Source organism: Myotis yumanensis, unplaced genomic scaffold (genome assembly GCF_028538775.1).
Source record: "Myotis yumanensis isolate MYYU_CA2020_CCGP unplaced genomic scaffold, mMyoYum1.0.hap1 SCAF_4, whole genome shotgun sequence".
NCBI classification, from domain to species: Eukaryota; Metazoa; Chordata; class Mammalia; order Chiroptera; family Vespertilionidae; genus Myotis; species Myotis yumanensis.
This window is the reverse complement of record NW_027223755.1, coordinates 42,313,912-42,435,807: the sequence shown is the minus strand read 5'-3', so window position 1 is coordinate 42,435,807 and position 121,896 is coordinate 42,313,912. Positions and strand designations below refer to the sequence as shown.

General features: G+C 38.2%; 1 protein-coding gene, 1 non-coding gene and 2 pseudogenes across 3 annotated transcripts; 2 read left to right on the top strand and 2 right to left on the bottom strand.

Annotated features, from left to right (window-relative positions):
* Window positions 1-310: 310 nt before the first annotated feature.
* On the bottom strand, window positions 311-69,022 carry JMY (junction mediating and regulatory protein, p53 cofactor). 2 transcript variants are annotated; one of them, XM_070412240.1, is made up of 11 exons: window positions 67,425-69,022; window positions 43,638-43,811; window positions 31,734-31,884; window positions 27,068-27,237; window positions 15,917-16,082; window positions 15,342-15,529; window positions 13,917-14,003; window positions 12,781-12,876; window positions 11,086-11,683; window positions 9,687-9,997; window positions 311-5,827 (listed from the first exon to the last, which is right to left on the bottom strand). In XM_070412240.1, exons 1-10 carry the CDS (start codon window positions 68,457-68,459, stop codon window positions 9,690-9,692), a joined length of 2,973 nt encoding a protein of 990 aa, XP_070268341.1. In that variant the 5' UTR covers window positions 68,460-69,022; the 3' UTR covers window positions 311-5,827; window positions 9,687-9,689. The 2 variants fall into 2 exon arrangements, with proteins under 2 accessions (XP_070268341.1, XP_070268342.1); XM_070412241.1 differs by lacking the exon at window positions 12,781-12,876.
* Window positions 69,023-92,631: 23,609 nt separating this feature from the next.
* TRNAL-GAG (transfer RNA leucine (anticodon GAG)) lies at window positions 92,632-92,709 on the bottom strand. Its single transcript has one exon. It is a non-coding gene; the product is annotated as a tRNA-Leu (tRNA).
* A 7,976-nt stretch (window positions 92,710-100,685) lies between these two features.
* LOC139009646 (small nucleolar RNA SNORA21) lies at window positions 100,686-100,802 on the top strand (annotated as a pseudogene).
* Window positions 100,803-106,843: 6,041 nt separating this feature from the next.
* On the top strand, window positions 106,844-107,676 carry LOC139008448 (chloride intracellular channel protein 1 pseudogene; annotated as a pseudogene).
* Window positions 107,677-121,896: the final 14,220 nt, after the last annotated feature.

Sequence of the window (121,896 nt, the reverse complement as noted above, 5' to 3'; positions counted from 1 at the left end):
AATAATCTCCCCATATTAGATGAACACAAAATGACTCCTAACATGAAAGCATTTAAAAGCCTTCCAATTTTGGAAGTCGTTGTTTCCAAACTATGTGGATAGTTACCGAGATGACATGAATAAGGCTGTTACTAGTACAGATAAAGCTGCCATTAAAATATTTCATAATAAACAGTAGTTGGGAAGAGCCAGAAGTATAGGGGTAAACAGTCTCTGAATCCTGATCAACATAACAGGTGTATGACTTGCTGTGCTCCTTCTATTTGAAAAGAAGTGACGGTATCTCCCACCAATGTTAAACAAAGTGAGGTTAATGCAATAAATATATTTTATTAAAGAAAAAATGGAATATTGTTAAGCACCAAAACTGTATGTTGTTACATTGCATGTACAAGAAGAGAAAGGTGATTGCAATACTTGGTGTACAAGTACTTAACTCTGAAGTCATGAGTGTAAAAAACATGAAATACAAAGCAATACAATAATTACAATGCAGAAAAGTTGCACTAAAGAGCCAAAGGCAACAGTCAAAACAATTATTGGAGATTTCAGAGTATTGCTATAAATGCTTGCTTAGTTTTTTCTTTGTACTTTTAATACTTTAGGATGTTAATTTAGCATACTTAAGTATTGTAAATTTGCAAGAGTTGGCATTTACAATACACTGTGCACACTGCCCATGTGATGTGATGGTGTTAAAGCCATCCTTAAAAGCCAAGCACAATGTGCTAGTGTTTTGCTTCTACCATTATAATATTGCACAAAGCTAGTAAATGGTGAATTAAAATTTTCATTTGACTGGAAAGACTAAAAAACATGTCAGTTTCATTAGCCCTAATGGGCTTTACTCATGCAAAATGACCTGTGGCCTTCAATTTTTCATAAACTACATATTATGGTTTCAACCTTGGCAATACATACAGTACAATGAGAAATTCAGTGACACAGTGGGGATTCTGTCCACGTTAAAGAAGTCAGAAGTTACTACATTGGTTATACTGGCTATTCCTTTTGGTTAACAGTTGAAGGGAAAATGCCATCTTGTGTTTATGGAGACTTCTTAAAACCAATTTAATTAGTATTGGGAAAAGCTAGAATAACTTGTTACATACTCTTTGATAGTTAACCATAGAACATGCAAGTTTAAAAAAAAACACAAAAACACCAAAACTTCGTGTGTTAAAACTGAACTCTATAACCAATACCTATACCTTTTGTACATGTCTAAATATCATTTTCCATGGTCCTTCCTTAACTCCCCCAAATGAACCAATCTTAATTATAACATGACTTTAAAAAACACACAAAAACTTTCCCCTAACCCTCAAAACAAATGTTTGAGATTCAGTGTGAAATAACATTGATAAAATATTTAATGTGTCAATCTCAGAGGTATTTTCTGTACATGCACATTACAGTGTGATAATAAATGCATGGAGAAGGGAAGAAACGTTTATAAATTTGGAATTCAATTAAATTCCTCAAATGCCAAGCTATACATTTACTATGGGCAAAAGAGAACATTTCCAAATGAATACGTCTTCGAAATAATTCAGTGGACAAACATTTAACACACACAATCCAGACTCCCTCTTACCTTTAAAAAGCCTCTGTTTACATACATGATAGTTTAGGCAGCAATATAAACTCATTTTTTTGTAGGAAAACTTTTAAATTAGCCTATATTTATAGGATAAAAAATACCATTGCTTCATTTTACAAAGCAACTGAGCAGAGATTTTTTAAATGTGCTTTAACTACAGAGCACTCTGCAGTGATGATCAGACACACCACTGAACTGTCAGTAGCTTAATAAATGCAGCGTGCTCCCACAGTAAGGTGCTCTACTTCCTGCCCTCTCTGCCATTGGAAGTAAGTCCTGCTGGTCAATCCTCTACCTGAAGCATAGTTGTTCTATGCTAAGCAGTAAACGGGGAATAAAATCTGTTTAAAATGCACATTTAACTTTATATTATTTAAATTCAGTGCAAGAATTAGGCAAAACTTAAGGTTTCTGCTTTCACTATATAATGGTTGCACGTTAACAATGAGTCTGCCACAGTTTTTAAATGTTTTACATCTGTTCAAAATTTTTTTTACAAATAACCTGGTAAAGTATATGAAATTTGAACTCCCTGATAAGGCCTTTAAGGACCCATTAGTACTTTACAGGTTGGCATCTGATGTTAAGTGCATAATAAATTATAAAGATTAAAAAAAACCCTTGTATTTAGTGAAAGAAAAAACTTTTCTTAGGCTAAAAGCATTACATTCTCAGCGAATGTAATTAAAAATGGAGTCTCAGGGAATGTATAAAGTTAAATTGTGTTAATTGTATACTGGTCCCATCCCAAACAGAGAGAATGCTCCCCCCATTTATTTTTGTTCCACTAATAAAAGAATTTCCATTCTTAGTGTCTGCTATGGCCAAAGTATGCTTTACAAAAGTGGTCACGCCATGTTACCAAATATTGCTACATAGTTCAGCTTTGTAGAAACCAAGGCCCCCCCCATCCTATATAATAAAAGGGTTATATGCAAATTGACGGAATGGCAGAACGTCCGGTCGCTATGACGCACACTGACCACCAGGGGGCAGACGCTCAATGCAGGAGCTGCTCCCTGGTGGTCAGTGCACTCCCACAGGGGGAGCACCACTCAGCCAGAAGCCCAGAAGCTGGGCTCATGGTTGGCGAGCGCAGTGGCCTCTCCTGCCTCCGCAGCAGCACTAAGGATGTCTGACTGCCTGCTTAGGCCCGCTCCGCACGAAGTGGACCTAAGCTGTCAGTTGGTCATCCCCTGAGGGCTCCTGGACTGTGAGAGGGAGCAGGCCAGGCTGAAGGATGCCCCCAAATGCATGAATCTCATGCACCGGGCCTCTAGTTACATAAAAGTGCTGAAATTTTTCTACGGTTTCATAGAAAAGCCCCACAGTCCCACTATGGAAATACTACACCTGATCAAGTGTCATAGTCATGTCTAAAAGTCTATTTGAAAATGCATTTTATAGAAATGTTTAAGTTTCACAATGAACAATTAAGGAATGATTGTTTTTGTGCTGCTCACAAACTCAATAAGCCTATAAAATATACATCAAGTAAGCAAGACAGTTGCTCATCTTTTAAAAATCTTTTTTAGCCAGGCATGTCTTCATATTGCTACAATATAGTACCATTGGGATTTTAAATCATTAGGAATACCTTTTCTATACATTCCACATTGGTTATATATACATAATTTTAGTTGCATTAGAAGAAATAGTTAACATTGACATTTAAGTGAGCAGTAAGTAATACTGTCCTCAAAACATCCCCCAGATCACCACCTACTTGTTTCCCTATTATAAATATATAGTAGTTGATGCCAGATTAGTAAATTAACTTCTAAACTGATTCAGCACAAGCAAGCAGTTGTTTGCAGATTCTTATATATGGCAATGATACATTAACAGAAATATAGCTGTCAAATATTTTAAACCATATAAACAGTATAGCCAAGTTTGGAAGTGGAAACGTGATCTATAAGTACCACCATAACTAAAATATATACAAATGAAATACTAAGGCCCAAGGTGCTCATCTTACTGGGGCAAGAAAAAAAAGAATTTAACCATGTCAACATAATTCCTGTTGGGGTCTAAAACTGCTTTAAAATTAAAATGAGGATTCAACTGGTCAACTCATCTTAATAGACAAGTTGATGGTAGTTATTTTAAATTTTAATATTATTTGTGAGAACTCTTAAAGGTTGATGACCTACAGTAACATGCAATTCTGTGGAAGTAGGAATCTGAATCTCTAAGGGAAGTGAGTGTGTTAAAGAAAGTTATTTACCAGAGAATGAGCATAGCTGGCTGCTCTAACCTACTCATCTTCAAGTGTGAGATAACCTTCATGGAGATCACAGGACCCTTGGAATCGCAGCTGTAACACCAAATGGGTAGCAATTCCCTCTAGACATATGAGAGTTCTAGTGCTTTTGCTGTTAATTTAACATTGCATTCTCCTGTATTTTTCTAAATGTCAATGAATGAAAAACAAAACAAGCATCCAAAGGCATAACACTGAAATGTGATTTTTTTTTATGATTTGTAAATTTACTAAAACTTCTTAAAAAATACATTATCAAACCAATCATTCTTTGGGTTAGGAAGCATGCTTCAATGCCTTATGGATGTAGATAGGAAAAAATATCCCCCACTCACCATCATGGGATGAAGATTAGTTTCTATATTAGATCTACATCTCCAATCTTCCCAGACAAGATGTGAAAATAGTGCTAGAATAAACCAATGTATTGTGAAGCATATTACCAACATTTAAGCAGAAAGATTTTGTTTTACATGACCTGATGTCAGAATATTTTCTCCATAATTACTCTCAAGGAATGCCACTTTAATGTGACAAAGGTGCAAGCATTTCTTTTTCCTCTGGAATATCGATTCATTGGAGGGCTTTTACACTGGGACTGCTTTCTGAGTCTAGGTCAGATAATTGCCTCATAAGAAATAAAAGTCTTTTTTGGTACTTCGGTCCTCCCTGCATATAAAGGCCAAGATCTGTCTTATGCAGAATACTCTACAGAGTACTGTACTAAGTCCAACATATCTATCTTCATTTAAGCCCACAGCAGTCCAGCTGAGAACACATAATGGCTCCATTCATATAAACGCATCCTTCAGGACTCCATTACAGCAAAACAGGCACCTAGAGCTACATACATGTTTAATTTAGTGACAATAACAAAGGCTCTATCCAAAAACTCCACTCAAAGCATGTGAAATGCCAGCTAAAGAGGCTTTTCTGCTTGTCTAATTTTTTCTGAATATCTGTAGAGCACTTTTTTTTTTACTGTGGAACATAAAAATAAAAACTTAAATGGTATATGATAAAAAGACTTAAGATCTGCATTCCTATTATAGAATCCTGATTTTTGATTCTCAATAGGAAAGTCATGTTGAATTACAGTAATCAAGCAATAGTTCAAACAAAAAGACCAAAAATAATTTGAAATATTATCAAATTACAAAGTATTGCTTCTCATAAACAAAGCTGCACATAATATTCAAACTATTATAAATTCACAATTATGAAGAGCTATTTAAAAGCATGGAAATTTTACTTCAAAAACTTACAAAGTGTAAGAGTGTGTGGTCTTCTAAAAATATGCCATGTTAAATGTATCATATTGTGGTAAACACATTAATAGATGTATCTCCATAGTTTTGTATCTTTCCAGATATTGTTCAACATCTTTATGAAAATTCCTTTGGAGATAATGTGGAAATTTTCATCATCTGATTTTCTTTCAATTCCTGTCCCAATGGCTATCATGATAAACTTCTTTTTCAGAGTGTCACACTATTTATATAAGCTGATATGGAAGAAGCTCTGTAATTTTCAAGCAGATGACTATTCAGTGCACTGAACAATAGATTTCAAAGCAGTCCCAATACAGCTCACAGGAGACCTCTGTCCACCCAGTGCTCTTTCAACTCATAGCAACCCCTAGCTTTACTGGCCACTATAAGTATGTAAGTGGGTGGGCAGGAGGGGAAGATGGTAAAAAAAATGGGAATCTCTTTGAAGGCTTCTTCTTCACTGTAGTCAGAAACATTGCACATCTAAAACTCATGTTAACCACCATCTATTGGAATGACTGAAAAAGTAAAAACTTGCCAACTGTGCTTCCTTTTTTCACACCACTGAGCCAATACACTTTGGATCTAATGGAATCCAATTCTGGAACCAAGTGTTTAAAATTTGTTTTTCAAAAGAATATGAATCGGTCTTCAACCGCAGGTATTTTTTTCTTTTTCGTGAGTCACCTGTTTACAAATGAAATAACAATGTATTAAAAAAAGAATGACCTATTAAAGGTAGTATGTACATATGCTCCCTCATAACTTTAACAATATCCAGAATGAACACTGATGATTTTCCTTATAAATGGCCATTTATACAGTTAAAAAAAAAAAAGATATGCTTGTATTCAAAAGTAATAAAAATGAAAAAATTTACATATGGGTTTTGATCATTGTTAAAAGGTTGTAAAGATTCTTTCACTTTTATTTTTACTTCTTTTAAAATAACATTTTATGTCAATACAAAAAGGAAAAATATAATCTAAAAATTTTTGCCTAATAAACTGCCAGTATAAGAACTATTACATGACATTTTTAAAATTCACTAGGGAGCAATTTTTGTTAGATTGACATTTAGAGCACGGGATTAATACTGGTTTTTAAATGCGTGCTTTACCAAGACTTTAAAATTCAAATTAGTTGTGTTTGATATCTATGAGCTTACCTATAGAACAGGAAAATTTATATAAAAGTTCTGGTACTTATCAGATAAAAGCTGACATGAACAGAATACTAACTTCTTTTATTATAGTTCTGTGTTATCTAACCCTGTAGCTACATGTGGCTATTGAGCACTTAAAATGAGGCGAGTATGACTGAGAAAATGAATTTTTAATTTAAATTAAAATATAAAGTGGTAGAAAATATTTTTTCTACTAAATACAATTTTATTGTTTTGATAGGACATTTCACTTTAACCATTGAATATTTAGCATCCAGACTGAGATGTACTATGCTGTAATTTATACTAGTAAGCATAAAATATACAGTGGATTTTGAAGATTCAGTACAAAAAAATGTGAATTATGTTGTATATATTTTTTTATATTGAAAACATGTTGAAAGATACTATTTTGGATATAGCATGTAAAATAAAGTATTAGTAAAATCAGTTTCACCCATTCTTTTCTACCTTCTTTAAGTATAACTAGAACTTTTAAAATCCTATGTGAGGCTCACATTGTATTTCTATTGGACAGAGTCATTATAGTTACTTCCTAAGTTTAAGAAGGACCCCTCAGGGCCCTAGCTGGTTTGGCTCAGTTGGATAGAGCATGGGCCTGTGGACTGAAAGGTCCAGGGTTTGATTCCAGTCAAGGGCACATGCCTAGGTTGTGGGCTCGATCCCTAGTGGGGGGCATGCAGAAGGCAGCCAATCAGTGATTCTCTCTCAACACTGATGTTCCTATCTCTCCTACTCCCTTCCTCTCTGAAATCAATAAAAAAATATTTTTTTAAAAAAGGACCCCACAGGAAACAAATCAGAAACTGAATAAAGTCTATATAACTACATGTACTTCCTTATGTTAGAAATACCCTTCAAGGACACTGTTAACTATAACGATCTCTGGGAAGAGTTTTTAGAGGAGGGTGAGGCAGAACAGGGACCTTCACTTTTTACTTCATGAAGTTTTGAGAAGTTAGCTCTTCAGAGAAGTATGTAATCACATCAATGATTTAAAAGCTCTAAGAATGAAGCCAATTAATAACAGGAAATACAAATTACAGCTTTTTTTTTAAGCTATCTGTGGAGAAGTATCTAAAACATTTAAAAATGATTTCCCAAGCCCACACGCAGGTGAAACGGAGCTTGTTCATCAATGCCAGCTCAATCGGTGGAGCATACAGCTAATCTACAGATTGCTTCTGGTGTAGGATATACTGTCTTTTAAAACTAGCTTTGCAGCTATCTGAGCTCATACATTTTGTGGAACTATTTCATTGTTTCTCTCAATATTATACTACATATACCAGTCATTAAAAAAATCATTCTAAGAAAAGTTTTAGGGAATTTTCAAAGTGGTATTTATCCTGGACATCAGAAATAAGGCCAAATTAGCAGCCCAAAGCTATAAATAACGGACACTTGAATGTAGGAAATACTGCTGCAGTATCTGTGCTGGGCAGGATCTGGTAGGATGGAAGATGACAAACAGTGATGGGCTGGCGTGAGCAGCTGCTGGGAGGCCATGCACCCTGCCTGGGCCACTGCAGGCAACTGTAATAAAAGGACTAAACATACTCATTCTGTGAAGGCCCACCTGAGGGATTAACCAATCAGCACTAAGATGGTAGTTTCAGGCATAGGTTTAGCAGCTCACCAAGAAGCTATAAGCAGGAGACAGGCAATAAAAATAGGTAGCAAGCACTGTAATGTGAAAGACAATAAATATCCAGTCAAAAAGATTCCCTGTCAAGACAGATCTGAGTCTCTAGAGACACATTCATACACCAAGTAGATATACTGATATATTTATACCCCTCTGCAAAGCATAGTATACATATATGTACAAGCACAAATGATTTGAAATTATTTTGGGATCCATAAACATGCCACACAGAGTGACTATTAATTAGGACCTCTATAAATAACGCTCTTGGAAAAAAGGATACCAAAAGCCCAAAACCACAGCAGGACCATAGTATTCTGGAATGTTTGCTCAAGCACATTAAAGGTAACACGCAACCACTTAAGAGATATGTGATTTTCCCCCCACCCATTTTGTTAAGTTACTGATCTGTGCAGATGCTGCTGGAGAGATGTGGAACAGGTAAAATTGCTTTTAGTAATATTTGATATCCAAAATAGTATCTTTGAACACGTAATCAATCTAAAAATTAATGACAGTTCGTTTTTTTATATTAAATCTTCAAAATCCAGATGTATTCCTGCATATGCATCAGTATCCTGGGGAGTGAAGGCGAGGAATCTGCACTTTTAATAAGCTTTCCAGGTAATTCTTATAATCAAGCATGTTTAAGAATAGTTGTGATGTGCCCTAGTCGGTCTGGCTCAGTGTATAGAGCGTTGCCTGCAGACTAAAGGGTCCCGGGTTTGATTCCAGTCAAGCGCATGTACCTTGGTTGCAGGCTCCTCCTGGAGGCAACCAATCAATGTGTTTCTCTCACATCGATATTTCTCTCTGTCTTTCCCTCTCTCTTCCACTCTCCTTAAAAATCAATGGAAAAATATCCTAAGGTGAGGAGTAACAACCACAAAAAGAATAATTGTGCTGATGAATATGTTTATTCTTTACTCCCTCCAGGACTATGAGCCTCCCCCTTTTGATGAATGTTGTGAAGCTGTATACTATTTAACTTATATGTTATTATTACTGATTCTATATATTTATCATAATTTATAATTACCACATTACTTTAAAATTACCTTATTAAAATATACATTAAATAATGTATTAAAATAATACGTTAAAATGTACTGGAGTATAACTCTCTATTACCCTGGTAGAATGCCAAATGTGTAACCAATACTCATAGGGGTACTCAATAAGATATGTATATGTATAATTTTTATATTTATTACGTTAACTAAAATTTTAAACAATGGAGTTACTATAATAAGCCTAAAAATGATTAACCTCAGTTTTAAAGGCTTAGAAAGCTAAATAATCAGATAACACAATTACTTTTCTAGACTGATCTTCGAAAATTCCTTCACAGGCAGCTAATAAAACATCAAAATTTAATATGTATATGTTTGTAATAAAAATGCTTCAGTTAGAAAAGGCCTTTTCTGTTTTGAAAGACTTTCCTGGTATTAGATAAGAATATCCTCTATACTTGGGATATGACTGTACTGCCATATAAAAAACAGCATTTACATAGCAGAATCTTTGAAAAGTGCTTTCCTATTAAGTTTCTAGAAACTACAGAAGTAAAATCTTAAGTTTACAAATTTATGACCCAACTATAATTGGCCTGTATAATAAAATAATAAACCTCAGGCTCAATATAAGAGACCTCATCATATCCAATATAAAAGCTGTGTTACCAACGCTACTGAAGAAAGTAAGACATTTACTTGTTAGTTTTCCCATTCTGTGCAAGGCAAGGCCTCCTCTTCATCCTCCGACTCAGGGGATGCTTCTTTGATTCTCCTAAGAGCTTCATGGATGCTCCGTGTGAGAGGGTCTGTGTCAGGCAGAAGCGTGAAGGATTCTCTCAAAACTTCCTTCTGTACTTTCTTCAATTTTACCCCCTTCCTTATTTGTGCCAAGATATTATTACTATCATCTTCATCAGGAAAAGGAGGCAGAGTTCGTTGTTCAACCTTTCTCAGATGAAAACTACCACGTTTCAAGGAAGCTAACACCTCATCCATGGGTGAGCTCACTTTAGAAAATGAAAGAAAACAATTGGGGTTAGAATAACACATAAAAAGTCAAACTACTACAACCTCTAGACTGTAGGACTCGATAGCCCATGACACTGGAAACACCATCTACAAAATGGCCCATGCAGTGTGAACAGAAGGTTCCAAAGCACAGGGCATCCTAATTACACTTACTAAAAAGAAATCCCAAGACTCAATTCCATGTCAGGTATTATTGGTATTCCTATCATTTCCCATGTGAGAAAAGGGAACAGAGTGGGAGCAGGGAGGTGGTCTTTAGTAGTATCATAGGTGAGGCTTCTGAAGGATTTATTTCCATAATGCACCAGCCCAATCTGAATTCCAAAGTGACTGGGTTATACATTTAATTTTTAAAAAATAATTTTGGTTCATTATAGTGATATTTTGCATTTAGTTGTTTTATACATGAAATTCTACTTGGATTAAGGTAAAAATATTTTACAGGATAGTCTTTCAGATTAAAATATAATATGCAAAATGTTCTATATAATATTCTATGCAAGCTAAAGCTCCTTGAGAGCCAAGATTTCCTGTTCTTTTCAAAAAACAGCTTTAACACATAATGTGACATGCAAGAAATTATACATATTACTTCTTATTCTTCTTTGATTCTTTGTATGAAGAGTATACTAAGGTCCTCAATAAACATGTGACCAATTGTCCTGCCAATGCCATCCTAGTGTGATAGTTCTGACCAAATGACTTAAGCTTTCCGATGTGAATACATTTCTTGTATTTCCCAGGTTTAAAATAACTTTTTTTTTACACAAAAGGAGCTTCCTACTATGTATTACCAAATAGATCAAGTATCACTTCAGAAGATTTATTTTTAAAAATATGCCCAACAGCTAAAGGTACACACTGCTATGTCTGTAGAAATTTGTCGATATGGGTTGGTGAGAATTCTGCCCTGCTATGACCTTGAAAACCTATTCGCTATCAAATAATGTCCAGAAATAAAATAATGTACTAGTATTAAGCTTCGTAAGATCCTGTGAAATAAAAAGTGCTTTGATTATGCCTCACTTTTTCAACAGATGAACATGAAAAGATCTCTTTAACTTACCTCTCCTTCTCTGCAAACCTTCAGCAGTCTTTTTGAGCTTCTTCCTGGCACTGACCAGCTGGCTGCTATCAAAGAGATGTGCTGAAGGGGCACTCGCAGATTTAGGGATTCTCTTCTCGTTCCCCTCCACTCTAGGCAGACCTTTCTCCAGTGTCTCTGGGATGTTGTCCTTAGCAACAGGCAGAGGTGGTGGCGGTGGTGGTGGGGGAGGAGGGGGTGGTGGGGGAGGTGGTGTTGGAGGAAGAGGTGGTGGGAGTGGATCTGTGGTAACAGAACCTGGTTCAAGGTCAATATTATTCAAAAGTGAAAGAGAAACAGTGGGGCACAGTTCCGAGGTAACACCACTGAGAGGTAATGAAGTGGCTTCAAGTTGTACTAATGAAGTATCTTCAAGTTGTATGAGGCTTTGGGCTTCTGCTGTCTGTGATGACCCAAGCTTGCCTCTTCCTTTCTGCACCTCTTCACTTTTCTCTTCTATCTGCAGTGCTCCTGGCATAGAGTTGCATTGGTCCTCGCAGGGCACAGGACTAGCGGCACTTTTTCTTGCATGAGCCAGTCGCAATCTGCTTGACTTAAATATAACTTGGCCAGGGTACCTCTAAAAAAACAGAAGTTGTCATAACTGGTTAAATTATGTTAAAATGATTTATGAACAACTGGCTATCTATTTTCTCTCTCAAGTGAAAGATGTTCTTTTGGAGCTTTTGTAATTTTCAGGGAAACTTTTGTAATACAAAATTGTAATACAGTTATACAGAAAACCAGAATACCAAAGTGTAGTAACTTTCAAACAGTTATCACCAAACTCTTTAACGTTTGCTCATCATCAAATCCTTTATCAAGATCTTGTAATCCTCTTATCAACTTAAGCAACTATTCAAAATTACCACTATTAAAAAAAGGTCTTTACTGAATAAAATTATGAATTTAAACGAAAAAAATAATAGGAATGTAAATTATACAACATAAATGATGTAAAACATATATGTGCAGAAAGCTAAGGGACTATTAGTTTCTTACATGTATTTTCAAATGCTTACAGATAAAATTTTTGGGAGTACTGAGTGACATAACAACTCTCATTCTATATTTTTACTGTAGTGAAACCTAGCATTAATGCATTTGCTTAACTCAAGGCTTAATACCCTTTTCACTATAATACTAATAGGACTTTATCAAACGCTTCCGACAGTGGAAGCTTTATCAACTAAAACCATTCAGCTTAAGCACAGTTCGAAGGAAATATTTAGCTGCTGTGATGTCAGTGTCCAGAGTAATGGTTTCACCTGGTAAGTAAACTGCTGAAGCATTTCTCATGTATGCTGATCCTCTCTCTAATTCTGTCCTGATCATTTCCATAGATTACTACCATAGGTTGATGTATGTGGAATCAATAACAAGTTGATGCTTGAAATGGAGAGTTGGCTGTAAACTAATTACTTTACAATTCATTTGTAATTCAAGGGGAACCCATGCTTCCCAGGGGCCTTGACCATTCCTCTTATACTAGACTGAAGTGGTAGCCAAGGGTCACAGATATTAATTCTGGAAACAACCAGAGGAAAGGTAGCCATGCAATCAAAACTAACTTACTTTCTAAACAACAAAGGGAAAACCAAGTTTTTCTCAAAGAAATCTTATAATAGTAGTGTGTATGTAGCAATGAAAAACAATATAGTTACTGTACTTTATTACCTGTTTAAAAGTTCGAAGTCTATCCAGTGTTCTCTGTCTTTCTTGGCTAACCCAAGCACTTTTTCTTTCTTCTTCATCATGTAATTTCTCTCTCTTCTGGTAAAAAATGAGTAGTAATTCAATTATGATGTTTCCCATTTCTTTTTATCATTAATAGGGAAAAAAAAGAACAGAGTTCTCCCAGTATATCAGGTGGGTAACCCCGAAGAATGATGCATTAAACAAAATGTTTTATGGCATGAAGCACTATCCGTTTTTAACAAATTATCATTTTAAAATTCACAATGGTAAAAATAATACTATTTTATTTTTTTCATTTACTCCCAATTAAAGAATCTTATTCTGTAAAATAGAATAAAATCTCTGAACTAAAAAATGTTTCATTTTTGTGGCCCTGGCTTAAACAATTCTAGTATGAAATACGTATAGCTGTTAATTCTGCTAACTCAAACAGTGGACCTTAAAATAAATCCATAAACACTTGGTCAGTAATTTAGATATTACACAAGTCAACCAACATAACCAACAGTTAGAAAAAAATAAAAGTAGTTCCAGCATCATACATAAATCATTTGCTTTACTATCATAACTTATAGCTGGCAGTTATCTGTACAAAAATTAAAACTTTTTCTCATATTGTTGAATCAACTAAAAGCCATCTAATTAAGTCTCATTAGGCAGAACAAATATTAAATAAATGAAAAGGCTTTCTAGATAAGCAAATGGGTTATGAAACTTTATTTTTCTGCTTTGTTTTAAAAAATTGGGGCTACTTCCCCCAAGACCAGATAATTTCACATGGAGTATGATGGTGGTTCCAGTGTGTCATTAATCTGTCTTTCTTCCATTTGTCTGCTGTCCTTTACAAATTCTATCATCCATTATTCTCTTATTCTATTGCTTCTCTCTTCTTTCCCACCAGCTTTGTCCTGGACAATATAATTTCTAATGAGACTTACTGCTCACATTTGCCTTAGATGATTATATCAAAATCTAAAGGATGACTTGAATCGTCAAACTAAAAGTGTACATGAAGTTTCAGGAAACCCTCATGCACAATGCTCAACTGGTAATGTTACTAGACACTACAGTAAAAATCAAAGTTTTGTTCTAAGTCTCCAAGAATACAAACTTACTAGTTGTACTGTGTGATGGGTTCTGTAGTTCTCTTCACTCTGAAGGTGCTGATGGAATTTTTCGTTGTGTTTTGCAATACAAATTTCCTATAAACACATAAAATATGTTTTAATATAAGTGGAACTTAAAGATTTAAACAACATACCAGGGTTTATGTGATAAGTCACATCTTAACATATAACTGCATAGCGAAATATCAAATAAACCACCTCTGGTTTCTCATTTGTAAGACTGAAGCAGCACAAGCCAAATAATTAAGATCTTAAAAAGAGTCTTCTATCAAATTATTAAAACTTCTCTTCCATTCCTGATTTCCCTTTTTTGGAGGGGGTGGGATGGGGCAAGGCAGAGTGGAAGAGGGTGTCCTTATATAATCTCAAAGGTCTCTTTCAGCTCTGAAGTCTGTGGCCAGAATATTGTCTTATTGCACTCCTTAAACTGTCTGGGCAAAAAGGATCTACAACTCCTGGCTTAAAGTCTGTATTCTTAAACTCTCTTTGATGAATTAAAGAACATGATTTTGTCCAAACTGCTTTGAAGCATATTATGAAATCTTAAACTTCTGGCCACAGACTTTAGAACAAAAAGAGACCTTAAAGACTAGAAAGTCAGAATTATGTTCTTTCTAATCACGTGAAAACAAAAACGTAATAATAAAATGGGATATATGTGCTTCTTTACAAAATAATGCACTGCCATTTGGCAATTTTAGTGGCACCACGCTAAATCTTCATTTTCCCTGCATCCTTTTGGAAAGCCCTCCAGATGAAAGGGTTTCCATTAGTTCCCAACACTCTCAGAGCTATACCAAAGATTACTCTTCTAATCAGAGAAAGGCATCTAAAGAATGACATTTTAAGCCAGCAAACTATTTTTCTAAAGCAACTGTTGATATTATATTCTCCCCCCACACTGGGTTAAATCTCTTGCCTAACAAGTATTGATCATGAAATGAACTTGTCCACGGCAGTCTCCCTGGGGGAAAAAAGGCAGTCCTATACAGTGACATGATACAGTGGTATACTGACTTAGGCTTCTGGGTCACACAGACCTCAGATAGAATCCTACCTTACCCCATACTAAGCACTTTTTCTTGGGTCATTTATTTAACCTTGGTTCCCTTGGCTATAAAATGAGAATACAGGTCCACAATCCCTTATCCAGAACAAAGGTCAGATGTGTTTTGAAACTGAATTTTTTTTCAGATTTTAAAAAGGTGATAGGTTACATATATCATATTACCAAGGAACTCCAGCAGGATTCTGAAGCAGCACCCCCATAATAACTTACTTCATTTTAAAAGATGAACAAGTATTAGTGACAAACTAGATTAAAATTATTAGCTATGGATCAAGGATTAGGTAATGAATAAAAGCAAAATTTAAAATTAAGGCTGAATTTCATAAATACATAACCTATTATACCTTTTTGTTTCTGAGGTAGGCTTTCTTGGCTGAAACCCGTCCACGTCTTGCTTCCAGCTGGCGTGCTTTCTGCTGAAGTTTATGCAGCTCTTCTCTCTGTAAATGCACCGATGCTGCCATCTCTTCCTTCTCCAGCATGGCCTCCATGCTTTCATAAGTGTCATAGTACACCACTTCATCTCTCTTTTCTGGTACAGAATAGCAACAAAGGGTAATGGTTAAGAGCGTGGACTGCAGAGACAGAACAGGGTTCTCATCCACTTACTGGCTCTGTAACCTCAGGCAAAGCCATTATCTATATATATAAAAGCCTAAGCAACAATTACGACCCGACGGTAGCTATGACGCACACTGACCACCAGGGAGCAGACGCTCAATGCAGGAGCTGCCCCCTGGTGGTCAGTGCACTCCCACAGCCAACCTCCTGCAGCTGGCCAACCTCCTACAGTCCCTCCCCGCTGTTGGCTGGCCAGGTCGAGGGACCCTACCCATACATGAATTTGTGCACCGGGCCTCTAGTCTCTTTTAAAGCATTCAATCTTTTGTGGACTTATGTGGTTAAATGTACACCATACCAGATATAAGTCTTTTGATGCTTTCTAGTTGTGCTGTCAACAATAACTCTTCACACTTCAAGATTTCAAATTGTACTTCATACAACTGAAGTTGCAGATCATAATAATCAGCTTCTAACTGATCCAATCGGGCTATGGCTTCTGTACCACCCTGCAAACTCTGCATCTGTATTGAAAATAAAAATATTTCTAGTTGGTGGGGACAAGAAAAAAAGTCATGTTATAATTTCTAATTAGAAATGAAAACTAATCAGACAGGATAAACCCATAAAGCAATTGTTCTAAGAAACTTGTGGGCAAGAATGAAGATTTTTGAAAGACATAAAAACAGTAATAATTAAAACATATGGTTTCAGAAATAACTAGGCAAACACTATAAAAATAAGGTTTTTAAAGTTTATGTTACAGCTCATCTATATTTAGGTTAATAATATATTATTCTAATTATCTTGACATAAATATTAATGGCATCCATTTTCACTGACAAAAAGAGGTTGATAGTTTTGCAGTTATCCTTTTCATATAAGATACATGAATACCATTAGGCCATACTTGGATAGACACAACAGAGGGGGAAAAGTCTGCTGAACACCACACATCAGAGCTTTATTTTGCTCCAAGGTCACAGCCTGGCTGGCTTCTAGGATCTGTTGACTGGAGAAGAAGGTGAGTGGATGTGAGCTAGAGCGGCATGACAACTGCTTTCCATGGAAATCCTTGCAACCTACTGATAATGATCATTATTAGTATCTAAATAAACACACTCAGCGTCCTACAGTGAACCTACGGGATTCAGATATTTCTATGTATGTCTCACCAAGTAGTTGGGTGATCTTGACTGAGATTTTTTGTTGGTTGGTTTTTAGTCCTGAAGTGAGAGGGAAGATATTTTGCTGGGCACGAGAAGAAAATCACCATGAGGAAAAGTATAAGTTAGATAATGGTTCTATATATTTCTATTTGGCTCTTTGGAAAAAGACAGGTGCAAGAAACTTTTCATGAGTGTGTAATATGGCAATAGTTTTCTGGTATGAGAGAGTAGGTATTCTTCCAAAAACATTTCTTCTAAGAACATGGCACCACTCTTTGGCAGTTTAAAAGTTCAAGCTCAGAAGTTCCAAGAGACTCCTGGCACAGGTATCAATTTGCTGGGAACTAGCAGCACCGAGAGGAGGCCTTGGGCTCAAGTGGCATGCTAAGGAGTGACTAATAAAGGAAGTGGGGGGAGAACAAAGAGGGAAATGAGAGAAATGTTTATGAGCTCTAGTGAGACATCACCGGGGCTTCCAGAATCCCAGGAACACACTTAACTGACAGTCCTGGGCAGCCATGGCAGCAGGCAGTGAATTCTCATTGCTACAAAATAACCCCTCTGGCTAGTGAGGTTGGTAAAACATGTTAGCACATAAAAAGAGTATTTTTAAACAAGATTCCAGCCTTCCTTTACATTTTAGATATCCATACAGTTCAATTCTTTTAATAAAAATTTTGAACTGCAAAACAACAGTTAAGCTGGGGTCTAAATGTGCAACAGTATACATTTAAAAATAACCAGATGAATTAAATACAGTGCTATTTAATTTTATAAACATTTTATAAATAGATAGTTAATAAGTTATCTAAGTTGCAAGTCAGTGATCCTGCTACACTAGGGAATATGAGTAACAAACAATAAATATAGAACAAACTCAAAATGGGTTTAATTATAGTTTCCCATGAAGGAGAATGTTGACAAAATGAAATCCTGCTGCTTTTGTCCTAAGTCATAAAAGAATCTAGGAGTGATTTCTTTGCTAAGACTTCCAGTCTTGATATAAATTATAAACCCTTTATAGACTATCTTGGGGGTCTTGTCCAGTCCTGGAGACCACAGTCCCATGATACAAATAGATAGAATGTGCAATATTAGAAGGCTTTAATTCTCTTGTGGGGAATTATAATCAGTAAAACCTTAGTGTGAATCACTAAAGGTATCACTAAAAACCTTCATCTATGATCAGTTCTCCAGTGATGCTGTCCAGCGCGGGCTGTCCCATCTTTACTACCTCTAGTTCTCGCCAGCCAGAAGTGACCATTTATTGGCCACTTATTATGACATGTGCTAACTACCAGACTCCTGTCCCATACTTTGGCTAAGGAAGGAAGTTCAAAGACCCCTGCTGACATACCTGTACACTGTCAGTTGTCTCAATTACAAGTAGAACAATACTCCAATTCCTGCCCAGGGCCCAAGTACCTTAAAAGCATTTGAGATGAATAATGATACCAGAGTACAGCAAATAGCAAAGAAAGGAAGGGGTATTCTTTTACAATAAGTGATCTCATCCCCAATTTTCTGGCTTAGTGAGTTCTCTTCAGAGCAAGGGAGTCCAGAAGTGTATTTGGCATGGCTGGGTTCAAAAGAAGGCCGAAACTTCATGAGAGACAGAAGCACAGACAAGAAATCTGTTAAGTACCAAACTCTGAGAGAACAAACAATAGGGCAGTGATGGGTCTCAGGAAAAGTTAAAGAGATGTAGAGAGGACTTTCACGGGATAAGCTAAGGAGAAGGGGGTTAAAGACAAGCCAGGGAAATCTTGAGAGGGCAAAATGGTGCTGAGAGGTTTATCTAAACTTCAACATGGTGGGGAAATTCTCACTGAAAGGCATAGAGAGGTATGCGAAGGCCACATTGCTCCAAATCTCTTCCCTGTAACATCTGAAATTTCCAGACTGACTTTTTTCCTGGTGCCTAACTCAGATGACAGCCACAGAACTAAGGGAATGGGAATCCAGAGTGGATGGAGCACTAATTGTGAACAATGGAGCCATGCAGAGAAGGAAGGTGCCACAGATGGAACCTGGGGGGCAGTGCTTCCCCTGACAAGGAGGAAGTCTAAAGAGCAGGTTAAGTGTTCAAGAAAAAAAGACAATCAATGCCAATGAAAAAACTCTGTTCATTTCACCCTTCTAAATAAACTTTTGAAATCAAGACCCCAAACCAAACTGTGACTTCCTAAGGTAACCTAAGTAGTACTAGCAACGTTAGAATGAGCTCAATTCTACCAATTCCTACGAAGATGGTCTTTCCACTTAGACCAGTGGTTCTCAACCTTCTGGCCCTTTAAAACAGTTCCTCATGTTGTGACCCCCAACCATAAAATTATTTTCATTGCTACTTCATAACTGTAATTTTGCTACTGTTACGAATTGTAATGTAAATATCGGATATGCAGGATGGTCTTAGGTGGCCCCTGTGAAAGGGTCATTCGCCCGCCAAAGGGGTCGCGACCCACAGGTTGAGAACCACTGACTTAGACAAAAGTAGGGAGCACTATTCCAATAAATATGGAAAAGGAAACAAAGAAAAATGTTTCTGCAGTAAATCTAGCAAGGAAATGGAAGTACAGGAAGTATTAGTCGACATCCTTATATCCACATAAGTACATCATACACTGTTGACCCCACAGATAATCATTCCCCCCTGCACAATAATAATATAGTGTTCATGTGTACCTATTTTACTGACCGTACTATATCATAAAAACACATATAAAGTCATTTACATAAAGACCGATGGCCCTGTCCTGCCTTTTTCTCTACTGTGCTAGAAAACCCCACAACATGTGAGGGGCTGTGAAAAACAGAGTATCTATGGGTTGAGCCAATATAGTAGCCAACAAATTCTCACTGAGCACTCACCCCTATGTGAGTTACAGAGAAGATGGCAGTAAACAAGAAATGAAGCACGGGTTCAAAGAGTAGTCATAAAAATAGTGCACAGCGTAAGAGAAATAACATTAAAGGCAAGCTCAGCAAGCATTCAATCAAGACTAGCCCTTTTATGTGGAAAAGATGAAAAGAACATGAGACTTATAACCAGACAAACCTGGTGTTCCACCATAACAGCTGCACGAATAGGGAAATACATACAAGCTGACAGAATTATCTAAAATTCCACATTTCAGAAATATTTTAAAATTGGAAATATCCATAATTTCTTTGATGTCGAAACCTAATCTCACCATCCATTTGTAGGAAAATATGATCTGACTTGATGTGAGTCCCTATTTATTCCATTTAATATAAATATCTATATGTTTCATTACTGAAATGCTAACACTTGTCCAGTAGTTACATGCCCTCAACTGGCTTTCTAAAATCGAAAAAACTAAGGATTCTGAAACATATCTGGTCTTGGGGGTTTCAGATAATGACTTATGGGTTTATAGCACAAAGAGTTATGTTTGGGAATTGAGATAATACACATTAAGCACTAAGGACAGGGCCTGAAACATTTAAAACTTTTTTTTATAACCACTATCAAAATATAACTTAGATAGTAAAAATGGAATTCCATAATTAACATTAGAGCTTTTGGAGTGGAACCTAGCTTTCTGTACTTAGAGACTGAAATATCTACTGTACAGATATGATGAAACAGACTCTATCTGCTTACTGATAAAAAAATTAAAAACACAAAACCAGTATTTCTGCCTCAACAAGCACTCTGGCTTCCCCACCTATGTCCTTGAGGTTGAAACTTTTTGGAAAGGCCCATACGAAAAACAAACATCTTAAACATGGGAATTACATTTTCCCCACCTCTGTATTCCCTTCCATGATACATGCACAGTTAACTAACACAGATCACAATAATATCAAATGTTTATTTTTGGGTTCTGACTCTATGCCAGGCACTTTGCTAAATGACTTATATACATAACTCATAACTCTCCTAGAAGGTATATATTATTTCTATTTTATAGAGAAGTTAAATAATTCACCCAAGGTGGGATCTGTAACTCTGTCCAATTTAGCAGCCACAAGCCATATGTGGCTATTTAAATAATTTAAAATAAAAAATTCTGCTCCTCTGTCATATATGCCACATTTCAGGGGCTCAATACAAATATGGCTAGTAGCTTAGCTTATGGGAAAGTGCAGATGTAGAACATTTTCATCACTGAAGGAAGTTCTGTTGAAGATCTCTGTCTATATCATAAGCTCATGCTCACTATAGTATACTATAAGTGCTCAATAATCTCTCTATATAAAAAGCCAGCAACCGGAACGCCGAAACGACTGGTCACTATGATGCCCACTGCGGCCAGCCAACCAGCCCGATTGGGGGCGGGACTGGCTGGCCAACCACCCGTGGCCCCTCCCCGCCACTGGCCCGGGCCCCCGATCAGCTCCCATCAGGGCGGGCCAGCTGGACCCCACCTGTGCATGAATTCGTGCACTGGGCCTCTAGTCAATAACTAGTGACTTAAATAAACTGACATAGAGGGTTATAACCTTAATTAATCATAATTTAGCCATATGCTTTTAGGAGAAAGACAAAATAATGAAATAAAAGGAACTAGCCTCAGGATTGGTAAATATAATCAGCTCAATATTCTAGAAGTTTATGTATATCATAGAGATGACCTCAAAGAATCAGTTTTAAAAATATGAATGGGAATGGTTAAAATCCTCTGCCAAGACAAGAAAGCACATTGGTATATTTTTAGAACTTTCAACCACAAGGACTGGAATCCAAAGGGTTTTCTGGTTAATTCCCTATGGTCAACAGAAGGTAACAGTCCACAAATTAATTGATATATATGATTTGTTTCATGATGGCATTTTAATTTTAGTATCTATTTCAATTAATAACTATAAAAAGAATCCCTTATTTCATTAATAAACATTATTTTAATGATACTTCTAAAATATATCATACTCCTAACCCTGTGTGATTATATGTAGCTTAACCTTGTTCAGTGGTTTAAAATCTGATGTGATCTGTAAGTAATAATATCTGAAATTAAAGATGTATCTGGATAGACTGTGCTGTTGTTTTAAAATCTGGATTGATGGGGAATATACTATTGAAAGTGTGGAATAAAATAGTCACAACTAATTGAACTAACCCTTTCAAAAGTATCGGGCCAAAAGGGCAATGATATTTTCAAGAGTTTTTGATGGAAAAATTTGAACACCAGCAGATAGAGGCTCAGATACAGATGATCTGGGAACCTACTAAATTTGTGTGCAAAGCTGTGCATATGTGTATTTCTCTGAGTACAGGGTTCCTCGCTTTCAAATCATTAAAGGGATAAATTGTCTGTGACCTAAAAAGGGTAAGAATGGCTATAATCAAGACTCAGAAACAGTTAAAAAGGAGATAGAGTAAAAGGCATCATACTTATTCTGAATACTAGTGTTAAGAAAATTTAAAATTTAAATAGAATTTTGCTTGCCCAGGTGACATTTAATATTTCAGTGTTAATTTAGAAATTTTGTTTCAAGTTCAGCATTATACTCATGTCAAATATTACTAAATATTTTCAATTTAATTGCTATTTTTAAAGTGTTTTCTCACATCAGGAAGAAGTCTTTTGTCTTCAAAATAACCTAAGGAAACACAACATAGTGACATTTTTTAAAAGAACAAAAGTCTCCCCATCACTTAAATCACAGGGTAGTACTGTATCACAAGGTCTTCACTGGCAAGCGTTTGTTTGGGATGGGCTTAATAACTGACATTTGTTCTGTTTCTCATGAGTAATGTGGTCACCTTAAATTAACGCTAATAAAACTGTATAGTAAATCATCACAGACGCATATAAAAAGCACAATGCATATATTATATACACACAACAATCATAAACCTGGCAAGAATGACTAACTGGCAGTTTTACCAAAACCTTTGAAGAGTCAAACACAATCCAGAACGTTAAAAAACAGACTGTTAAGGTAACAGGATGGCTCCAAGGAAAATGACCCACAGATAATCATCATCCCAGATTCTCAGGGCCCATTTTAGCTTCCTCTACCACCCTAGACCAATTCCAGTAAGAATAACGTTCCTGCAATAGCAAGTACTGCAATCAGAAACCTTACACTCAGCAGCTCTTTTAGGCACCCTAAAACAAACCTAACAAAAAAGTACTGATGAATGCTACAACATGGATGAACCTTGAAAACATGCTAAATAAAACCACATATTTTATGATTCCCTATGTTGTCAGAACAACTCAATGTCAGTCTGCTTAGAATAAAGCTAGTCAATGTGATGAAGAAAAGAGTGATACTCTACTTCACAGGCAATGAAGTGCTAGGATTTTAAGTTTCAAAAGTTCTGGAACTTAGAAGAAAATTCCAGACAGCTAGTAACAAAAAGATCCAATTTTATCTTTAACAATAGCAGCAAATATGAAAATGTAAGGGAAAAATAAAACTACAATTTTAACTTCATTAACAAAAAAATTTCTTTCTAGATCACGACCACGATACCTCATACACTTAAAAAAAAATAAATAAATCCTCACTCGAGGATATGTTTTTTCATTGGTTCTAGAGAGAGGAAGAGGGAAAGAGAGAAACATTTATCAGTTGTCTCCCATACATGCCATGCAACCTGGGTATGTGCCCTGACTAAGAATTGAACCCATGACCCTTTGGTGCACAGGATGACACCCTAACCACTGAGTTACACCAGCCAGGGCTCATATACTATTTTTTAAACAAAAGGCAAGCATATGCACTTTTAAAATGTCAATGAGAACTGTCTTGGTATGCCTCCTAAGCCCAAAATGTTTCATAAAGCTATATTAATACTAGAGGCCCGGTGCATGAAATTGGTGCACTGGGGGGGGGGGGGGTGGTGGTGGTGGTGGTGGTGGTGGTGGTGGTGGTGGTTCCCTTAGCCCGGCCTGCACCCTCTCACAGTCAGACATCCCTCTCGCAATGGCCTGCAGGGATTGGGCATAAACTGTAGTCGGACATCCCCTGAGGGACATAGCAGTGCACCAAGCGGTAGGTGGCCAGGGAGGAGCCCGAACTGGGGCTGGGCGCCGTGCTGCCGCCGCAGCTGCCCTCACCAGCTGTGAGCATGGCTTCTGGCTGAGCGGAGCTTCCCTCTGTGGGAGCGCACTGACCATCAGGGGGCAACTCCTGCGTTGAGCGCCTGCCCCCTGGTGGTCAGTGTGCGTAATAGCGACTGGTTGTTCTGTCGTAATGGTTGCTTAGGCATTTATATGTATAGATAAGCAGAGACATTTTGCTTTTCTTTACAGACAAAAATGTACTACTTTCACAAATATACTCAATGTTTTAAAAAACAATATAGTCAATCCACAGAATGAGAGCAAAAATTTACAAATTATATATGTATTTGATAAAAGACTTGTATAGAACTTTCAAATTAGTAATAAAAAAAATTTAAAAATGGCCAAAAGATCTGAATGTTTATTTAAAGAAGATATGTTAAGTGGGCAATAAGCACACGAAAAGATACTCAACATCAATGCGATTACGGAATGCAAGTCAAAACCATGAGATACCACTTCACACCCACCAGGATGGCTATGATACAAAGACAAATTGTAAGAAGCATTGGTGGTGATAATGTAAATTTGTTATGACATAACAAAAGGCATAATAAAAATGGTTTGCTTTCAAGTGATGCATGCTACAACATGGATGAACCTTGAAAACCTGCTAAGTAAAAAAACCACATATTTTATAATTCCATTTACAGTAAAATGTCCAGAACAGAAAATTTAGAGAGACAGAAAGTAGATTAGTTATTGCCTAAGTCTGGGGAAGGTTTGGAGGGGAGATGAAGAAAGACTACTAATGGACACAGGTTTATTTTGGGTGTTATGAAAATATTCTGCAGTTGACTGTATTGCTTAGTTAAGCTTTAAATGGGAAAACTATATGGTATATGAAGTATGTCTCAAAATATGATTTAAAAATCATTTTGAGCTACAAAGTACTACAAATCTAATGATGAAGCAAATAATTTTATTCTTATCTAATTCTTCTGAAGTATAATTCCTCTCTTAAAATAGCTAGTATAAATTCAGTTGCCTAATCCAGCTCATTCTCCCCTGTCCAAACAAAAATCCATACTTCTTGCCTCTTCTACAAGTCTATTCAAGATGACTGCAGTGCTATCTGAACAAAGGCACAAGCTCACGTCCATTCAGGAGGAGGCCAGACCTGTGCAATCTGGACCTCAAGCTCTCAGCTGCCTAGAAATACCCTGAAATCCTGAGTAGCTTTAAAAGCACCAATTTCAGGTTATCAAAACAAAATGTAAGTTTAATCTTTCTCAATTTCCTATTGCCTTTAACTCAAACCTCTTTCATTACTGAATTAAAGATCCAAATTATGAGAAATGCAATTTGAAAAGTTTCCTTTGTAAAGAAAATGGGTTAAGGATTTAAGAATGGCTTTCAAATCAATTCTCTAGAAACTGCCCAGAATAATATTTCATAAAAACAAATCTGACCATGTTACTCCTTGATTAAAATCTTACAATGGCTCTATACTGTTTTTAGGGTAAAATTCAAATTCCTTGGCAGGGCATAGAAGGCCAACCCTAAACTTTGCTTACTTTCCAACTTCCTTTCTCACTCTCCTCCAGATAACTAGGCTGACTTTTCCTGCCTCTACTAGGACTCCTGCAACATGTAGTTCTCTTCACCTATGTCCTTTGGGTCAAAGTGGAATATTCCTCCAAGGGTCCACTTTACATATAATGATACCTGTCTATCTCACAGCTCATTCGCACACTGCCCATGTCTTACCCCACCATACTCTAAGAACTCAAAACACCAGGACTGCACCTTTTTATGCTTAAAGAAAAGGGGGGAGGGAGTACTAATCATGTCTTTATCCCCATCACCTATTATAATTCCTATCAAAAACATTAAAAACATTTAACAAATAGTTATTAAATGAATAAACTGAGCAGGGACATTTTAGTTGGGTAGAATTCTAACAAGCAGAAAAAGGAGGCAAAGGAAAGGGAAGAGTTAAAGATGACCCTAAGGTTTTGGGTCTGGAGTATCTTGAAGAACCATGCGCCCTTAGCAGAAAGGAGAGATTTGAGGAAGACCTGCTATACGGGGAAATGAAGGAGTTTGCTTTTAGAAATATTTCATGTGTGACATATTGGCCCCCAAAAAGTGATCTCATTTCCCCCCAAAAAATGACTTCATAATGTATGATACAATAAATTGTTAACTATCTATCTCAATAAGGTAGAAAATGGGTAAAGAAAAGGAAAAGCAATCCAAAATTTATTTAATAATCTGACTGCTTTTCATCTTTGATATGCTAGTATTTTGAGTTTTAACTCTGGGTACAACGCACAAACTGAATAGTTGTGCCTAAACCATCACATGTTACTACCTACTATCTAGAACACCTGCTTAGATCCATCCCTAACACTAGTTTTAATCTTCATTCACTATTAAAACTATATACTTTCCTGATTTTCAAAAATACTGTACGTATTCCTAGACCATAACATTTGCTTCTTCTAATACTTAGAAAAACTAGCAGCATACACCATTGTAGATAGTTAAGTACTCTTTTATAAAAAGCTATTTGTTCTGGCTGAGTTTAATAATAAAACATAAAATATATAATAGTATTTCAAAACTAATGGTTTAGAAGGTACACATTTAGTATACATTTAATGGTTGCAATATTTTCAAGCAAGATTTGGGCATCAATGGTATATCAAGTGCTGTTTTGGACCCTACAAGGAATACTAAAACCACTGATAAACAGAATGAGAATGAAAAAAAATTAATTTTTAGAAGTTCATTTTAGGTAGGTTTTAAGAAACCCTTTTCAAGGATTTCTATAGCTTTTTCTTTCTTTTTTGTATACATGAAGAGAAAATTGAAGCCCAGTCAAGAAAATTGGACCTCTATTAACCTTTTTTTGTTCCAGAAGAAATAAAATGAAAGTTCCAAAGGTAATGGTCTGAGCATAATATAATGAAGTCTAATAAAATGTTACTGCCCTAGGACTTTTGCTAAATTTCCCTAGGCAGTGAAACTTTAATAATTGTCGGAAAGCTTTGAACATTACAGTATAAAAATTTTAAAAGAAAGCAAAGGAATTCTAACGTAGACCTTTTTGTCTTAATAGTGCATTGATGCCTATATTCCCACGGTGATGCTGTGAAAATACCATATGTATCTAACTTTTCTATTAATGGCACCTCAAATCATAGCCCCATCATGAGTATTATTGTCTAATGGAGTCAGTGCAAAATAAACAGCTGATTGTAGAATCAGAAAAATGTCAGTCTTGTACGAAGATGAAATTAAATCTTAAGTTTTAAAATTTTTTTTATCTTTCTGCATTTTTGTTACCTCTTCTTTTAGTGCATGTTTTCTCTGTTCCAAACAGATCTCTTTAGCTCGCATCATCTGCAGTGTCTCCTTAGAAACTGCATACTGGAGTTTCTCCATACGTTCAGCGGCTGCTGCCCAAGATGCTTTACCAAATTTCTTCTGATCTGCTCGCATTCGATCGTACACAGCTATTAATAACAATTTTTTAAGACATTAAGATATAAAACAACTTGATACTAAAGAATTTCAAAGACTTAGCTTTCACTAACCACATACTCAAAGATAAACACTCAAGTCCTACCCCCATGATAATTTACTTATAATGGCTCTAAAATATTATTCAACAATATCTTAGATTCTAATGTCTTCTATAAAAATTTTAAATAATCTTCCTCAGAAATAACTTTATGAAAATGAAACTAAGTTGTCAGATTAACTTTAAAAATGCTCTTTCACATGTCCAGTGTCATTACTTTCAAAGTTTCTATATAAGCTTTATTCTGTGATGGTTTATACATTTTTCCTGGTAATCTTAGTTGAAATATTCAAGATTATTTAAAATTATTTAAGTCCCACTAAAATTCACTTCTGTGGGTGACCTTATTTCCTGTGACCTTGAGAAAGTAACTTGTTAGTTCCAAGAGTTTAGAAAATAGATTCCATATACTTCTCTACATAAACAATGTTATCATCTGTGAATAGGAAGGACTATTATAATTCTTCCTTTCTAAACTATATACATTTTATTTCTTTTTCTCACCTTATTACAACCAGCTAAGATTTACTATATTACATTCAATAGCAATGGCAAGCGTGAACATTTCTTGACTTTTTACCTAGTTTATGGGGTATTTAGTCTTTTACCATTAACTGAGATGATGTCTTTAGGGTTTTTGTAGATGCACTTTATTAATTTAAGGAAATTCCTTTCTGTCCCTAGTTTGCTGAGTTTTTTTTAGCACATGTGATCTTATATTTTGCCGAATGCTTTTTCAACATCTACTGATCATGCTTTTTTTAAATTAAGACTAGAATTTCTCAACACCAGCACTTTTGACATTATAAGCCAGAAAATTCTTAGCCATTATGGTGGGCTGTCCTGTGCAACATAGAATGTCAAACACAATCTCTGGCCTCTGCTGGCAAGATGCTAGCAATACGCTATGCAGTTGTGAAAACCAAATATGTCTCCAGACACTGCTCCGTGTCCTTTTGTGTGACACATCACAACCAGTTAAAAACCACTGCTTTAGACCTTCAATACAGTAGAATGCATTGATTGATGTTCACATACTGAATGAGGAAGGATAAACCCCATTTGGTCATGATTGTTAATTTTTAAATATTTTAAAATTTGCCAATATTTTGTTGAGGATTTTTGCATCTATATATGTAGAATGTAGGTCTATCGTTTTCTTCTTTTTTGTACTGTTTTTGTGTAGTTTTGGATGTAGGGCATTGCTGGTCTCATTTAATATAAATTGGAAGTGTTCCTTTTCTTTTCTATTTTCTGGAAGAGATTGTGTAGAAAGAGCTGCATTACTATTCAGATATTTGGTAACATTTGCCAGTGAAACCATTTGGGCCTAAAAAATTCTTTTTTGAAAGATTTTAAACTACAAATCCAATATCTTTAATAGTTATAAAAATATTTGTTATTTATTATCAACTTGTATGAATTGTGGTAGTTTGTGTTTTTCAGGGAATTCTTCCATTTCACCTTTGTTAAATTTGCATGTGAAGTGTTGTCTGTAGCATTTTCTTTATTATCCTTTTGATGCCTGCAAGTTCTATAGCAATATCTCATCTTAATATAATGTATTTTTAAATGTAAAGTATTTTCATGTGTACTTGAAATAGACATGAAGTAGGAGATGATGACTGGTGGCAGAATAATACAGTATATGTGATTTTCAAAATTCCTTAATCATATTATACTATTTTTTCCCAAAAGACTGAAGATGGGGAGAGACAAGTAATATGGCTTACTCAAACTTTTGCCACCTGCTTAGGCAAATATCTATATTTCAGGACCAGGAGAGATGGGACACGATAACCTTGGTGATTAAAACTATGAGTTTAAAAAGTAGCAATAGCATAAACGTCAGACACTTTTGCCAGCATCTATGCACAAAATCACTCACATCAACATTAAAACAAAAAGTATTACTAACTAAAACATACCTTAAAAGAATGAAGGAAAGCACTTCGTAGTCAAACACTACATGTTAATTATAATTCCATCTATCTAAAGCATTTTGTTAAATCTAACAAACAAACCATATTTACTTTATTCTTTTTTTAAAAAAATATATTTTATTGATTTTTCACAGAGAGGAAGGGAGAGAGATAGAGAGTTAGAAACATCGATGAGAGAGAAACATCGACCAGCTGCCTCCTGCACATCTCCCACTGGGGATGTGCCTGCCACCCAGGTACATGCCCTTGACTGGAATCGAACCTGGGACCCTTCAGTCCGCAGGCTGATGCTCTATCCACTGAGCCAAACCGGTTTCGGCTACTTTATTCTTTAACAAATAAAAGTCACATATAATTATTGACAGGTTTTATTACAGCTATCAAATTTCACTTTGTATAGAAGTGAAACATCTGCATAAGAACCTGAACACATTCTATACCATATTAATCACCAAAACAGAATTAAAGATTTGAAGATTAAAAAATAAAGCTCAAAACCTATTAAAAGGAATAATGTCCTTTCATAATAACAAAGGTAAAACATAAAAAGCCCAGAAGTGAACTGAACAAGAAATGTGTAGGACCCAGATAAAAAACCAAAACTAAAACAAAACAAAAAGCCTAATCAACTTGAATAAATGGCATGATATACCAACCACACTTTCCCCCTACAAATTATCCTATAACATGTTTATTTAATAAAGCATTTACTCTTCCTCATGAATATTAAAATCCTCTTTCAAATCCTAAAACATTGTAGTTTTTATCAGAATTATATTAGTTTGGGAAGAAATAATTCTAACTTAAAAAAAAAGAGTATATGTGATTTTTCAAAAGGGTTATTATACTATTTTAGTGAAGAATAATTGAGTATAGCCAAGATATTTTAAAAAATAATGAGAGGGGTTAGTTGATAAACTAGGTAATAAATTTTGTTATAAAGTTACAATTACAGTATAAGAACAGAAAAGACAGTCTAAAAAGAAATCTAAGTATATAAAAGGATTTTTAGTAGGTTTTAACTATTTGGAGGAACACAGAAATTTACTTTAGAAACTACAAGTTAACATAATTTAAAGATTAAAAAGGAAATCATTCTTAAAAGCTGATAATTTTTACAAATAAAATTTGTATAACAAAAAATGTTAAAAGGAAATTTAGGAATAGATATTTGCAACAGATGTCAAAACTATACAACTATAATAGAAATATAATAAAAATATCAATGAATATATTAGGAGCTCTTACAGATCAATACAAAAAATACCATAGAAAAATAAGCAAAAATGTTAAATGAAAAAAGAATATGCAAATACCAATTATTACATGAAAACAAAAAAGATCAACATTCAATAACCAAAGAAACGTAAAATTTAAAAACATGATACTATTTTCACTTATCAAATTGTTGGTTTTGTGTGTTTTTATGACAATGCCGAAGGATGTGGAGAAATCAAGGAAAAGTATTCTCATTCTGCATTGGCATTCTGAAGGGATAAATTGCTTTAAATTAAACTTAAGAAAATGTGGATTTGATGAAAGAATCACCTGAATGTTAACCTGTATTAACTGCAGGTAAAGAGAATAACAGATTACTAATATAATGAACAGTCCTGAGTTTGAATTCATATTAAGAAGCCATTGAAGAACTTCTATGGCCACGTATGGAAGGAAGTTGAAAGACATGAACCTTCACAGAGTCTGCCCTATGTCACTTTTGGCTTGTCCTGATTTGTATCATTTATAAGTTCTAAGAATGTGCTTTCCTGAGTTCTTTGAGTCATTGTAGTGAATTACTGAACCTAAAAAAGCTATGGGAATCCCCAAATTGGTAGCAAGTTGGTTAGAAGAGCAGATGGCCTGAGGACCCCCGCCCCTCCAAATGAGGGAATAGTGCCCGAGATGAGGATAGTCTTGTTGGAGACTCACCGCTGTGCCTTTAAATTGTGGGGTCTGTACCATTACAAACTTTTGAACAATAATAAATACAGTGGCAGAGCTGCCTCAAACCGATTGTCGGACTTCAGTGGTAAGGCCAGGGAGGGTTGGGGGACAGGAGGGAGGGGAGTAAGAGATCAACCGAAGGACTTGTATGCATCCATATAACCATAACTAATGGACATAAGACACTGGGGGGTAAGGGAGGGCAGGGGCTTGTCAAGGGTGGGGGGAAAAAAAGACACATATGTAATACCCTTTGTAATGCTTTAAGCAATAAAAATAAATAAAAAAAAATAAAAAAAAATTGTGGGGTCTGTAATTGTGAATGCTTAGTGTCAGAACTGAATTATACTATATCAATATCCCATTACTAATATATCTAGAAAAGACTTTGGATATAACTTTGTTAATAGTGATCTTCCTTCCTAATTGTTAGGACTATTAGTGATTTTCATATACTTTTCAACATAGTTAATCTGAACATAAAATATTTAAACCACTTGTTTTCAAAATTAAACAAGGATAACTTCACTGAGAAACTCACCTTTTTGAGCTTTAGCTGTTATTTCAAAATATTTGACAGTAAGATCCTGAATAGAGAGCACAGCCATGTGAGCTTTCCGCTGCCAATCAGCATCTTCTTTTTGTAAACTTTCAATTCTTCGGGGACCCAGATAATCATTCTCCATGGAAATCTTTAGAGAGAGAACAAGAAAAATTAAGTTCTGCCCATCCGGTGTTGCTCAGTGGTTAGATGTCGCTCCATTAACCAAGAGGTCACTGGTTCGATTCTAGGTCAGGATACATGCTCAATCCCCAGTAAGAGGCATGCAGGAGGCAGCCAATAGATGATTCTCTCTCATCACTGAAGTTTCTATCTCTCTAACCCTCTCTCTTCCTCTCTCTAAAATCAATAAAATAAAACATTTTTACAAAGTTCTTTTCTTTCTCTTATTCATTTCTTAAGCATTTACTGAATGCTTACATCAGGCACTGTGCTTGATTCTAAAACAAAGAATACTTGTTTTTCCCTGCTTTAGAGTGCTAGCTATTAATTCATAACACAAGAAAATTAACACTGTTGAAGATCCTGACATAAAACTTGTTCTTCCTTCATCCTTCTCTATCTTCTTTTTCATCCTTTCTTCCTCCATATATAAACAAAAGGCATTTAGCACACTGTTGTAACTGGTTATTTTGGGGTGCTGAGATCATGAGAAATTTATTTCCTCCTTTGTGATAATTATATTTTCAGTGAGGTTAAGAGTTATTTGTGCCAATAAAATACTTATTTAATAAATGATAAGTAAAATAAAAACTCAATATTTTAAGACTGATAATACATAAAAACCAACCCATCTACCTACTGAAGGGCTCTGGAAAAAAATAAAAATTTAGCTTTGTATTATTTACGAGAGTCATGACTGAAACAAAAACACTAAGGAAAGTTGAAAATCAAATGATGGATATGGATATACCAGGTGAATGCTAAAATAAAATTAACTGAAATGACAATATTAATATTAAGGTATATAAAATCACCACATAAGGTAAGTTTAACATGGAAGAAGGGTGCAATCCAGCAATAATATCAATGAACTCTTTATACACATTCCATCCTACTTTATCCTATCTTGAGAAAAAACTGTTAAAAATGAAATGAGAAGTTAAAACCATGAAGAACGTGAAAATAAAATATACAGAAAAATGTTGATACACTCCTGGGATACTTTTTAAAAAGTTATCAAGTGTTACAAGCCTTGGTATAAAAATTGATAATAAGTTTCAAAAGTAGAAACTGTACAGGACATATTCTCTAAATTGTGCAATAAATAGAAATTAAAAGTCTAAAACCAAAATAAAATTTTAATCACCTGGAAATTTAACACCCAATGAAAGGTAACATTTACTGTTAGCTATAATATACTTGCTCCTTAAGCAAATGAGGAGTCTTCCAGATAGAGGAATAGTGTGCCCAGCACACAGTGAACAATTTATTAGCAGTGTTAAGAAGGACAATGCCAGAGAAGAGGGAAGGGTCAAGAATAATCCAAGATTACTGGGGGGAAATATGTATGTGCAACTGGCATTTCCTTAGAAAGTAAACAGTGAAGGGAGGGATAGCTTATTTCAAAAGGAAGAAGACAGAGGATTTCGTTTTGCGTATTTTAGATTTGACTTTGCAAAGGTCATGGCCAGAGATATAAATCTGGGCCACCTTGACACACAGAAGACATTTAAAGCCATGAGAATAAATGAGGCTACCTAAGGAAGTCACAAGGGAAAGGCTCATGGCTGAGCCCTAAGTTCATTCCGGCACTCAGGTTGGGTGAAAAAGTGCATACAGAAACCAAGCCAGAAGTAGGGGGTACACCCATAAAAGTGTGGAATTACATAAAGAGCAAGATTCAAAGGAGGAGAAATCGATGCTGTCACACACTATTTAGGGATCAAGTAGGATGATAACTAGTATCCAGACTTAACAGCATCAAGATCACTGACCTTAGCCAACAACAGGTCTGGGAAATAAGCAAACTCCCTTTGCCCATTAACTCACATCACATCATCAGATCTCAGCTGAATTATTGGTTCACTTCCAAACATGTTTTTAATACGGAGAGTAATGTGGACACATGTAACAATAAATATTCTTTTGAAAGATATGTGAATTGAGGAAAATATGGTGGGGCTAAAAACAATAAGGCTTAAGGCGAGGCCCTTTGCTTTTTGTTTTATTTTAATGAAGATCATGGAGCGGTTTGACCAATGACAAGAAGTATCAAGCAGAACCTATAGATGCAGGAAAGAGATGGGGCTAACAAGAGTGGGAAGGCCCTTGAAAGATAAGAAGGGACAGGATCAGAGTACTGGTGTAGGGATTTGCTTTTGGCAAAAAGAGAAAGAATTCCTTCATGGCACAAAGAAAGGTAGGTTTGGGGTTTGGTAAAGAAAGGATGAAGGAAACTCCTGTTCCATGATCTCTGTTTTCCCTTGTGAAGAAAGATCCCAGATAAGAATAAGTTGATGCAGGAAGGGGAGAAGATAAGACACAAATAGCTGCTTTTAGATGGCAGGATGATAACCACTTAGAAAGATTCATTAAATAAATATTAAAAATGAGACTAAACAGGCCCTAGCTGGTTTGGTTCAATGGCTAGAGCATCGGCCTGTAGACTGAAGGGTCCTGGGTTTGATTCCAGTCAAGGGCACATGCCTGGGTTGCAAGCTTGATCCCTAGAAGGCGGCCAATCAATGATTCGCATCATTGATGTTTCTATCTATCTCCCTCCCTCTCCCTTCCTCTCTGAAATCAATAAAAATAGATTTTTTTAAAAATGATGAGACTAAACAGGTGGTAATGGTGAAAAAGACACACACTTATATACTGCTAGTGGAACTATACAATGATTAAAACATTTTTTGGAAAGTATTTTATGATACCATACTTTTTGAAGGTATTTAAGACAATATCTTCCAAGAATAATAACCAGAGTGTTCACTGCAATATTGTGCAGAGATGTAATTTCAATTACATAAAAGAATACCCAGAAAAAAAAAAGACAAAATATGTAAAGCATATTATTATTGTCATCTTTTGGGAGCAAATTATTGGTAATATTTTTCTTCCTGTTTAAAATCTGCACTTTCCAAATCTTCTTTATTATACATATATTTTTAAGCATGAACAAGAAAAAATGCTTTTATCTTTTCTTGGGTTCACAAATCATACCAACTAGACAGGCTGAAGACACACTATCCCAGAGGTTTCCTGTTTCTAGTCAAGCAAACAATGAGCTCATGTTTTCATATATAAGGCCCCAAAATTATGAGACTTACCTCTTTTTTCCAGTGTGTGGGGGAGAGGAAGTGGAGATATGGATCAGAACATAAATGTCTTCCTTATTAATTTGGAAACAGAATTATATAAACTCCATTTCTGAGACTATAAAAATAGTACCATGCAAAGACAATTAAGCCTGTAGCAGCAGCTTGGATTCTTGATATCCAATTCCATACTCATCTAGACTAGATTTTTTTAAAATTCTCAAATGATTACTGTATCTCCAGTTTCAAACTACAGGAGTCAAACTTAAATGATGCTACTATTGGCTATGGTTGATTTTTTTTTTCCTTTTAGATTTTCCCATGGCTAATATTTGGAAATCATCTCAATTACATAATTTGAATGCAGAGACTACTGTACTAGTAGGCGCTTTAGAGGAAACATATGAGTAACATGTATATTCTCCTCCCAAGAAACTTACAATCTAATTGAGGGTGGGAAGAGAGATATCTGTGATGAAGAAATCTGGTTTGAAATGAGGAGACTAGCTCTGCTGTGAGACCTTTGACAAAGGTCTCAATTATTCAATTATTCACTCAAAACAATCATGTAAATATTTGCTCAGTGCCAGTATTGTAGGTACCAGAGATCACAAGCTATTCAGCCTAGTGGAGGACATAAATACCCAAATAAAGAATTACAATCTAATCTAATAAAAGACAAACATGCAAATTGACCATACCTTCGCTACGCCTTAAGCCACGCCCACCAGCCAACCAGAGCGACTATATGCAAATTAACCCAACCAAGATGGCAGCCGGCAGCCACAGAGCTGAAGCAAGCAGGAGGCTTGGTTGCTCCAGTGATGGAGGAAGCCAAGCTTCCCGGCCGGCTCTGAGCTCCACTGAAGGCAACAAAGTTTCAATTATAGAAGGTAAATAAATCCCAGAATTAAAAAAAAGAAAAGAAAAAAGGGAGAGGCTGGGAACTTCTGTCACCAGGGGGCTTAGCCAGCCTGAAAATGGCCCTCAGCCCCTCACCCAGACTGGCCAGGCACCCCAGTGGGGACCCCCCACCCTAAAGAGGGTGTGGCCAGCCTGAAAACAGTCATCAGCCCCTTCACCCAGGCTGGCCAAACCTCCATGGGGTGAGGGTCCCCACTGGGGGCGTAGGAGGGAGGACTTGACCAGCCTGCAAACAGCCATCAGCCACTCACCCAGACTGGCCAGGCACCCAAGGGGGACCCTCACCCTGATCCGGGACACCCTTCAGGGCAAACCAGCCAGCCCCCACCCGTGCAACAGGTCTCTATCCTATATAATAAAAGGGTAATATGCAAACTGACCCTAACAGCAGAAAGACTGGGAATGACTGGTCACTATGACACACACTGACCACCAGGGCGCAGACGCTCAATGCAGGAGATGCCCCCTGGTGGTCAGTGCGCTCCCACAGGGGGAGCTCTGCTCAGCCACAAGCCAGGCTGACGGCTGTCAGTACAGCGGTGGTGGCGGGAGCCTCTCCTGCCTCCTCAGCAGCACTAAGGATATCCGACTGCAGCTTAGGCCTGCGCCCCGCTGGCAAGTGAACATCCCCCGAGGGCTCCCGGGCTGCCAAAGTGATGTCTGACTGCCAGTTTAGGCCCAATTCCCCAGGGAGCGGGCCTAAACCAGCAGGTGGTCATCCCCTAAGGGGTCCCAGACTGTGAGAGGGCACAGGCCAGGCTGAGGGACCCCCGAGTGCACCCCCTGAGTGCACAAATTTTTGTGCACCGGGCCTCTAGTCCTATATAATAAAAGGCTAATATGCATATCAACCAAACGGCAGAACAACTAGTCGCTATAACACGCACTGACCACCAGGGGGCTGACACTCAATGCAGGAGCTGTCCCCTGGTGGTCAGTGAGCTCCCACAAGGGGAGCGCCACCCAGCCAGAAGCCAGGCTCACAGCTGGCAAGGGCAGCTGCGGTGGCGGGAGCCTCTCCTGACTCTGAGGCAGCACTAAGGATGTTCAACTGACAGCTTAGGCCTAAGCTGTCAGTTGGATATCCCCTGAAGGCTCTTGGACTGCAAGAGGGTGCAGGCCGGGTTGAGTGACCTCCCCCGCCCCCCCAAGTTCACAAATTTCATGCACCGGGCCTCTAGTAGAGTATGAAAAATGCCATGATAGAGTATGCTTAAGATGCCATGAGGAGCACCAGCTGTGGAGTTTGGAGTGCAAAGTCTGGGCAAACTTTCTAAAGGGAATAATGAGTAAGTAGCATTTTGGCCAGATATTATAGGCGGCAAACAGTGTTTCTGTGTAAAAAGGAATAAAGGTGTTTTAAGATCTTTAAGAAAAATGAAAGGTTTGGTGAGAGGAACTTAGCTATTTATAGGGAACAGGGTGAGGTAAAGGAGGGTATAGGGGGGATAAATGATAATGGGGGGAAAAATAAAGAGAAAAAAATCACTATCAAAAAATAGAACTTACTGAGGTTCATAACTGCAGAAGTTTTGGACGTTGAGGGATAGGATTTTGACAGGCACAGATGGAGAAAGAGAACCTCCTTCAAAAGGCATGCTAGAAGCAAGAATTAACCTGAGCAAAAGCCTAGAGGCAGGAAAGATTAGTGTATGATAAGAGATAGATAGCAGTCCACCCTGGCAGGGGTTTAGGTAAAATAGATAAAGGTAATGGGAGATAGGACCAGAAAAGGATGTTGTGATCACCATGAGGCCTTTAAATGTCAGGCTGAGGAATTTGTACTTAATTTGACAGGAAACAGGAAACCTCTGTGGGATTCTTAGCAGTAAGTGGCATTTTTAGACTACAGCTTAGATTTAAGGGTCCTAGAAGACTTGTTTTCTATTACAAAACCATCAAGGTTTCTACTTTTTGTTGTGATTACTTCTGATTTTAAAGCACTCAAGTTAAAAAATATAATATTAGAATTCGCAAGTATGGAATAGTAATTTAATAAATTGAACACTGCAGCCCAAATTTTAAACTCTTAATCGGCACATTTTGAATAGAAATCCTTTTCAAAGACCTGATTGATTAAACTTTGTACCCTTTAAAGAACTTGGAAGTTTATTTTACCTAAGACCATAAGCTAGGTTACTAGATGTTTTCCCTAACTTTGAAAATCTGAAATGTATGCAAATGGCTTGTCTGTTAGCTCCGAGTTCCACCTTCTGCCCTGTGATGCTAGGGTTCAAGCTCTGCAAACCACACTTAGGCTTTGTCAATAGGTAGGGTGGGAGGAGATTTCAGGGTTGGAGGAGGTAAAAGAGATTTGCTTCTTCCCATCTGCATCACTTGACTTTACTGTTTGCTGTTCCTGTGAGCATCATCCCAGCCTTGCTTCTTCAACCCAGCATCTGCAGTTTTTTCCTGAAGCAGTTAACAGAATCCAGTTCCAGCTTTCCCACCTTTGCAAAATCACCTTCATTGTGTGCCCCCAACCCCCAGCCCCAGCCCCACCTCCAAAAGACAAACCAGCACCAGCCCACCAGTGCACTATCCCTAGAGAGCAGGGTCTCTCCATTAGTGCAGCTCAAACACCAGCACTAGATGAGCGATGTCCTCTTCCTCAGAGACTAGTTTCACCAGGACCCGGCCCATCCTCTTTGCTGATTATTAATAAAGTACGTCTTTCCTTTATACCCCCCAAACCTAAGAGTGGTGGCTGTTTTGGCAACTGTTAACTCTGTATCTTACAGAGTTACATTCTTGCCTTCTTAATGATCTGATTAACAACTTTATACCTAATTAACAACTCTTTATATTTAAGTCCCTCTGCTGAAGTATCTGGTTTGATTTTCCAACAGACACAACTATGAAACAGAAATTTAATAAACAGAACAAGCAGTGTTCCAAATTCAAAAATCTTAACTCAGATTATTAGCAGAAATTATTTTCACTTGCACAATTAAACACTGTACACGGAATTGAGAAAATCTGCATTATGGCTTTTTGAAGAGAAAAAGTTAAAAAATAAATCCAGTCACAATTATTTGAAGATAATTTACACGTTGTTGTTGGATTATCTTTACCTTCACTGTTCATGTATATATTACGCTTTTCAATGTTGTTTTTTACCGACTTCTGAAATTTAGTAGCTAATGTTTCAGCCAACTGTTAAAAAATGTGATTACAACTGCACCTAAGACATTAAGCGAAGATAGGATACTAAGTTCATTTCCTAACTTGGCAAATTTGAAGATGCACAGCATTGGTCATCTGGATCATGTGCTAAAAACAGTGACACCTCTGTTTTCAATTTCAGAACTAGAAAGAAAACAGTGCCTGTTTTTAGCATGGAAAAAAGAATGTGTCAGTTTAGGTAGCTAGGACAGTGAGATTCGTTTATAAATACAAATTTCTTGGCACAGAATTACTTATGATAAACACATCACTTGCTTAGATACCGGGTTTTAGATGAGAAATTAGTGTTACTCCTGTCTATCATTAGGAGAGTGGAAAAGAAAAAAACAACTCCAATTCTTAGGTGAAACAAATTTCAGGATAAATTTGTGAATATACTGATGTAGCAGTACCAGGAATTGAACCCACAACCATCATACATGATGATGCAAACTTTCCAGGCCCAGGAGTCATCTGAAGTGACTGTTAACAGAATGAAATGATTAGCTTTGGCAGCATCTATTCATAAATGTTTATACTCAAAGCTAATATTAGATATAATATTCTCAGTAAAGAGTGTAAAATAATACATTTTTTTAAAGGTGAAATTTAAAGGCAAGGAAACAAAACAAAACAACAACAAAAAAAGCTCAGGTAAGAGATAAGGACCTTAATGTATAGTGGCACTATGTAGTTCACAGTGTGCTAGCCTATGCTTAGCCAAGCCATGTGTACTGCTGCATCTGCCTAAAGGGGGGCTCCATTCTAATCTGTCAGCTGGGGTGGGGGGTGAGTAGGTATCTTTTTTATTTCACAAAGCACTTATTGATTTACTTGGTCCTGGAGAAGGAAAGGGGTGAAGAAGAACATATTCAAAATCCACTAGGAGAAAGGTCACAAAATTTGGTGGCTATATAAAGGGATTCAACAGTAGAGGATTCCAAGAATTAAATAAATGATTTGGAATATGAGGAAGCAGAAACAGCCAATCAGAAAAGCAAAAAGCAAAAAGAATCCAAAAATATGAAGATAGTGTAAGGAGCCTCTGGGACAACTTCAAGCATACCAACAATCACATTATGGGGGTGCCAAAAGGAGAAGAGAGAGAGCAAAATACTAAAAACCTATTTGAAGAAATAATGACAGAAAACTTCCCTTACCTGGTGAAAGAAATAGACTTACAAGTCCAGGAAGTACAGAGAGTCACAAAAAATAGGAACCCAAAGAGGCCCACATCAAGATACATCATAATTAAAATGCCAAGAATTAGAGACAGAAAATCTTAAAAGCAACAAGGGATCACCTCAAGGGATCACCCATGTGACTATCAGCTGATTTCTCAACAGAAACTTTGCAGGCCAGAAGGGAGTGGCAAGAAATACTCAAAGTGATGAATAGCAAGGACGTACAACCAAGATTACTCTACCCAGCAAAGCTATCATTTAGAATTTAAGGTCAGATATAGAGCTTTACAGACAAGAAAAAACGAAAGAAATTCATCACCACCAAAACAGTATTATATAAAATGTTGAAGGGTATTCTTTAAGGAGAGGAAGAAGTGTAAGAATGCAAATATGCCTTACCTATGGACACAGACAATAGGATGGTGAAGGCCTGGGGTTGGGCAAGAACCAGGTGGAGGGGGACAATAGGGGAAAAAAGGGGGGATATCTGTAATACTCTCAACAATAAATATTTAAAAAAATGTGGCATAGCCGTGGCCAGGTGGCTCATTTGGTTGGAGCATCATCATGTATGATGGTTGTGGGTTCAATTCCCGGTCAAGGAACGTACCTAACTTTCCTTTTTTTTTTTTTTTTTTAATATATTTTATTGATTTTTTACCGAGAGGAAGGGAGAGCTTTACTTTGGCTTTTCCAATTTATGCCTTTTTCCTCTTTCCTTACTGAACTGGTGAGAACAGACAATCTTGCCTTGCTCCCAATCTTAAGGGAAAGAAGTCAGGTATGATGTTAGACTTTTCATACATGCCATTAATGAGGCTGAAGAAGTTCCCCTCTCCTCCTAGTCCAGCCATGGGCAAACTACGGCCCGCGGGCCGGATCCGGCCCGTTTGAAATGAATAAAACTAAAAAAAAAAAAGACCGTACCCTTTTATGTAATGATGTTTACTTTGAATTTATATTAGTTCACACAAACACTCCATCTATGCTTTTGTCCCAGCCCTCCGGTCCAGTTTAAGAACCCATTGTGGCCCTCGAGTCAAAAAGTTTGCCCACCCCTGTCCTAGTCTGTTGACTTTTTATGATGAAATTTTTAAAATGATTTTCTGCAGCTGTAGAAATAACATTGTTTTTTTCCTTTATTCTGATTATATGGTGAGTTACATTTATTTATTTTTGAATGTTAACCCAACCTTATACTATTTCTGAGATAAACCGAAACATGTCATATCATCCTTTTTATAAATTACTAGATCCTATTTTTAATATTATGTTAATGAATACTGCATCTACATTCATGATGGATGTTAATCTGTAGGGTTTTTTTTTTTCCTGTAAATGTCATTTGACTTTGGTATCAGAATAATTAATGCTGGCCAAAAAAATAAGTTGGAAAGTGTTCCCTACTTTGTTTTCTGAAAGAATTTGTGTAAAACTGGTATTACTTCTTCCTTAAATCTTTGATAAATCCTCTAATGGTGTCATCTGGAATTGGAAGTTTTCTTTGAGGAAAGGTTTTAAGTTATGAATTCAACTTTGTTAATATAGGGCTATCAAAACTTATATATTTCTCTTTGAATCCATTTTGATAGTTTGTATTTTTCAAAGAAGGTTTCCATTTCATCTAAGTTGTAGACTTTATTGACAGAAATTTGTTCATATTCTCTTGTTAGCCATTTAAAATCTGTAGAAATTTTAGTGATAGCTATACTTTCAGTAAAGTGATATGTGGTTCTCTTTTTAAAAAATCAATTTAGCTAGGCTTATAAAATATAACAACACCATTAAACACACTTGTCTGACAAACTGCATGAGCTCACAAACTAAATCTAATACTTCTATCTAAACCTTCACAAGGGTAAAAAGAACAGAAGAGTCATAGTTGATTGGGCATTTAGGAGCAATATCACAAAAACAGCAATAAAGTAAAATACCATATTTACCTTTAAAAAAGTTACAAATTTAAAAACTTTTTTGTCTATTCCTCCTTATCTATATTCTGCTTTCCAGGAAAAATGAAACAAAATGTAATGCTAGTGGATAACACAGCATAACAAGTAGGTTCAATCAATTTGCTAATGTCAATACTCAATACAAATCTTGATATAATTAATATGAAAGCAAAATGCACATAGATTCTGATATGGGGCCTCCATGTCATTCAGTTCATTCCTGCCTTCCAGGCAATTTCTCAAATGACAAAAATCTCTATTTCATTAAAAAATTTGGAGGATGTTCTGGTGCCTACAAATTATTACATTATTTACAAGTCACTATTTTAACCAAAATACCAAGTTTATGATAAACTGACTGACAACCCCGATATTTTTCAAAAGTATTAATAAAGGAGTATGAGATTCATTTCTGTGCTGCTCTATATTCTGATTCATTAGTAAAGGGGGAAAAGTACACAGACATACCTCATTCACCTTTTCATAATTTTTCAAATATACTACTCATCCTTGCTCCCAATCATAAAGTTCCCAGAGTAACTGCTAATTTCTCTTTTTTTTAAAAATTGATTTTAGAGAGAAAGAGAGACAGAGACACAATGATTTGTTGTTCCACTTATTTATGCATTTATTGATTGCTTCCTGCATGTGCCCTGACCAGGGATTGAACCAGCAATCTTGGTTTATTGGGACGAGGTGATGACGTTCTAACCAACTAAGCTACCTGGTCAGGGCCTAATAAAGATGCACACCTGAGAGGGAAGAAAGGCGTGGATGTGCTCCAGAGAGAGCCCACTGCTAATTTCTCAAATACACATTTATATAATTTGTTCCAATTTAAACCATTATGCAAAAACACAATTTTCATGTCCTAGATCAGCAACATTTCCATGTGAATTAAACAGAGTACAGTTATTTGAGGTCAGCTATAAAACCCAATCCTTAAACATTTGCCTCAAAAAATGTTATACTTTACACATGAAAATTAGGTATCATGAATTTGAAAGCTCTACCATTAAATCCTTGTAACTTTCAAAACAAGGTCTTCCCAAAACAAATGTTCCCAACTTCTGGTAAAGAAGTCTGGGACTACCTGGTACCCAAAACATTAAAAGGGAGACAGGAGTAGAAAGAGATGTACAGGAAAGCGGGCAGGGAAATCTCTCACTGTATTTACTTTCTAGGCTGCTCTCCTGGCTACTTAGAATTGTCTTTTGAGATGCTTTAAAATGATGTGTTCAGGCTCTACATAGCCCAAACCTATCAAACTAGAATCTTTGTGAACAAAGAACCAGATATGTACATTTTTATGAAGTTCCACTAGTAATTAAAATGCATGGCCAGCCAGGTTGAGAACTATGAAACAGGCAGGCTACTATTTAGGTTTTAAAAAAATACCTTGATCTGCTGTCTTCGTAGCATGGCCAGTTCTCTCATGTCTCGGAATGGCTGTAGTAAATACTGATAGAGTTCAGTTGTGGCTTCTGCAAGGCTGCTGTAGGCTTCATCCTCCATCTGATACAAGTTCAGAAGCTCCACCATGCTCTCTGTATTCTTGTGCTTATCCAAGAGCTGTGGAACAATAAAGTTTTACTACAAAGAAATCCGAATGTATATATATATAAAAGAAAGAAATCTGATTATAACAGCCTATAAATATTTGCTTTTTGCACCCTATCATGAGGACATGGGAACCCTGAAACACAGAAGCAAGAGGGAACAAAAAGCTCCAATTGCTTTTTATCCCTCATATCCATGCCTTAGGTGTATTATTCAAGACGCTGCCTGAATTATCCTTTTCAAACTGTTTTCACCATATTATTCCTGTGCTTTGTATTTTCTAGGACTCCATACTATTTATTTGTCTAGTTAACGCTTTAAAAAAGTTTTCCATGGTCTAGTACCTTTCTCCATATTTATTTTTTAGAAATTTTATTGCTAATCTACAAGATAGCTATCAACTCATGCCAATGTTATTTTACTAATTTCCCCAAATCTTCTTGCCACTCCTTTCTTCCTCCCAATTTGGAACTCAATTTAACTTTCTTCATTGCTCATGTATGTATCTATGTATCATTCATTCATTCATTCCTCAATAAATATGGGCTGAGATCTAACATATTAGGCAGTGGGCTAGGAGCTGGGCATACAAAAGCATGGCCCCTTTCCTCATGGAATTCACAGTACTGTTCCATTTAAAAACATTACACAAGAAAGAAAGAAAAAGAGAAAGAAAAAATAAAAACATTACAGCCCAGCCTGCATGGCTCAGTGGTTGAGTGTTGACCTATGACCCAGGAGGTCATGGTTTGATTCCCGGTAAGGGCATATGCCCGGGGTTGTGGGCTCGATCCCATGTGGGGCATGCAGGAGGCAGCCGATTGATAATTCTCTCTCATCATTGATGTTTCTATCTCTCTCTCCCTCCCTGAAATCAATAAAAATATATAAAATAAAAACATTATAAACAATAATACATGTTATGAAGAATATTATGTTTTAAGAGTATAAAAGTAAAACAATAAAATGATGGGTCCCATAAAAAAAAAGGGCAGGAGTTGGTGTTATATAAACTGCGACCTACTTTACAGAGTAGAGAGAAAAGGCTGTCCAAGGAAGTATAAGCTGAAATTTACAGGACCTCTAAAAGAACCATGTGGCAAAAATAAAAAAATATTTTACTTATTTATTCTTAGAGTCCATTTACTTGGTGACAGTGTCATCTGCCTACAGGCACAAAATTCTGCTATTCTTTCTGATGCCTAGTTTCCACTACTACCTTCCTTCTTCAACTTCTTGCGTTAGCTATCACATTTTGTTATACACAATATTATGCTAAATTTATACTTCAGGATTCACTTCCTTCCCAGGTTCTTGACCACAGTGCAGCAGTACTAGGGCACTTAGTATTCTGCCTACTATATCAGTAATAATCATGGCAGATCAGATAATCTACATTATAGTGCTTTTATAACAAAAGTACCTTACAAATATTAGTTATTCTACTGTTTCAAGGCTATTATAATTCCAACTTTCATGGCTAACATGGAGAACTTCCACTTCTACTATCTCCTGAGTAGTTCCTATTAGTCCTATTAAACCAACTCTCCCTCTGACAATAACTATAAACTTGGGCAAAATATTATAAAACAACTACCTAAAGGCACTATAGAGTAGCCAAAAGTAAGTGAGAACAGAATTTGGTAAAAGAGTGGATTTAGGATACAGGGAATTAAGGATTACTATTAGGGTTCTGGCATTCATTGAGACAAAGAACACAAGAATAGACATAAGTTTTTAGAAGTAAAGATTATAGATTCAGAGACACTCTCCAAATTGCTCTTTAGATATCCAAGAGGAGAGGTCATGTAGGGAATGCAAAATGTCTAAGATCAATTTTATCTTTAAGAGGTCTACAATCTAACTAGAGAAACAAAGAACAGATATAAAAGTAAAATAATGATTGTAAATAACAGTAAAAGTTTAGAAAAAAAATGGATCAGAGTAAGCTAAAGCAGTTGAAAAAGGTGTTCTAAAGCTAGAATTTGAGTTGGGTCTTAAAGGATAGGAAACACTAGGGAACCCTAGTACACTGCTGGTGGGAATGCAGACTGGTGCGACCATGATGGAAAACAGTATGGAGTTTCCTCAAAAAATTAAAAATGGATCTGCCATTTGACCCAGTGATCCTACTTCTAGGAATATATCCTACGAAACCCAAAGCACAAATCAGAAAGAATGTATGCACCCCTATATTTATAGCAGCACAATTTGCAATAGCTAAGATCTGGATACAGCCCAAGTGCCCATCGGTAGATGAGTGGATAAAAAAGCTGTGGTACATTTATACCATGGAATACTATGCAGCAGTAAAAAAAGAAGACTCTATTACCCTTTGAGACAGCATGGAGGGACCTAGAAAGTATCATGCTAAGTGAAATAAGCCAATCAAAGACAAGTATCACATGATTGCACTCATATGTGGAATTTAAGTAACAAAATAGTGTTACTGATGAATGGAGTGGATCCAGAGATATGGAAGCATGGAACAGAGTGAGGAATCTCAGAGAGAAGGTGGGGTGGGTGGGTGGGTAGTAGGTAATCAACCAAAGACCTTGGATGCATATATGCATAACCCATGGACATAGACAATAGGGTGCTGAAGGCCTGGTGGGGGGTGGGGGTGTAGGGGGACTAGGGGTGACCTGGAGGGGGTCAATGGGGGGTAAAAGGGGGACATGTGTAATACTTTCAATAATAAAGAATTATTTAAAAATAAATAAATAATCGAGAGCAATAAAACACTTAAAACAGAAAAACAAAGAATAGGAAGTACTAAATATGTGAAGAAGAGCAGCCCAAATTCAAAAAAGCACATGAATAAAGCATGAGAAATCTTGGTGGGAGGAAGGGGAGTGGCAGAAGTAGAGGGTACACACTAGGGAGTCAGGGGATCACACTGAGTCTATAAATGCAGCACAATCTAATAAGCAGTGAAACCATCTATGGAGTAGAAAATAGATTATGCATGTGGTCAATCCACCCCATTTTACCATCAACACCAGCATCATCTGGGAACTTGTTAGAAATATCGAACCTCAGGGCCAACTCCAGACCCACAGAATCAGAATCTGAATTTTAACAAGATCGTTCATAAAGTAGGCTGGTCAAAGTTTGAGGAGCATTCTTTCAGTGCTGCTTTGTGGGTAAATATACTAATATACCCATTTAACTATAATGTGAGGATGTCTCTATAAAGTTATATAAATTATGTGTTCCATATTCAAATTCATGCAGTTATGGTATGTAAATTTTTCTTGAACCTAAAATAATTTTTCCACTTACTATAATTTTTCTCTCACTATATTTACTGTTATTTTACATTAGATCAATTAGCACTGTTTAACTAAAATTAAGCCAACATTCCCATTTCTCATGGCTTAGTTCTCTATTAAAGCACTTTTACCTATTCTAAGGAAAAAAAGAAAAAGAAAAAACCGCCGAAACCCGTTTGGCTCAGTGGATGGAGCGTCGGCCTGCGGACTGAAAGGTCCCAGGTTCGATTCCGGTCAAGGGCATGTACCTGGGTTGTGGGCACATCCCCAGTGGGAGATGTGCAGGAGGCAGCTGATCGGTGTTTCTCTCTCATCGATGTTTCTAGCTCTCTATCTCTCTCCCTTCCTCTCTGTGGATAATCAATAAAATAAATTTAAAAAAAAAAAAAGAAAAAGAAAAAAACCTTTGCTACTAAAACCAATCACAGAATGACCTTCATCTTTAGACGAGAGGTACAAGGCTATTCCCTCTCTTCTTGTCTAATGTCCAGTATCTTATCTCCAGTACATGGGTCATTCAATGAAGTTGGATGTTTAAAGCCAACAGCCATTACAATCACCAAATTAATTCTCTTCATTCTGATGACATACTTCTTATTGTGTTGGGGTTTTTTTAAATTTTAATTTGGTCTTATACTCCTACAAAGAAACAATAAAATGATCATGAAGATATTCCAGTTCTTTTGAGAAAAATCTGCTTTAAAAAATCTAATTTAGAATAAACTAAAAAATTGCAATAGAAATAGATTTCAATAAGCTGTTATCATTTCTATGCAAAAAGCAACAGCCCTTGTACAGTAAATATAAGCAACAACCAGCAAGGATTCCATTTACAACAACAAAAAAGAAAAATACTTAGGACTAAACTTAAATCTATTAAGAGCCATCTAAATAAAATGTTAAAAGAGGCCAAAAAACAATGTAAATAAATGAAAGACTAATAAAAATACCAATTCTTTCTTATTAAATTAATTTATAAATTTCACACAGTAATAACATGGCCTCTTGACATTTTTATATCATAAGAAAAGTCCAACATTCACATGGAAAAATAAGAGGACAAAATAAAAATAAGGAAAATTCTTTAATAAACTATTTGTGAAGAAGGGCAATGGCCTTACCAGGTAATATAAATATCTGCTATAAGCATCAAGCACAATAAAGTAGTAAAGAGTTCAGATATATGAAAATTTACTGCATGATAAGTCTGAATCATTCAAAAAACCATTTTTGTGATAGCTGTCATTTCATCAGGAAAAATAAGCTGGGTCCCTACCTTATTCCTTATACCAAAATAAATTCCACTGGCTCACAATTTAAATGCAAATAACAAAATCATAAAACTAGGAGAAAAAACAAGGGGTGTTTTTGTTGCTTTAAATAATCTCATTATGGGGGACTTTAAAGCATGACCCAAAACCTAGAAACTATTAAAAGAGTAATAAACCTTGCTATAAAATCTTTAAACTGTATAAACAGGCATAAAAAAATAAAATCAAGAGACAAATGACAAAGGGAAAAATATTTGCAAAACATAGACAATTTCTGTAGTCACACAACACATAAAAACCAGTAAAGAATGGAATGGGTTCACAGAAATGACTCGAACAAATGAAGACTCACTCATGAGAATTGCAAAATAAATTACAAACTAAAACTTTCCATGGATAAGATAAGAAAGGTTTTGAAAATAGAGTTTTGTGTTGAAAAGGAGATAAAAACAGAAAGCAATTTAAACAAAATGCAAATTCTCTTTGACCCAGCAATTCCTCTTATAAAATTTATCCTATAAATATACTTTCACATCTGAGAAAAGATAAGCTATTTTAATAGCAAGAGCAAAAGATCAGTAAAAAATAAAATAAAAATCCTGTGTATCAAAACAAATCCATTCAATGGAGTATTATTTAGCCCTTAAAAGAAACATAACCTAGCTCTAGCCGGTTTAGGTCAGTGGATAGAGCATCTGCCTGCAGACCGAACAGTCCTGGGTTCAATTCCGGTCAAGGGCATGTACCTGGGTTGCAGGCTCCTCCCTGGTCCGGGCCCTGGTCAGCGCTCATGCAATAGGCAACCAATCGATGTGTTTCTCTCTGTCTCCCTCTCTTCCACTCTCTCTAAAAATCAATGGAAAAATATCCTCAGGTGAGGACTAAAAAGAGAAAAAGAAAAAAAAAAAAGAAATATAGCCTAAGAGGAAAAAAACCCATTATGTATACTAGAGTATATAGTATATATGGGTTGTTTAAAACATAGGGAGTATCAATGTCCTATATATATTTGTATATGTGACTGAATCTGAAAATAAACTCTTATGGGTGATTACCTCTGAGAAGGGGAACCACAGACAAGAAATGAGGGTAGGAGGAGAGAAGATTTACATTTCAATTATACTTTTTCAATCATGATCTATCAAGTGAATACATACTTTTTTTAGAGAAAGGTTGTTGTTTTTTAATTGAATAACCTTATGTAAGTTTCAGGTGTACAGTATTCCCTTTACCTATTTTGCCCCCCACCCTCTGGCAACGACCAATCTGTTGTCTGTTATCTCTGAGTTTGTTTTTGTTCTTTCATTTCTTTATGTTTTATGTTCCACAAATGAAATCATACGTTTTTGTTCTTTTACATCTGATTTATTTCACTTGGCATTAATACCCTCAAGATACATCCATATTGTCGAAAATGGCAATATTTCATCTTTGTATGGCCGAGTAGTATTCCATTGTATATATAGCTGACCTCATGCAGCTGAAAATACGTGTATAACTAAAGTAGACCCTCTGTATATGCAGATTCCCAAACTTAGATGGAAAATACTGTTTTCTATCTGTGGCTGGGTGAATCCACAAATTTGAAACCCAGGGATGAGGAGGGCCAACAGTATATTTATTGGAAAAAATCCTTCTATAAGTGGACCCGTGCAGCTCAAACCCAGTTGTACATAACTGTATATACCACATCTTTAAGTATTTTGTCTATTCTTTATCCATTCTATTGATGGACACTTAGGTTGTTTCCATATCTTAGCTATTCTCCTATATAATAAAAGCATAATATGCAAATCGACCAAACAACAGAATGACCAGTCAGCAGGGGGTGGGGCTGGCAAGCAGGCAGCGCCCGGCCAGCCAAGGTGTGTGCCAGCAGCGGGCAGAGGGAGGGAACGGCGATTGGGGGGGGGGGGGGGGGGGCGGCAGTGACCAGCGGCATCAGAGGGGTGATTGGGGGCCCGCCCGGTTGCTTCCCGTAGAGGGAGGCCAGACTGCAGCCATTAGTAGAACATCCCCTGAGGACTCCTGGACTGTGAGAGGGTGCAGGCTGGGCTGAGGGACCCCCCCTCCCACTCCAGTGCACAGATTTTCGTGCACCGGGCCTCTAGTTATAAATAAGGCTGCAATGAACAAAGGGTTACATATATCTTTTCAAATTAGTGCTTTCATATTCTTCAGTTAAATACCCAGAAGAGGAATTGCTAAATAATACAGTAGTTGTATGCTTAATATTTTGAGGAACCTCCATACTGTTTTTCACAGTGGCTGCACCAATTTACAATCCCACCAATGGAGTTAGAGGGTTCCCTTTTCGCCTCATCCTCTCCACTTGTTATTTCTAATAATTTTTATAATAGCCATTCTAACAGGTATGGGGTAATAACTAGTGGTTTTGATTTGCATTTCCCTAATAATTAGTGATGTAGGACATCTTTTCATGTGCCTGTTGGCCAACTGTACATCTTAAGAAAGGTTTTATATTCTATCCCATCTCCACTTACCCACACACAAAGGTATTTGGGCTTACAAATGCAACTTTTCCAAAAGATAAGGCATAAGAAAATACTACATACTTCTCTTTCTGTGCCCACCCATCTATTATTTATAAGAAGATAAATCTTGTGTTGAATCAGCTGTTAAGCTACAATTGAAAAGAAATATTATAAAAGGAACAGCAGCTGTATGAATGATCAATTTATAATTACAGCACTTTTCTCAAGTCCCAGAAATTAATTCTAACTGGTGGCACAGGTACTCACTTCCAACACAGCTTTACCACCTCAAGACTACAGCTATCAGAAACATAATAACCAGATTAAGGAAGGATAGAACAAGAAAACTGTATTAAAAAAAAAACCCACAATTATAGTCCTTACAATGAATTATAAACTATCTTTTAATAGTTTTAAAGGCAATAGTTCTCTCCTTACAAGAAAATGTACATTCACAGAAGCCCTTTATCTTTTATTCCACTTGAAAATGGAAAACATTCAAGATTATTTTCTATGAAGTTTTAGGAATAGCAGAAATTAAAAGAATGGGGGGGGGGGGGGGGGCGGGGACCAAAATAGTAGCAACATTTCTCAATTGTAAAGTTCCCCAGAGTCATTTACAAGTGATCAAATGCCATGATTCAACAGTAAGACAATCCTCAGACACAAGGTTTCTTTGAGCTCTTCTTACAGAGACACTAAAGTAAATGTTAACACAACAAACAATTTAGATACTATTTTCTGCCAAAACAAAATCAAGTCATTGTATGTTTATTAAGTCATAATTCCACTCTACACAACTATGTGCAATGAAAAAAGAAAATCAATTATTCTATTTAAATATTAACACATTTATATATATTATTTCCCACATGCCTTCTATTCTCTAACAGAACAGTACAGTACTTTACAAAGCTATTATGCAGTAACTAAACTTAATACTCTTGCAGAGAAGCCCAAGGCATCTCACCTAACACTGCTAATTTATTAATTTATCTTCTTTGCTATAAAGTTTCATGTTTTTCCAACATTAGCTTACCTTAAAACCAATTATAGCTTCATTGGCAATCTATTTTAATCTAAATATCTGCAAATGATGTTTAAGTAAAGGAAATGAATTTTAAAACTTCAAAAGATAGAGTTTACTAATAAGCACCAGGCTTTTTTAGACTTTTAGACTCTAAACCAGGGGTGGGCAAACTTTTTGACTCATGGGCCACAATGGGTTCTTAAACTGGACCGGAGGGCCGGAACAAAAGCATGGATGGAATGTTTGTGTGAACTAATATAAATTCAAAGTAAACATCATTACACATAAAAGGGTACGGTCTTTTTTTTTTTTTAGTTTTATTCATTTCGAGGGCCGTAGTTTGCCCACGGCTGCTCTAAACCATTTCCTATAATCCGTGATAAAAGAATTCAACTGCTAAAAGAACATAACCACTAATCCAGTGGTTCTCAACTTGGGGGTCGCGACCCCTTTGGGGGTCGAACGACCCTTTCACAGGGGTCGCCTAAGACCATCCTGCATATCAGATATTTACATTACGATTCATAACAGTAGCAACATTACAGTTATGAAGTAGGAACGAAGATAATTTTATGGTTGGGGGTCACAACATGAGGAACTGTATTTAAAGGGCCAGAAGGTTGAGAACCACTGCACTAATCTGTTATAATAACAATTTAATTTTCTATTTTGCTAACCCTAACTGACGAAATCCAGGAAATAAACTTGAGCTGCTGACATTTCAGGTCATATAAACTACAAAATGTGCAAGGTGCTATAGATAATGCACATTAAAGAAAAAAGTAGAAAGAAGCCCTAGCCGGTTTTTCTCAGTGGTTAGAGCAGCCCATGGACTGAAGTGTCCAGGGTTCAATTCTGGTCAAGGCACATACTGTGGTTGCAGACCCGATCCCCAGCCCTGGTAGGGGCGCGTGTGGGAGGCAACCAGTCAATGTGTCTGTCTTTTATTCCACTTGAAAATGGAAAACATTCAAGATGATTTTCTATGAAGTTTTAGGAATAGTAGAACCATTAATGTTTAAAACACATCATTGTTTTTCTTTGTCTCTACCCTCCTTTCCACTCTCTCTTAAAATCAATGGGAAAAATATCCTCAGGTGAGGGTTAACAAACAAACAAACAAAGAGTAGAAAGAGAGTTGGATTATGTGGGATTAAGGATGTTTGGAGTGTATAGGAAAAGCCTGAATTTAAATATAGAAAATGCAGATTGGCTAAATTTGAGAAGACACACTGATGGACATTAACTGAGTCAGAATGTAGATGGATTTGAATGAGAATACAACATGCCTGCAAAGGATGATTTCATAAGGGCTCAAGTACAACCAACATAATATAAAGATGAACAATAGAAATACAGAGGAAAGAAGGAACAGGGGCCTAAGGATGTAAAGGTGGAATTATTCCTGCTCAAAAGCTGACATATCTCTCATGCAATTTTAAGAAGTTATTTTATTCTCTGGGTACCGTTTTTCCCCGCCTCCCTGATTTAATCCTGATAAGTCTAGGCTCTTAACCTACCTACAAGGTCTTAATTATTGATTCTTGAAACAGAAACAAAGCTCTGCCTGTTGCAAAATTTCTCTAGGGCAAGGACCCACAACTTTTAACAGGTTCTTAAAGGAGTCAGTGACAACAGTTAAAAACATTTTTTTTTCATGAACCTATTATAATCACTGCAACAGAAAAAAATCGCAAAACCACCCTGTGCCACTTACCACTTTCCCCAGTGCCATTCAACTTGGTTTCTAACCGAGTAACCTATTACAAATATAGGACAGGAAGACACCTACTGTGTTTAATCATGGAGTCCCCATCCAGTACCTTGCCAACCAGAGTTAGTTCAAGGGTAATTCTTCTGACATCATGATTATAGGACTGCTACTATCCTTGAAATTCTTGGAGTAATTTTTGAAGTCCTAGATAGAAAATTTAGAAGCTAAACTCTTTTGTGCAGTTTCATAGATTTCTTCCCATCTCTAATGTGTCAAACCCAAGACTGAATGCCTCATTTTTTTCTTAATTAGGAAGATGTTAAAGAAACAACATAATCCAAAAATAGTATCTTAACCATTACATTATTATCAAGATATGAAAATCATTATGAAAACGGGTAACTCAGGACTAGCAAAGGAAAAGCAATGAAACTGGACCGGTGGGCATGGGATCTACATTAGGTTTACCTTAGACCTACCAGGTCTGTTTCCTCAACTGACTAGTAAAGACCAATGCCACATACATTTTTCACATTCACAAAGTACACTGCTCAACTCTGTTATTGTTTTGTAAAACTGTTCAATCATTTTTATTTTATTTCCATGTTAATCATTGATTATTTGTTAATAACTGTTAATTCTAAAATCCAATTTTAGAAAGTATAAGGGCCACTGACAATAAGGACTCATTCTGATACTTTAAATATTGATTTTCAGATCCTTTACTTCATATATAAGTGGTAAATTAGACTTCATTTTACTCCTGGGAAAATACATGCTTTTAGTTAAAATGTTAGCTGCATGCAAACCAACTTTAAAAAGCAGATCAAAGAACATCTACTGAGCACCTACTGTGTAAAGAAGCCCTGGAGGCCCTAGCTGGTTTGGCTCAGTGGATAGAGCAGTGATGGCGAACCTTTTGAGCTCGGCGTGTCAGCATTTTGAAAAACCCTAACTTAACTCCGGTGCCGTGTCACATATAGAAATTTTTTGATATTTGCAACCGTAGTAAAACAAAGACTTATATTTTTGATATTTATTTTATATATTTAAATGCCATTTAACAAAGAAAAATCAACCAAAAAAATGAGTTCGCGTGTCACCTCTGACACGCATGTCATAGGTTCGCCATCACTGGGATAGAGCATCGACCTGAGGACTGAAGGGTCCCAGGTTCGATTCCAGTCAAGGGCACATGCCCAGGTTGCGGGCTCGATCCCATGTGGGGCGTGCAGGAGGCAGCCGATCAATGATTCTCTCTCATCATAGATGTTTCCCTCTCTCTCCCTGACCCTTCCTCTCTGAAATCAATAAAAATATATTTTAAAAAAAAAGAAGCACTGGAGGATTTGAGACATAGGAAAATAAAATCCATCTTTGTCTCTTAGAGATTTACAATGTATTTTAAAGAGCAGAAGGGGTTCCCATAAACAGAAAAACACAGGGCAGCACTTAAGGATGATATGAGCCGAATGTAACATAACACCTCTCTGATCTCTGAATTTCTGGTAGAAATTCCTCTGTTTTCTGACAGTGATCAGAAACGGCTTTCTACAGGATGACAATCTGACCTGGCCCAGGTAAGAAAGGTAGAACATAGACAAGCAAAAAAAGCAAGGCATGGGGGAAGGAGGGTCCTGTACAATGGAGCATGGTATATGATGAAATCAGTGAACAATGGTGAAAAGAGCTTGGTTAGAATAATGAAAGGTTCATGTAGAGAAGAGAAAGAGTAATACTGGCAGGCTAACTCAAATGATCCTGAATATTAGGAATTTGGACTCTGTCTTCAGGAATGAAAGAGTTCATTGGTGTGTGTGTGTGTGTGTGTGTGTATTTGGGAGCAAAGTATAGAAAGTTTATATTGCAAGAAAGCTAAAACTAGTCTAGGGATGAAATAGTGAGAGATTAAGCTAAAATGGCTTCAGGAGTGACATGGGAAAGCAGTAATTAATGCTGAGTGCGATTCCACAGTTCTTAAGTTCTAAAATTTATATTTAACATTTCTGAATTGGTATGCATACACAAATCAACGTGTACATAAAACACAGTGTTGCTTTGCCTACATTGAAAAAACTGTCCCAAATTGATCATGTGTCATAATCAATCAGAACCAACAAACACTGGATTTGGAAGAACTGAACAATTCTGAGAATTAATGGGAGCGAAGCATTTCCAGAGAAATAGCAAAGACTTAGATTAAAAGCGGCTGCACCAGATAGAGCCACAGACCAAGTCAGGGATGGCAGATGGAGAACATGCTCTGGCCCAGCCACTGTGGCTAAGTGGTTTAGTGTCAACCTATGAACTAGGAGGTGACAGTTTGATTCCCTCAATTCCTGGTCAGGGAATAAAAATCAACAACTTATAAAACTTCAACAACTTATAAAAATTCAAAAACTGTATCTTCAAAAGTAAAAACCATGACCTGTGGCACAACAATGTGCTATAATCCTCCTTCTACCAATTATTTTATTGTATTTTCCAAGATTGCTACTTGACCCTAAAGGTACTTGACCTAGGCATGTGCCCTGACCAGGAATCGAGGGAATCGAACGGTCACCTTTATGGTGAATATATCCAGCCCTGCTATACTTTTCAAGTCATTAAGCTAGAAAAAAGGTTTAGGATTATTTCCAGAAAAAAAAATTGTAATTACAGTGCTGTCCTTGTAAAGACTGGAGCAAACTTGGCACATATTTCATACCAATGGCTTCACATTTCAGAAAGTGAACATTATGAGACTGGTTCAGTTAGCCCGATTACCTATATTATATACAATTCAAAGGTGAAGCAAAATCTACATTAACCATCTAGACCTCGTACCCCAAAATGCTGTAATAAGAACACTTACAAAATCCAATACTTTATCTATTGAATAAAATTAATTACATTATTTATAATAAAGAAAACACCAAAAGTATACCCAATTGTCCAAAACCAGATTAATTTTCCACTCCTTCCCAACCAAACATGAACAGCAATTTTCAAATAAAAAAAATCAGCATATGAAAATACCTATATTTTCTAAATAAGAAATAAAATTCTGAATTCTTTGAAAAACATACTAAATAAAGATGGAGGAAAAAGTTGACTATTAAACATGTACTATAAAGACACATTTGTGGTCCCCCCCCCCCCCCATAAAGGCAATATTTTAAGTGGTGGCTGGACTTCTTAACCACACAACCCACAAAAATGACTACCCAAAATAGAGGTAAATCTGTACAAGTACAATGAAAAATATTAGAATACAACATTTTGCAAGAGCAAGTATTAAAATACTGGTCAGAAAAATAAAATAAAATATGGGTCAGAAATGTCAGCACTTTAAAGAAAGGCAAGTTCAATTAAAAAGAATAAATGAAATAGTCTTATTTCAAGTTTTAGGTCTCATAGGCTCAATGTATAGAGTAAAACCTGTTCAAGAACCAACTCCAAGGCGCTCCAGTGAGCCAGAGACTTTATAACACACTATTTACAAACATATCAACAGGCCTCACTGTGAGTTTGCATATAATTTCCTTTTACTAAAATAATGAATGTTACTCATTGCCACAAATTTTTTAAGTTTAAATATTACTACAATAATAATCCTGGCTCCCTTTCTCTCTTAATCCTTCATTTCTTTAATTCTACCTGTGATAACCTTTTCATTTTCATTTAGCAAACCCAACACCAAAATTCACATGACCTAATATAAAATAAAAGAGAGGCAGGATTTTCAAATAAAAACAAGAAAAGTTAACATCCTTAACTGCCTTCCTCTCCCACCTAGCCAAAAAAATTAAGCCAATTATTTAGTAACTAGAGTCCCGGTGCACAAAATTCATGCATGGGAATAGCCCCTAGACCTGGCCAGTGATCAGGGCCGATCGGGGACTTCCAGCTGCTGGTTGGGGCCTTCCTTCCCAGCTGCCGACTGCCAGCCAGGGCCTTCCTTCATTCCACACCACCCGCTGGTGGTCAGCACACGTCATAGTGAGCAATAGATAGAACTCCCAGTCTCCCGGTTGAACTCCCGAGGGGACAATTTGCATATTGGGCTTTTATATAGATAGATGTTATTAGGGGAAGGGGGGATAATATTAACTATTTGATGTTATGAACTAATTACTTAAAATGGGAATAAACAGTGAGAGGAAGGAGGTATTTTTTAGATTGTAGCTTAGAATATACCAAATGCCCTAGGTTCTACTGTGTGTACGTGTGTGGGAGTAATCTTTGGGATTTCACGTTTCTCTACTCACAGACAACATTGTTGATTATAATATATGTACATAATCAAAGTTTATAAAAAACAATCATCAGCCAGTCACTATTAATGTTTTTGTCCAGTGATGAGACATTAACCATGTACTTTAATTTGACAATGGTTAAGTTGTTTATCAGCCTCACTCCCTTTCTACAGGGATGAAGATAGCCCAGTGGTTAAGAAAGCAGGTGGGAATCTGTCATGCTTAGATTTGAATCAGGTTCTGTATATTAGATATGTTATATTGGGCAAATTTTTCAATTTCTTTGAACCTATTTCTTCTACTGCAAAATCCCTACCTCTTAGGTTGATATGAAGATTAATATAAATAAGAGTTAACATTTACCATGTCCATACTACCCAAAGCAATCTATAGATTCAATGCAACCCCCATTAAAATACCAACGGCACACTTCAAAGATCTAGAACAAACTCTCCAAAAATTAATCTGGAAAAAAAGAAAAAAGACCCTGAATAGCTGCAGCAATCTTGAGAAAAAGGAACAAAGTTGGAGGGATCACAATACCAGATATTAAGCTATATTACAAAGCCACTGTTCTCAAAACTGCCTGGTACTGGCACAAGATGGAACAGAACAGAGAACCCAGAAATTGACCCAAGCCATTATGCTCAATTAATATTTGACAAAGGAGGCAAGAACATACAATGGAGTCAAGAGAGTCTCTTCAATAAATGGTGTTGGGAAAATTGGACGGATACATGCAAAAAAATGAAACTAGACCAACTTACACCATACACAAAAATAAACTCAAAATGAATAAAGCACTTAAATGTAAGGCAGGAAACCATAAAAATCTTAGAAGAAACTATGGGCAGCAAAATAGCAGACATTTGTCGTAGCAATATCTTTACCAGTAAAGCTCCTAGGGCAATGGAAACTAAGAAGAAAATAAACAAATGGGACTACAACAAAATAAAAAGCTTCTGCACAATAAAAGAAACCATCAACAGAACAACAAGAAAGCCCACTGCGTGGAACATATTTACCAATGTTATCTCCGATAAGGGTTTAATCTCCAAAATTTATAGGGAACTCATACAACTTAACAAAAGGAAGATAAAGAATTCAATCAAAAAATGGGCAAAGGACCTAAATAGACACCTTTTGAAAGAGGACATACAGAAGGCTAAGAGACATGTGAAAACATGCTCAAAGTCACTAATCATCCGAGAGATGCAAATCAAAACAATGAGGTACCCTCTCACACCTGTCAGACTGGCTATCATCAACAAATCAACAAATGACAAGTGCTGGAGAGGATGCGGAGAAAAAGGAATCCTTGTGCACAGCTGGTGGGAATGCAGACTGGTGAAGCCACTGTGCAAGACGGTATGGAGATTCCTCAAAAAATTAAAAATGGAACTCCCATTTGACCCAGTGATCCCATTTCTAGAAATATATCCCAAGAAAACAGAAATACCAATCAGAAAGGATATATGCACCCCTATGTTCATAGCAGCACATTTTACAATAGCTAAGATTTGGAAACAGCCTAAGTGCCCATCAGCAGATGGGTGGATTAGAAAACTGTGGTACATCTACACAATGGAACACTATGCTGCTGTAAAAAAGGAATTCTTACCATTTGCAGTAGCATGGATGGAACTAGAGAGCATAAGCTAAGCGAATTAAGCCAGTCAGAGAAAGATAAATATCACATGATCTCACTCATTTGTGGAATATAATGAACAACATAAACTGATGAACAAAAGTAGAACCAGAGTCATAGAAGCATCTAATAGACTGTCCAACCTAAGAGGGAAGGCAGGAGGTGAGGGGGTAAGAGATCAATCAAAGGACTTGTATGTATGCATATGAGCATAACCAATGGACACAGACAATGGAGGGGGGGAGTGTGAGGGCATGTGCTGGGGGTTGGGGGCAGCCAGGGAGAGGTCAATGGGGGGAAAAGGAGACTTATGTAATACATTAAACAGTAAGTAATTTAAATTTTTTAAAAAAGTTAACAATTACCAAGTATTTACTAGTCTAAGTGTTTTACATAAAACCTATTTTAAATCACTCTATGAGGCAGCAGTATTATTCTCCTCAGTTTACAGATGAGGAAGCTAAGGTACTGAAGAGAATTAGGTAGGACCAAATTAACAAAGCTACTAAGTAGAGGACCAGGAAACAAACTCTTGAAACCTACCTATTAACTTCTATCTATAGACTAACAGAGATAATATATTTAAAGACATCCCCATAATACTTGACCCACAGGAAGCATTCAATAAAGGTTATTGTGATTACTGAAAACTAGAACCTCATATACTTCTCTACACATAGGTCACTCCAGTTAGGCCTTGTTATTGTCCATAGAAGACAAAGATTCACCTAGATAAGGAAGGTGAAGAGGAAGAAAGGCTTAGAGAAATAATTTTAGGAATCAAACATTCATTTTGTTAGTACAACTTCAACAAGCTATCAAAAACTTATGGGAAAAGCAGTTTGAATACTGAAACTACTAGTATAGGGAAAAGTACAAAAAACAACACACCTTCAAGCTCAGCTAAGGAACAAAGTGAGGACAAGAAAACGAACACAAAAAACAGGAAGAAACACTACTCCTGGCCTCTTCTAATGCCCTCTGCATCCAAAAATTAATTAGGGCTTTTTAAAGCCTAAAAACCCTAGCAACATTGGATAATCACATTATTGCAGGGAGACCTAAACCTGGACACTAGCACATAAAACAAGTGGCCTACGTCCCAACCCTTGCAACACTGTGCTTATAAACTACCCTACATTCCTTTAAAAGGACACTGTAACATCACTTTACAAACAGGAAACTAAAGTTAGAGGATGGAAAGTGACAACCTAAGGCCAAGCAACAAGTATCAGAATTAGGACAAAAACACAGATTTTCCTGAGCCATGTCTAATAAATTTTCTTTCCACTAAGCACAAATTAATGACAGTGTAGTAAAATGCTTCTCAACTAATTCCTACCATCAGGATGACCTGGTAACCAATTTTATTTTCACAAAGAAAATGACCATTCTTGTTTATCGCTGTCTTCTCCCAGTGACTACTTACTTGAAGGCACTATTTGTTGAATAAACTAAGCTCCCCCAAGTCATCACCCTCAAACCTTAAAGTTACAAATAAAATCACAAGTTATTAAAGGAACTTCATACATTTATTCTTAAGACAATTCTCCTCTATAAAAAATGTCTAGACCATCAGGCTTCTTTTTATTTCATAGCCTATTCTACAAAACCCTGAACAATGTGAAAATAGTCTATTATATGCTAAATGACCATATAAAATCTTAAATTCAAAGATAAAAGCATAAAAAGGAAATTCCCTACATTTAAGAAAACTCACAAAATTTTCTAGCTTTTTGCTGAATGAATCCTTCCCTGTTTTTAATAACTTACATACTGTGTTAAGGCTACTTGGTATTTGCAGTCCCCTACAAGAGACTTGAAAAGCCAAATGAACTTCACCTCTACCACACACACTCCTCCAAAAAGCACCAAGAATTATTATTCAGTCTTTACTGCCTATGCCTCTTACCCTTGCAACTTAGTTTTTTGCCTATCAACAACTGAGGGACTAGGTCAGATTCAGAGGGAGCAGATTCTGGCCTTTTAAAAAAGAGTAAAAGAAGCCATAGGAAACTTTCCATTAAAAACAAAACAAAGCAGACATACATTTAACCAAATAGGGAAGGCCACCTTGTGCTTTGAAGTCCCACTTCCAATAATATTCTACAGTCAATGAAAGATCAAATAAAGCAGCAATGGAGAACAGTGAGAGACTGATTAAAGTTACATGAACATTTGGGGAGTGAAGATTGCTAATTCAAACATTCTGCCTTTATGTTTGACAAACTAAACCTCTTGTTCACCTTCTCCCTTCAACACACACACAGGCGCGCGCACACACACACGCGCGCACACACACTCCGCCCGCCCTGCCCCCCCCCCCCCCCCCCTTATACTCAAATTACTAAAGTGTCTGTCCAACTTGACCTTGTTTTAGCAAGGAGGAAACATGCCCGATTTCATATTTGTGAAATATTTGGGGGGCTGGGCATCATGTGATGTTAAATGGCAAGCAGAGAAACCACCACATAAATTAGTTATCAGGAAAACAGCCATCCTGTCACCAGTCTCCATGTTTCTGCTTTACAAAAGTGCTAAACTAGAGGCATATATTCATCTTTTTTTTCTATACTTATCTCTTTTTTCAGTGATATGAAAAATGACCAAAAATTTATTTGAGCACAGGATTGAAGAAAATGATTAGTATCTAAGTCATTATTTTAACAGCTTCCAGCTTTCAGGTCTTTCATCATAACTCTCAAGAATCCCACAAAATTTACTTAGCTTTATTATTCCTTAACTGTGTTTAACAGTAGGATAGCAGTTTGCACTATTTTCATGGGAATATACAGACAGAACAGCTCTCTTCATTGCAATACACCGTCTTTCCCCAGAGTGCTTCTACTACTTATACCTACCTAATCATGGATCATAGCTCACTGACCCAATAAAGTCCAACATCCTAGGGCTCCTGTCACTTCTATAATGTATATAGTTGGGGTTTTAGCAAGTCTCCAAAGTTTTATAGCTAACCTTAGTTTTCCAGAAAACTTAGTAAAGTCATAATTGGGAGGAGAGGTAATAAGCAAACAGTCTTGTTAGAGCTCCTTGCTCCTTCTGTTAAATAACCTCAGAAGTTAGGATTTGTTTTTGGCTGAGTCACTTTTTGTTGTTGTTAATCCTCACCCAGAGAAATTTTTCCATTGATTTCTTAAAGCAGAGAGAAAGGAAGGGAGAGAGACACAAGGAAAACATCATGTGAGAGAGACACATCTATTGGTTGGGTAGGGGGAGCGACCTGCAATTCAGGTATGTGCCCTTGATCTCAATCAAACCCTCAACCCTTCAGTCCTCGGACAAACGCTCTATCCGCTAAGCGAAACAGGCTAGGTCATTTTAACATACAAATGTCTTTAGGAAAACTAGGAATGGCAGGAAAGGCACACAGTTGGACTAAGATAAATCTATGTTTGAATCTGAATTTGGTCACTCCTTAGTTGTTTAACCTTGACCAAATCTGTGTAACATCTTTAAGTTTCAACTTCTGCTTCAGCAAAATAGGTAAAAACAAAACACCGCTTAGCTCAAAAGATAGTGGGGAGGATGTAAGGAGAGTGTGAAGTGCCGAATGCCTAAGTAGTCAATAAATCAGTTACATTACCTGAGAGAAATACTGAGTTGAAAACTCTAGAGAATCCTTATTACATGAAAGAGACCATTAACACTTCTTGGAAGTCTCCTTTATAAATACCAGACACTTTGTTGGGCACTTTTTCATACTGTCTTAATTAGATCTTAAAATATCCTTTAAGTATTGTCCCCACTTCCCTGTTTTAAGAGTTTAAATAACTAAGCAGGTACAGAGGTGGTAAGTCTATATTCGAATCCAGGTCGTTCTGACTCAAAACCCTGGGTAGGCTCTGGTTACTGTGTGCTTTATGTGGATGGCTACTTATGAAAACATATGCTGCTTTCAAACAGTGGTTTTAACTAGAAAGAAGTTAGAATTGAGGACAGTTTTACAAACATAATAAATTCCTAAGTGAACACTGATTTATAGATCTTAATCAAGCCAACCATCATAGTTATTAAGGTTTGTTATCTAAAAGACCACAAATAATAATTTCAAGAATAATTGTCCTTATACAGAAACCATTATCACAAAACCTAAGTCATCAAAGGTAAGCCATAGTATGGGCCACCCATTGCACACACACTATAATACAATCTTCAGCTCTGACCAATGACCTGGGCTATTGCTGAAACCATTCCAAGATACCTTAGTGGCACTTAATTCACTTAGGGATTGAGTGCCTGTTGTATAAACAGCATTATTTACAGTAAACTCCTGTAAAAGTCCAAGACAAACCTACCCTATAATAAATTTGACACTTTATTTATATTCAAGATTGAGGTCCTAAGTGGTATACAATTCATATGTAATCTAAAAATAAGTTATAAGTTCTGTATAAATTATAGCTCTTCCCAAACTTATTTCCAGTCAGATGACCAAACTTGTGAATCATTAACAAAAACTTTTAGCAGAAAACTTAAGGTTTAATTCTTCAATATTTCAAAAGCCAAGGATAAAGGAATACTTCTTATAACTCAATCTTAAGTGTATTCCAAAAATTAAACTCCAATATTGTTTACAAAGCATACCAGCCATGGGTGCTAATTTACAAAGCACATAATTTACATTTGTGGTTTTAAAGCTCTTTTTGAAAAACACATTTAGGAGTTTGATAAAAGCCTTTCTCCAAAAATGCAAACATGCCTATGCATATAAAATGTTACATGCCCTCGAAGTCCAAATATAGTTCCCCTCAATTTATAGGGAACTCACCAACCTCAGATAAAGACCCCTTAGTTAGGAAATCATTTACATTTTTAAGAGATCTTTCTCCTAGCTTTTCAATAGCATGGTCCCTTGAGTAATTTACATTTGTCATTTTATAAGAACTTATTTACCCACAACTTGACATTAACAGGACAGTTCTTCCAAACCCTTTAAATTCTTGCAATACTAAAAACAAACTCTGGTGTCCTTTGTCTACTAATATTAAGAATGCTCACAAGATGTGTGGCCCTGAACTAGGGGGTGGCAAAGAAGAGAATTCCAAGATATTGTCAAGGCCAGTGACCTTGAAAAGTTTATAATCTATTTGCACAGTCTGTTCTATTAAAAAACACACACACACACTCCTTTCAACAATTTACTGACCATTTTGAACAAAAACAGGTGTAGTTTTTAAGATGAAACCATTAGCCCTAGTAGATCTGGCACAGTTCATAGAGCATCGGCCTGTGGACCAGAGGGTCCTGGGTTCGGTTCTAGTCTCCGTTGCAGACTCCTACCTGGCCCGGGGCTGTGCAGAAGGCAACCAATTGATGTGTTACTCTCACATTGATGCTTCTCTGTCTTTCCCTCTCTCTAAAAATCAATGGACAAATATCCTCAGGTAAGGATTAAAAAAAAAAAAAAAAAAAAAAAGATGAAGCCTTTACATGGATAGGAAAAGCAATTCTGTAGAAAAAGAAACCAGAAAATAGAGTCACAGAAATTAAAGAAATAACACAACCAAACAACTACATTTTTAAAGTAACTTATACCTAAGAATGTGTCTGATTTAGCAAATACACCTAGCTTAAAAAACTAGCCAACTTCACAAGTCAACTTGAAAACTGGAAATACAAAAACACTGAATTAGCTGTAATTACTAAACTCAATAGAATTAATAACTCAAAAATGACACATTCTATAAAGATTTTACCTACCAAAAAAATTTACTGCAAAATATTAAGACAGTAAAGATTTAAGCAGCTGGGGAACAAAAAACATGGCTGGTATGTTATACACCCCCATTATCATGCCCATGGCAGACATCACTAATTAATCACACCACACTTTTCCTCCATTGAGTCTCATAATTTCAACAGAACCTTCCGGTAGAAATCAGGAGGGCATTAAAACTGAACCTGTTTATTTCCTTGACAGCTGTTTTAAAAATACTATTCAAATCAACTAAATGAAGCACCAAAAGTTTATGTATTTAACGTTCAATGAATTTATACTAAATTTTATTTATTTTGAGGTGTTTCCCAACACACAAAATCTTCTTTTTTTTTTTTTTAAATATATTTTATTGATTTTTTACAGAGAGGAAGGGAGAGAGATAGATAGTTAGAAACATCGATGGGAGAGAAACATCGATCAGCCGCCTCCCGCACATCTCCCACAGGGGATGTGCTCGCAACCCAGGTACATGCCCTTGACCGGAATCGAACTTGGGACCTTTCAGTCCGCAAGCCGACGCTCTATCCACTGAGCCAAACCGGTTTTGGCATCTTCTTTAAAAGTTTAAAAATTTCTTTATTAAACAGAATAAAATACTATGGTCAACATAACTTTATTAGTAAAAAATACATTTTTAAAAATGTAAACACCCTCCCCCATGAAAGGGTTCTAGAAAACTGCAACTAACAATACTTTTGGCAGCCTTCATTTTTTACCCAATTTGAATTAAAAAAGGACAAAATAACTTTTTCTGAGTATTAATAAATAAAATCAGACATGCCTATAAGACTTAGGGATTAAAAAATACAAAGTATAATACATATGTATAAATCAAGTGAGAGAAAGAAGCACTAACTTTGTTCTTAAAATTTCAATGAAATACAGGTCAATATTAGAAATACTCTAAAGAGAATGTATGTGGCCATTTAAGATTTCTGTCCCTTACAAAAAACAATCCTAGGTAGAACAGACTCCAGAAAGGAGATGATACCAAAGGAAATAAAAACCCTGGAACGCTAGGATCATATTACAGGTGGGTGATGTTTAGCATAAACTACACTAATGGGAAGGAGTGAAAACCTGGATTCAGGAAGTTGTATGAGAACACTGTGGGGTGAGGAAGAGTTATTTCCTAAATCCTCAAATCTAGCAAAGAAAGACCATATTCTAAAAACCAGAAGGCTCCAACTTCCTGGCCTCAATAGCAGTATTCAAGTATTATATAAATATAGACAAGGTTAACAGATGACAACACAATGTCAGGAATATAAACACTATTTACCTACCCAAGTCCAACCTCAACTGGTACTGATACTAAAAATAATAAATTGCTCTGAGAAAGTATCTTTTAGTGTCCATTAGAGGAAACTGAGTATATGTGAAAATACTTTTTCCGTGAAGTTCTTTCAGAAGCTGTAAGCATAAACTCAAATTATATTTACGGATTGTAGAACTCCCTACGTATATCCATTCCAATCTTTTCCCAACATTGCACTATACCGCACTACTTTTTGATCCCTAAGTACAAAAGTATACTAAACATTCCTGCCCAGGGCATTTTTTCTCCCTAAAACAGGAGTGAAACACGATCTGTAAAGACTTGAAATATTCCTGAAGTGTGTCTAAAACCTTTACGAAAACATTTGCAACCAAATGTCACTTAGTGCTTTTTCCTTTGCACAGGCCACTTACTTGGAGGACAATGAATTTACAATTTGCCTAAGTTGCCAAACTACATACGGAGGTAAAAGCAAACCAACTTTACTCCATAAAACAATTTTGAGTAAATGAGCATGACACCAAGAAATGACACCAGGGTTAATGCCTGAGTAGTTATTGCTAGAAAGAGACTTAGAGAGCAAAGAGAAATAAATTCTCACTTAGCTTACATTTAAGGGGCGCCTTTTTTCCAAAGTGGCTTTAATCTTAGTGGCAGTACATAAACAGAGCACTTACAATACAGAACCTATCTGATAAATGGGGGAGGATACCTAAAGACTTACCAAAGGTTCTGCAGAGGGCCAGTTAAGGAAAGCCAGTTTTCCTACCACTGAAAGGAATGAAGGGGGAGGCAAGTCACAATAACCCGTCGTCTTCCTGTAACCTTGTCTAGAAAAACAAGTGTCCCAAATGTGCACAGTCTAGAGAGTCTAGACCGAGGCTCCAGCCTTTGGTAACGAGTAAGGAAAAGCTATGACTGAAGCCCCAACTTACCTCCTGGATGCGCTTCCTGGCCCGCTGGAGCACTTCTTCGTAGCCCTTCTGCCGCAGCTCGCTGAGGCTTTCGTAATACTCCTCGGGGTCGTCGGTCTCAGTGAACAGAACCTGGGAGAGGATCTTCCAACCGCAGGTGTCCAGGCCGTGGCCCAGGTAGACCTGGAGCTGGTAACACAGAGTGTCGATCTCCTGCTCCGTCATCTCTGGGGCGCCCCCAAACAGCACGGTCCACATACCCGAGGGCTCCTCGGGGAAGACCGGCAGGCACGGCTCCAGCTGCGAGTTCACGGAGCACAGCTGCTGGTGCACCGCGCGCAGGTCCTGGAAGGAGAAGAGCCCGGCCCAGCTGCACTCCTCGGCCGCGGACTCTAGTTCGGTGGCCGGTTGCTCCGGGTCGGAGATCGCCAGGGACGCCGGGGCCGCTTCGTCCTCCCTCACCATTTCCAGCACCTCGATCTCCTCGGAGATGGCCCCGCAGGCGCTCACTACCCGCACCGAGGACACGGGGACCTCCTTGGGCGCAGGTGGGACTGCCGCAGCGGCGGCCCCCGCCACATCTCTGCCTTCCGATCCCTTCCGGGCCGGGGTGGGCTTGGCCCGCACGGGGCTCCGGAGAGGGCTTTCCGCCCCTTTGGCGGCTGAACTCCGCAGCAGCGAATCCCCCCGAAGGTTGCGCGTACTCCGCGGAGAGCCGCTCTCCGCCCAGGCCGGGCTCCTCCGGGGCCCCGGGCTCCTCCCCGGAGTCGCAGAGGCAGTGGCCTCCGGCCGCCCCTTGCCCGCGGGGCTGCCCGGCCCGCGAGTCCCGTCGGACGCGGCAGCACAGGACTCGGCGCCCCCTCGCGTCCCCGCCGGCTCCCGGGAGCCGCTCCTCTGCCTCTGGGCCGTCCGGTTGTGGCAGGTTATGGCAAACTTGCCCTCGATCTCGTTCCAGGCCACAATAAAGACGAACTTGTGCTTCTCGCGCTCGTCGAACACATGGGGCCGCACTGCCACCCAGTCCGATTCGAGCGTCTCCTCCAGCGCGAACGACATGGTGGCTCCGGCGCCAGGCCGCGGGGGAGGCGACGCTGGTCCTGCCCGCCCGAGGACTCACCGGCTGGCTGCGCCGCGCCCCCCGCTCACCCTCGCCGGGCGCCTTCAGCCATCTTAGCGTCCCAGCCGGCTCTCCTCGCTTGGCCGCCCGTCCTCTCCGCACTCGGACCCGCCGCGCTCCTTTGTGGACCGGCTCGCGGGAGAGACAGACAATGCGCGTCCCTGGAGCAGGTAGTTCACATGGTCACGTGCAGCCGGATCTGTTTACAAGCCCCGCGCTGTGGCAGCGCCCCGCGCCCGCCCGCCCACCGCGCGAGGCCGCGGTGCTGCGTCTGCGGCGCCCAGGAGGTAAGACGCGGGTCCCGCGGGGCCGGCAAGGCCGGCGGGCGGTGGGGGCCGGCGGTGTGTGCGTCTCCTCCGCTCGCCCGGGCCGATCTCCCCGCCTCCTCCTCTTCCCGACCGCGCGGAGCTGTCTGACGGATGGACGCGTCTCCTCAACTCTGAGCTTCGGTATCGCCACAATGTTAGCATTCGGCTGCTGACGTCGGCGGCTCCACGAGGGACGTAAACACCGGCACGTGCCGCACGCTGGTGACGCGGCGGCGGCGGCGCGCACACCCCGCCCGCGCGCGCCGGCGCCGCCCCTCGGCGTCTCCCCGCCCCTCCCGCGAGCACCGCGCTCCGACTCTTTCCTCCCTCAGCTCCGCCACCGCCTCCCGCAGGTTGCGGGGTCTGAGGGGGTTAGAGTGACAGGTGTGCCCCGCGGGCCAGGTGGCCTCCGAACCCCGGGAGGAAAGGAGCAAAGGCTGAGGAACGGAGACTTTTCGAACTCCAGCCGTTCAAAGGGGGCCCTCAAATGTAAGTCTGCCTCCATCCCCCTGGGGGGAGTCGGGGTGGAGAAGTCCTGTATTCTGTACTCCGTAACATTACGCGAACCTTGTGATGAACTTTTGGGGTTCCCCCAAACTGTTGGATGTACCCTCACACTCTCGAGACACAATTTCATCGGTGTTTTATTGCTTCAGGTTTCATCATTGTGCAGTTCTTTGAGCCTCATTTTGAGATCATTGGTTTGAGCACTTTTGAAGTTGTGTTCAATTAGGAATTCCCAGAATGCACATGCAAAAAAAATAAATAAATAAAAATCATGTAAATCTGGAGAATGCTGCTGTCCATACTGAACTATGATAAAACATTCTTGAAATATCCTAGTGGATCTTATGATCCAGTGTACGTTATTGGCATTTTTTTCTTATTCGTGTCCAGTTCATGTTGCAGGTATTCTGCATCCGCAGTAAAGTACAATGAGAATTCGTTCTTTAACTTTTATACATATTTCAAAAACATATGCAAAATCGCTTGAATTAACCGTGCATTGTCAGCTACACTTACTTTACTTCAGTGTTGTCCTGACATCTGACTAAACAGCAAAAGTGTTAGCCCCGTCACTCAGCAGGACATTTTAGACCTATGGATCTGCTTTGACAATGAAAGGGAGGGGGGCACTTTGGGCAGGATGAGCCAAGAGGGAACAGAACTGGCTTTTAAACCTTTTTGTAGTTCTTTATGTGGAACCACACATTTTCAAAGCTTGTAAATGAACTTGTGTCAACTCTCAGATGCAAATCAGAGAAGGTAGGAAGAAAGAAAACCCATCACAAATAGTTATCACCATCTAAGCAAACAATAGCACATTATAGAAAAAAATTTTCATCTTTTCTACTGAAAAGTTACTCCTGAAAGTTTTTCCTGATAAAAAGTGGGCATAATCACTAGGTCTCTTCATGTAATACATTATGGATAAGTCTGAATAAGAATAAGCAAACAAAGAATATGTTTATAGGAAACATTTTTATTTACATGTATTGCAGTATTTATCCACAGATATAAAATTATGCCTTATCACTGTAGTACTAAAGAAACTTGACTGGTGGTCACACGGGTATTAAATATTTTCCCCTAGTCCTCTGGCCACTGTGTTTTGTCAAAAGGGTTGTTTCAATGGTTCTTGTTTCCTCTATCTAAGTAATTGTTACACTAGAAATGAAAAGAAACAAACAAAAATTCCCATGGAAGGCTACTGTAGTACTCTACAATTCTTTGTTTAGGTCTGTATCTGATTGTCAAGCGAGATCTCTGAGTGTATAAATTACTCCCTGGGAATACGTAAAGCTACAAAAAAGGGGTTGAAAATGTTTATCTCTTGCAATTTTTTTAAACTGCTGTGAATTGTTAGGTAATCTGGGAAATGCTTTAACTCTTTAGGTCTTTTAATAAAAACCATACTAGTTTACATAGTGATTTTCAAATTTCATAGCATTTTCCTGCACATATTTATTTTATCTTTATAATAATTATATAATATAGGTATGAAAGGAATAAATCTTTACATTTTATATATAAAAATAGTTTGGATTAGTTAGGTTAAACATCCCAGGATTGGGAGCAGGGGACAACTTGAGTTAAGGGCCTAATGGACATCTGTTCTAGTTAGATTCTCTCAGAAGCAGACACTGAAAAGTCAGGAATGTCCAAATGTATTGGAGGGTAGTGGATGGTGTAACACCTGTGAAAGAAAAAGGACTGAAGTAGAATTGGAGCTCCAGACCAAAGATTAGGTGTGTGTTTTTTAAATTTTATTTTTCAATTACACTTTACACTCAATATTATTTTGTATTAGTTTCATGTGTGCTGCATAGTGTTAGACAATCATAAACTTTACAAAATATTCCTCCCAATATTTACAGTACCCACCTGGCACTGTGCATAGTTATTACAATATTATTGACTATATTTCTTATACTGTACTTGACATCCCCTCTGTACTTTTTAATCCCTTCACCATTTTCACCCAGTCCCCCAACCTGCTTCCCCTCTGGCAACCATCAGTCTGTTCTCTGTATCTATGAGCCTGCTTCTATTTTGTTTGTTCATTTATTTTGTTCTTTAGATGCCACTTATAATGAAATCATGTGGTATTTATCTTTCTTTGACTGACATTTCACTTAACACCCTCTAGGTCCATCCATGCTGTCGCAAATAGTAAGCTTTCATTCTTTCTTATGGCTGAGTAATATTCCATTGTACATATGTAGCACTACTTTTTTTTATCTTCTCCTCTATTCATGGGCACCAGGGTTACTTTCATATTTAGGCTATTGTAAATAATGCTGAAATGAACATAGGATTGTGTCTGTTCTTTCAAATTAGTGCTTTGGATATATACCCAGAAGTGGAATTGCTGAGTGATAAAGCAGTTCCATTTTTAATTTTTTTTTTTTGAGGAACCTCCATACTGTTTTCTTTTTTTATTGTTGAATTTATTGGTGTTACATTGGTTAATAAGATGATATAGGTTTCAGGTATACAATTCTATAATACATCATCTGTATATTATATTGTGTTGTTCGCCACCCCAATCCATACTGTGTTCTATAGTTGCTGCAGCAATCTGCATTTTCACCAATAGTACACAAGGGTTCCCTTTTCTCCACATCCTCACCAACACTTGTTTTTTGATGATTTATTGATGATAGCCATTCTGACAGGTGTGAAGTGATATCTTATTGTGGTTTTAATTTGCATTTCTCTGATGCAAAGATTGTTTCTTTTTTCTTTTTCTTTTTTTATTGATTTCAGAAAGGAAGGGAGAGGGAGAGAGAAATAGAAACGTCAATGATGAGAGAGAATCATTGATAGGCTGGAGAATTCTCTTGCTCTTTCATTTGGGGGTTGTTTCTTTGTCTCCTCATTTTGGCTGTCTGTTTGGGTTTGTGACTATGTATTCCGTAGATCCTCTACACCTCTGAATCTCTAGGGCAGGACTGTGTCAAATGCTGTTTCTGATTAAGTAGATCAGGCAAAGCTTCAAAACCTCCAGAGACTGCTGCTGCCTACAGATCGATAGGATTCTGACTTGACTTGCCCCAGGGTGGGGCAGTTGCTTCTGCCTGGAGTCTAATTGTTATTTTTAGTCTGTTAAGTGGTCTCAGAGCAAGGTGTTTTCCAATAGGGTGTGTCAACTGTCTTCTCCCCAGGCAAGTCAAATGTCTGTTTGGGAAAGATGTCCTCTGCTGCATGAGGGAATGACTGAGCACAGGAAACTAGGGTCATCTGCCTTCTGAGCTCTAACCCCTGAGTCCCCAATCCTGGCTTCTGCTCACTCAGCTCTAGTCTACTCTGCTCTCCCTCTGTCAGAGCACAAGGTGGGTGGCTCCACAGGGAATTTTGTGCATTGGTCCTTTAAGAGGGTGCCTGAATTTTCAGCAATCACTCTCTGGCAGACAGCAATCCCACTGCTTTTCACAGCCAGATGTTATGTGGGTACCCTTCTCAGTTGTGTTCTTTGCTGGGGGACACAGCTTGGGGATTAGATCCCAGAGTTCTCAGTGGCAATCCCCATAGCTGAGATATCTCTCCGGGACTTCAGTTGCTGTCTGTGGGTGCCCGGCCAGTCCTTTAGCGCCTCCGCCCCTCCTACCAGTCCCTATGCAGTCTCCACTTTCGGTGTCAGGGTTCTCTCCTGCAAATTTTACATTGATTATTCAGGACGTTTTTCTATATTTTATTTATTTTTTATTGATTTCAGAGAGGAAGGGAAAGGGATAGAGAGAAATATCAATGATGAGAAAGAATCATTGATTAGCTGCCACCTGCACGCCCCACACTGGGGATGGCGCCCACAACCTGAGCATGTGCCTTTGGCCAGAATCGAACCTGGGACTCTTTAGTCCGCAGGCTGGCCTCTATCCACTGAGCCAGACCTTTCTGTATTTTAGTTGTAATTCCAGTTTGTTCCTGGGAGCATGTCTGTGCAGCATTCACTCACTCTGCCGCCATTTTTAATCTCTCCCTGATCGGTCTTTTTAAGAAATAGTGCCACACTGGGGGTTCAGTGTTGCTGCTCTGTTGCTGGCAGGTTGAACATTCAAAGCAGACAATTACTAGATTGACCTTCATTAAGTGGGAGCCCATGTTGTTTGACCCATGCAGAGCCTCCATCTCTGCCACTGTGGCCATGTCATATGTTTGCCTTGTCATGCTAGTGAATGTCAGCTGTGCAAGATATTTTGTCCACTTGGTTATTTGGTGTCCAGACCATGTAGGTGCTGGACCATTGGGCATTAAAATACAATAAAATAAATTGTCACACCTTGTGTCCACTGTCTTATGTCCATCTGCATATCTCTTTCCCAGACCGTCTTGTCTCTGATATTTTAATTTTTCTCTTTCCAGGTCCCTGATCATTAACCACGAATCCATGTACATTTTTACGTGGGGCCATTCTCCTTTTGTATAAAGTGGGTGACCAGGTGCACCTTCTGAAGCTCTGCCCACTGGGAAGATTTGCCTTTCACACAGTGTCTCACTACTGTCTTTCACAGCCACCCCTGAATAAGGCTATAATGCAGACAGCATCCACTTTTAGTTTTGTGTACTGAATCAGCCTAGCCATAAACCAAGCTAGGAGTTTTTCATCCTCTTTCAGCTGGTTAAATGGGAGGGCCATATGGTCATTTGTGGTGTGTTTTTTGTTTTGTTTTAAAGAATATTAGTATTTTATTTTATTTAGAAAGAGAGAGGAAGCAAGAGGGAGGGAGAGAGAGAGAGAGAGAAACATCCATGTGAGAGTGCAACATCAATTAGCTGCCTCCTTCCCCCTGTTGGGGGATGAGTCCATAATCCAGGCATGTGCCCTTGATCAGGAATTGAAACAGCAACTTCCTGGTGCATGGGATGGTGCCCAACCAACTGAGCCACACCAGCCAGGGCAGGCCCATATGGCCAGGACCTGATGCAGAGCCATTCTCTACTCTGAGCCCTGCTCAAAGCTGGCACCTTCTATATATGGGTTGGGCAGTTTTCCTAGGTGTGGAATGTGTTGCCTCCAAAGCCAAAGAGGCTTAACAGTCATTGTGCTTCCTTCATTGTCGTAGTGGATGTATGATGCAGCAATCTGTCCTTTACTTTGAAGGGAATGTCCTGGCTTGCACCTGACCATGGTCTGTGCAGAAACTTTACTGAATTGCCAAGTACTTCAATTTTTATAGTTTATCTCCCTCCCTCTGGAGTACATGTATCTTACCAAAGTCTCCAGCATGCTAACACCCTCTTACTCATGCTGCCAGATCAGCATGATGTCACCAATGTAATGAATCAATATGATGTTTTGCAGTGTGTCCAGATGGTCCAGATGTCTTCAGGCTAAATTATGACAGATGGTAGCAAGTTAACATGGCCCTGGAGCAAACTGTTTCTGATCTTTCCTGATTGGGATAGAAAAGTATACATTTACCAAATCAATGCTGTATACTATGTACCAGAGACTATATTATCTGTCCTAACAAAAAAACTACTGGCTGGGCAGCTGTGATTAAGAATACTTCTTTGTTGAGCTAGCAATAGTGTCCAGGATCCATCTGGTCCTTTAAGAGTCAGACCAGCAAATTAAACAGATATTCCAGGAACTTCCATGCCTGCATCTTTAAGAGTGGCGTTAATCTCTGCTATTTCTCACTAGGATTATACTGTTTTTGACTCACTATATAGGTGGGAGGGGTGCACAGGCTTCCACTTGACCTTCCCTCTATGATAGCTCTCACCAACAGGCCCAAGGTGTAGGTTACTGCCATGTATGTCCATCTCAATTATATATTTAGGGATCAGGGAAACGAGTATCTAAGTGAGTTCACAGACCCAGTGGACTCTTACTTTGGCCAAGACTCCATTTATTACCTGGCTCCTGTATGCCCTCACTATAGCACAGAACCCATGATGAAATTTCTGGTTGTTAGGTATCAGTGTCAACTTGGACCCTGTCTTCAACAGTCTTTGAAAAGTGTGAGTATTCCCCTTCCCCCAGTGAATAGTCACAAGTACATGACCCAGATTCCTTTGGGGAAGCACTGGGGAAATCATTATGTATTGTAGGGTTCTTCATACTGGGACCCAGTCATTTCTTTAGTCAGTGGGCACCAGGTCTGAAAACTGGTTCAGGTCCAGAATCTGGGCAAGAGATTTGCGTGGTGGGGAGGAGGGGAGAGTAGTGCAGGGCAACTTCCCCTCAATTTCCTGCTCATCCACTTTACTCTATTTTGATTCTCTAAAGCAGTGGTCGGCAAACTGCGGCTCACGAGCCACGTGCGGCTCTTTGGCCCCTTGATGGGCCACGAAGTTTCAATCGCACTGTATGTGCGCTCCTGCACGTGGTATTTTGTGGAAGAGCCACACTCAAGGGGACAAAGAGCCACATGTAGCTCATGAGCTGCAGTTTGCCGACCACTGATCTAAAGTATTAAGCAGTGCCTTTTGGCTGCTCAGTTATTTTGCCTTTGGGGATGCTGTGTTCTATTAATCATCCCCTAACTAGTGACCCTCTGGCTTCTGATGGTGAAATGCTACATTGGCCTTTCTTGCTCCAGGGCTTCTCTCCCCATTGCTTTCATTGAGCCAAATTCTGTTGCTGCTTTTCCTGTCATTAACCCTGGCCTGCATAGGAGACCCCCCTCACATTGCTAATGCCCTTGGTGAATGGTGTATTCTTTAGGCCTCCCTGGGAAACACAGTCCTTCTGGCTTCATATGACATCCATTCCAGCATTCCCACTTCCCTGAGTCTTTAGTCCCTCCCTCTTCTGTATACCATGTGAATTCAAGCATTTCAATTCAGGATCTGTGAAGGCTATTCTGTTTCCCAGGTTTCCAGGAGTTACTCTAGCTGCAAGTTACAACATCCTCTAGGGTCATAGCTTAAATATTAAATTATCTTGTCCTGAGAGTGTCAATAAACAAAGTTAGTTACAGCTTTTCATTATGTCTATAGGGTGAAACTTCATAACAGTCCTGGCTGGGCAGGTCAGTTGGTTCGAGCGTCATCCCAATAGCCAAGGTTGCAGGTTCATCCCTGGTCCGGGCACACAGAATAATCAATCAATGAATGCATAAATAAGGAGAAAAACAAATGAATGTCTCTCTCTCTCTCTCTCTCTCCTCTTTGACTCTCAAAGCAACAAATAAAATTTTTACAAAAGAAAATTCCCATAACAACCCTCAAATTCCATTATTCTTATATTTATTATTCCCCTTACATTTCAAATGGCTAAATCATTGCACCAGCCAGTGCATTCCTTTCCACTGGCACATTGTCCTAACTCACCCTCAGAGAAAACTTTAGAAACAGGACTCACCTTTTGCTAGGGGCTCTCTGTGCTATACCCATCACTCAGAATGGGATGCTTATTGCTAGTCAGGTGGGGAGTGATCTAGTCTCCAAACCCCATCTTCTTGTTTTCTTGGGCTACTTCTAGTACCATCTGTGCTGGCTGGGCTCTCTGGGAAGCAGACACTGAGGGAGTGAGCAGTGTAAAAAGTTTATGGAGAGGAACACCTATGAAAGAAAAGGGGAGGGGGCTGCATGGGTAGAGGGGCATCAGCCTGGAATCTCTGCCAGACCAATGGAGGAACTTGAGCAGTGCTTGTTAGATGAGGTGTAAGCTGCACAGGAATGGCTAGACAGCCTTGCGCAGTCATCCAGTCACCAGGTAAGTCCTCCAAGAAGAATGTTATCTTGGCTACCATTGTCACAGCTCATCATAGCCTGGGGGCCACCTTGAGAAGTACCTGAGCTGGGCTCTAAGTCTAAGGTGAATACAAAAGGTGCTAATCAGCTGGGAGCTGTCAGCTAAGCCCACTTTTTGCAGCTGAATAGAAAGACTTTCTTGAAAGGGAATCTGAGTAGTGCATGTTCATGGCTACTCATTTTAGTATTTTAAGTTACATCTATTATGGCCAAGTATTCCTATTTTACAGCTCCCAAGCAGTGAGAGTGAGAAAAAGGGAAAAAAATGAGGCATGAAAAGTGTGAAGCTCTGTACAGTGATACCTGACTGCTCTGCCACCAGTTTGTAAGACACAGTAGGTCACTCTGCACCCATTCTCTCTCAGCAAGAGGGGCTTCCCCAGAGGGGATGCAAGAAAACCGCATGTTGTGGTTGAGCATGAACCTATAAACCAGGAGGTCAGGGTTCCATTCCCAGTCAGAGCACATGCCTAGGTTACAGGCGCAATCCCCAGTAGGGGGTGTGCTGGAAGCAGCCTATTGATGATTCTCTCTTATCATTGATGTTTCTATTTCTCTACTCCTTACCTTTCCTCTCTGAAATCAATAAAACTATATTTAAAAATAAAGCATCATGTTTTCAGGAATGGAGAAAACGGGGAATGTGTCTTCCTGGCTCCTTCTCATCTATCAATTCCAAAAAACGAGTTTCAGCTGGTATGGAGTTCACACTTGAGGTTGCATCTTCCATCCCTTCAGGGAAACCAAAGTTTGGGCTCTGCACTGTGGTGTTTCAACCCAGCCTAGAAGTAGAGGGTGGCTCAGCACCAGTAGGTTCAACAGCCAGCCACAGATAGGAGCCAGCCACACAACTCCCAAAGGCAGCAGTGGTGGGTGGTCTGAGATACAGGCAATGCTTTCTGAAAGAAAGGTAGTTGAATAGAGCTGAGAAGGTGAATTAAGTTTACATCTGCTAAAAAAAAAAAAAATCGAATTTTCATGTTGGGCTGTACCAAAGAGGAATAGCATGCTTAATTTAGGACTTCAATATTTCTTTAAAGCTTAAAATAAGTATTCCGTAAGTATTATTATTAATGCAATGTGTGTTCATATGTCAACACGGGTATATTTGAAACTGCAAATAATCTGAGACAAGAAACTTTAAATACTACTGAGATACCACTTTTAAAACCTTGTATCTCTTTTCATACATTTTCTAGGCTAATTTACAAAAAGGAGATCCTACTATAAGTACTGTTTTGTAAACTATCTCTTTCACTTAATAATGTGTCTTGGAGATGTTAATAAACATGTATCTTTAATATCATTTAAAAACAATCTTTGGCCTGGCCGGAGTGGCTCAGTTGGTTGGAGCGTCCTGTGCACTGAAAGGTTGCAGGTTCGATTCCCAGTCAGGGAACATACCTAGGTTGGGAGTTCAATCCTGGTTGGGGCATGTACTGATAGCAACTGATCAATGTTTCTCTTTCACATTGATGTGTTTTTTTCTCTCTCTCTAAAATCAATAAAAAACATATCCTCAGGTGGGGATTTAAAAAAATCCACCAATGAATGCATAAATAAGTAGAACAACAACTCAGTGTTTCTCTCTCTCTCTCTTTCTCTCCTCCCCTTCCTTTCTCTATCTAAAAAATCAATTGCAAAAATAATCTTTATATCCTAAATTTTATTTCTCTTTTCATTCTTAATGTCCTATCTAGGGAATCCTTTGAAACTCATACACTTAGTCACTGTGTTACTTAAGATTTTCCAAGAAGTAGATACCAAGATGGGATTAGATGTGCAAGAGCTTTTTTGTAAAAACACCTGTGAGGGAAAATAGTGAGGAAGCAGAGGAAAGTGTTGGAGCGCTGGTACATTGTGAAAGAAAGGAGGAGGATGTAATGCAGTGTAAGAAAGTTTTTTTTCTTTTCTTTTCTTTATTGATTAAGATATTACATATGTGTCCTTATCCCCTCATTACCCCCACCACCTCCCCTTTTCATGCCCTCACCCCCCTGGTGTCTGTGTCCATTGGTTAGGCTTATATGCATGCATACAAGTCCTTTGGTTCATCTCTCCCTCTAACCCCCATCCTCCCCTACCTTCCCTCTGAGGTTTGACGGTCTGATCGATGCTTCTCTGTCTCTGGATCAGTTTTTGTTCATTAGTTTATGTTGTTCATATATTCCACAAATGAGTGAGATCATGTGATATTTATCTTTCTCTGACTGGCTTATTTAGTTTAGCATAATGCTCTCCAGTTCCATCCATGCAGTTGCAAATGGTAAGAATTCCTTCTTTTTTATTGCAGTGTAGTATTCCATTGTGTAGATGTACCACAGTTTTTTAATCTACTCATCTACAGATGGGCACTTAGGCTATTTCCAAATCTTTGCTATGGTAAATTGTGCTGCTATGAACATAGGGATGCATATATCCTTTCTGATTGGTGTTTCTAGTTTTTGATAAGGCTAGAATCCTCTAGCCAGAGCTACCCACCCGTCAGAGGAGTTTGGTGTCTCACAGCGATAGGCCTGTTCGAGTCTCCCTGCCACAATTCAGTGACTGGTTAGGAGCAGCCTGTGGGAAATGTGGTGGATTCATAATGCAGCAGCCGGGGCATCAGTATTATGCTCAGAGATCTGAGAGGCAATCTCATGGCTGCCACAAACACCATCTGTGCTTAAAAACACACACTTGATACTATTCATTCATTGACTCATGACACATCGAGGGCAAAATATGAATACGATGTGGTGCTCACATTCTAGTAATTGGCTTCAGTTTTAGTGAATTATCATGAATAGTGTTTCAGAAATTAGAAACAGAAATAGACAGATTTCCAAAATCCCCTGAGGCAGATCTTCAGAGTATGGCTTTATTATTTTGTTTGAAATGATTTTTCAGATTTCAGGGTAAATTCTAAGAATGGAATCTGGGTTCTTCCTCTTTCCGTAGCATGCATTCCTGTATTTATCTTACCTAATGCAGATCATCTGGGTGAGTTTAACATAATAAATTAAAATCTAGAATGTGGAACAATAACTGCATTTCTAAAAAATGTTTTTGAGAGTAAGAACAATGTACACAAACCCAAACACACAATTTTCCTTACTTTCCTATCATGTATCCTTTATTTTATATTTATGATCGTATATTGATTTCCTGTGGCTGGTGTAACAAATTACCACAAATTTCGTGACTTAAAACAACACAAATTTATTATCTTAAAATTCTGAAGATGAGAAGTCTGAAATGAGTCTGGGCTAAAGTCAAGGTGTCTGCAGGGCTGCATTCCTTCTGGAGTGCTAGGGTAAAATCCATTTCCTTTCCAACTTCTAGAAGTTGCCCATAGGCATGTAGCTCTTTTTATCTTGAGTCAGTAATGGTGGGAAGAATTCTTCTCATAGCATGCCACCTTTCTTCTGAGATAGATCCAGCTTCTGTTGCCATATCTTTCTCTGACTTTTGACTTCTGCCTTCTTCTCCCACTTTAAAGGACCCTTGGGACTCTATTGAACCTACTTGGATAATCCAGGACAATTTATTATTTTCAAGTTGACTAATTAGCAAGCTTTATGCCATCTGCAATCTTAATTCCCCTTTGTCATTTAATCTTACATATTTCCAGGTTTCACAGATTAGCACATGAACATCTTTGGGTGGGGTAGGGGAGAAGCATTATTCCACCTACCACAGGCCTTATAGCCAAGGTCTCCAAAACACTTCACCTGCGAAGTGATGAGGGTGGCCAGTCTGTGTGAGTGGTGGGTTTAAAGAGAAGGGGATGATTTTGCTTGCTCCATTTGTCCTTGGGCTGCTCAAGCTGAACAGTAGGTGACCACTGTTTTCAAGGAACCAACCCAACGTGGCTGGTTTGGTTCAGAGCTTGTTTCATCCCTAGCAGTGAGTGCCTCTTGGTCTGGAAAGTTAGCTTGTCTCATAACACCCACAGCTAGGACATTCTCTATGTAATTATAAATTGCATTTGTTTTACATTAAAAGAGAATGATCACTAGAGTTTGTTGGTGTTGGATTTTCCCCACTGTGAGGTTCTTAAACTTTTTTTGCTTCATAATTAATATTAAAGCAATTCATGTTAGAGATCCTTTCAATATGGAAGGTTTGTAATGGAGACGTACATTTTATTGTTTATAATAAAAATCATCTATACAGAAAAAAAAAATACCCAGCCCCAGTCAGGCACATGCAGGAAACAACCAATCAATGTGTCTCTCTTACATTGATGTTTTTCTTTCTCTCTCTTCCCCCTCCCCCATCCCTTCCATTCTCTCTAAAAATCAATGGGAAAAATATCCTCAGGTCAGGATTAAACAAACAGAAAAAAAATACCATGTCATTAAAACAAAATTAATTGTAGCTAACATTAACATGGCTATATTTCAAAAGGAATGTTAAATAGAAACAAGAAGTTGGAGTACAGTGTATACATTATGATGCCATTTTAATTTTTAAGTAAGAAAAATGACATTCTCTATTATTTATAGAGTTACACTTATGTGGTAAAGATATTTTAAAATAAAAGGGCAGGACCCACACCAAGATCCAAATAGTGTTACCTTTGAGGAGAGAGGGAAATGAGTAGGATTGGGAGGCATACTAAAAGGACTTCCAGGTATTCACATTGGCTAAATCTAGGTGTTTAGTTTATGGGTGTTTATTATATTACTTTCTCTGCTTCTTGGTATGTTTGAGATAGTTTGTATTTTTAAAGCATTTAAACATTCCATCCCCTTTGTTTATAAAGTAATCACCTAAGTATATGCCATCACTTGGCATGAATAGGAAAGGAAAAGAATGTCTTCAATTAATCTGCAATTGCCATATTTTCTGGTATATCCCTTGCTGCACCACTTTTTATAAAACACTGACTTGTGGCACTGATTAAAGTCTACTCCCCCAAGGTTTATGTGCCCAGTTATTTTTGTGGGAGTTAAACCACATTGCTGCAGAGGGAGAACACTGGTGTTCTCAGGAACAGGAAATTAAAAGAAGCACAGTAGGTAGTTAAGTCTGCTAAGGTAAGTCCTATATTCTACCCCCTCCCCCAATTTAAAAAAAAATCCAGATTTTAACCAGTTTAATGGAGAAAGGATATTAAGTTATAATTGCTTACACCCTCCCTCCTCCTCCTCCTCCTCCTCCTCCTCCTCCTCCTCCTCCTCCCTCTTCTTCTTCTTCTTAAATATGGAACACTTCATGAATTTGCATGTCATCCTTGCACAGGAGCCATGCTAATTTAGCCAAGCAGAATGCCCAGGTCAAGCACTACACTTTTTGCTGATGGCCAGTATCTTGTCTCCTGTTGACCTGAGCCCCTTTTTGTTTCTCATGTTCCTGTCCTTGCTGATCTGGTCTTGCTGATCTGAACTTATTGCCTGGTCCTGCAGAACCTCCATCATTTCTTGCTCCTGCTCTTGCTCCACATTGTTCCAATTTTAGTACAGTATATGTGCTGCCGAAGCGAGCACTACACCCTTCCTTCTTATTCTCTGATCCGAGTTATTTCATTTATCTCTGTTTTGTATAGCTGCCATCCTCATGGATTTTGTTTTTGTCTTTTTATTGAACTTAGTTAACATTTCCATGTATCCATCTAGTCCCCACATTAGTCAGTGTTCCATAGTTTTCCATCTTGATAATACACTGCAGTTTGCTTAGCCTTGCTGCATTGTTGAACTTTTGAGATTTTTCCAACTTTCCAGTATTATGAATAGCATTTCTATGACCATCTTTGTACAAACTATTTTCTTTCTGGTCATTTCCTTGAGGTATAATCCTAAAGTGGAATTAAGCCAAAGGGTATGAATAGTTTTATGACTTTAAATTCATATTCCAATACTATATCAATTTATCTTAGACTCAGCAATATTGGGTTTATACATTTAATATATTTTCTAAATTTACTAGGAATATAATGATTATTAAAAGCCATTTCTTTGTTTCAATTCTGCAATGTGGGCAAGGCTGGGTGGGGACTGCTGGTCTCTGCTCCATGTAATTTTTGCTGGGACAGCTTGCCTGGGGCTAGAGGATCCAAGATACTTGACTTACATGTCTGGCGCCTCTGTTGCCCCTTTTGCTCCAACAGGGAGGTTGTACTCAGGAACCTTAAGAAAGCAAAAGTCAAAGCTGCCCAGGCCTGCGCCTGGCAGGATGCCACTATTGCTGCATTCAATTGGACAGAGCCAGCCAGATTCAAGGAGAGAGGAAATAGACTCCACTATGGATGAAAAAGGAATGATACGTGTGAACAGGGATGGGAGGTTTCAAGCAAGGAAAATATGCTGGTCACGTGGTAGATAAATAATAGCAGTTGGAATCATTGAGTGAAGGAACAAATGAGTGAACAAATGAATAGATTAATAAAAAACATAGGACAGAAAATATTTTTAAATATACAAGACAGTACATAGACAATAAAATGTTTAAATCTTTCCTTTTAAAGGGAATGTATAACAGTAGAAACTGACAACATTCAATTTTGTACCGAAAGAGAGACTGAGGGAAGCAATGGATATTCTACATCAAGACAGATGGTGTTGGGCCAGACCAGAGTATGTGAGGTGGGGTCATTTCAGCGAGACCAGGGAGAAGTATCCACAGCAGTGTCTAAGGCAGGTAGGACAGAGGTCAAGTCTGGAGAGGTCAGCTCTGGGAATGTGGAGCAAGAGCAGGATCAAGAAATGATGGAGATTCTGCAGGACTAGGCAGTAAGTTCAGATCAGCAAGACCAGATCAGCAAGGACAGGAACATGAGAAACAAAAAGGGGCTCAGGTCAACAGGAGACAAGATACTGGCCATCAGCAAAAAGTGTAGTGCTTGACCTGGGCATTCTGCTTGGCTAGTCTGATGCTGGGTAGGGCCTGGAGCCTGGGTTAGGGCTGTGCAGTACCTGTGACCTAGAGAAATTCCCAGGGAGGGATGGCGGTGTGAGCCTTTAGCACCTGCAAGGTGGGTAAAGGGATCCAGGTGGAGCATTGCAGTATGCACCACATGTGGCATTGATGGTTGGATGACTAAGGACAAGTAAAGTGCTGAATCCAGAAATGATAGGATACACTGCTGAGTTGGTGAGAAGGGATGAAAAATGTGAAATTAGATGGTGAAAAGCATTTGAAAAAATTCAAGCTCCATTCTTAGTAAAATATATAAATGAAAATAAACCTCTTAATAACAGAAGTAGATGGATGCCTTCTTAACATGGCAAAATATCCATATTTTAACCAAAGAGTTAAAATTATGTTTAGCGGAAGCATCAAGCCCCTTCCCATCAAAGTCAGGGACAAGACAGGGATATTCATATTCACCATGATTTATTAACATGGTTCTGGAGGTAGTAGCTAATGCAACACAAGTAAATAAATAAAAGATATAAAAATAGGAAATGAAGAGTAAAATTTTCATTAGAAGCATAAAGATAAATTGTACCTATCAAATTAGCAAAAATAAAATCATTTGATATGCACCTGGTTGGTCATAATGTGGAGAAACAGGCTCTCCGATACATTGATAGCGGGACAGTAAATGACTACAGCCTTCTCTGGGAGACAGTCTGGCAATAGTTATTAAAATTAAACACGTGTATTTAAAATTAAACACAATTTGGCCCTGCCCAGGTAGTTCAGTTGGTTAGAGCATCATCCCCATACACCAAGGTTGCAAGTTTGATCCTCATTCAAGTCAGGGCACATACAAGAATCAACCAATGAAGGCATAAATAAGTGGAACAACAAACCTCTCTCTCAAATAAGTAAATAAATAAATAATACAAATATATGAGTATATTAAATTCAGCTTGGTATATTACTGCAAAGGAAACAACCTAAATGTCCACCAATAGGCACAGCTTAAGTTATAGTCCAACCATGAGATAAGTGCTGTGTAACTTTTAAAATGAATGAAGCAGATTTGTTTGTACTAATATGAAGTCACTAGAGGCCCAGTGCATGACATTCATGCACTGGGGGCAGTGGGGGCCCTCAGCCTGGCCTGTGCCCTTTAGCAGTCTGGGAACCCTCGGGGGATGTCCGACTGATGGCCACCGCTGCTGCGCTCGCCACTGGTCAGCCATAGCAACCGGTTATTCTGCCATTCAGTCTATTTGCTTAATACCCTTTTATTATATAGGATTGTTAAAATATATTGTTGAATGAAAAGAATCAAGATGTATGCTCTGCTATTTTTTTGGTGTTTTTAAAAAACAACAACATATATGCATATAAAATCTATAAGGAAACTGATAACAATAGATGCTTCCAGAAATTTGAACTGGGTATTTGGGAGAATAAGATAAAAAGGAAACTTTTAAGATTACATTGTTTTGTCCCTTTTGAATTTTATGCCTATTCAAAAATTAATGTAAATAAATAAATGGACAAAAGAGATGGACCCAAATCAAGCAAGTATTTAAAACAACACAACTGACAACAAACTTTTATAAATAGCGACTGTAGGAAAAAGTCATCTCCTTTCCCCAAAAAAGGCGAAATAAGGAAAACTATGGATTAATAATCTGTAGGAAAGTGTGTCAGAGATGAATTATAGAAATTTAACCCCCTTCAGCCTGTAGCTGTTGGGGAAAGGGGAGATTCCTTTGGTGTTTTGTCCAAGAAAACAATTGTTACAACATTCTCTGAGTTCTAATCAATTTTTTATTTTATGGCTTGCAAGGGCTTGTCTCCTCACGGGCTTGGGGTAAACACCAGGGTGTACCACACCACTCCTGAGCAGGCTAGCAGGCATACCAGGCTCCCAAGCTCTCAGTGTCTGCAGAGAGACTTATTTGGGCTGAGGTGTGGCTGAAGCCACTTGGGGACTATACGCCAGCAGAAAGGACAATGACATCCCTTGTGCTCTTGGTTAATGTAGCAAGCATGAGGGTGTCTTTTGTGGCTCAGGGATAAATGTGCCTTGGCACAAAGCAGTCTGAGCATAGATGAAAGCTGCCTAGAACCTGGAGACCTTGATAGGGTGGGTGGTCACCACTCTCCTAGGAAATTGAGTTTAAGGGTAACACATCCGAATAAAAAAAAAGGAGGGGGGGAATTAAGCCAGTTCAAACCCGTTTACTCATTGGAAAATTCTTACTGTTGGCCTTCATAGGGTTTCATATAGATCCCTAACTACTAAAGACTTTACCCTTATTTCACTGCCCTTTCAATAATTATTCTATTAGAAATAAGAGTCTCATGGAGGCCACTTTTTCATTACTGGAATGCAAGCCCCTTTGCCATAGCAAATCATACAGACATGCCTCTGTATGCTCATGATGTAGTTTTAATAACATGTATTATGGGTGGTCTCTATAAGCGACTGTTCCCACTGTCTTAACTTCTGCCAGAAAGAGTAGCTCAAATTTCAGCTTCTGCCTTCTGTGGTCATTCACCAGAATTCAAATTAGCTCCGTGTCATAGGTCAAGTTGTGTAGGTTACTGGTTGTACAGTTTGCAGCTAATTCACTCTGGCAGGCATGTCAGGAAATTATGCTGTTCAGCATCGAATGTTACACAGGAACATTACTAGACTTTTTCTTTGGCTGAGAGGCAAAATTAATGACACCTGCTCTAAAAGTTTTCCACATCAAGCTTATTTATGTATACCAGGCTCTGCCCGCCCAAGCACCACTGATAAGACGATGAGTCCCATGCAATTCAGATTTGTATGTTTCTAGTACCTCAGCCAGATACTAGAATGGAGGCAAAGGTGATTCTTGAGGGAAAATTCTGGCTTTGGCTCAGGTATTCTGCAGTTCACCTCCCCTAAGAGCAGAGTTTGGGGCAAGGTTTTCAACTTGCTTAATAGGTGTTAGCCTTGCCCCCTGCTTGCCTGATGTACAAGATGTAGTATCTTCTATCAGTCAGCAACATAAAATCCTAACACTACATTCTAGTTGGAGAATAACCCTGGATTGTCATTATTTTACTTTCTTAAAAAGATAAGCAGAGAAAAATGACATTTAGCAAGATTGTTTAAGTAACATGTTATCCATCTACTTTTTGGTGACTTTTAAGAGCTGTACTTGTATCTCCTTAGATTATTGTAAAGCTATATATTTATGCAACATTAACTAAGTCCTCTCCAGATTCCCCATTACTGAGTTTATCTTTTAGAGAGTGCAAGGACCAAATTTGCTGTAAAACTATTGTCATCTACATAAGGCATTACATAATGTGTTTACTTTATTTTGGGTTTAGTAGTAGGGGGAAAAGCCCTTCTGAAAAACTAGTTTCTTTATTTCCCATTCTAAGAGCAATATTGTATTAGTCTTCTTTTTCTGGTGGCAGAAACAGAATTAGTAATCTTGCATAGTTGCCATGTTAGCCTTTGGGGCTAGAGTATATGCTTCCTCCTCCTTTTTAGAACTTTGGTATTATATTTCTGTCCCAATAAATGTGTTCATATGTGTCTCTTATTGGAAGCTACTGTATGGTCTACATTTAGTTTTAGAAAAAGTAGGGCTATGAATTTATATTACCATAAAATAATTTCATAAAACAATATTATGTTTATTTTAAAAGATAACAACTATAAAAACAATAACAAAAAATGAACAATAACAGCAGATTGTATCCATGCAAGGAAGAAGATTTTTAAAATAACAAATGCCTGATAAAGAAAAAGTACTCAAGATTCATTTTGTTTCATTCATTCATTCATTCATTCAATCATTCATTCTAGAATTCATTCATAACAGTAAAATATTAGATAAACTCATTGATTTTCTAAATGCATTAGTATGCTCCATGTTGGAGGTTGGCATCTATACTCTTCTGGGAGATTCCAGGAAAGGATAGGAATTGGGAAAAGGACAGGAATGGGGAGGGCAGTGGGTGCTCTATATCCATTAAAATGTATGCATACCAGTTTAACCTGCCTTGGTGGGTCAGGTCTGACTCTTCCTGGCCTGCTTCAGCAATGATGTAGACACTTTGAGGGTAAGGAATTTTACCAGGCATGAGTGAGCTAAGATTTTCTATTAAATATTTGCTGGTGGTGATCCAAGTGTCCCAGGGCCTGAGCTCCGGCCCTTGTCCCCATGCTTCCCTTGCCAGCAGATGGTAGCCTCATCTCTTGTGACCTAGGAAGCTGTTTCCCCGAGAGCCTTTAGCTTGTGTGGGTATAGGTCTTGGAAAAGAAATTTACACCCTTTCTCCACCCAAACTCCATGTCTGTAAATATAAAGGTAGCTGTGTTTTAAAATATTATGCTCTTTAGAATACCCATAAGTCTTCAACATTCCTTTCCCTTAATTTTTCATAGCTGTATATGAGACAATGTAATATGAAAATGTTCTTGGGTACTTTGAAAGTTTGTGATAAAATCAACATATCACTGACCTAGCCAGTTTGGCTCAGTGGATGGAGCACCGGCCTGCAGACTGAAGGGTCCCGGGTTCGATTCCGGTCAAGGGCATGTACCTTGGTTGTGGGCACATCCCCAGTAGGGGGTGTGCAGGAGGCAGCTGATCGATGTTTCTCTCTTATCGATGTTTCTAACTCTCTGTCCCTCTCCCTTCCTCTCTGTAAAAAATCAATAAAATATATATATATAAAAATCAACACATCACACATCATAATCATAACATTGGGGGATCACTCTAGTTCACTGGTTCTCAAACTTCAGTGTGTATCAGATCACCTGGAGGCCTGGCTGAAATTCAGGTTGCTGGGCCTACTTTCTAATTCACAAAGTCTGAGGTAGGGCTTGAGAATTTGCATTTCTAACAAATTCCCAAGTGATTCTGATGCTGCTAGTGCAGGATCACACTTTGAGGACCAGGGCTCTAATCTAGCTGCCTTTACCCAGTTGTCTGCCTATTGTGATCTTTGGTGCCTGCTGTTCTAAATGCTGTTTGCAATTGTGCAGAGCATCCTCGGGAGTGGGAGACTGACTAATCTGGTGACAGCGTGACCTGCATTATCTGCAGCTGGTGGCTGACTGCAAAATGAAGCAATTAAAGATTAAGACATAACTCACAGGAAATTAATGTGAAGCACCACTGAGTATAAAACCCATAAAACTGCTAGCATTCCCCTGTGTTGGTCACACACGTGCATCCTGCTTTGCTCTGCTGTTCTCCCAAACGTGGATGAGACCACACCCAGAACAAATAAAGCAGGGTCTGTCTCTGCCATGAGGTCACATAAGGTCATAGGCAGACAAGAGAATGGTAGTAAATTCAATAAAGTAAGATTCTGGTGCTGATGATAAAGAAAAATGCTATTATATTAAATTTAACTTTCTAAATATCCATACGCAGTCTAACTGTAGCAGAGTGGAAATCTGACTTTTTCTTGCCTCGAAAGAGTGGCTTCTTTATGCCAAGATATTTTCTCTCTGAATGTTTTCTATGAGTTAGAACTTGACATGACTATTTCCTATGGATTCATTATTGATTTTGATGGTAATTATGAGAATACAAATCTGAAGCATATTATAAGATAAATATGAATTTGTAATATAGACTGATGAGGTAGAAACAAGCTGAAATTTCATAATGCTGATTAATAATTCATTTAACTTCTTAATATTTTATATATTTGAATTTCTTTTTATATACCCTCATTTAAAAAGTTTAAGTTGATTAGCACCAGGTAAAATGAATTGATATACAGTCTACAAAGTCAGGTTGGATTTATTTGCCAAAAATTAGTTTGAAGGCTTTCTTCCTATTATGTCCCTTTTATGAGGTCACAAAGTCACTTTTCATATCACAGACTTCCCCAAACAGTTGCTTATTCCTGATGTTTTCTTTGAGTAACCAGAACAAAATGACAGTTTCTTTTTTATCCATCCATCTAATCTTTTTTTTTTTTTTAAATATATTCCATTGATTTTTTACAGAGAGGAAGGGAGAGAGACAGAGAGCCAGAAACATCGATGAGAGAGAAACATCAACCAGCTGCCCCCTGCACATCTCCCACTGGGGATGTGCCCGCAACCCAGGCACACGCCCCTGACCGGAATCGAACCCGGGACCCTTCAGTCCACAGGCCGACGCTCTATCCACTGAGCCAAACCGGCCCTGGCCATCTAATCTTTGAGTGTTATTTGTCTGAATCTGTTCCATCTGCTATTCATAATGATTGCACTTATGCATATGATTTAGGATAGAATTGATTTGGATAAAATTTATTTACATTTAAATTACTACTCAGGAAGACGGAATGTAAGAAGTTTGACTGTAGCTTCCTAGCTCTTACTTGACTTACTCACAATATGGTTCTCAACTTGCAAATAGATATAGTTTCACTTTTAGGACAATGCTATACATTTTGAGTGATAATTGATTTTGATAATTTCTCAAATTATTTTTGTTGTCTAATCAGGGAGATTAAGCATTTGAAACAAATAGGTGTGAATTTATTGAGAGGGCAAAACATCTCTAAGTCAATAAGTTTATCAAGATTTTGGTTGGCATATTATATGATATGTTAATATATCAACCAAAGCACACACACAAAAATGTACATATACATAAATGTTATATTTGATTAAAACAAATATGCTGAAATTTTTCTAAAGATGCACAAAATGTTGACATTAACATAATTTAGAGAATAAATCTTACACCCTCATCCCCTGACTCCTTGGGGACTGGGTACATCACAAGGAGTTATGCAAACTCCTGTTTGCCATTGTTACTTTGCAGAAATTAACATAGGGGATGAGATTTTGGGCCTGGTATGTATACAGAGCAATGAGCTAGGTATGTTAACCTTGGAAATAGCTCAACAGGCAGATGCTAGAAGTACAACTAAACAGTAATGTGCCCTGCCCTCTCCATTGTGGATCTGGGTCTCTGTGCTGATCCTTTTATATAGAGAAAGATATTTTGTTCTTTAATATACCTTACCATAAATATACTGCCTTTGAGAATTATTGTTTTTCCTTAGAAGGTATCGAGTGTGTGTGTGTGTGTGTGTGTGTGTGTGTGTGTGTATGTGTGTGTGTGTGTGTGTGTGTGTTTCACTTAATACTCACCTCCAGAATGCTCCAGAAGAATGAAGGACACATCTTCTGGTTACACAGAGAGAAAGACTGGAGCGCCCCAGATCTTGGAATACTGAAGCTCATGCTGGGCTGTCCTGGACTATCTCAGACATATAATTGCCACATATTGATTGGACTTGAGAGAGATTTTTGTTTTATCAGCAAGATATTTATAAATCATCTCTCAGAGTGGGTTAACATTGCAGAACTAATGTTACCTACAATAATAGCTAACATTAAGAGCTTAATAGGTATTAACTAACAAGAGGCCTTCACAATGACCCTGTGAGGCTTATTATCTTAATTATTCAGAGGAAGAAGTTGAGGCACATTCTGCTTCTGTAAACTGCTTTTTTGCAAACCAGGTTCCTCATTCCAAACCTTGAGATGTAATCAATACCTTTGTGATCTCTGCCTATATAAGTCTGGTTTTGCCACCATCTTATCACTATGAGATTTGGGGAATGGCCCCTCATAGTCCCAGATTGCAATAAATGTGACTCTTTAAATTTGAAAAAAAAAAAAGCTGAGGCACAGAAATGCTGAGTAACTTTATTTATCCCCCTCAGTGGTAAGTGGTAGAGCTGGGACTAGGCCCTTCCCAGTCTGGTTCAAGAGCCTGCACTCTGTGGTGCATGTATGAGAGAGATGGAGAGGGAGGGAGAAGGAAAAGGAGAGGGAGGCTTTGAAAATAGAAAAGCTCATCAGAGTTGGGGCAAGTTCTGCTCAGGGTGGCAGTTGTTTTTTTTGTTTGTTTGTTTTTTGTTCTTTAAAAAAGTGGGCAAACTGTCTTAGGAAGGGTAATGGGCTCCTGCTTGGGCTCTGCTGATGGAGATGTTCAGCCAGAATGTGTTCTGGGTGTCACATCTCAGGAAAGCCAAGTAAAACTTCCTAGAGAAGAACAATAGAACTGATAAGGACATGGAACAGGTTCTACAGGAAACAAGAATAGATACTCAAGACATTTCCCTCTGATGGCCCCAACTCCCAACCCCATTAGAGCCAGCAAAAGATAAGAAAATCACTGTTCTAGAGGTTGGGAGTTAGGATTTTCTTGGCTACTAATATTTCTTTAACCAACTATGTGGACGTGAGCAAACCTCTGAACATTGCTGGGCTTGGTTTCCTTATTCTACAAGATGGATTCTGGGTTTTCAGGGAACAATTTATACACCAAGGCAGCATAGGGTGGCAGTTAGGAGCACTGAGTCCGGAGCCAAACCACCTGAGTTTGTAACCCAGTTCCTATTTAACTTCTCAGTGCCTACATTCTTCCTCTGTAATATAGGATAATTGTTCCTATTTCATGGGGTTGTTGGGGGAAACAAAGGGTTAGTACATATATGTTCTTCTTTTCTTTTCTTTTTCCCCCAAACCACCAAAGGAAGTTCTACAACTTGGTGGGTATTTGGTGGACTGATGCATTGATGGATGGATTAATATTTTTAGTTTTCTTTTTAAATGTTTATTTATTTGTATTGACTTTAGAAAGACATGAAAAGAGGGAGGGAGAGAGCGAGGGAGGGAGGGAGGGAGAGACAGAACCATCAATTAGTTGATCCACTTATTTATGCATTTATTGGTTGATCTTGTGTGTGCCCTGACCAGGGTTTGAACCTGCAACCTTGGCATCTCAGGACAACGCTCTAACCAACTGAGCTACCCGGTCAGGGCACATACATGCTTTAGAACAGTGCTTGGCACATAGTAAGCTCTCAATAAATGCTAGCTATTAACACTATGGTAGGGGTGGGCAACCTTTTTGTGAGTGCGTGCCAAAACCAGCAAAATATCTGACTCAAAATTCTTCTGCGTGCCAACCCTAATTTTTTGAGAACATGTTACGCCTTCTTGATATCTATTAAGGTGTACGTATGTGAAGAACCTTGAAGAAATAATAAAATTCATTTGAGCGACAAAAACACAGTATATGATGATGAGAAATACATTTATTTTTTAATGTATACATGCACACTGATAGTCCGACAGAAAAATTTATGACTCCGTTTGATATTATCAATGGGACTTTTGCTGCTGCATCACCGATGACAGAGATTTTACATCAGGTTTATATTTCGTGACCTTCAGAGATATGCACGAGCTACTGCTTTCATCCATCATGTTACTCCTATTACGAGACTTAACAAAATTCATCACTGAGAACAAAGATTCACAAGCGTATGTGGATGAAACCAAAACACTGGTCGGATCTAGGAAGGCAGGGAGAGTTAAGGCAGAGGCATAGAAATTGCTCTTCCCCTCTCTCGTCAATCCATGTCTATGGTCTTTAAGATAACTTGTTATGAACATTGCTGGGCTCTAAGATGCACCTACACTGAATTTATCTGAAAAATAAAAAAGTCGATATTAAGAAAAAAAACTGTAAATGGAAGATTATAGGAGAGGGTTTCGCATGCCAGCAAAAGTTACTGGCGTGCCATGTTTGGCACGCGTGCCAGGGGTTGCCCACCCCTGCACTATGGGTATCTAGTACAGTTTCAGAATTCTCTTTGTAACAGCATTCTGTCTCCAAGCAGGGATCTCCTAACTCTGAGCTACTGTCTAGGCAGGATTCAAGCAGGTGTATTCATGAGTTGGATCAGAGAAAAAGAAAGAAGGGCGTTAAGGCTAGAAGAAGGGCTAAATAAGTTAATACACATTGTGTAGAAATCGGCAACATTTGCACACTGTGTGTGAAACTTGTTTCCCTATGCAAAGTCAACAACTGATAATGAGCTTGGGCAGCTGGAGGAGTCACCTTTCAGGCGGGTCCCACCCGCTCCTCTGCCACCACCTGTCTCCTTCCCACCTTCCCACATTCCGCTACTCTCCTTTTCCTGTCAACATTGGCCATCACCACTACCTGCTGTCATAGTATCAAGGGAGGTATCCATATGCCACTCAGAAAGTGTTTATCTCTGCTAAGTCTCGAGAGGAGCTTCATGAGTGCAAGGCATTGCTAGAGCTGGATTCATCTTCCTGAAAAGCGTGAATAAAATGAGATAATTTTTAGTTGAGATTATATCAGAATTCAAAGTTTTAAAGCCCACTATGAAACAAACAAAAGCCCTATGAGGTTTTCCTTAAGGTATACTCAAGTTGAAATATGTCATTATAGACTAAGACTTATAATTTAAATTATGATATACTCCTTAATTTAAAATATATCCTCCTTAACTTAGAATATATTTTTCTTAAAGCTTTAAATTTTAGAAATGAAACTTTTGAGACCATTAAGTTCCATGTCAGCATTTTTTTTAGAGGAGGAACTGAGAGGTGGTGAGGTGAAGATACTTGTCCTTCACATAGCTAATTAGCAGTGTCAGGACAAGAACAGAATTTTCAGTAAAAAATTTTTTTCCTTATATCACAGAGGGCTCCCCCTTCAAGGTAATGATTATTATTACACTTTAAAGGGTTCCAGAATGTGAGGACAAGTGAAATTAGTGGCATCAATAGCTCATGTGGAATGGTGGATAAAGGTATAGGGTCTATGGCCAAACTGGCAGGATGGGAATCCTGTAGTCCGCTGTTACCAGCAGTGTTATCTTCAGCAAGTTATTCCACCTCTCTGTAAAGCCACAATTAACCTGATTGAAAATGTTTTAATCTGTAGAGTGTTCTTCTCTATATTAGAGACAGAATAAGTATTAGATGCATGTAAGTCAGGAACTATTTATGTATTTACTGAAAGGGCGAGGGCTAGGCCCTCCACCTTGCCCCAGGGTAAAGGCTACGCCCTCCATCTTGCCCCAGGGTAAGGGCTACGTCCTCCATCTTACCTTGGCCACGTGCTTGGCAAGGAGCTTCTTCCCGGAAGTCTAAGACTCTGCTAGCCACACCCAGGAACAAGACATCGACTTGCGCCTGGCCAATCGGCAGAGCACAGTCCTTTCTCCTCCCCTTACTCCAACCCCCCCTTTAAAACCCATCTCTAGGCGGGGTTCTGTCTCTCAGCCACTTGGCTTGCCGTTGTGCCGGGGAGTCTGGTGGACAGGGAGCTCAAGCTAGCTTGAAATACAGATTCTTATGCTTTTGCATCGGATTGGCTGGCTCCCTGATGTGGTTTCTTGGGGATCTTGAAATCTGGGCATAACATTTACATGCTCAATAATTGTTATAATTTCTGAAAGACACACGAAGAAGTATCTACTTCAATTACAGTTCTACTTTTGCTAAATTAAGAATACTTAGGAATGTCTACATCCTGGTTCCTTTTTATAGGTCTTTCCTTATTTAAGAATCTTGAGAAATTAGAATTCTCTTCCTAATTCCATTCTGTCCCCACCTCAGTTCAAGCAGATACTCCTCCAACTCTGTAATCCAGATAGAGGATAAAAACCTGGGCAGAGCTTGATCTTAGCCATATACCTGTTATGCCCAGATTTCAAGGTTCCCAAGAAACCACATCAGGGAGCCAGCCAATCTGATGCAAAAGCATAAGAATCTGTATTTCAAGCTAGCTTGAGCTCTCCATCCACCAGACTCACCGACACATCGGCTAGCCAAGTGGCCAAGAGATAGAACCCCGCCTAGAGACCGGTTATATAGGGGGGGTTGGAGTAAGGGGAGGAGAAAGGACTGTGCTCTGCCGATTGGCCAGGCGCAAGTCGATGTCTTGTTCCTTGGTGTGGCTAGCAGAGTCTTAGACTTCCGGGAAGAAGCTCCTTGCCAAACACGTGGCCAAGGTAAGATGGAGGACGTAGCCCTTACCCTGGGGCAAAATGGCCCTTACCCTGGGGGAAGATGGAGGGCCTAGCCCTCGCCCTTTCAATACCCAGTGTTCAGACCAGTGCCTGAAAAATAAATGTTTGAGGGGGGTTGGAGGGCTGGGTGAAAAAGGTAAAGGGATTAAGCAAAAAAAAAAAAACACACACACAAAAAACAACAACCCCAAAACAAACAAACAAACAAACAAACAAACAAAAAGCAGACACAGACAACAGTATGATTATTACCAGAGAGAAAGAGGTGGAAGAGGGCAAAGGCGGGGGGGGGGGGGGGGGCATAAAAGGTGGCGGAAAGAGACTTGACTTTGGATGGTGAGTGCATGATGCAGTATGCAGATGATGTGTTACAGAATTGCACACTTGAAACCTGTATGGTTTTATTACCAATGTCACCCCAATTAGTTCAATAAAAAATTGAAAACAACAAATGTGTGATGACCCACGTCCCACATGGTTCAGAGTTCGGTTTCTGGAGAAGGGCTGCTCGAAAATGATAGAGACAAGACAAGAAATAATAATTTGGAAATTGGGGGGCTAGGCGGGAGCCCAACACAAGAGGAAGGACTCCGCTTGTGCTCAGGCCTTGCCATCCTTTTATTCAGTTTGGGATACACCTATAGCCCTTAGGCAGGCAGTGTCCAGTAACAGACAAACTACCTTATCAGTAAGGATTTACGTGACTATCTGGTCGGGAAGCTGCTTCAGCTACCATTGTCTCAACTAAACAGTGGGTGCATAGCTCTGACCTTTGCCAGGGCTCAAGGGTCATCAGCATTCCGGGCTCCTGGTCCACACCTCTCTGCTAGTGAAGACAATAGGCAGCTTCCCACACAAATGAACAAACAAGACAGAGAAACAAAAACTCACAGACACATACAACAGTATGGTAGTTACCAGATAGAAGGGGGTGGGGGAGTAACAAAGGGTAAAGAGGGTCAAATATATGGTGAGGAGGAAGGCTTGACTTTGGGTGGTAAACACACAATGCAATATGCAGATGATATATACAGATTTGTACATTTGAAACCTATATACTTTTATTAACCAGTATCACCCCAATAAATTTATTTTTAAAAAAGAAAAATAATTTAGAAAAAAATAATTGTGAAAGATGATTGCAGTGGTATCACCAGAATTTTGATATAGGAATGGTTTAGTGGTGACCATCTGGTTGGGACTGGAGATTAGGAAACTTGAATTAAAATTAAAATTGTATTTGCTGTAGAAAATGATGGTAATTAAAGGGGTGTGGATAATATCCCCTCATGACAGCCCTTTAAATCACCAGTAAATGAATATGTGAGTGAATGAGTAAAGGAATGAATGAATGAATATAGTAGAGCTAGAGCTGTTTCAGTAGACACCACCACTGAGATACAACCTCCAAGCAATACCAGCGGTGGGAGGGTGGGTCTCAAAATGGGAACTGAGATGGACTAATTTGATATAAATTGGGTATTAATGTATCATCTTTACCTGTCGACAACCCTAGACTGGAGAAGTCTGCATTTTAAGAATTATACAAAAGATGTATTCAATGCCATTGCAGGAAGACAACTTACACATGGCCTTTCACCTAAGACTTGTGCCCTAAGATTTGAAAACAGTGTGCTAGAGTGTGTATATTTACTGTCAATATTCTCAACACTTTTTAATTTTTCTTCACCGTGGCATGAGATTTATAAGGTAACCATTTTATATCTTGATGTGAAAGAAACTCAAGTATAAACTATTATTGTCATGTTTATAATCCAGAATGATCTGGATGAAGTAGTGTATTTAGATACCTAAATGGAGAGTTTGTGCTGAGTTTTTAATTTATTAGGTTGATTTGTTGAATTTTAAATTAATTAGATTGTGAATTTTTAATTCACATGGGACCAAGAATTACTTGTCTTCTCTTTGTTGACAAGCTTTATCTTCTCCATGCAAGCCCAGTCTCTACCTTTCTGTTTTTATTTTTCTATCTGGAACTTGTCTGACTGGTCTTTGCTTCTGAAGACATCAGGTCATATGAAAATCTTGGCATTCCTTGCTTGATGACTGCATAAATGACTAATTACATGTGAGGCATATTATATTCTTGTTAGGTAACTTCACGTATTCCAGAGAATCACTAGGACATTATAGCATTTTGTAATTTTGTAATCAGCATTTTCTTTAAAAAGGACTACAGTGCCCTAACTGGTTTGGCTCAGTGGATAGAGCGTTGGCCTGCGGCTGAAGGGTCCCAGGTTCGATTCCGGTGAAGGGCATATACCTTGGTTGCCAGCACATCCCCAGTAGGGGGTGTGCAGGAGGCAGCTGATCGATGTTTCTCTCTCATTGATGTTTCTAACTCTCTATTTCCTCTCCCTTCCTCTCTGTAAAAAATCAATAAAATAAATAAATAAATAAATAAATAAATAAATAAAAAGGACTACAATATTTGTTAAAGTAGAAAATTGTTTTATTCCCTTTTCTTTCTAGAGGTTTTAGTTTTTAGTTGGGGCCTTTTTGGCAAACACTGCCTTTTCACTGGAGCTGAAACATGGTTTGATTTATTTTTATTGTTTCTGAGTTTGTTTACCAATGTAATTAATATTGTCAAAGCTGTTCTTGGAATAGAACTTAATCCCTCAGCTTTCGTTTCTTTTTTTTTTTTTAAATATATTTTATTGATTTTTTACAGAGAGGAAGGGAGAGGGATAGAGAGTTAGAAACATCGATGAGAGAAACATCGATCAGCTGCCTCCTGCACACTCCCCACTGGGGATGTGCCTGCAACCAAGGTACATGCCCTTGACCGGAATCGAACCTGGGACCCTTCAGTCCGCAGGCTGATGCTCTATCCACAGAGCCAAACCAGTTAGGGCTGCTTTCGTTTCTGATGTTAGGATGATTAGCTTTGGAGAAATAATTTTTTTTAAAAATTGTGTGCCAGGCACATTAGCAGTGGTTGTTAGCATTCCTTAGCTTCCTGCTTCTGCCCACGTTTGTTTTCATGCTCACTCATCCATAACATCTCAAAATTAATCACTGTTCCTTCAGTCTGGAGAAAATTGAGAGGCCTCTTTTCTAATGAACTTCTTCCTACAAATGGACCATAAGAGCCACTTGCTGACATAAATTCCCTTTTCTAAGAAAAGGAAGCCACTGTTTTTAACATGGTACTCCTTAGCTTGTCTTAGCCAGGATATTTTATTCAAATATCCCCATTTAAAAATATTAGGATAGTTAATAAAAATTAATTTTAGCAGTGCTGCTTTCATTCTATATGTCTCTTCTTTCCTTTTACTTAACCTTTTGTGACCCATTGGAATTTTCAAGTACCTTAGTAAAAATATTCCCACAGTTTCGTATGATGGGGCCTTGGACTAACAGGACTGTAAGTGTCAATTGTCCTGTTAGAACTTAGGTTCCATTGATGACAGATTGTATAATAAATAGTGCAGAAATGAGTTACTGTTTTGTTATTGTTTTCACCAAAAGGTGGCATTTCTTTTCTCTTTAAGGGCATCTAATTTTAAGTTGCTAAAGCCCAAAATTTCAATTCATAAAAGTTATTCTATTAATTTGGCTTTCCCCCTACTCTTTCTATATTTTATTTATTTATTTGTTGTTGTTGTTGTTTTTTAACACAAAAGTTATGACTTCATCTCCATCTACTCTCCTCTTCTTCACATTCCCCACTCTGTAGAAGATCAGGACAGAAATTCATGGGGAGTCTGACGGAAAGGAATGGAGAAGAGGGAGAGGCTTAGGAGGGTGAACAGCTGGTGAGCAGGTGGAGTAGTCCTGTCGTCAACACCTGTGAGCTCCACTTCCTCATCTACCTAACCCGAGGAAGCTAGATGAGTTTGTCATTGGCCACTGCAGCTTCCTTTGGCTTCTTCTCATGACTTCGAGACCATCCTCAATTGCCTCAGAAGGCAATTGTTTATCTTCCTTGTTGGCCCACAGGGTGATTCTGCCACTGTAGCTGCTGGCCTGGCATCATGGAAATCTGACAAGCCTGCCTTGCAGAGACCTAACAGATCGGCTTCTTTCTCTTCTCTCCTTTATTACAGTCAGAGAGAGGCCCAGAGGAGGAAGCTGCAGGCGTAGAAGTCATCCTCTACAAGGGAGCTCTTGTGAAATTCACTCTACCGGGAAAACAATACTATGGGGGTGTCATTTTCAGTTGTGCTGTTGCTGGCATGACAATTTAAACAGTTCTCTTTCCCTGATCTGTTTGGGCTTGGTTTCCACTCTTGCATAATGCACATGCTGGGTTCTTTGTATTTGGACAGCAAAGAGTCCACGGATACCTGGCCTCAGAGAGCTGCAGTGTTCTCTAGTTTTCTGAGTTAAGCAGAATCGAAGATATATATGTATGTATGTGTGTATGTATGTACAAATATAGCCTCATATTTTTATGGCTAAAACAACATAGCAATATTAAAGGTCAGTTGTAATCATTATTAATATATAGTTTAGCTATACCAAAAATACATTGTTCTTGACTCTGGGTGCTCATTAGAATTAACTGGGAACTTTTCAAATTATTGATGCCCAGATTTTACTTTAAACCAATTGAATCTAATCTAGAGTGGTGGCATCCAGACATTTGTATTTTTAATAAACTGCTTAGATGGGTGGAGAACCACTGGAAGAAGATAATACTGTTAAATAACCAGGTTACTCTCTAACGAGGTTAAGAAATATGTTTTCCTGGTGAATCTTTCCCTGGACAAATTTCCCTCCCTAGCCCTAGAGGTAATCATTAGCCTAAATTTTGGTATTTATCATTTTTATCCAGATATTTAAACTTTTACCACATGTGTATGTGTGTTTGTAACAATATATGGTATGGAGTTTATAAGTTTTAACAACTTTGTATAAATGAAATGAAGTCATATCTACCTTACTGAGGATTTTTGTGCTCAAGATTTATTCATACCCCTTTTAAAAGCACTCCGTGGGCCTTTTGCTAATGACCCACTGAGCTGTCAAGAAAGGTCAAAGTAAAAACACCACTTTTGGCCCTAACCGGTTTGGCTCAGTGGATAGAGCAGGGGTGGGCAAACTTTTTGACTCGAGGGCCACAATGGGTTCTTAAACTGGACTGGAGGGCTGGAACAAAAGCATGGATGGAGTGTTTGTGTGAACTAATATAAATTCAAAGTAAACATCATTACATAAAAGGGTACGGTTTTTTTTGTGTGTGTGTGTTTTTTTAGTTTTATTCATTTCAAACGGGCGGATCCGGCCCGCGGGCCGTAGTTTGCCCACGGCTGGGATTAGGCATCGGCCTGCTGACCGAGAGGTCCCGGGTTCGATTCTGGTCAAGGGCATGTACCTTGGTTGCAGGCACATCCCCAGTAGGAGGTGTGCAGGAGGCAGCTGATTGATGTTTCTCTCTCATTTGATGTTTCTAACACTCTATCCCTCTCCATTCCTCTCTGTAAAAAATCAATAAAATATATTTCAACAACAACAACACTTTTGGGTGAAGCAGCAGCAGCATATTGTGTTGTTTTGCTTCAATGGTGGTGTGACAAGGTGGAAAGGAAGGAAGGAAGGAAGGGAGGGAGGGAGGGAGGGGGGAGGAAGGGAAAGAAAGAAAGAAAGAGCAAGAGAAAGAAAGAGAAAGAAAAGAAAGAAAAAGAAAGAAATGGAAGAAAGCTTAAAAAAAGACTTATTCATATTAATATATGTAGTTTTAGCTCATTGTTACTAAATATAGTATCCTATTATATAAAAAACATTTTTTTGAAGTGAGCCAGTGCTTGTACCATTTTAACAGAACTATTTCCATTTTGGGATATTTTCTCCCAGTTTTATCTTTAAGTATACATATATTAATAGTGAACAAACAACAAGTACTGGCAAGGATGTGGAGAAAAAGGAACCCTACCTAGTACATAGCTGGTGGGAATGCAGACTGGTACAACCACTATGAAAAAAACAATTTTTCCTCAAAAAATTAAAAATGGAACTGCCATTTGACTCAGTGATCCCACTTCTAGACATATATCCCAAGAATCCTAAAACACCAATCAGAAAGAAGATATGCAACCGCCCTAACCGGTTAGGCTCAGTGGATAGAGCAGTGATGGCGAACCTTTTGAGCTCGCGTGTCAGCATTTTGAAAAACCCTAACTTAACTCTGGTACCGTGTCCCATATAGAAATTTTTTGATATTTGCAACCGTAGTAAAACAAAGGCTTATATTTTTGATATTTATTTTATATATTTAAATGCCATTTAACAAAGAAAAATCAACCAAAAAAATGAGTTCGCATGTCACCTCTGACACGCGTGTCATAGGTTTGCCATCACTGGGATAGAGCGTCGGCCTGTGGACTGAAGGGTCCCGGGTTTGATTCCGGTCAAAGGCATGTACCTTGGTTGCGGGCACATCCCCAGTAAGGGGTGTGCAGGAGGCAGCTGATTGATGTTTCTCTCTCATCGATGTTTCTAACTCTCTATCCCTCTCCCCTTCTCTCTGTAAAGAAATCAATAAAATATATTAAAAACAAAAAGAATATATGCACCCTTATGTTCACAGCAGCATTATTCACAATAGCTAAGATTTGGAAACAGCCCAAGTGCCCATCAGTAGATGAATGGTTAAAAAAACTGGTACATTTACACAATGGGATATTATGCAGCTGTAAAAAAGGAAGGCTCTCTTACCCTTTGAGGCAGCATGGATGGACCTGGAGAGTATTATGCTAAGTGAAATAAGCCAGTCAGAGAAAGATAAATATCACATGATCTCACTTATATGTGGAATCTATTGAACAAATTAAACTGACAAACAAAATAGACCCAGAGACATGGAAGCATGCAACAGACTGATGAATTTCAGAGTGGGGGCAGATGGGAAGAGATTAACCAAAGAACTTACATGTATATATCCATAATTCATGGACAGGCAATAGTGCAGTGAAGGCCTGAGGAAGGGGAAGAAGTGGGGGAAGGGGGTCAATGAGGGGGGAAAAAGGGGGACATCTGTAATACTTTCAACAATAAAGATAAATTTTAAAATATAGTGATAATTCCATTATAACTCAACTTTGGGTGCTTTTTAAAATTTATTATAAACTTCTTTCCATGTTTCATAATGATTATTTAATTACTACATAATTTCCCTTCATGTTTATTTACCATGATTTACCTAACTATACCCCTAATATATTTTTGAGAATGGAGCTGATAATGCTGTAAGGAAGATTTGGAGGTATGTAGTTCACTTGTTCAATTATTTCCCTAGAATAACTTTCCATGAGTAGGATCATTGAATCAAAGCCTTTAAATTATTTTATGATCCTTGATACATTTTATAATACAGTTTTTTAAACATACATTTACCATCTCTGGCTTAACACTAGATGATTTTGTTTCACTAGAGAATATAATATTAGGAATGCTTCTTTTAGAGAAGACATACTCTTGGTTCCAACCTCTTAGAACAAATCAAACACTGAAGAAAGTTCCCAACATGGAATCAATTTAAATAGACTAATATACAAAGCTAAATGGAATAGCAAATACATGAGAAATAGCAAATAAATTACATAATAAATCTTTTCCAGATGTGAATGAACAATGATAATTGAAAATCCCAGACTTATGTTGCCTAAACTCTTTACTAAACCTCAGCCTTCTCACCTGTAGAATGGGATTATGAGAAATAATAATAACAATGAGTAGCACAACAACATTTTTACAGTCGTTATCATGTGCTGAGCACTATTCTAAACACTTTACATATACTAGCATTGAATTTTCCTATCAACCGTATCATGTAGACATTATTATTATTCCTATATTATAGTTGAGGAACTGAAGTACAGAGAGGCTAAATGACTTTTCTAATGTCATATAGCTAGTAAATGCAGAGCCAGAATTCTAACTCAGACATTCTGGCTCCAGAGTTTACACTTATAATCACTAAATAAATAAGATGATTCATATAAATACCTAGTCAAATGCCTGGCACAAAGTAAGTACTCAATAAGTGCTTGCTATTTTATTATTATGTATTTTTAAAAAACCAACTGAGTTAGTACAGAGACTTAATTAATTTAAAAGCTCTAGGAAACAGAGTCATGAGTGGAAGTTTCAGCAAGGCAAATTTTGAGTCAGTAACAATAGTGCACTCTTGGGCACTGGACAGGAATAAAGAGAGGCTGAATGGCCACTTGTCAAGAACATTGTAGAATAAACTTCTGCATCAGGTGGGTTGCTGAATCAGATGACCTCTAAGACTCTTTCCAACTATAGGATTTTATTATTCTAGGTCAGAATCTTATGGTTGTTGTTTTTTTCTACACAGTAAAGCTTCATTTGTTTTCTTTAATATTAGTTTCAGTTTATGATCCTTGTTGATGATATTTTCATTGTAATTATCTGAATCATTCACCAAGGAGAGTGTGGCTTTGTTGTGTAAGCCTTTGGCAGTCTATTGTGTTGTAATGTTTGATATGTTACAGCACTTGAACATTATAATGATGGGTGTTGGAGAAACCAACATATAAACCTATAAGTTACTATGTTGTGCTGGTCAGCCCTCCTAGCAGGCATCTACAGGGTTACTGTCACTTGGCTAAATCGCCTTTGGAATCTGTCATCTTTAGCTATCAAGAGAACATTCAGGCCTATGAAATCATCATATGTGGCTTTAAATGTTTACATTGAAATTGCTTATGATAGAAGTGAGTTGATGTTACATAACAATTTGCAAGTGACTCAGGGGTGTTCCAATGAGTTTCCTCCATGGGGGAAGTACTGTAATAGTTTTGCTCAAGTCTTGGGGAAGCCACATCTGCCTTTATGATTTGCCTTGCCTTTGGATTTCAGCCTGGGCAATTGTTTTGTCTTTACTATTATATCTTAAGCAATCCTATAGAATAACGCACGATTTAATATGTTAACTTGATGTCATTTCTCCCAAAAGGGTGATTATTTAAAGGGCATAGTCAATTCCATTACAAAGTTGTTGATGGAATTTATAGCAGATATACTGGACTGGCTCAGAGTACTTAGAAAACAATTTCTTCTTAATTATATGTTGTTGTCTTTAATTTAATGTTTTACATTGTGCTGAATGCAGTTACTATGGAGATAGATGAAAATAGGCATAGAGTTTTGGGTGTCAAATTGTTAACAAATTTACTATGTTAAAATAGAATGTGGAGTCAGAAGGAAGGAAGATAACAACTTTCAAAACAATATTATGAGATTTAATCTATAATGTAGAGGGGAATGAGAAAACCAGAGAGCAGATAGGACTTTATTCTTTATCTTAAGATTTTCCAAAATCTCTCACACCTGTCAGACTGGCTATCTTCAACAAATCAACAAACGACAAGTGCTGGAGAGGATGTGGAGAAAAAGGAACACTTGTGCACTGCTGGTGGGAATGCAGACTGGTGCAGCCACTATGGAAGACAGTATGGAGTTTCCTCAAAAAACTGGAAATGGAACTCCCATTTGACCCTGTGATCCCACTTCTAGGAATATACCCCAAGAAACCAGAAACACCAATCAGAAAGGATATATGCACCCATATGTTCATAGCAGCACAATTCACCATAGCTAAGATCTGGAAACAGCCTAAGTGCCCATCAGTAGATGAATGGATTAGAAAACTGTGGTACATCTACACAATGGAACACTATGCTGCGGTAAAAAAGAAGGAACTCTTACCATTTGCAACGGCATGGATGGAGCTGGAGAGCATTATGCTAAGTGAAATAAGCCAGTCAATGAAGGAAAAATACCACATGATCTCACTCATTCATGGATAATAGAGACCATTATAAACTTTTGAACAATAATAGATACAGAGGCAGAGCTGCCTCACACAGATTGTCAAACTGCAGCGGGAAGGCTGGGGAGGGTTGGGGGGCAGGAGGGAGGGGGGTAAGAGATCAACCGAAGGACTTGTATGCATGCATATGAGCATAACCTATGGACATAAGACACTGGGGGGTAGGGGAAGCTGGGGTATTGTCAAGGGCGGGGAAAAAAAAAAGGACACATATGTAATACCCTTTGTAATGCTTTAAGCAATAATAAATAAATAAATAAATAAATAAATAAAGATTTTCCAAAATCTGAAGATAAGGAATTTGAAGTGTTCCTTTTTGAATATTCACTGAAACACACAATTTGCCTTATAAAGAAAATAATCTCCTTATTTAGTGGGATTTGACTACTTCCAACATTGAATTTAAACAATAACTCTCCTAAACAAAACTTGTTATAGGTTGACTTCTATTTATAATGGTACTTTCATGCAAATAGCTCAGGTATTTATATTATGCATATCCATATTTATACTCGGTGTTTAACTTAGAAACACTGTAAATCAAATTTAAAAAATGAAAAAGTGCCATTTTATTTTGAGTAAGCTATAGTTTGCTTTGTAATCTGACTGACTAATAAACAATTATGAGTACACATTTGGGGCATCTTGCTTTTGGGAACTTCTAAGAAGGTGGCAAGCTATCTGACAGTAATTACAAGTGTCATTATCTTTGTGTTATTCATAATGAATCCAATAGGATGAGGGTGGTGTCTTTCCAGTCACCCACGAATTTGGATTAGAACTCTTAAGACTGGAATGACAGCAGTGGGCAATCAGAGTGATTGCTTTTTTGGAATATAAGTAGCATTTCTAAAAGAACTTGTATTATTTACATACATAGAGTAAACATTGAAAGATTGGCTTAAGCTAAAAATACCCAAGATAATGTTGCAGGACTGGATAATAAAAGAATGGGCTCATATTGTGGACTTTTTCAGACAGAAATTTTCTTTTTTATCATGCTTGCTTAAGATGAAAGTCAATTTTTTATTCAAATAAAATAGAAGCGCTCCTTGATCCAGCCCCAGAGGGGATTGAGCTGAAGGAGCTGAGTATAGGGTCTACTGGACTGGTGGAGGGCCAGTCTAAAGTGAGTGAGTCTGACCGGGCTGGTGTTGAGCTGAGGGGACAGTCCTAGCTCTTGGGGAGAGAATCTTTGCTTGTGAGACCCGCCTTCCTGCACCTGGGTCCCTCCCTTTCCCTCAGTGAAGGCAACTTCCTGGACTCCAGTGCAACCATGGCTGAAGAACAACTTCTGGTCGAATTGTTTGTAAAGGCTACCAGGGATGGGGCGAGACTGAGGGCCCCTTCTCCCAGAGACTCTTCATGGTGCTCTGGCTCAAGGGAGTCACCTTCAGCATCACCACCACTGACACCAGGAGGTTAACCAAGATGGTACAGAAGCTGTGCTCAGGAGGGCAGCTCCCATTTCTGCTGTACGGCAACGAAGTGTGCACAAGTCACCAGCAAGATTAAGCAATTTTTGGAGGCAGTGCTGTGTCCTCCAGGTACCCCAAATAGGCAACTCTGAACCCTGAATACAACACAGCTGGCCTGGTCATACTTGCCAGATTTTCTTCCTACATCAAGAATTCAAACCCAAGCCTCAGTGATAATCTGGAGAAGGGGCTCCTGAAAGCCCTGAAAGTTTAGACCATTACTTGACAACCGCCCCCACCCCCCGCCCCGCCCCCAGAAGAAGTGGATGAGACCAGTGCTGGGCATCTCTCAGAGGAAGTTTCTGGATGGCGATGAGCTCATTCTGGCTGAGTGCAGCCCATTGCCAAAGCTCCACATAGTACAGGTGGTGAGTAAGAAGTACCGCGGATTCTCCATCTCAGGTGTCCCAAGGTGTGCATCGGTACTTGCCCAATGCTTATGCATGGACAGTTCGTCTCCACCTGTCCAGATGTTGAGGACATCGAGCTTGTCTATGAGCAAGTGGCCAAGGCCCTCAAAAAAGCTCCTCCTGAGCTACCTCACCGCTCTCCATTTTTCTCCACAAAGGCTCCTGGTAGTTTCCACTTGGCTACCCCTTGGACACACTCCAAAATGTCCAGTGGGAAGTGAATTCTCGGCACTTGTGCAGGACTGCCTTGGGGATGAAGGGAAGGAATGGGAGATCTGGGAGATTTTTATTGTGGGGTGGGGTGGGATGGGTAGGACAATGTATTTCAGTAATAAAATGCAGAATAAAAAAAATAAAACAGAAGAAAATTAAGAAACATAATTCAGAAGGGAGTTGACAAAAATTTTTCCCCAAGAAATGACAAATGTATATTATAGCCAAGTAAAAATCTCAATTAACATTACTCTTAAGCAGATTATACTTTGATAACATCTTGCTACATGTTAGAGATTGTATAGTTATAAGTATGAAATTTGAAACTTACTTTGACATATTCCATTTCATGTAACATTTGGAAAAAAGTATGCTGAGCATAGCAGTATATCATTTATAAAACAAGGCAAGAAAATTTAATTTAGAATCTTCTCCTGGTAGATTAGTTGAACAAACAATACTTTCGTATAGACTGAGAAGTTGACACTGGCCTTTTGCCCATGGTAAAGCCCTGGGTAGGGACAAGTCATCCGATTTTGAGATGTTAAAAAAAAAGGAGTTTTTCTCTACTCTGCTGGGGAAGGAAGCACAAAGTGATTGAGGCAGCTTGATTTTATGCCTCCTATTTGAAAAGTCCTTCTTGTGCAGGTATTTCTCTTTGCTTTTAACAGCTTCTGTTGTGGAATAACCCAGCCAGATGGTTACTTGACAAAATACATTTTTTAAAAAAATGAAGGGATAGCTTATAAACAATGATGTGCCAACAAATTAGACAATCTGGAAGAAATAGTTAAATTCCTAGAAACATACAGTCTTCCAAATCTGAATCAAGAAGAAAATCTGAACAGACTAATTACAATTAATGAAATTGAAGCAGTAATCAAAAAACTTTCAAGAAACAAAAACCCTGGGCTAGATGACTTCACAGGTGAATTTTATCTAACATTCAAAGAAGAACTAAAACCCATCCTTCTCAAACTACTTCAAATAATTCAAGAGGAGGGAAGATTCCCAAACCTGTTTTAGGAGGCCAGGATTATACTATTTCCAAAACCAGATAAAGACACTACAGAGAAAAAAATTATAGGTCAGTATCTCTGATGAACATATATGCAAAAATCATCAACAAACTATTAGCAAACTGAATTCAGCAATACATTGACCAAGTGGGTTTTATTCCTGGGATGCAAGGTTGGTACAATATCTGCAAATCAATTAACGTGATAATTACATAAAGAAAAGAATACAAATAATATGATCATATCAATAGATGCAGAAAAGCATTTGACAAAATCCAGTACCCATTTATGATAAAAGCTCTCAGCGAAGTGGGAATAAAGGGAACATACCTCAACATAATAAAGGCCATATATGACAAACCTACAGCTAACATAATACTCAACAGGGGAACAACTAAAAGCATTTTCCTTAAAATCAGAAACCCAGTGATTTCACTTCTGGGTATATATCTGAAGAAACCCAAAGCACTAATTCAAAAGAATATATCCACCCTTGTATTCATTACAGCATTATTTGCAATAGCCAAGACACGGAAGCAACCCAAGTGCTCATCAATAGACAAGTCGATAAAAAAGTAGTGCTACATATATATGATGAAATACTATTGGGCCATAAAAAAAAAATGAAATCTTAGCATTTGCAACAGCATGGGGGGACCTGAGCATATTATGTTAAGTGAAATAAATTAGAGAAAGACAAATACCATTTTGTTCTTTAAATCCTAAAGAACAAAATAAACAAAATAGTCACAGACCAGAGGGGAGGGAGGTTGGGAGGCTGGGTGAAAATACTGAAGGGATTAAGATGTACAAAGTGGTAGTTACAAAATCGTCCTAGGGATGTAAAGTACAGCATAGGGAATATAGGCAGGACAACTGTAATAACTATGTATGGTGCCAGGGAAGAACACTTTGTAAAGTATGTGTTGTCCAACCAAGTGTATGTTGTACACCTGAAACTAATACAAAATACTAGTAATACTGCTTGTAAACCGTAATTGAAAAATAAAATAAAATAAACGAACAATTTAAAAACTGCAGGGAGGGCTGCTCCATGACAAGGTTGGTATGGAAGAGTTCATGTTATTGGGTTGAGTCCTGTGAATCACTGTCGCAGAAGGTGAGGTCAGTGGCCTGCCTGCTGAGATCGCAGCAGTAGTGAAGGGAAGTCTGGCCAGTGCCATTTGGGGGGCAAAACTGCCTCATCATCATGGTGGCCTTGCCCTTCCTACTCCTTTTTCCCGCCCCACCCCTCCAGTCAACCCAGCCTGGCGGCTGCTTATACCCCTCTGCTGAGGAAAAGAAAGGTTTCTCCTCTGCTTACTTTTCGATGGTGCTATAAATTCCTCTTAGGAACCAGCCTTTACAAAGAGCAGGAACGCCTGAACCCAATGCACTCGGGACTCCACAGACCAAGTCAGCGACTTGATCCAGTCTCCTGGCAGTGATTTAGGCATGAATCAAAGGATTTAGAACTGCAAGGGGCTTTAAAGACTTAACAAATCCAACTTTTCATTTTACACGTGACGATCTGAGGCTGTGTGAGAGCCACGGAGCTAATTAGTGCCAGAGAAATGGGACAAGAACCCAAGTGTCCCGAGCAGAGTTCTTGTAAATGGAAGAGCATGTCATCATCTCAGATCTGTGGGTGTAGCCTCCAGGCCAGTGCTCATTCCAATGTGTAGTTACTAAGTGATGTTGGCAGGAAACATAATTTTAGATGGGGTGATTTCGGGCTTCATATTTAAAGAAATGAATCGTGAGTCTGTCATGTGCAAATGAGAGCCAAACAATTCTCTTCACACTGTTTTATAAAACAATTATAAGCCCCACAGCTTTTCCTTACTGGAATGTGTCCTTAACTGAACTCAAGATTAAACACTTCACCTTTGACCCCTTTGAATGTCTTTCACACGGAGGAAGCTAAACTTGAAATCCTGAATTCTCTGCTCCATATTTAGAGATGATTTTCTTTGTAGTAGATGCTTCTTATCTGAGGCTTAAGAGTAGACAGCTGTGTATCCATTTAATAGGAAGACCTAAATTTTGTCCCGTCTAGGCACCCTGCCCAACTTGCAAAGTAGAAACCCTTGCAACTCTTTTTTTCATTTGGCCTGTTATATTTTGTGTAAATTTATACAAAGCAAAGAATGTTCAAGGAGCAGAAACAGACAGACAAAAACATTTCATTATTAGCATCCTGGAAGCAGAATGCATTGCTTTGTTCCTGCTCTCCATAAATACACAGAGAAACAGAATGCAGATATTGGTCCTATGAAAGTTTTAAAACAAGTGACTTTTTACAACATTATTTACCTATTGTGTGCTAAACATTTTTTTCCCCATATCTTCTTTTATTCAAGGAAATGCTTTATTCTCCTTCTGGTTTGTAGTTGTCTTAAAAACTTACTCTTGGGAAAGGATTTTATGTTGATTATTTATATTTTAGTTTATGTATTTACCCCATAAATATCTCTTGAGCAATGATTATGTGTCAGACAGTATGCTAGGTGCGTGGATACAGTAGGGAGAAAGCAATTAGAAAAATTCATGCCTTTATGGCTTGATTAGTGAGATAACAACTTAAGGAACTCTGTGAAGGAGATGTACAAAGTGCTAGGAGACAGGGGGTTTTGACCTGCTCATAAAAGCCAAAGAAAGCTTCCCTATAAAGTGATGCTTGAGCTGAAATGTGAAGGAATTGAAGTTATCAAGGAGGGAAGAGTGATTCAAGTCAAGTAAACAGTACATGTAAAAGCCCTGTAATAGTGGAGGGTCAAGGAATATAATATGCATTAAAATTTTTGTTTTTTCTGTAATATGGTGAGTAGGTTTCACTGGGTTTTAAAGGATACAAGTAGACTGAGTAGGAGTTACTAAATAGACAAAGCTTGGGTAAAATGGTGAAGATAGAGGGAAACAAACAATTTTGACAGAGCTGGGGAATGGTTTGGCCATGAAGGTGAGGGAGAGGGGGTATCATGGATGACTTCTGGTTCTCAGGCTTGTTCAATGGGATACTAGTTCACTGAGGTCAGCCACTATGGAAGGAAACCAGGTTAGGAGTATTGGTGAGTATGGGTAGTGGTAAAAGCATGAGTTCATTAAGGTTGGGCACTTTTGAGAATCTAAAGAGCATAAGGTAAGTTGCCAGTTGTATAGTTAAGTTTGAAGTCTGAGAAGACAGAGACTTGGACTGGAGATAGAAATTTGTGAGTCATTTCTGTATGGGTAGTAATGAAGAAATTGAATAGAGATGAGAGCATCTGGGGAGAGAATATTTTAGAGTGAATTTGAATAAATGCCTTGCTTTCCTCTGGGATGTGCCTTTTAAGCCTTGTCTAGGTACAGAATAAATAGCTTTGATTCCTGCTCAAGGTCTTTTAGCAGTTGGAAACACATATGAATTGGGCAGAAATGTCCTTAACATTATGCCAAATAGGTTGAATCTGCTGGAATTGTTGAAAAGTCAATCCAAAAGACATGAGCAATATTTTTAAAAAAATCAAGTTTTAGCTATCTGCTTGGAAGGCAGATAGTACATATGGAAAGAACAGGTAAAATGCAGAGGTGTACACAGTAAATCAAATACTGTGTTGGCAAAATAAAGCCACCTGATTAAAATGATCAAAGATGTCCTTTTTAATGTAGTTTGAAGATATGTTTTGTGTGAAGATTGAATGAACCTCAAACATCTTTTCTTTTTAATTTTTAAAAATAAATTTTATAATTGATTTTAGAGAGGAAGGGAAACATCGATCCCCGTACTGGGTATGTGCCCTGGCCTGTGTGTTCACTTCCTTCATGATGTGACCTGTAATAGCCATCACAGGTAGGAGAGCGGTGGCTCTTCCTTAGTGTTCTTGCTCTTGCCCTCTCTGCCACGGAGTGGTTGAATATGCCTTCCCTGTCTTGTTAATTTGGAGTTGAGAAATTATCCTTCCAGATAAAACAGGTATTTATTGATTATCTACTATGTGGTGGGCATTGTGCTGGATGTTTTCATCTTTATTATCTTATTTAAGAACAAATAGGTATTTATTAGGTGTCCACTATATTACGAGGCACTGTGGAGAGTCCAAATAGGTAGGATCAAGAGTTTATCTTCAGGGTGCTTATGATCTGGTTGGAATGAAGAGAAAAGAAACCAGAAAATAATTAGTATTTAATGATTAACGTAAGTGCTATTCAGGATAGAATAATCCTAAGAGGCTCCCTGGAGGAGGTAGGAATTGATTTGGGCTTTGAAGGAGGGAAGAGGTTTGGAGAAGCAGAACTGGTGTGGGAAGGGACATCCGAGAGGAAGAACAGTCTGAGAGGATGCCAGGCTTGGTAAAGCACAAGAAAGAGTCGAGCCTGACTGCCAGCTGGAGCTATCCCAACAGAGCACCTTCCTTAATGATCTTGATGCTACAGCTGATGCTTAATGCCTGGAACTTTTAAATCAACCAGGTAGAGAGAACTCATTAAAGTTTTTCTTTTAATTTAAAAGTAATATAACATTTTATATAACATTTGGGAAATACACCTGGTTATAAAAAAAGACAATTTAAATTACCCCTAATCCCACTACTGTTATTAATATTTTGGTATATACGCTTCTGGAAAACCTTGTATTCATACAGATGGACAAACTGGCACACAAAATCAATCAACAGGTCCCTGAAAACAGGATTTTCTATGATAGTGTATTGTTACAGTCATCCAATGAAATACTGTAAATAAAAATATTGATGCATTTATGAACTATGAAATGCTTCCACACAATGAAACACTAATAAACTGTTTTAAAAAGATGTATTGTTTTTAAAAGATGAAAGATAGATGTAGATTTATACATCTGTCTTTCATCTTTTTAAAAGTTTCTTTTTTTATCTCAAATGCTCCCTATTAATATTTTTAATTAAATCTTTATTGTTGAGATTATTACAGTTGTTCCTCTTTTTTCCCCCCATAGCTCCCCTCCACCTGGTTCCCACCCCACCCTCGGCCCTTACCCCTCCCCCCCAATAACCTCATCCATAGGTGTACGATTTTTGTTCAGTCTCTTCCTGTACCCCCCACACCCCTTTCCCCCCAAAAATAGTCAGTCCACTCCCTTTCTATGCCCCTGATTCTATTATATTCACCAGTTTATTTTGTTCATCAGATTATTTATTCACTTGATTTTTAGATTCACTTGTTGATAGATGTGTATTTGTTGTTCATAATTTGTATCTTTACCTTTTTCTTCTTCTTCCTCTTCTTAAAGGATACGTTTCAGCATTTCATATAATATGATGAACTCCTTTAGCTTTTTCTTATCTGTGAAGCTCTTTATCTGACCTTCAATTCTAAATGATAGCTTTGCTGGATAAAGTAATCTTGGTTGTAGGTTCTTGCTATTCATCACTTTTGAATATTTCTTGCCACTCCCTTCTGGCCTGCACAGTTTCTGTTGAGAAATCAGCTGACAGTCGTATGGGTACTCCCTTGTAGGTAACTGACTTTTTTTCTCTTGCTACTTTTAAGATTCTCTCTTTGTCTTTTGCTCTTGGCATTTTAATTATGATGTGTCTTGGTGTGGTCCTCTTTAGATTCCTTTTGTTTGGGGTTCTCTGTGTTTCCTGGACTTGTAAGTCTATTTCTTTCACCAGGTAGGGGAAGTTTGCTGTCATTATTTCTTCAAATAGGTTTTCAATATCTTGCTCTCTCTCTTCTTCTGGCACCCCGATAATTCGGATGTTGGTACGTTTGAAGTTGTCCAGAGGCTCCTTACACTATCTTCATATTTTTGGATTCTTTTTTCTTTTTGTTTTTCCGGTTGGTTGTTTTTTGCTTCTTCGTATTTCAAATCTTTGACTTGATTCTTGCGATCCTCTAGTCTGCTGTTGGAACTCTGTATAATATTCTTTATTTCAGTCAGTGTATGCTTAATTTCTAGTTGGTCCTTTTTCATATCCTCAAGGGCTCACTAGATTTCATGAGGGTCTTACTAAATTTATCGGCGGTTTCTAGAAAATTCTTGTAAAACCTTATAACTGTGGTTTTGAACTCTATATCCAGTAGTTTGCTTTCCTCCATTTCTGTCATTTGTGACCTGTTTCTTTGTCTCTGCATTTTTTATGCTTCCCTGTGTTGATAGAGTGGCTTTCTGTGCTAGGTGTCCTGTAGGTCCCAGTGGCTCAGCCTCCCCAGTTACCTGAGGTGGACACTCTTGGTGCTCCCCTTTGTGGGCTTTGTGCACAGTCTTGTTGTAGTTAAGCCTTGATTGTTGTAGGTATCACTGGGAGGAATTGACCTCCAGGCCAATTGGCTGTGAGAATCAGCTGTGTCTACAGCGGGAGAACTTCTGTGTTGGAGACACCCTTTTGGGGCAAGACTTGCTTCAGTGGGGCTTTGGTGCTCACTGAGTCTGCCCCCTGAGTGTGTCCCTTATGGATCTGAGGAGTTGTAATCTGGATGGTCCCACTCTGACCACTGGGTCTTGGATCTCTAAGGAGGTGCTAATTTAGCCTTTGCCTGAGGCTACCCAGCAGGATCTATGGAGAGATCTGCAGATTCCTCTTTTTTGTTTGGGGTTTGGAGGTGCCCACATGAGGCCTAGCTGTGAAGCAATGCAAGCTGCTATGGGGCCTTGGGCCTTCTTGTGGATGTCCTGGGTCTCTTTGACCCAGCTGCAGTTTGTTAGGTAATTTTCAGATTGCAAAGGGCCAGGCCTTTCATATGCAAAAGCCTCTGCCGCAGCTTGGGTGGGGTGGGGTGTCAGGGGATCAACAGGGTGGAGCAAACAGCTATGGCTGATCCTCAGTCCTACCCTAAAAGGCCCCGCGTCTCAGTGTCCCAGTAATCACTGCAAGCACCTCTGATTGAAAGCCGTCCTTGAGTTCCGACCAATGCCAGACAGTCCAGTTTCTCCCCATATGAGTCTGGGTCCCCAGAGATTCGCCCGGAACTGGAGTTCAGAGCAGCCGGGAGCTTGAGACTCCCTCCCAATTGAAAAAGTCAACCGCGTTCTCAGTTGCCAGCCCTTTCCACGTGCATCTCTGTACCTCTGCACTTTACTTCCGTACCTCCTCTGAGTCTCAGTGTGCTTTTCTCTTTCCTTCTAGTTGTAGAATTTCCACTCAGCCAGCCTTCCTATGATTCTGGATGATGTCCATTTTGTCTTTTAGTTGTATTTTTGAAGTAGTTGTGCGAGGCAGCAATTTCAGGTGTTTACCTATGCCGCCATCTTGGTTTCTCTCTAAAACAGTTTCTTAGTATTTTATTGTGTAGAAGCACTTCATACTTCATAAATATATATTCATATATACTTTATACAAGAAATTCCATAATATATTACGAGGTGAAAAAAGCATGTTACATAACAGTATTAATGTATAATTCACTTATTGGCATTATTTTAATTTTTAAATGACATAGCTAAAATATCAATAAGGATATTCCCATTTAAAAACTATGTGACTAATAATTATGTGACATTTTTCCATTATTAAATACTAGAGGCCCAGTGCACGGATTCGTGCATGGGTGGGGTCCAGCCAGCTGCCCTGATGGGGACCAATTGGGCCAGGCAGGCGGGGGTAGGGGAATTGGGAGGTTGGCCAGCCTGCTCTGCCCCCGATTGGGGTGGGACATCCGATCAGGGGTGGGGCCAGCCGGGGGGAGGGGCTGCAGGCAGTTGGGGCAGCAGTGTGTGTCATAGCAACCAGTCGTTTTGGTTGTTGAGGTCATTCCATCGTTCTGGTCGCTTGGCTTTTATATATATATATATATATATATATATATATATATATATATATATTCTTTAAGCATAACTTCTATTGGTTATGTAATATGTCATCATATGAGCATGCAACAATTTATTTAATCATTTCTTTGTTGTTCCAAGTTTTACATTGTTATAAAATCCTTCTCACACACACACTTTTATTTATTTATTTATTTAAAAATATATTTTATTGATTTTTTTACAGAGAGGAAGGGAGAGGGATAGAGAGTTAGAACCATCGATGAGAGAGAAACATCGATCAGCTGCCTCCTGCACACTCCCTACTGGGGATGTGCCCGCAACCAAGGTACATGCCCTTGACCAGAATCTAACCTGTGACTTTTGAGTCCACAGGCTGACGCTCTATCCACTGAGCCAAACCGGTTAGGGCCACACACACACTTTTAAAATATAGATTCCTAGAACTATTGAGACAAGGGAAATAAATGTGTTTGAGATTCTTGCCAAATTGCTTTCCAGGAAGACTGTCATGGTTTTTCCTTTCTATCAACTGTGTACAAAAGTACAGGTCTCAGTGTAGTTAAAATTCCTTTTATGGTTAATAGGAGAAATAGTACTTCATTGTCATTTGTATTTGTATAACTAATGACATTCAAGATTTTTTGTTTATCAGCCACACATATTTTTATTGGAATAATTTAATTCTTAACATTTATTTTTATATTACTTAAAAATTAATAGACTTAATTTTTAGAACAGTTTTACATTTACAGAAAAATTGAACAGAAAGCACAGAGATTCCCCACATCTCTTTTATCCATTCTCCTCTCAGTTTCCCCTATTATTAACATCTTGCATTAATATGGCACATTTGTTTTAATTGGTGAACTAGTATTGCTACATTATTATTAACTAAAATCTACAGTGGGTTCACTCTTTTTGTTGTACAGACTGTGGGTTTTGACAAATGTAGGACATCTATGCACCACTACAGTATCATACAGAATAGTTTCACTGCCCTAAAAAATTCTCTGGGTTTATCTATTTATTCCTCCTTCCGCCATAAGCTCTGATAACTGCTGATTTCTTTATTGTCTCCAGAGTTTTCTCTTTTCAGACTGGCTTCTTTGAGCAGTATGCATTTAAGGTTCCTCCATGTTTTTTCGTGGCTTGAGAACTTATTTTTATAGTTGAATAATATTCAATTGTATGGATATACCATGGTTTATTTATTTATCTATTGAAGAATATCTTGTTTGTTTCCAAGTTTGGAAATATAAACAAACCCGCTCTAAGCATTTATATGTAAGTTTTTGTATGGTCATAAGTTTCACCTAATTTGGCTAAATACCAAGGAGTATGATTGCTGAATCATATGGTTAAGAGAATGCTTAGATTTATAAGAAACTGCTGAACTGTCTTCCAAAGTGGCTGTACCACTTTGCATTCCCACAAGCCATGAATGATGATTGTTGCTTATAACACATTTAAACAACATATTAACAGCAATAACAAGAAAAAAAAATCTTTGCAGAAGCTATTTATCTGTGAAGAAGAACCATTTATGCACAGAGCTTTCTTCCCCGCAGCTTACTGATCGTATTTTAATACTTTTTTCAGTGGATAGTGTTTTACTGCACTGTGAAGGATTTGGCTGTAGATAAATTCCTCTAGAATTCTATGTGTTTTTTTATGTTGGATGTTTTGAATTCTTGATTGTAATAATAATTAATAATTCTTTCCTAAGCCTTAATAAATCCATATGTTGCACTCAGTAACATCACACAGAACATAAGTCAACACTTTGCTTTATTTGTTACACCACAGTAAAATCTTTCACCAATCAATTGTGCATGTAGGCAACATTAACTTCAGTGTGTAACTCCAGTTTTACACATTGAAGTTAATGTTGCCTACATGCACAATTTTTTTTCTTTGAATTGAATTATTTTTAGGTTCATGCAGTGAAGGATTCACTTGTCCTAGCACCTGTACCAGAGAGCTCCCAGGACTGTATCACAGAAACAGATTCATTTAATCATAGGTTCATGAGCTAGAGGGACTCTCAAGGTGCTTTTTAGTTCAGTCATAAGCCTGACCCAATTTAAGTCACATCCAACATAGGTTGCTTGCCCTAATCTAAAATTCCAAGTATTCTATTCTACTGAAGCAGAAAGGTTCACAAGTTTTTTATTTTTCAATACATTCTTCCTTAGGCTAACCCAAACTTCTTCACCTGCAGTTGGAAAATCATTTGTTTCTGTTTTTTTTGTTTGTTTGTTTCAAAAGCAACCATGAACATTTCTCTTGAAAGTTGCTAAGAGAGTAGATCTTAAATGTTCTCACCATTACATAAACAACAACAAAAAAAGTAATTATGTGAGGTGAAGGATATGTTAACTAACCTTATTGTGGTAAACATTTTGAAAAATATACAGGGTGGGGCAAAAGGAGGTTTACAGTTGCTCATATGGAAAATAATACAATCTATATATATAAAAGCCTAGTATGCAAATTTTCCCTGCAGGAAGACCGATAGCTCGCTATGACATGCGCTGACCACCAGGGGCAGCGTGGAATGAAGGAAGGCCCTGGCTGGCAGTTGGCAGCTGGGGAAGGGAGGCTCCAGCCAGCAGCTGGAAGGAAGGCCCTGATTGGCCCTGATCACCAGCCAAGCCTAGGGAATCCTACCCATGCATGAATTTCATGTGCTGGGCCTCTAGTAATTAATTAGTAATATAAGAATAAACTGTTTTGTGTACTCACATCTGTAGACCTAACCTCTGTCCCACCCAGTCTGTGTATCAAATCATCATATTGTACACCTTAAACTTACACAATGTTATGTGTTAATTGTATGTCAATAAAGCTGGAAAAAATGTAAATCTTTTACATACATAAAGACATATTCCTTTTCCCCCTGACTTTTGTGTCATTCTTAAATATGACTTTCTTTTATTTCTGGATTTTTTTTTTTTTTGCATGAGATTTTTAAAATTGAATTTTGGTTAATAAAATTATATAGGTTTCAGGAGTATAGTTCTATAATACATAATCTGTATATTGTATTGTGTATTCACCTACCCAAGCCAAGTCTCCTTCCATTATCAGTTATCCCCCATACCCTCTTCTACCTCCCACCACCCCCTTTTCCCTCTGGTAATTACCATACTGTTGTCTGTGTTCATGAGTTTTTTTCTTAAGCCTTCACCTTTTTCACTCAACCCCCAACCCCCTTCCCCTCTGACAGCTGTCTATTCTTGTTTTGTGTATCTATGAGTGTGTTTCTATTTTGTTTATTAGTTTATTTTATTCATTAGATTCCACATGTAAGTGAAATCATATTCTGTGACTGGCATATTTCACTTAGCATAATATTCTCCACATTCATCCATACAGTCACACAAGGTAAAATTTACTTCTTTTTTACAGTTGAATAGTATTCTATTGTGTAAATGTACCACAGCTTTTATATCCACTGATCTACCGATGGGCACTTGGGCTGCTTCCAAATCTTGGCTATTGTAAATAACACTGCAATGAACATAGGGGTGCATATATTCTTTCAAATTAGTGTTTTGGGTTTCTTCCAGTATATTCCCAGAAATGGAATTGCTGGGTCATAAGGCAGTTCCTTTTTTTTTTAAAGGAAACTCCATACTGCTTTCCACAGTAGCTGCACCAAGTTGCATTCCTACCAACAGTGCACAAGGATTCCCTTTTCCCCACATCCTTGCCAACACTTGTTGTTTGTTGATTTATTGATGTTAGCCACTTTGATGGATATGAGGTGATATCTCATTGTAGTTCTAACTTGCATTTCTCTGATGATTAGTGATGTTGAACTTATTTTCATATGTCTATTGACCATCTGTATGTTCCCCTTGGAGAACTGTCTATTCAGGTCCTTGACCCATTTTTTAATTGGATTTTTTTTTTTTTTTTTTGGTGTTGAGTTTTATAAGTTCTTTATAAGTTTTGGATATTAGCTCCTTATCAGATGTACTAATATCTTTGGCAAATATGTTCTTTCATTCATGGGTTGTCTTTTCATTTTGTTGATGGTTTCCTTTGCTGTACAAAAACTTTTTAGTTTGATATCGTCCCGTTTGTTTATTTTTTCTTTTGCTTTGCTTCCCTGAGGAGATATATCAGAAAAAAATATTGCTCTGAGAGATGTCAGAGATTTTACTTTTAGGAGTTTTATGGTTTTGAGCCTAACATTTAAGTCTTTAATCCATTTGGAGTTTATTTTTGTATATGGTGTAAAAAGGTGATCTGGTTTCATTTTTTTGCATGTATCTGTCCAGTTTTTCCAACACCATTTTTAAAAAATATATTTTTATTGATTTCAGAGAGGAAGGGAGAGAGAGATAGAAACATCAATGATGAGAGAGAATCATTGATTGCCCCCTGCATGCCCCCTATAGGGGATTGAGCCCACAACCCAGGCGTGTGCTCTTGATTGAAATAAAACCTGGGACCCGTCAGTCCCCAGGCTGATGCTCTAATCACTCAGCCTAACCAGCTTGGGCTCCAACACCATTTTTTTATTAGACTATCTTTACCCCATTTTACATTCTTGACTCCTTAGTCAAATATTAATTGACCATAAAGGCATGGGTTTATTTCTGGGCTCCCCATTCTGTTTCATTGATCTATATGTTGTTTCTATGCCTGTACCAGACTGTTTTGATGACTATGACCTTACAGTAAGTTTGATATCAGACAGTGTGGTTCCTCCCACTTTGTTCTTCTTTCTCGAGATTTCTGTAGCTATTCAGGGTCTTTTGTTTTTCTATTATTTTTGAACTTGCATATTTGTATCTTTCTGAACAATTCAGTTAACATTTACAGAGCAGCTACTATGTATCAGATATTAGACTAAGTCCTAGGAATTTTTTTAAGGAACTATCAAGGATAGGAGTTGGCACACTTTTTTTCTGGAAAGGACCAGAGAGCAAATGTCTTGGGTTTTGGGGACTATACAATCTCTGTCCCACTACTCAACTCTGCCTTTGAAGTGCAAAGACAGCCATAGACAATAAGTAAACAAATGGACATGGCTGTGTGCCAATAAAACTTTTTCACAAACACAGGTGGTAGACCCCTGTCAAGGAGATCACTTGTACTCTAAAACAAATTAGAATATAATGTTGCCCAACCCATATGGCTTAGTGGTTGAGCCGCGACCTTTGAACCAGGAGGTCATGGTTTGATCTCCAGTTAGGGCACATGCCTGAGTTTTGGGCTGAATCACTAGTGGGGGTGTGCAGGAAGCAGCCAATCAATGGTTCTCTCTCATCATTGATGTTTCTATCTCTCATCCCCTCTCCCTTCCTCTCTGAAATCATATATATATATATATATATATATTCAAAAAAGACTATAATGTAAAGCAGTGATGGCGAACCTTTTGAGCTCGGCGTGTCAGCATTTTGAAAAACCCTAACTTAACTCTGGTGCCGTGTCACATATAGAAATTTTTTGATATT

Excerpts from the sequence above, each read along its gene's own strand:
- JMY (XM_070412240.1), bottom strand. The coding sequence starts at position 68,459 with ATGTCGTTCGCGCTGGAGGAGACGCTCGAATCGGACTGGGTGGCAGTG. Across the intron at positions 31,885-43,637 it reads TACGAAGACAGCAGATCAAG|ATTTCCATGGAGAATGATTA; the intron begins GTATTTTTTTAA and ends CTCTCTCTAAAG. Across the intron at positions 9,998-11,085 it reads AGGTTTGCAGAGAAGGAGAG|TGAGCTCACCCATGGATGAG; the intron begins GTAAGTTAAAGA and ends CATTTTCTAAAG.